The sequence below is a fragment of the Copadichromis virginalis genome, linkage group LG4 (assembly GCF_057382275.1).
Source record: "Copadichromis virginalis isolate Kocher_CV1m ecotype Utaka linkage group LG4, C_Virginalis_male_GT1.1, whole genome shotgun sequence".
Classification (NCBI taxonomy): Eukaryota; Metazoa; Chordata; class Actinopteri; order Cichliformes; family Cichlidae; genus Copadichromis; species Copadichromis virginalis.
The window spans coordinates 14,278,092-14,422,270 of NC_140621.1; the positions used below are offsets into that span (position 1 = coordinate 14,278,092).

Consider the following 144,179-nt stretch of genomic DNA (forward strand, 5'->3'; position numbering starts at 1 on the left):
TCTTCACTGCACTATATAATAACAGCAAAAAGCCCCTAATAATAATAACATATTAAATAATGTTGGCACTCATCAAACTGCTATTAATCGCTCAGTTTGCAGTGAATTATGTTCTTTGGCAGGAAACTGTGGCACTGCCACGACAACACTGTTCCTCTCCGGTGTTTCCTCTTCATCCCTTTGACTATTATTTATTCAGGCGTGCTGGCAGCAGTTGCATGAGTGTTTCCTGTGTGTGGTTTATGTGAAGGATAGGCGTGAGGGAAACATTTGATCCTGCTGTGCACCTCACCGATCCTTTTATTTATTTTCATTCTCCTCTCAGATAATTCAGGGAAGAGAGTCGGCCCACCACCGGAGCCCGTCGCAGACACCAAGCGGCCCCGTGTCGGTCCACCTGCAGAAAACCCACCCATACCCAACCCCCCGCCCGCTCCTCTGCCCCAGGCAGTGCAAGCTCCCCTTTTCGTCCCTCCGCGTCCCCGCTACCCACCGGCGCCACCGCCGCACTACCCCCAGGTGATCATGCCGCGGCTTCGCCCGGCGCCCTACGTGCCCCCGCTGCAGCACCTCCCACCCTTGAACAATAACAACAACAACAACCACCACCATCACCACCACAACCCCGGTCCCTTCAACCTTCATCAGCACAACATGGATGTGATGGACATGCCGATGCACTACGGGCCACCGCACCGCTACTACAGACGCTTCTAACGCGATGGCGTGAATCCTGCTTTGACCCGGTGTGCCCCTGCACACACACTCATGTACCCTCACTACAGTATTTCAGTAAAGTTTTCCCCCGTCTGATTATTATTTTCCGTTCCTTTTATTGTGCATTATTGTTTTTCATTCTAGTGTTTTCATCCGTTTTGATAGCTCTGCGAGCTAGCCTCTCCTTATCAATTCAAATAAAGAAAAACACACTGAAAGTGCGTTTTTAGAGAATCACAAACACACTTTCAGATACTTTTGCCTTCTCGTGTTGATTTTGGGCTTCAATAATGGCGAGATCCTCTTGTTACTCTTTTCCACCTTTTTTGTGTTTTCGTTAAAATGTTCACGGACAGTTGAGAATCTTGAGGCAATTTCTTTCCCGTTTATACAGATATTTTTGAGTAATAAAAGCGGAAAATTAAAAAAATATTGTTAGCATTTGCTCTGTATCTTTTGTGTAACATGTGAGACTGAAAACTTTTTAATAAAGTCCTCTGTTCGCATTTTTAAGACCTGCTGCAAAGCCGATGTTGGGAGACATTTCTCTCTGTCTGAGCCTCTCTTTCACCCCCTCCTTCCTCCTTCAGCTCATGCAGAAAAAGGGGCTGACTCATGATAACTGAGCCCCCACCCCGCCTCAGGGCTATGCGCCAATCACATGACAGACGGACTGTTTTCCACCAATCGCCGTGTCGCGACAGCCGGGCTTTGTGATGTTGCAGAGGGGACTCCTTTGTTCAGCCAAGCGTGCTGCAAGTGTGACAAATCACTTTGCAGCACACACTTTGCTGTCTTCTTATTTCTGCGTGCACACTAGCAAACAGCAAAGCTCCATTTTAGCCTGGGGGTCCTAATGGTTTTAGTCATGGGTGGTGGGAGACAGACTTCGAGAGCTGGAATTAGACTTTAATCAGACTCTTCATCTTAAACCAGCCAAGCCGACATGAATTGAATCATGTAAATGAGGCTCACAGACGTTTGTCGTTTTTGGGTCGTTCACTCAAATTCACGTTCACGCATGATTGCATCATTTTAGGTTTTTTCTTTCTTCTTCATATAGCTAAAGTTATTTGAAACCTTTTTTTTAACTCCATCTGAGCTAAAATAACTGAGCGCTTTTATTATACTAATGAACTAAAAAAAAAAAGAAGCTCTGCTGACATCACTGTGACATCATCAGTTTAGTTTCCAGATGTGATTAAAAAGCCTTTCCAAAGACAGGGGGAGGGGGGTCACTGTTCATAACACCATGTGCTATTTTTACAAGCTGAGTGATGCCTTCATGATGACTGACTAATGTGTAAACTCACTGGACTGTACCTTCAAAGATTCATTGTTTCCAGCTAACCCCATGACTGCTGTGGCCACCCTCTGTTAGCCCTGACCTCAGAGCCTGTAAGAATTCATCCCGACTGTCACTGCTGTCATGAGTTTGAATCCCTGAGAAACAATCTTTTCTTTTAATTAGAAATCCTATTCTACTCTATTCTTTTCTAGTCCCCAAAGACACCCCAGGGCTTGCCAGAAGAGCGTGTGGGTCATGGATTACAGTTGGATAGCATTAAAGGGAATTATCTCCTAATGACTCATTTAATTCAAACAACAAAGGGCGGGCTTAGCTGACATGATTAGATTGAATAAAGGAGATTTCTGGCAACGCAGTCGATGCTGTCACTTACACAATTCAAGCTCTCAATAGTTACCCTGGTATTATGATTGAAACACTGTCATGGATGGAGGCATTGCTTTTTACAGTATTAGAGGAAAGTGTAAGTACACAAGTATAGCAAACATACTGAAAAGTACATCTGAAGAGAAGGGTGTGTGTGTTAATGTGCTGCCCGTGCAGTAAACGGACTGGGACTTGTAGAGTTTACTGAGGACCTTCTGCTACGAGCGACACGCACAGTGCTTTTATTCTGTACCTCTAAGCACTTTATCTAACATCCACACACACTCAGACTCTGATGGATGCATTGAGGGTAATTCGGGATTCAGTGTCGCCATGCAGAGACAGGGATCAAAGCTTCCGATTGGTAGAGGACCTCCTGTACTTCCTGTGCCACGACTTCAGTAAGGTTGGCTTGAACCACCAAGTCAGCCTCAGCCATGCTTCCTGCTTAGATAACAGCATGCTAATGCATCCAGTCCAGAGCCGACAAGAAAAATAAACAGTTCGTCCACTGTGGGCCGCTTCATCTGGCCCAGTCAGTTTAGATCACTATACTTCTAGTGCTAATTACATAGCAGCAGCTGACAGAGGGTTTCATCCCCAGAGTAGTGCTTTGCACATTTGCTACCTGCTTCACACCAGGTAGGAGACACAAATCCCTTTGAGTGTGGGTGTTTGCATCTAGTGCAAACGCTCTGCTACATCCAACATGTGGAGCTGTGTGAATAAGGGCGCAGACAAAAGTAGCAATAATAGAGGACTTCAGTCACAGAAGCAACACAGACGTCCCTTATGTTATTGCATGTCATAGGTGGAGTACCTTGAATGCTCATTGTGTGCAGAAAAGGTCATATAAATATACATGGGCCTGTCCTTAACTGCACTGATGCATAAAAGGGCAAATCAGGAGTTCAGTCAGTACAATAACAGCATCGCCGTCATCTATTTAAACCTCACATTCATCAGCGTTTTCACCGTACTATTTGTCCTAAGGTAGCAATACCTTTATTATCTCCAGCTGTGTTACTATATTTTGCTGCATATCTTTACTAATATGTCAAAACCAGCCATTCCAATGTAGTTAATTTCAGTTAGGAGACACAAATCCCATAAGTAGCTATGATTAGAGGATTTCATTTATGTCACCAACACAGACTGTACTTTTAGTTTGAAGTCTTGTGTGTGATAGGTGGAGTACCTCGAATGGTCATTGTGTGCAGAAAAGGTCATGTAAATATGCACAGACTGTCCTTATCTGCAGCGATGCATAAATGTGAACAATAACAGTATCACCATGGGCTATTCAAGCCTCTAAAAGACAAACACCGAGTCTTTTCCCTGAATAGTGGTTGTGGAGCCGAAGCTCTGAGTGGGATTGAACGATGAAACGGATTTTAAATGCGTCGCATTCTGGCAGGCCTGAAAACACAAACCACAGACGTGACCTACATATCTTCTGGGACACCTGTGATGGACAAATAGTGCCTCGGCTTCCTGCTGCTTCCTGTTATTTTGCATCCACGTTCCTGTGCTCACACTGCTGTATACATATTGTTTGCATGTTACATGGTGACCAGCACAACCTCTGCGGAGCAGAGTGAGAGCAATCTGGGATGTCTTCTCGCTCCGAATCAGGATAAGGAAATGCATCATATAAACAGAGGTCCTCACAAAAATAGAACTGCAGGCGTGTGTGTGCATGTGTGTGTGTGTGCATGCATATTGGAGCTCTCCTCCTCAGGGAGCGCTGGTGTCTGGCAGCATTTGGTCCCCTGATGGTTTTTGCTGCTCCACCTCCGCTGGCTTTGTTTGTGTGTGTTATCGTCTGTGTGTCTCTTTAATGGCTCTGTATGTTTTTAATGAGCATGTGCTTATGCAGCTGTATCCCCTCAGTACAGCTACCTTTACCACCAACCCACTGCTGATGTGAAACTATGCAGAAAGCGTCATTCGTGCCTTTGATGGCTGATTTGTAAAAATGAGTCAACCTGCTATTCATCCTGCACAGACCCATGTTGCTCACTCACATCCCCTAAAGAGATTACACGCTGACCCACTGACCCACTGCCTGAGAGTGGAAAAACATGGTGATGGTGGGAGGTAGATTTGATTAGAGCGGAGAGAGCTGATAGCGAAGGTGGAGGAGAGTGTACGTTCACACAGGATGGATGCTGGAGGAGGAGTCCGCACAGTAGAGCGTGGCTCAATGAGCTGTTCTCTGATCAAAGGGGGACCTCCTCCTCCTGGTGCTGTTCCCTAAAGGCTCCTCACCCTTCAGTGCAGTCCCACCCCCTCAAATTAAACCTAACCAGGCCTGAGCATCAGTAATGCAATGAAGGTTTTTGACACTTCACGCCCTGACAGTGCCACACACACACATTATCCAAGCTTCTAGCAGCTGGTGTTTCCATGGTAACACTGCTGGGGTGCACAAGATGTGGGTGGAGACAGCGGCCATTTCGCACACAACCTCTCCTCCCTCTCTCTCCCCCTCCTGGCAGAGAGAGCGAGCCAAACCAGCTCCGCCTGCAGCCTCACACTTCACCCACAAACCGCTGCACCCATTCCTGGGATCTGGGTCATATTCTGAGTGACTCATTTTTTCAGAAGAATCAGTCAGCAGCTGGAGGAGGAGGAGAGGAGGTTGGGGGGCAGATTAGATAGGGTGGTGTATGTTTGTCTTGCTATGTTGGGTGTTCCCCTGGGATCTGCAGACCTGACAGGGGTGTGTGTGTGTGTGTGTGGGGGGGGGGGGGGGGGGTGGATGGATTAGAGGGCTTCTCTGGAGGCCCCAACATTACATTACCACCCGAAATGTGCATTTGTGTGTGTGAGTGAGCAGTTGCCCTTTCTCTGTGCTAGAATAAATGTTTCAACACAACGGCTCCATTCAGGAGACAGAAAAAAAAAAGTGTGTGTGTCTGTGTGTGTGCAACAAATGGAGCTGCTGTGGTCAGAAACTGGCAAGAGTCTAAAAATGAAGCTATGATTACATGAGAAACGAGCAGGGGAAGAAAAGGGTTTCCAGAATTATCCAGGTTGAACTTGGAAAATGTCGTCTTCTTGAGGATACAATAAATAAATCAGTTTGCAAGAACAAAAGAAGAATTTAGCCTGAGAAGGTCTTGGGCTTCAAAGTAAGCTTTAAATGTCGAGTAAAATGCACAGACTTTCTCCTTATATGTGTTAACAACCCTGCCCCCCTAGTCTGGCACATTCATCGCCCTGATCCGTCCTCTGCTGTTGAAGAAAGTAGTGAAGAAAGAGAAAATTTGTGAAGCTTTTGGATAGTTTTCTCCTTCACAAGTTTACCTTCACAATAAAGCATGTGAAATGAGACCATCAAAGTGCAAGATGGACACGAACATAGTCTTATTTCCTGACATTTCACATGTTGAAATACTTAAAAAAAAAAGTAAAAGGCAAACTAAGATTGCAAGAACAGCCTCCCCTCAGAGTTCTGCTGGAGATTTCACCCTGTTTTTCCTTCCCACAGTCACAAAGTGCTTGTTCATAGCTGATCATCTGACTGTTGGTGTGATTTGATGCTATATAAATAACTGAATTGAGATGAAAAGAATCAAATATTTGTAAATATTTTTAAAGTCTGGAACCTGTAAAGATCCCCCTTTGACATGTCTCTACTGGAACCATTTTGTGCTGCTGTTTGTAGGTCTTTGCAGCTTCAAGGTAGCCTTCAGCAAGTGACATAAATGCTATTGCATTGTGATCTTGGCGCTTTTAAATCCCCAGTTTTCCTAAAGAAGCACTTTGATAGGACACTGCTTCAGAAACATGCAGGCTGCTTCTAATACAATCCATTTGCGGCGTCTGACTGAATCCGTCATAAAGTGTAGCTCTCAGATCTGGATCCAATCAGCAGCCACAATATGAAAAAACTGACCCAGTTATTTTTGAGTGCCCACACCTCCACCACGCTTCAGATCAGGAGTACTTTTCCAGGCTTTTCTCTTCCCATCATTCTTGAAGTTTATCTTAATTCTTAATCTTAATTTGTCCATGAATGTCTTTCCTGGACTGATCAGACTGCTTAAATCTTGCCCCTACCTTTTTGTGATGCGATACCTCTGGTTTGCATCCAATAGTATTTTCCTAGTTTGAGGTTTTCACATTGTTTTTCTTAACCATGGAAATAATTCTGTCATCATGCACTCTTTTGTAGTATTTCAGGCCTTTTGGAGTTTTTGATTTTTATAGGCTTACGTTGCTCCATAAGCAGATTTTCTTTTTGAAAATATAGGAAAATATTAAAAATGTCTGCAATTCCACAGCAGTAATGCAATATTAACATTAAACCCCTCAGACTAAAGTTTAAAGCCTCCATTTGATCATACCTGACTGCTTCTTTTTCACAGAAACTATAACTGACCGAGTATCTAGGTGAGCTGCGTGATCAATGTAAATGGTAAATGGCCTGTATTTATATAGCGCTTTACTAGTCCCTAAGGACCCCAAAGCGCTTTACATATCCAGTCATCCACCCATCCACACACACATTCACACACTGGTGATGGCAAGCTACATTGTAGCCACAGCCACCCTGGGGCGCACTGACAGAGGCGAGGCTGCCGGACACTGGCGCCACCGGGCCCTCTGACCACCACCAGTAGGCAACGGGAGAAGTGTCTCGCCCAAGGACACAACGACCGAGACTGTCCAAGCCGGGGCTCGAACCGGCAACCTTCCGATTACAAGGCGAACTCCCAACTCTTGAGCCACGATCGCCCCATGTAATCAGAGCTTTGAGCACTACTACTGCAGCAGATGTGCACTTTTTTTTTATTATTAAAACTACATGCAGTTCAAAAAACAAAAAACCGTTCTGGAGAGGAGGTCACTGAGGACACCAGGGTTTTGTCTGAAACTTGCCAGGAAATGAGAAAAAAATACCATTGAGCCACATAGCGTTCCAAATCCCAGTTTTATTGGTCGTTGGATTTTAGGTGAACCAATGGCACGAGAGAGAGAGAGAAAGAGATTAATTCACAAATATCAAAGAAAAATTATACAAAATAATACAAAAGGAAGTTCCAGTTATACAAAGCAAAGATGTGGACTCTTTTTTTCTAATTTGTCTACTGCCCGAAAACTCAAGAGTAAGGCACAGTCATTACCACATGTTTACCCTTCCACATCCGTTTGTCTAAGCCCATGTCTTGGTTACCTTGGAGAAGCTGGTTTCTCCGAGGACAACTGCTCCTTTTATTCACTCGAGATTCTCAACCATTCATGCCAAAAAATAAAAAAAAAATAAAAACCTTCAGAAAGTTGGACGTGGGCTAAGCAGTGATTGGTTTTCCATACTGACCTTCAGATCAGAGGAATGCTGGATGATGATGGGTGGAAGAGCCCAATAATTCAGGTGGGGGCGGGGGTGCACGTGCCAAGATCATCTTTGCTGGATCGTTAAAAAAAGAAAAAGAAAAAAAAAAAAAAAAAGCAGCAGATAGAAACTTTCTGCTTCTGTTAGTATGAATGCAGACTGCTGAAGGGTGGAGAATCGAAGAGGTGGGGGGGGGGGGACCCGTGGGTGCAGCGTGCTACATGACTGCATTACAGACCACTTGTAATCAAACTACTTCTTTCCTCCTTTTAAAACAAGTCTCTACTGAACTTTCACCAACAGTTCAGACATAAGAAAAAAAAAAATCCAACGCAAACAGAAATGGAGACGTCGCTGTAAATGCGGTCATGGCGCTGCTCGGACCGAAAAGAAGCAGCAGATTTAGGGAATGGGGAATGGGTGTAGAGGTGGACAGGCAGTAGGAAAACCGTCCCCGGACGGTGTGCGAGATGCTCGACGGGACGTTGTTAGTAGCACCAGGTTCCAGTTTTTGTCGGTTCCAGTATCAAAGGTTTGGTCTACATGTAAAGGCTGAGGCGTGCGCCAAGTCGAGGGAATCGAAAAAGCAGCTTTCAAAGAGTTTATAAATCATTTTACTCCAGTTTTTATTTTTTAGGACTACCTACTGTACACTTACCCATGATAATGTCTGTGCCTCGGACATGGAAAAAGAAATGAATCCAACTGTGTTTCACAGACTTTTTTCCTCCTCCATTACACATACCACACGTGGCCCATCATTTTTAATGCTTCACTTAGTTTCTTTACACTATTCTTGTGACAATTGTATTAGCGATCAACTTCCTACTTCCCATCGTTTGGTCTAGGAAATCAGACTTCCTGCCAAACCAATGAGGAAACAGCTAGAGGAACTACACGGGAAACTGTTTGGACATTTCCTACACTTGAGATGAAAAACGGGCGAGACTGAACCCTTCGATCAGAACATCTTCAACATCTTTATCATCAGCAGATCCACTCCAGTTGTATCACAGTCATCACAGGCGCACGAGGCCCGCTCATGAGAGAGAAAAGGAAATTAAGAAAAAAAGAAAACAGCCTGGTGAGAAAACCAGTTTCTACAAGAGCCAACCATCAGAGAAACAGACCTCCTCCTTCCTATCTTACAGCCACCTGACAGGACACAGCAATGAGGTTTGAGTCTGTTTTCAGAGATCAGATCAAGTAGAAAAAGGACTCTACCAGATCAGCTCAGACACCATAAATACTGCCACCGTGTGCCGCTCACACAAACAATAGAGACGAGTGGAAAGACGAGGGGGTTCACTCAGAGAGGAGGGGGCTCTTTAAACGTGGCTCTGCTCTGCTCTGGGGGGGAGAAACAGCCCAATCGTAAGGCAAGGACGGAGTGAGTGGCGGAGGATGGGGGGGTGGGGATGGGTCGAGCAGCAAACCAGATTGGAGCAGAAGAAAAGTGCACAGCCCTGTGGTAACTATGGCAACAGATAAAGGTCGGCACTGCAGAGCAGAGCTGGAAAAAAGAGAGGAAGGATAAAAAGGAAAGGAAAAAGGAGCGTCTCCTTCTTTCCTTCTTCTAACCTTCCTGTTCTCTCTGTGCAGTTCATCAACATATAAAGTTATAAGTACAGGATATACTGAGGAGCAAGAGGGGAGGGAGGAGGGGAGGGGGGGTGAGGACACCATATATGTGTGGACGGGTGGTGTCGTCGAGCCGCCGCCGTGCTCTCGTTTCCCTCCTCCGGCATCACGGCGGCAGGCGACCACATCCCCGTTCGCCGCGGGTTTTCCCCCTCCGCTTCCCCCTCAGTACTCCCACAGTGTGGCGGTCTCAAGGTCGTCGGCGTTGGCCTTCAGCACGCCGGCATGGTCGCCGCGCAGGTATTTCCCGTCAGCGGCGTGGCAGATGGCCAGCTTGTTGTAGTCGCAAAACTCAAAGAGGAAGTCGACGGGCGTGTCGCTGCTGCTCACCACCGACTGCTCGCTCCCCACCATCCAGTATTTACCTGTAGAGTCTGCAGGAAGAGTGGAGAGGAGGCACAGGGGAGGAGGAAAAGTGAGGATTAAAAATGATAATCATGGGGAAGAAACAAAAGATTGAAATCCTTTTTTGGCACAGACACCTTGTGAGTCCATAGTGAAAATCTAAATCTCTTGGAGAATAAATGATTAAACCCCCCGTGTCCGTGTCTCTCCACATACTGACGTTATAGCATCAGCTTGCTGACTGTTTAAGGTTACTACAAATGAAAGTTTGCATTAATATGACTTCTCCTCTGCAGGACCCAGTTGTGTCAAAAACAGACCTTGCAGGCTGTACGCTCCATCTCTGAACTCCAGAGTAAAGTAGTCATAGGAGGAGCGGTTGGAGTCCAGCGTCCCAGTCACCTTCCTGCAACCGATGAAGCCGTGCTCCCCGCGCAGCACGATGATCGGGCGGTTGATCAGCTTCATGATGAACTCCTCAGACTCACCTGAAAGAGACAACAGATGTGTCAGAGCAATGTGCAGTCTTCACATCAGCACATTGTGCTTCTTTGTTTTGCTGGAATGCTGCTTATGATTAAAAATGCTGACTCTTTGTTCTCATTAAAAAATAACGTATGTGATGCAACTCATGTCAGAAATCTGTGTCAGCGAGTGCTCAAGCTGCCAAAGCCTCCTGAAAGAGAAACTGCAGCACAAAGCAAAAACCCGTCAGCTTTGATCCGCCAATGCTGGAGACCAACGCCTGATCTATAAGCGGAGCATCTTGTGATCCGCTTGCTGACTTGTAGTTTCTGTCAGCCTAAATTCTGTGCAAAAGCTTGGCATTTCCTTTTTTAGAACCTCTGTGCCACCGACTAATGTGAGGAAAAAGGTGTTTGCAGAGTGTTGATCTGCCTATTAAATGCTAATGTTACATGCAGCCAGTTAGCACAAAGACTTTCATCATGTGCTTGTAGCCAAAGTTAATAAACACTTATTAATAAAAACTTATCTGGCCAAGCGTTACATGTATAAAAATTCAGTGTAATGTCAATGTAAGGACATCAATGTAACACAAATCAACCAAACTACTTGACAATATGTGGCATCAGTGTATGAGGAAAATCTGCAGCTGTTAGCTAGCCGGTTAGCTAGCTGGTTAGCACTGACATCAAATCTGTCTACAACTACAAAAGACTGTTAGGAGAAGCTGTTATTTCAACATTGTCTTCTTATATCCGACCATTTTCACAGGGAAGATCTTTTGTTTAGAACTATGAATCATTCAAGAATGAAGAAAAGGCACCCAACACAAGCAATTTTAAATTGCACCTTTAGGCACGTTGTTGCTAGCAGCCTATTGCAAAAAACCCCCAAAAAGAACACATTTGTTTCACTTTTTTTTCTCCTTCCCCCGCAGAGAGCTCTTAGGTGAAAGGCCTGACACACGACCTGAGAGATGCATCCAGAACTTCACCTGACCCATCTACTGTTCACTGATGCCTCACGAGAAATGGTCTCAGTAGAAAGGTGACTGTCAAGAAGTCATTCTTACTGACAAACGGGGAGAAAAGGCTGTAATAGGTATACCAAACTATACAAGAACTGGACTGAAAATCTGTGTCAATGCGCTTTGCAGTGATCCCCAACACGCTGTCAATGGGATAAAAGCATATCTGCATATCTCGATAGAAAAAACACAATGTTACACTGTCAGTCATGGATTGGCCTCCCCAGAACCCAAACCTCAACACGACTGAAGCAGTGTGGGATCATCTTAACAAAGAACAGAGCAAAAGCCAGTCAACATCCAAAGAGGAGCTTTGAATGTCCTTCAAGAAGCCTGGAGAACTGTTCTATACCTGCGCAAGAGAGTTCAGACTGTGTTGGAGACTAAAGGGGATCTTACCAAATATTGACTTTCAGTCTTGTATAAACTCAGTTTTTGAAGTACTAGAAGAGCTTAAAATATTCAGTGTTTGAAGGTAACATTAAAAAAAAAACCTTCATAATGTCAGCATAACCTGTATTTTCTAAAATGCCAATATAATGTGTTGGGCAATGGTTTCACTTTCCATGTTGTGGCTGATAAACAGCACATTCATGGCTGTGAGAGATATAAAGAGGTTTTTTGTTTTTAGTCAGCAGGAAGCTTTTCACTCATTGCACAACACTGGTAATGTTAGGGAAAATATTATAAAACACTTCTTCAGTAAAGACTTCAGAGAAGAGAAACACAGACAGTTTTACTTGTTGCTTAGCAAGGGCAGCTCTGAGCTCTCGCACGAGAGTGAGGGCTCAGGGACTCGCGCCCAGAGACTGCCCCGGTCTTTATTTTATAGTTCCAGTGTGTGTGTGTGTGTGTGTGTGTGTGTGTGTGTTGCTGATCAAAGGGTCATAAAGCACAAAAGGTACATCCTTGGTCAGGAGAAGGGTGACCCCCCCCCCTCACCCTGGATAACACAGTGAGGAAGTCCTGCAGTTCATCTAAATGTAAAGAAGCACTTAAACTAAAACAGACATAGCTACGTTAATCCTACCGTAAAACAATAAAACAAGGTACGAGCTCTTTCCCATGCTCCCAGGATGTGGGGATGAACCAAGCCTGCTGAAAATCACACATCCTGTCACTACACAATTGATTATATGCCTCTAAGCATACATGGTTAAACATTTCCTAATACAAATAACTACATGCAGTATTCTACCATATGCAAACTTATATCACTAAAAGATTATACTGACTACTAAATACAATTTTCCATTGACAGGTAACAAAAGCCAGCCCTTATTTATTTTTAGTGTCACACACACACTCTTGCTTGCTCAGGAATTTTCCCATGATGTTTCCAATCAGCACCATTAATTCAATACATCGAGTAAAAACTTGGCAAAAAACGCAAACGAAAAGACTGCAACAGAGTTAAAAAGCATTAAACAGCTTACAAAACAGAACCCCTCCACTCAAGTGCACAACTGGAGCCACAATTGAATTACTTCCACTGCACTGAAATTCTCCCCGTCACTGCAGAGGTGTAAATTGGTTATCCCCCGTGCGTCTGTTTGCACGGCTGTATCAACACGTCGCACTAACCTGCACTGTCGATGGTGGCCGCCAACTGGCCGTTTTTCTTGGCGGCGACGTATTTCCCATTAGCAGCCCGGAACGTCAGCCTCTTCCCACGCCACTCAATGTCAAAGTAGCAATTAGCTGATCTGCAGAGACGGAGAGAAAATTAAAGAGTTAAAGGAGTACCCAAAAAACCTTACACAGCAGTCAGATATGCAGTAATGCACTCGCAGGATTGTCAGCTAAAAAAAACAAAACAACAAACAAACATCTTCACAGACTGAGACGCCCAGCAGCTTTATCGCAGTGCAAGTGACTCTTGGGTAATTAGATAGGTAGGATCCGGGTAGAGGGATAAGCTTGAAGTCTTTGGTTAAGTGGAATCAAGTAGCTTACTAAATCCTTTCACTTGGGAGAGGATTTTTTTTAAGTTGATTTTGATTCTCTGAAGCTCAGAAACATCCTCAAAATGTTTTCAGCAGACCACAGCTGGTTTAAAAAAAAAAAAGCACTTTGGTGGTCTAATCTGCGAGAAGTAAACAGAGGGAAATCTCAAGAATGTGATTGAGTAATCTGGTGAAGTTCCTGCAGGCCCCCCTCAGTGTTGAGGATCTGCTCGGTCTTATCTTAAACAGAATGGTCTGCTTCTGAGCTCCCTCATAGCGCATGCTTGTGACCGAGCTGATCAGTTTACTGCTGTCCTCTGCATCATTCCTGCACACGTGCAAACACGCTAATGCTAAACATCTGCAGCTCCTCCTGATCACCGCACATAGTTTCCTCAAGAAAGAGGCTTTAAAAGTAAAACTCTCTTAACTCATGACATGTAAAATGACCAGACTCCCACTCCTGGATCTGTCTGGGGACTCACAGAGAAGTGACTCAAGAGCATAGGGTCAAAGGTCAGGGGTTAATAGCTAGCTCTCTGGTTGAACTGAACTACTGTACATTAAAGCAAATGACTCCACAGGTTAGGGCTGCACACAAATGCACTTCAACTCCCACAGCATGCCACAGCTATGGACATGCCATCAATCCCTCCCACACACAGGTCAAATTACGAGTGAGGACTAAACACCAGAAGCTATGACGGACCAGTTTGAGTTTTCCACAGTCAGCAGACACACACACGGACAATGAACGGACCTCACTGAAGCAGGTGTAGCTGTGATGATGTGTGCGATTCTTACTTAGTGGAGGCCGTGCACTGCAGGCCGCCGTTAGCCGTCAGGGTCCAGTATTTCCCAGCGGCAGTCCGGAATGCGCACTTCCTGTTTTCACGGCAGATCTCCATCTGGAATACCTCTTGGTCACTTTCTTCATCCTGATTGGCTGACAGGTCCATACCTGTGTGGGGTTAAAATGTTGGGGAGACCTTGTCAGGCTGATGAATATGAGAGGGATATGAATAACCACAGAAGATTCATCATTAACATTCAACACACACGCACGCACACGTGAGGCAGGTAACCGTATAGTAAGGACTTCTTCTGAAACTTCTATACAAACATTCTCCAAAAGCTTTTTCTTTGCAAGGATTATGAGGACATCAGCCCTGTCCACATAATTCAATATGTCCGGACAGCGCTGCATGCACCCTTATACCCACCGAGGTATACACAGCCCACACGTTCACATCCGCTGGTCAGGATCAGACGTACCAAATGAACAACATCAGTCTGCTTAGATTAGTGAAGGATTTAACACAGCTGCACACAAACCCACACCCACCCACTCACATCTGTCCTGGTCTAGACAGACCCCACTACACTTCAAAGGATCAGGCGTCACAGTGGACGGTCACAGCACACAGAGTTTGCTAGCCAGCAGTGACAACAGTCTCTGCGGGAATCTGAGAAGGCACAGCAGCTCTGATGCTAAATACTTACATCTACATCCCCAAATAATGATAAAATATTAACATGCTTCCATTTTTAGCATGAAAACATTACTCAACTAAAGTATAAGTTGTTGGTTTTGTAGGCATTTAGTATTTCAGAGATATTTTTTCCCCCCACTCTGCATTATGTCAGTGAGAACATATCCCTAATATGGTCATCTCAGGCACACAGAAGCTCCACCCACCTGCAGTTCAAACCTCCTGTTCATGAGGGGCAGCCAATCAGATATCAGAAGAAAACTGCAACAAGGCCCAGTGTAAGATAAAAGGATTATTTTGAACTGTGAATCATGCAAAGCTACTATAGCAGATTCCAAGAATACGAAACGAGAGTGATGGTATCCCTTAAGGTGTACCAAAAGCAATGGGAACTATCTGAATAATTTGATTGGCTATTTAATCGATGGCAGCTAGCCTTGACAAAACTTGTAGGCCAATTTAAAAAAAGAAAAAAGCTTTAGCTCTGTGAACATTTAAAATACATCACAGTTATAATTGTCATTTCCACGTCCTTCTTCCCCTGCTGTATATCTGTAGTCCAAAAAAAAAAAACTACAAAAATCAGTGAGTCTGTGAGTGCATGTGTGTGTTTGTACAGATCAGCAGACCTCATTAAAATCAAATCAACCTTAGTCAGGCACTCAAGAGCAACAAAGAGGTAAACACATGAGTCAACTATAAGAGCGAAAACCCAGACGCACAAATACAATCTAAGCAGCACAAAGCCCGCCATTGTATATGATGAAATCATACTGTGCACTGACCTATAGCCAGAGGGCTCACAAAAGAGAGAGAGAGAGCCTGTCTGCTATGTAAATGTGTGCAGAGCAAGAGGTGAGAGGGCGAATCAGGAGAAGACGAAGAAAAAACAAAACAAAAAAAAACAGCCGCACAAGTGGCACAACACATGTTTGTGAACACATTAAGAGGGGAACCTTTACCCCAACAGTAACTATTCTGCCAGCAGCACTCAGTAACAGTATTCACACAGAGCCAGCGTTACATAAAGGTGTTCAACAGTTACTGCTCACGGACTGTGTCTGGCGCTCGGGATTGAGTTTCTGCAGAAAAATGCAGAGATGCACACATGTGCACACACACAGATGATTAAGAAGGAAAATATAACCATAATGGGAACCACATGGAGAGGAGGGGGTACGGAGGAAACAAGAATGTTCATTTAGAAGGGTTTGAGGAGGACAAGGAGAAAAAAACTGGCAAAAAAGATCAGTGTCCTCCAAGATAGGACACGTCTCTGAACTCTCCTCTAATGCTCGCTGCTTCCTGCTCAGCCAACGCAACTCTAGTAGCAAAGCAGAGCCCATGTATGTAGACTGTGGCTATGCGTGGATCAAACCATCTGCTGGTGGTTTTGACCCATGACGAGCTTTTGGCTGGTATTAGAGACGACTTTACAATGCAAATAGCAAATGTGCTAATTTTAAAAACACTACAAAAGACTCTTATGAAAGTCATTCAAAACCTCATTTTAATATGAGGTCTTTACTTTTGAAATTTTGACTTGTAAATGATAAGAGCACAAAGAAAAAGCCCGTCAAGCGTGAGTTATGTCATCTGGGTTGTGTTAATGTGAGCTGTTCATTCAAAGCAGTAGCATGGGCTCTGTTTTGATACAGTGTCGAGGCGGCTCTATGAAAAACAAGCAGTTTGATATCCAGCTCAGGAAGTTTGGGGTCAAACCAGACAACCAGGGCGAGGCGAACAAATCAGTGTGGTAATTACTGAGCTTTAAAGAGCAGGTGGTAGGTGGACTTGTTACTGTGGACAGAGCCAAGCTAGCTGCTTACATCTGTTCATTTCAAGCTAACCTGGTGCTAACCTCAGCTTCATACAAATGTGATGAATTACATACGAGACTCACAGCACTCAAAGTCACTGAACAGAAATCTATTCAAAGGCAAAGTTGGTGGTTTTCTCGCGTCGTCCTCCAAAAGAACCAATCAAGAGCCAAACCTGGAAACCTGAGCCACTCATCAATGACACATGGAGCACAGGTGTTGGTGGCGGCCATATCTATTCATTAGTATGCACGTCCTCCTATCATTTTTCTTTGCTGGCTGTTTCCATATTATGAACTGGCATGGCTTTTTAAATCAGTGCTCTGGTGAAAAGAGCTAGATATGTTCATATGGTGAAAAATAACTTGCATGAAAATCCTTTAACTGCTTTCAAAGACTGCACACTCACTGGCCACTTGTTCAACTCCTTGTTATTGCAAATCTCTCAACAGTCAGCCACATAGCAGCAACTCAACACATCTAAGCAGGTAGATCTGTTCAAGACGACCTGCTGAAGTTCAAAGCGAGGATCAGAATGTGGAAGAAAGGTGATGCAAGTTACTTTTTATACATAGCATGATGTTGGTCCAAGTATTTCAGAAACTGCTAGCCTGTTGGGATTTTCCCACAGAACCATCGGTTTATAGAGGATGGTCTGAGAAGAAAAATGATTCTCTGGATAAAATAGCTTGTTTATACCAGACAAGAATGGACAAGCTGTTTTATGCTGAGGAGACGGTAATTCCAACAACCACTCGTTATAACCAAGCCATGCAGAAGAGCATCTCTGAATGTAAAACATCAAACCTTTGAGCAGTTCAGCTACAGCAGCAGAAGACCACAGTAGAAGAAAACCCATCGAACTGATGTTAAAACTCACACAAAATCATTAAAATTGGACAACAGGAGACTTGGAAAATGCTGCCTTGTCTGAGGAGTCTCAGTTTCTGCTGCAACATTCACGTTAGAGACAGAATTTGGCATAAATAACATGAAAGTGTGGATCCATGCTGCCTTGTACCAGCAGTTCAGGCTGCTGCTGGCGGGGTAATATTTTGGGAGATTTTTTCTTTCTGCTTATGAGGCGACCGGTGAAATTAGATTACAGCTTCAAAACGTATAGCTGTGTAACCACACATCTTATCTGACTGTCATCAGTCAAGAGGATAAGCATACTTCCCAAACTGGGGAATTTTTCAAACAAACAGTTTATTCAGTTGCGCTCTGCCCAAGCAAAACAACTACTTCAGTCTAAAATAAAACAACCGCTGACACCAAATCATCACAAGGCTCGAATACGTTCATTTCAGTGACCGATGACTTGGGGTAATATCAAGCATCACACACTTTTAAACTCAGTTTAAAATATTGAATAAAAGGTCAGCAGGGTTCACTTTAGCTTCTGTTTTTCATTCTCAGTTCAATGTTTTTCATTTACTTCATTTTTGTACAAATCTAAGACGTCTGATTTTTACGTGCATGTCTAATGTGCATTTTCACACAGACACTGAAAACCGGCACCGGCTAAAGTCTGGCGTGAGTTTGGAACTGTTAGTTTCAGCGGAAAAACAAACATGAATTTCACTATATGAAAATAAACCCGGAAACTAAGACGCAGTTTTGCATGCTGAGCTGATTTGAGTAAATGATTCTCTGAATATCTGATTTGAATAAACTTCAGTCAGCCTTGCAGATGGTGTCAGACACTTTCACACATTCAGCTGCCTTGTCTTGAGTTATCACAAGGACATTTAAAAAAAACAAAACAAAAAACTGCTATAAAAATACCCGACTGACAGACAAAACAGTCACCCTGAAGGCCGTGCAGCCTCAGCCGTGAGGCCGCTACACAACCAGATCTGTCCACACTGATCAGTCTTGAAGCTCACAGGGTTATGAAGGAGGACAGAGAGGGTCTGCAATCATGTACACACACCAGCAAACCACACATGCCGATTCCTCCCAAACCTCATGCACACACTCTACTTAAACAACAATCCACTCCACCCATCGCACTCAGCCTAATGGCGGCAGGCACAGATTGTCCTCAGTGAGCCAGCACCAGAGGCCTGCTGTGAACGCACGCGATTCTATCAAGCCTACTTTGTGTGTTTGTGTGGCTCCTATTGTTCACCAGGCCCTGACTGAGGAGGCGACCAGCTGGGGCACAAACAGGGAGCCAGATCATCAGCTTTTGTTCTGATCCAAACACACAGAGTGTAACCAGCCGGCCCACACTGACTGAAACACTGCTGCTTCAACTCAAAAAACAAAAACAACACACATGCATGCAGAGAAAAGGAGGTCAGGCATGTGAGAGAGTATCGTGCCCGGGGATGCCCCAACTCTTTGGGCAAATTGATTCAAACTGTGTGTTCAGCTCGTCTCTACTGAAGTACAGTTGCTGTGAACTCAAGGACGGCGATGTGGAGACACACCCAGAGCACGGCAGGATGACACGCTGGAGACCAGCTGAACCCTAACCTATAATAAAGCGCAGACATCGAGGAGGAGAGGTTCCCCCCCTCGTGGGTATGCAGCTGACGCGAGGCCGATCCTCTGGCGCGCTCCCAGCACACAAACACGCAGAGGGCGTGCAAACATTAAAACGCCAGCGTGCCCACTCAGTCACAGCCAGCGAGCATTACCAAGGATGCATAAATTAAATGCTTCCCATCTTTTTTATCCTACTGGTCGACCTTGTTGCAGTGAGAGAAAGCAAATAGTCGCCCTTCACCCCGCGGGGATTATCGCACACCAGCCAAGGTCAGAGCTGCGCCTCTCACGTCTCATTTCCTGCTCGCGGGTGGGGATGAAGGAGGCAGATAGGGTGTCAGGGCTGACTCGTGGCCAGACACAACATGGAGCCAGTGTTTCTGCTTCCTGAGTTTACCACACATTGCACGGTTGGTTTCACCCTGACTAATGTGCAGACTTAAAAATTATTTATGAATTAGGAGATGAGGATTCTGTCAAATTAATGCAAAGCAACCACAGATGAATCTGTAATCCGTATAGATGACTTTATAGGGAGAAGCAACCATTTAACAAGAGTGAGCTTTGTAAGGCAATAGAGATGTTTAGGCTGGCTACATTTAAAGCTCAGTTTGTTCGATCCCCAGACTGTGCAGGTGTCTTTAGTCACACCTCATTTTCTGATATTTCGCTTCCAAGGAGCTGGATTTTCTTAAAATATGTCATCTTCAGGCTGTTTTTCGTTGCATCAGTTGCAATTGATCATTTTCAGAGGAATGGGGTTGTTTTTTTGTTACTACTCACCGAATCATTCAAGAGATTTAAAAACCGACTCCCAGCTCTAGAGATAAATCAGCATAGTGTCTGCACATACTGGACAACTTAGTATAGAACCAGTTTTAAATAGTAAATTTATTACTAGCATCCCGTCAAAAAAAAAAAAAAAGAGAAAAAAAAAAAACATTAGCTCACATTTTGTTTACTTGAATATCTGAAAAATGCCAAAGTTACATCATTAAGAAATAAAGGTGAAAAAAGAATGCAAAGGCCTGACACGGGACCTGAGAGGCATGGATTGGCCTCCACACCCCAGACCTCAACCTTGTTGAACATTATTGGGATCATCTTGACAAAGAACAGAAGAAACAGCAGCCGAAACCCAAAGAAGAACTGTGAATGCCCTTAAAGAAGCCCTGAGAACTATTCCTGAAGATTACTTAAAGTATTATATACTAGAGATGGACCGATCGGATATTAGGTATCGGTATCGGTCGGATACTGACCTAAATTACTGGATCGGATATCGGAGAAAAATAAAAAAATGTAATCCGATCCATTAAATATCACAAAAGCACCTCACAAAACTTGCAACACTCCGTAACTCACCTCAGAACGTTAGCACGTCGGAGCAGTATGCATCACGTGATAGAGCGGCTGTGGCATGCGGACCTGTCGGTGGTCTGGATAGCATGTGGAGCTTCGCTAGCAACCTGGCATTTCATCTCCGACAAAGTTATCCCGAGAGAAGTAAAGCACGTGTGTAAGTCCATCTCTAAATGTTTGTAAAGCATTCCTGCTTAAGCTTAACAAGCGACTGCCTCTCCTGCTGCTACTTCAATCATGAAACTGCTTAACGATCAGCTGATCGGCTTTTCTGTCGCGAGTCCGTGTCTCTAGTTTGCTTTTGGCCCACTTTGCACCAGAAAGAGGAAACCAGCAGATAAACAACAGCAGCACGTTTAAGCTTGATAAGCTGTTGTTAGAATGTATTTAATATTACTTTCTACACCAGGATCTTTTTCTACGTAGCTGACGCTGGTAACTGTGCAGGGGCGGATCTAGCAAAGTTTAGCCAGGGGGGCCGATAGGGCATTAACTGGGAAAAGGGGGCACAAAGACATACTTTTCTTTCTTATTCTCATTTAAAATGTCGAGCTTTTAATAAATAATTATCTGACACCCAAAGTTTTAATCTGATGTAAAAGGAATAGAAGTCAATTACTGTATATAGTGACTATTAAGTCTAATATATATACCCTAGTAAGCTATAGTACTTTTTACTTTGGGAAGGTACCATCTGTGCAGTCTGCAATTTTGTTGAAGAAAGATGTTGAATCTATTTAATATTTCTTGAAAAATAATTGATTTCTGTGCATTTTTTTTTTCACACTGCATCAAATTAAGGTTGATTACGTCGATTAAGCATCATGAGGTGGAGCGTGAGGGGTGGTTCCCTATTTTTTATTTATTTATTTTTGTTGTTGCTGGGAGTTGGAACCCTATTAGTTAGGTTGCTTAATATTTATGCTAAGTACTCTTTAAAATACCAGAATAGGGAGGATGGTGTAGGTTTAAGTTTATTAGATTGATCAGTATTGCTGAACTATGAAATATTTTTTTTTGCATACAGGTATAACAGAATAGCTTTAGTGTAGTTGTTGTTTTAAACTTGAGTATGAACTTATACAAAATGCAGCAAGATATTTAAAAAACAGTTTTGTTGATTAAAAAACACTATATCGGATTCATATCGGTATCGGCAGATATCCAAATTTATGATATCGGTATCGGACATAAAAAAGTGGTATCGTGCCATCTCTATTATATACACAACTATACACATACAGTATATGATATTGCATGTTTCAACAAGCTGCTGCACTTCTTTCTCATTTTCCTAGTAAATTACAAAGAAATAAAGGGAGACTTAAGATGGTACACAGTACTGTAAGCTAACTGTTTCACAATGGGGGTTGGAGGTTTGGTTGAATCTAGTTGTTTTCATAGTCCTTTGGGTTTTATGGAGACAGCAGGAGCTTTGTCACCAAAAACCAAAGACCCCCCGAGTCACCTCACATTTGCCCCTCAGGGAATTGTTGCTTACAAAGAACAGTCAACACTCGGTGGTCACAAAGCAACCACCGGTCGCCAACAGGATGTGACGGATTCTTATTGTTTTAGCTGACAAACCAGCACTCAGTCTTCACTCACACTTGCCCTACAGTTTAGAGGAAGAACAGGCCACTAAAGGGCCACCGAGCTGCAGGCTAACTGACTGATAATTGCGTCCGAGTCCATATGCGGGTCGTTAAACAGCCTCTCTGAGAATTCGTGACCAGAGACGAGAAGAGTGGATGTTATGAGCCGGAAACAAGCGGCAGTACTGAGTCAGTTTAAAAAGCAATTACAAATGCTGTGAGTTCAGATTAGTGAACAGCAAAAACTGTGGCACCGTTTGGGTTTTGTTTAAAGTCACACAATGACGGACATCAGACTTTACGTGAACCAATATGAAATATTGGATTAATTAAAACACTGCTGGGCTGTAACAATAAAATAAATCACAGAAGGGAGTAAAGAGTCAGCTCCTCTCTTGTAAAAACATTTGCAACATTTGAGTTATTTGCAACATTTTAGATTAACGGAGGTCTCATGAAGAAGTGCAAACAAAAGCACTGATAACGTTTCTAATCCCATTCAGCTCAGAGTCTTTGGTAGGTGTGTTTGGATGAGCTGACTTAATACTATCAGCTGAAGCTGCATTCATAATATATTAACCATCTGCACCGTTGAGGTGTGCGGATGCAGATTCCCATGACGTAACCACAACAAATCAAATGTGCTAAACCTGAAACGAGCAGCTGAATCTTTTTCCTCCAGCGAGCTGCACTGTAACACTGTTTCTGTGCAAACTAACCTGCAGTAGCCAAAACTGAAAACACACAATGCAGACCATAATTTTATCTTAAAGTAGGGGTGCATGAGAAAGATAAAAAGAAAAAAAGAGAATTTCATGACTCAATAATCATGGCCGACTAATGAAAGGATGTCTAAACTGGATTTACTGCTTTTGAGCGTGAGAACTTGACAAACAGCAATTAAGCGCGAGTCACCAAATCAACAGTTTTGACTGGACAAAACCAGCTTTCAGAGTGACCCGACTGAGCTGGCCCGAGCCAACCCCCCCCCCCCAAAAAAAAAGCCAGCCGATTTTAACCATCATCACGACTTGGGTCTGTCAGCCAAATAGCCGCTTTAGAATGGAGTGGAGGGGACTATAAGCAGCTGTTGATTTGAAAAAACATCTGGAGGCAGTTTAATTCCACTTGGCATTTAATCTGCATCACAATGATCCCGTTGTTGGCGGGCTGAATGTGGTTTTCCCCCCCTCTCAAGATTCGGATCTTCTGCTCGTTATAAGTTGTAGCGGTCAGAAGGGACGACTTGGGTTGAGTCACCCATGAGCAAGGCATCATGGGTACATGTCTGATATGATTTCCAATATTTCAGCATAAAGCATCTAAAGACACGAGAAGCAGTCTGATAGCAGTGCTCCTTTCCCTGCACCGTTAAGTTAAAGCAACGCACTTAAAAGTGACTCACACCACCTGTGACATCACTCGCTGGTTTGTAGACGAGTTCTGGTCGCAGGCAAGAGACATTCTGAACCCAACACCTCTGTTTGACCTTTTTCTCACTGAGAAACATCGCGTGCAAGTACATTTTTGTTTGTCTACAAGGTAACCATCAATGCAGATCCACCACGCTGCATCCAATACTCCATGTGTCACTCAAATCGTAAAGAGATAGATATGACAAACTGCAGTTTCCTCGATTACAAGCCACTTAGTATCAAAATTTGCTTAAACACATGCATGTAAGCAGGATACTGCACCTTCCATAATAAACTGTGGTGGAGCAGCCAGCCATTCAGATCACAGTGTGATTGTTTTTGTGGTGGATTATTAAAGAGCAGTTCGTGCTCTCATTGCAGGGGCCCATCCTTTTAATACCGCAACCTCCACCTTCAAAATGGACCACCATTTTGTGGGTTGGGACTGAGCTTGAAGCTGGACAAAAATAAAAAAAATAAAGTAGCAACTCCTACTTTGTGAGTCGAGGATGAATGTCTCTGTGACAAGTAAACAAAGCAGGGAGACAGAGCAAACATGCCCGGGTGTGACAACGATGAGAGAGGAAAATGAAAGGATAGACAGATCACACTTCATGAAAATAGAAGCTGTAGTTAAAAAACAAAGCAAAAAAGCCACTAAACCACCAGTCTTCTCAGCAGACGCCAGATATTCAGAGCGATTCAGAGAGCATCAGTTATAAGTCGTTCATTACTTTCAGAGCCTCGCGGCCTCATGCAAATACTCAGAGATTACTGCGCTGGCTCACAGTGATATTTAGAGAATGATTCACACACTCTCGCTCTGATCTCAAATTTCTGCTGAGTTCATCATACTTTTTTTTTTGTTTTGGATTAATGATGGGAAAAGAGATATTCAGGCACACATCATGTTCAGCATGCGGCATGCCATCGATGACGACTGGAGACACACAGCAGCCAAGCCTGAAGGCTTGGTATGAGTGGGGGAGGGGAGGGGGTGGCAAGGCAGGAGGAGGGGAAATATAGAAGAGGTGTTAAAAACAAAGGTTAGAACAATAAAGGAGACAGAGACTGGGAAAAAAGTAAGGAGGGGTGAGGAAAAAAGGAAGGAAGGAAGGAAGAAGGTGGAGGGAGAAGCTTGTGTCCTTGCCCAGTCATGCAGCCGAAAATCAGACATGCATGAAGACCATGAGCTCTCACTCAAACAGTAATGGAGGGAAGGGGGAGTAGAGATTGAAGAAAAACAAAAACTATTCCGCCTTATCGAAGCTAATAATCACATCAGCAGTGGATGCTGCTGTGCATCTCTCTTAATGAGACACAAAGGCTCCAGTTTCAGCTTTTCCATCCACATTCACTGGACAGCTGAGACTGTGGAGCTTTTTCTGCTGCACAGATGGTGAGGACTCTAGTGTTGCATTTTTAAATGCTCCTGGTCATATCAGTCAGAACCTCACCCGACTTAAATTAAGCAAGCTGTTTTGGTATAAAGACAAAAGTAGCAGTTGCCTACCAAGTTTTCAGTCATCTTCTCCCCTTTCTCTAATTGTGGAGCCATTCTGCTTCGGTGGCACGGTCAGCCTTCCAGTTTAAGACTGTTTTACATTTGAATGAAGGCACGCGTGCACACCGTGCTCTGTGTGTAAGAGGCTGAGAACTCTGTGTACATGGTGGTGGTTTGTAAAGTTTACTGACCATAGACGATACAACAGTGCTTTTAATCCGCTCCAGCCTGAGGGGGTTGGGAATAGTGAGGGGTGGGAGGGGAGGGGTGGTGGTGGTGGTGATTTCGTGCTGCGTTTTGTAGAGGTGGGCTGATCGATCCAAATATCGATAGTATCGATACCAATGCTGGTATTGACATCAGATGGATACAAGCGTGATAGAATCAATGGAAATCATTTACCCCAAACATGCACTATGAAAAATGCAAAAAACAAAAACCTAGATTCAGAGTACATGAAAAGCTGAAAGGTGGGTTTTTGTTGCATTAGTGCCAATTATAGTGGAATGTAAAAATCAGTGATTCAGTGGTCATTGAAATGTGCTCAGAATTTGCAAATTAGAGATTCCTCTCATAAATCATGACACACTGCTCTCCCCTACATAAGCTGCCATTATAGGTTAAAAGTATTGGTACTGGTATCAACAACACTGGCCCTGTATTTGCTTGGTATGGCACACGAGGAGTACTTTTTATGAAAAGAGGGTGATTTGGCCCAAAAGACATTGTTTAAACATGTGTAAGTGCGCACAGGCCTCTGGTGTGGGACTAGAAGTCTAGGCCATGCTCTGTGTCCATCATTCAGAGTGTGTGTGTGTGTGTGTGTGTGTGTGTGTGTGTGTGTGTGTGTGTGTGTGTGTGTGTGTGTGTGTGAGTGTGAGTGAGAGAGAGAGAGAGAGAGAGAGAGAGAGAGAGAGAGCGCGCGCTGCAGGAGGGAGATGCAGTCTCAAAATTCCATCACGTTAACCCTTCCTCTACCAGACACTCTTCTTCTCTCACACACACACACACACACACACACACACACACACACACACACGATCTGGACCGGACCACCACCACACCCACCTTGCCGGGTGGAGACGTTCCTCTCGTTGGCTGCGGTGAGCACGACCTGCGGGTGGCTCTGCTCCAGCACGAACATCTCGTCCTTGCCCACGCGCGCGCTCTTGCCGGACTTCATGGTACCGGAGGGCCCGGAGGGCGCGAGGTACCTGCCGCTGCAGTCCCTGAAGGCCACCTTACCAGAGCGGAACTCCAGCGTGTAGCCGGTGCTCTTGTCCGTCGTGGCGACCAGCGCGCCGTCGTTCCTCAGGAAGCGGTTGTCGGACGTCTGGAGGTGGTACCGCTGATCTCGGAACACGAGCGTGATCATGGAGTCCACTCCCCACGGGACATCCCGGTCGATGGCGATCTCGTCCACCTTGTCGCTCAGGTGCGCGTACCGCTTGCGCGTCACGCTGAAGATGTTCACCTGCGGGTGCATGGCGATGTGCACGCTCCATTTCTCCGCCACCGAGGCGGTCTGGGCGAAGCAGATGATCCGGTCCTCGGTGCCGCCCAGGTAGCGGCCGTGCTGCTCGGACTGCAGGGACCAGCGGCCGTCGTCGTGAGCGGTGATGACAAACCGGCATTCCGGACCCGGGGTCTCGCTGTCTCCGGTGACGTTCCCGTCCTTGTCGGCGGCGATGTACCGGCCCAGGTGTGACTTGAGGAAGAACACGTTCCCGCTGGAGTCATCGCCGCTCTGCTCCAGGGTCCAGATCTGCTTCTTCTTCATGGACGTGGCGGACGCGTTGATTTTGAAGCCGAAGGTCTCCGCCGTCAGGTATTTGTTCCCGCAGTTGATGAGACCGAACTGGATCTGCAGCATGTCGCTGGTTCCGTTCGTCGCTCCGTTAGTTGTCATTGTCGCTTCTGTGCGCTCGAGCCTCGGACCGGTTCTGTCCTGAGAGGGATGAGAGAAGAACGAGGAGGAGGAGAGGGGAGGAGGAGCGGTTCTGCAAGTGAGCTCGCGGCTGAAAGGGTGGGATGCTGTGCAGCCTCGCGTGCTTCTCTTTGTTTGGGGGAGTCTGTGAGCGCGCGCCGCCGGTCCTCGGTGCTCTGCCTGTCTTAGCAGCGCGAGACCGCCGCCACAGCTGCAGCCTATATAACCATCAGTGACGTCGCACATCAAACCACGCCCTCCAGGATGACCAGCAATCTGGGAGCAGAGCTCGGTTGTCTCCTCTGCTCGAACCCTGTTGCTTTTATCCGTCTAGTTTAGGTATTTTCCCCTGTTTTCCCGCTTCCCATCAGAATTCCCTAGAAGTCTAATTGTGAACAGTGTGTGTTGGTACAAGCTCAAAACTCTTAAAATTGTCTTAAATTCTTTAAAAAGCCCTCTATTTTAATATCTAGCGACTCGATTTCCACCCAAGCATTAAAATAATATCACTTTCTCTCGCTTTCAGACACATATGAGACCGGTTCAGCATTCAAATCACGAGGACTGTGTGCGTGTGTCCGCTCACAAAACAGCTCTATTCATGTGCCGAGCATGCACATCACAGGGCTGGAAACAAAGAGGTCAAACAGATCACACTGGCATCTTCTCAGTCCATGTGCATGAGTGAGCACCCCCCCCCCCCCCTCTCTCTCTCTCTCTCTCTCTCTCACACACACACACACACACACACACACACACACACACACACACACACACACACACACACACACACACAAGTGTACACTTTAAAACAAAACAAAACATACAAACAGATATCGGCCAACGCAGAAGTAGCTCATGGCTCAGTGAAATTTCAAGGGCAGTTGTTCCAAACATGACCCGTGCACGTCCATGGCACGGCGCCATGAGAGCGACAGCGCTGGAGTTTCCAATCTGGGTACAGAAAAAAAACACAAATATTCTTTCCACCTGCATAACTATGCAAAGTAAGATCAATCACAAGCTAGCTTTGCTACCTTTGCAGCTGGCGTCAATCGTGATCAGAGATCTGTCATCGAGCTAAAAAAAACAACAACAACAACAACCCCCCCCCCCCCCCCCCCAAAAAAAAACCAACAAAACAAAACAGGAGAACAACAAAAACTATTTCAGAAATAAAAAATTAGCACCACAGTGTAAAAAGTGTTGCACATGTTGGTAGAAAGGATGTGTTACATCATGTTAAAAACAACTTCTAAATATGCATTCATTATATGTTCTGTTATTCTAATGTTTGAATGTTATTACTAATAAAGTTTTGGTTCTTTTTTAACTTTGCCAACAGGAGCAGAGGTTCAGAGTGCCAAATGCCCCCCCTCCAGCCAAAGCACTGAAACCTCCCTGCACTGTGATTTTTCTTGTTTAATCATATTTTTATTTAATGAGTGCTTGAGTTATATTTATAACAGACAGTGGCTCTGTTTGTCATCTGCTGTGTCTGGAGCTGAGGAGTAAAGAGTGATGTACTCCCACTCACTTTCATGAATGAATGGGTGCTTCTGTTGTTGGATCATTCATACAGTGCAGCTGGCCTGGATGTACATCACACTCTAGTCCTATACATCTTAACCAATACAATACCAACTTTAATAGTTAGAAACACACAGGATTTTCATTTTCATTTAATAAAAAAACTAATAACTGTCACATCTGGTGAACTGATCACGAGGCTCTGAGGTCTTTGTTACTCCCCTCTCTGCTGGGTTTGCAAACGCAAAGTAATCTGACCCCTAACCAGTAATCTAATCACTAGTAATCTTTGCCTTTCTCTCCTGCAGTCTGAATAAATCCAATCTTCAGACAGAACATCTTCAAACAAATCAAATCTCTGTGTAATTTCAGCTCCACTCTAATAAAATCACCACACTCGTTCTCATGTATTTTTTTCCGTTTTGGGGGCTTGTGTTGTTTTCATTTCTAACAGCCTTATTTTGCAAAACTTAATTTTAAAATGTGCGTGTAAGGGTCTGTGTGTGTGTGTGGTAAAGCAGTGACTTTAAACTGCAGATCAGCACGGAAACATCACCTTTTGAGTCATTGCAGTTCACACAGAAACCATTTGCATCTGTACTTTTGTACAGAAGCTGTGGCGATCCCAGTGGAGCTTCCATGGAAAGATTAACAGCATGCAAAAAATGTGTCAGCACACCAGCCTCAACTATTTTCAATGTACCGAAGAACTTCTGGGTCACGCATGCACAACATGCTCATTTTAAAAACAGCTCAAGGAAAGAAAAAGTGCAATAATCAAGCTTCCCATAAAAGTTCAACATCATTCAAGAGTTCAGTTTGTGAGGTTTTGAGATCTTGGTAGATTATTTCTGTTACTGTGGACACACTCAACGTAGCTGTTTCTAGTCTTTAGGTTGAGCTGAGCTAGCCAATCCTTTAAAGATCGTGTTTCAGGCACCCATCCATCTTAGAGGTAGTCTTATCTGTAGGACAACTTGTGTTGCTGAACTGGAAAGAATCGGCTGTTTTTTGGTGGGGGGTTGCCTGCCTGCAGCATCATCAGTGAGCTTTTTCTCCTAAGTGCAGAATCCTTCTCATTATGTGCTGACAAACGCAGCTCAAATTAACTGAGAGGATTCAGATGAATAATTGATTCGGGTTTGATGTGGGATTAGCAGACATGTCAACAATCACACATGTTCCCCTCCTCTCTCAGGCTGTTTGCTGCTCAGAGAATTTCATCCCCTTTACCAAAATCCCAATTACAGCTTTAGTTTGCGGCCATGCCTGTTTAGGAAAATCATCTTTAACTACTTTGTGATTTTTTTCGTCATGCTACATGTTTGTAGATGTTTTTACTGATGTTTTTACTTCTGTCTAAGTGTGTGGAAACGATGAAGTCACTGACAACAAATCGGTGTACCCAGCAAAAAAATTAATAAAAAGAAATCAGAAACATAATGATTGATGAATCACTCACACGACAACAACATTCAAGGAATAACCAAGGAATGAAAAGTGCAGTTCCTCTAATGGCCACTGGAGGCTGGCACCAAAAGTAAATCGAGCTCATAGACAGAATAAAACATGATGGATGGAGCTTCCAGGTGGGGAAAGTGAAGCCAATGCAGAAGATAGTTAAACCTGCAACCTACCTGAAGGCCACCAGATGGCGATAGCTGTGGCTGATAAAAGACTTCCAGTCCTATAGAAGTCTATAAGAAAATGGCTTTCTCACTTGACCTCTGTCAACACTTTCCTGATGTGTTTGTGGGCTCAGTCATTCATTTTGGATCATGCTGAAAAGAAAATGAAATCGATTTTGTACTTTTGGTCATTCTATGTTTCAGAAAGAATGTTATTATTATAGACCCTGTGCACGAGAAAATGCTAACTTCCTGGTTTGAGACCGGATGTGGGGTTGTACATTTCCAGTAGCTTTACTTTGCGGTCAATCGCTACTGTGAAGATATACTCCAAAATCATGTCCAAAACTCGAAAACGGAAAGTTGTGTCATAAAAAAATCTAATGATCAATTTTGACGTTTAAAGAGTTTAGATCGATCAGATGTTTACATCACTCAACACAAGCAGAACTGCATTACTGCAGAAGACACATCGTCCACATTCAGAAGCACATCTCTGTATAGTGACTGGTCTTATGATGTAAACAGGCAAATGTTCAGCATTCAAACTACAGGTGAAGAATAGTCAAACCAGATGTTTCCCCCGTTATGTCGATATCAGCTAGTCAAGTACACACCTACACAGCATGTCAACAAACCGTGAAAAAAACCCACACACAAAATGAATGATTGCTGGTAACATGTACGAACGCTATGTTGTGACTTACCTTAAAAATTACAGCGGTCCCTCGCTATAATGCGGTTCACCTTTCACCTCGCTGTTTCGCAGATTTTTTAGTGCAAGTTTGCATGCTTATTTTTTTTACGTCACATTGTGTCCTGCGTCCTGATCGCTGCAGACGATCTCCTCCGTGACGTCTCTCCTGTACAGTACAGAATCGCTGCATCGATCGCTAGCAGTGTGACTCTGAGGTGCAGTACTGTATGTCCACGATGTCCACGAAACGTTTTGCACCGTCAATAAATAAAATTGGCTACTTGATTTCACCTTGATTTCACCTTGATTTCACCTTTCGCTGGTTATTTTTAGAACACAACAAAACGAGGGACCGCTGTTTTCAGATACTGAGAAATATAACATTTGAACCCTTTTTCTCTTTTGCTCTGAGGCGCAGGGAAAAAATATCGACAAGTCAATGAACATCATTTACAGATATATTGGGTAAATGCCCGAGACATCTATAGAAATGTAAATCACTGCTTGATTCATTCATTTGCTTAACTTGTTTTGGACCGTAAACAGGGCGCGAATAGGACACCGGAAACAAAGCTCCCCACAGGAGTTTCCGCACTGGAAGTAGCATATGCTAACGTGCACATAGTCAATTCCCATTGGCTAACGACTTATAGCTGACAAGTTGTTAGCCAATGAGCAACACTCACTCATCCTTATCACCTGTTTTTTTAAACTAAAATGACAAAGTTGAAAATGCACATTTTAAACAAGACTTCAGAAACCAATGGATGAACATTCATACAACATTCAGACGTCGTTACTTGTGCCGTGCTTATTTAGATGAAGCAACAATAATGACGCGAGGGCAGTAAATCTGAAGTATTTCACAGTAATTCATTTCACAGCAACATAAACGTGTAACACAATCAGACGTAGAGTGACTTTCATCCAAGCAACGAATTCATTCTGATGACTGTGGGTCAGCTTTGCATGACAGTCCTCTGGGAGCCTGAAACACACAGGTGAGACGTTTCACTTCTATAAGTCGGGGGCTAATATCAGGGTCTGTAAACTACAGTGAAAATGTGGCTTCACACAGACAGAGGAAGAAACACTTCTTTAAAAAAAACAAATACAAACAAAATAATAACAGCTCTAAATCAAGCCTTCAAAACACGACTTCATTGACCAATCAGCTACATCGCGACAGCTATGCCATCTTTTATATACAGCCTATGGGAATGGCATTTCATTACTATAGAGTGTGCGTGTGAACATTTTACACCTCTCTCACGCTATGCAGTGTTGCCTCCATTGATGCATCTTTAAATTATGTTTGAGAGAGAGGTAGTTACTCTCTCACACACACACAGTCTCATTATGCATCTCTTACAGATGCTGTGGACCTGATGAGAGTGGTAATATTTGCGGTGTTATGTTATACCACACCTCAGTCAAGCACCCATCAGCACAAGCCTCTGTGGAGACTCAGTGGGGGAGGTAGGGAGGGAAAGAGAGAGGGACGCCATCTTTGTTCTCAAAGCAGCTTTGAGGATGGTTGCTATAGTGATCAGCCTCAAATCTGTCAGTTGATGAAGGGCAGGCACTCTGCTGTAGATGGCATACACACACACACACGCGCGCGCACTACATTCAGTACCTGCAGACGGCGCAGCACTGCATCAGAGGACGCTAAGCTGACCAATAAGCTTCCGCCTTTGACACACACCTCTGGACTGGAGCCAATGGCACCTCCTTTTCCACAGCTGCATTATGACATCAACCAATCAGGAAACATCTTTGGACAAAACAGCAAATCAAAGGGAAGCCTGGGAGACATTTTTATTAAAACAGAGTTGTTTTTTTTTTTTATATAAGACGCCTGAGTCTAATTAAAGTAATGGCAACATTTTTCCCTGCCGTTGTTTTTGTCTGCAGCTGTGGAGAAGTTGTTGCAGCGTTTTTAGTCGTGACTCACTAACCTGACTGAAACTGAACAAAGAAAATAATGTGAGGAGCAGGAAAGGGACAGATATGAACAGGGTGAGAAAGAAAGGGAGAACGATGGGGAGAGCAGGGGGACTCTCCCTCTCCTCTGACCTATATTTACAAACCCCAACTTGCGGAAACCATTGTTTGATGGTGAGTGTGTGCGAGCAGGCAAGCGCAAACCAAAGTGTATGGAGTGTCCTCGCTCTACAGATCTCATATTAGGTCAGCTAGGGTTGTATCAGGTCTGAGCAGACATGCACAACTGAGCGCAGAGCAGCTTTAGCTCGCCAGGGACGGCAGAGCAATAATGAGAAACCGGCTGGAACAGAATCTGCGTCACCTCTCAAGCATTAACCTATATTTTACAGTGAGCATTGACCAACTCAGTGAAGACATGAATGAACTGTCCCACTTTTCCTGCTGCAGTAAATCATATGATGCTGTGACAGAAGGTTGTAGCAAACGTGCCAGCATTTCAAACCCGAGCGTCAAATGATTTCTTAGCCTCCCATCACTGCTCGATCCCTAGTGTGCTCCAGTCTAGTGTGGGAGACATAACGAGCTAAATTTGTTCTACAACAGGGTCCTTCCATTGATTGTATTGATCACTTTCCTGGTCATTACAGTCTTGTGTCATGAAACCAACAAATGCCTGTTTTCCCTCTCTTTGTTTTCCTGCCCTCATGAGTCTTTCTCACTAAGAAGAGCTTGAAAATTGGTGAAGTTCTCCCTGAAAAATGCTAACGACAGGTTAAAGCCCCCAATAGGGCTCCTATAGTTAGTCTGAGAGTCAAATTTCTTAAGCAATAACTGAATCTAAATAACTGATAGTGGAAATACTTTAACTTAAAACCTCAAACCAAATCTGTCTCATTATCAAAGCTGAATAAAGTCAGAAATGTAAGAGGGATTTTTTTTGTTCTTATGCTTTATGTTGGCTTTGATTTCAGCCATCGACAAATTAAATACTTGATATTCTTAAATTCTTGAGAAACAGTTCTCCAGATTTCATGCTTCAGGTTTGCTAAATGTCCAGTCAGTCATAATTAAAGCCTTTTAAATGTTTCTATAAGTACTGTTATATGAAGAAAACTGCATAAAAAAACTTTTTGAAAGATGGACTGAAGCAATCCTGAAAGTGGATGTCTGAGAGGGTCCTGTGTGTGCGTGCTGGTGTCTCTTGCAATCAGTAAGGAATGTGTGTGTGTGTGTGTGTGTGTTTTCTTGTGAGTGTGTGCACACAGCTGCTGCCCTACCAAGGGCCTCCTCTCCACCAACAAAGAACTGGAAGCTGAAGCCACTGGGCAGCCCCCCACCCTCTACTTGCCTTCACCTCCATTCTTCACACAGAGGTCAGGTCAAAGTTCAGCATGTGTGTGTGTGTGTGTGTGTGTGTGTGCTCTGGGGGTGTCCTCCAGCTCCCTGTGCCCTCACATTGTCATGGCTACAGAAAAGCAGCTGAACTGAGATCAGCAGAGCTACTTCACAGCCTCTCTCTTCGTTTAACACAGTGTGTGTGTGAGATTCTGTGAGTTCGACGGCGACGCCCGAAGCCGACAGAAAGACGCAGGCCGCTCAAGGAGAGACGGAGCAATGAGCCACAAGCAGGCCGGCGCAGGCGCATGCGTTTGTGTTGTTAGCGTCACATATTATCTGTTTTTCTGTGTGTTTTTATGCTGGCGTGACGGTCAACTGTGGGTGCAACTGTCACATCTTCTCATTTTCAGGCCCCTCCCCCCACACTCACACACACTGCTCTCCCCACAACTCAGGAGAAGCCAGAGAGCTCTGTCTTTTGTGTGTGCTTGAATTGATTGTGGCATGATTGGCGCCTTAAGGGAAACCTGATCGGGACCACTAAAAATACCTCTTCCTGCCTCACTGTGAGAGCCTGTGACATCACATCCTGTCCTTATGAATGAACACTGTAGCCCTGATAGATCTTTCTCCTGACTAATTTCCTTCCTTTTCTTCCAGCCTTAATTCTTTCATCTCCGATGCAGTAAACAGCTGCACACTTTAAATCTCTCTCCGTCTTAACAAACAGATACTGAGCTTTTCTTTTCCTTCAGACGGCATCATGTCATTACCCTTACAAAGCCTGCCCTGTTAAGGTTTAGTCAACTTATTTAGAGATAAACATTTACTGAAAGACCAACTGTAAACGCAGCATTAGCGTATTATCAGTTTGAGTAAGCAGGTACCTGATAACGAAGCTGGCCAGTTTCTGTCTCTGTCCTTAGCTAACTTGGAGCTGGTGACCACCAGATGATTGCTAGTTGTGTCTTTGAGCGGTTTGGTGTTGGACAGGAGAGCGGGGACAAAGCAGTAAAGCAGAGGTACGTAAAACCAAAACAATCAGCCGAAAGACATGAAAACACTGTGTACAGCATTGGTGGGAACGGCACAGGTTCATATGTGTATGAATGTAGTGGTAATATTACCCCTATTGAAACATGCATCCCATAAAGCCCCCAAGGCTTCCCAAGCTTACCTCAGAACATGACAGTAAAAATGAACTATTTCAAAGAACCAGGGCACATTGATGAGAAGTGGGCTATTGGACAAAGATAAACTCATGGGAAAAAGGCTTTTGCAGGACTAGACCTCTGTGGCATGAATATTATTTCTGGGAGAAAAAAATATTTCATCCTACTTTTCAAGAGCTTGAGCATCCCTGCTGATATATCAATCAATAAATGTGCCTTGCACCAGAAATTGCTTTGTTGCCTCAGGGTAATATTGTGCTATAAGGGTACGAGAATATCACAGTTTTCTGTATATACTCATGTTGTAGTTGTAGTAGAAAACAAGCAGTTGGTTCACTATTTTAATTTCATTTTAACAAATAAAGTTAATTTTCATATAAACATTTAATCGAACAACTAAATTGTGTGTGCGTGCTCATGCATGCAAGGGTTTGTCTTGCCCTGACCTCCTAACTGTTTCTCCAACTTGATTCTGGGGTCCACTCTCAGGCCTGATTTAGACCGTACTCACTGAGGGAGTGAGCCTCACTCTCCGAACACATTAATTGACCTTTTCCTTTCCATAAAAAGTTCTTGTCAACATTTCCTGTACGTTGGTACAAATTTATGTTAGCACCTACTGACATATCCCACCACTCAGTGTTATCGTGTTAGCCAAATCCCTGCTCCCGCACACCTGATTCAAATGATCAGGTATATATTTAAGACCCCAAAATATTTCAGTAAATGAAATAAATCTAAATCTGTCTTTATACAACCAAATATACTTCTTCAGGTAATCATGTAAGTGCACATAGTTTTATACAAGCATCATATTGCTGCGTCCCACGTGGATGTGATCCCTGAAAGGATAGCTTAACCCACAGGTCAAAGGTCGATTCTTCTTCTATTCTCCATTTTACCAAACTGTGACGTGTCCTATGTCATTAAATAGATACAAATAAATAAATCCAAAATTTGAAGGGACAGTGCAATAACAAAAAGTCTGCTCTTATTTGATCCTTTTTTATTTTACCAAATCACCTTAAGGTCTGCTGCCTGCACAGCACTCAGGTCAGTCTATAGGAGCTCTGTTGCTCCACCAACTGGCGACAGCAGCATACTACACAAGTTAGATCATCCACCAGTTTCATGGTTCCACGCCCACAGCTCTGCACAGACACACAGCAACACATGTGTATCCCCAGTGGACGGCTGGACACACACACACGTACACACAGACAGTCCATTTGTCTGAAGTGGCAGGTGTTGCCGGTTATTGCCACCACTTTCCTGCTGTACCCCCACCATCGGAGTCCCCTCCTTCTTCTCCATCCCTTTACCTCTCTTCTTTCTTTCTTTCTCTCTCTGTCTTCTTCTCTGTCTCTGACCTGCTCCCTTCGTCTCGCCTCAACTTTTCATCTCTCTTTTTCTTCACGGACAATGAGGAGTTTTAGATGCTAATGATATGCCCTCTCTCAACAAAGGGTTGGAGGCCCCCTCGGAGAGCCTCTTTGGACACACACACACACCAAACACCAGCTGTTCTCTGCTGGCCTCTTATTACACAGACCCCCTAAAAGATTTAGCTGTTCTCGCTTTTTTTTTCCGTTTCTTTTTTCTTTTTTGGGACACGCAGACAAATACACCAGCACGCATGAATAAAACACCACCCTAAATTTTCCATGCTCATAATATTTATGCAGTTCTATCAAATTTCGGGTAAAATGAAATCGAGCTGGCAGGTTCTACAGGAAACACGTTTTTTCTTCATCGCTTTCGGTCTCCTGGTGTGAATAATTGATGACTGGGAACTGATAATGGAAGAAAGTGTGTGTGTGTTTGTGTGTGTGATGGACACACACCATCTGCTGACACACACATGCACTACACTTGCACACGGCCACTGTACACACAGGGGCAGGGATCGTTAACATCTGGCACAGATGGCCATCTTGAAAGCACACTGAGCTGCCACCCTCGTGAGCCAGACATCCGGGTACACTGGTTTCAGCCCAGCGTAGGGCCGCACACAGTAGGTACACATCATAATAGAGTAGAACACAATGTTTTATTCACCCATGATGCTACAAAGAAATCATTAACCTCCCTATCATAAAATGTTATCACTTTATTAATTACAGGAAGTTACATTTCCTACTAAAAGGCAACTGTAACATGGCCCCAATGAGATTCTCTGGAATACCGCTTTTAGAAACACTGTTGTTATGGAACATCTTGCAGCTTTCAGTTCCTGGTACAGCTCAAAAGGAACCAAACCTACATGCAAAGCTGAGAAAAACAAAACAACTTCAGCTTAATTTAAATATGAGTTACATAATGCACAACTCAGTGTTTCCTACTAGACCAGCCTAACTGTTTCATTGCTCAACCTAACACGTTTCCAGTTGGGATTAGTCACATATCACCTTATCCTTAAGAAAAGTACTCTCATCTGTTACACCAACAAGGTATTTATGGTGCAAAAAACGAATGAGTTGCCACGGGATTTATTTATAAATGCAGCAGCATTTATTCATGTACACACAGTCAAGCTAGTGAGCATCAGAATGAGGAAGAAAGGTGATTTCAGTGACTCTGAACAGGGCGTGGTTGTTGGTGCCACACTAGCTGTTCTGAGTATTTTCAGAAAATGATCATCTACTGAGATTCACCCACACGCCCAAGCTCACACGAAGGCAATGGTAACCCAAATAACCACTGGTTTCAACAAAAGTACGCAGAAGAGCATTTCTGAAGCATTTCTGAGTTGGGCTACAGCAGCAGAAGACCACACCAGGTGCCTCTCCTGTCAGCTAAGAAAAGGAAACTGAAGCTTGTGATTGTGTAATAATGTGGGGGATATTTTCACGGGACTCTTTGGATCACTTAGTAACAACCGAGGATTCTTTTAAATACTACTGACCCTTTATGACCACACTTTATCCATCTTTAGATGGCTGCTTCTAACACACAGGTGTCGAACTCCAGGCCTCGAGGGCCGGTGTCCTGCAGGTTTTAGACGTGTCCTTGATCCAACACAGCTGATTTAAAGGCTAAATTATGTCCTCAACATGTCATGAAGTTCTCCAGAAGCCTGTCAATGAACTTATCATTTGATTCAGGTGTGTTGACCCAGGATGTTATCTAAAACCTGCAGGACACCGGCCCTCGGGGCCTGGAGTTCGACACCCCTGTTCTAACAGGATAACATGCCACAAAGCTAAAATCATCTCAGTTGGCTGTACTCAAATGACCTCCACAGTCACCACATCTAAATCCAGTAGGGTACCTTTGGTATGTGGTGGAACAGAAGACTTACATCACAGATGTGCAGCAACTGTGTGATGCTGCTACATGCTAGGGAGGCAGACCTAACATTCATATCATACTTTAGTATATACTCTAAAGTCATTTTACAACATTTCACACATCATCGCTTGATTTTTGACAGACAGGAATCTTTTTTTAAATCTCTGATTATTAAAGAAGCAGAATAAAAAATATGCATATTATCCCACTCATACGGTGAATGATGCATTCAGGGGGATGACAGAGTGCAGGGAATTTCTATTCAAGTTTTGCTTTTAATAATTTATGCAATCAAGACCACAATTCCCCATCAAACTGCCCCTCCACGCCCATTTTCACTTCTGAAATGATACAGGACTTTCCATTAAATAACTCTGTAGGACATTCAGCGACCTCTAATGTACGTCAGCTACACCGGTTCAATATCAGGCACACGAGCAGATATTTATTAAAATCGGGTCAGAATAAGGAAGATGAATTAGAGCCAGACGTATAACATGTTCCATTTCCTCTCAGCTATAATGTGGTCGCTCTGAAAGCACACACTGGATCACACATCCAAGCAGATTGTTTCACATGAAGTTAATGGCAGTGTGACTAACACAGTTGTCTGTGCTGTAGGAAAGAAAATGGGGGAGGGGGCTGGGGGTCAAAACAGAAATGAGACTGCTGCTTACTGTGTCTCACACACACACTATCTCAGGGTGTCTCCTATCCCTTATGTAACAGCTTGGTAGTATGTTCCAGGTTATCAGCTTACAATCAGATGAGCCAAGAAAGGCGTAACTACCTCTCTCAATCCCTCTTCTCATCCTCTGTCTTTGCCCAGTTTCTCCACTTTCCCCTTCAAGCCTTTCATAACACAGAGGGGTGCGTTCAAGCGCAGGAGTGACAGGAAAGTTGATGACAGAAGTCACAAAGAATTTAGAGAGCTCAAAGCTAAAATAGGCAAAAAAAAAAAAAGGGACGCAGAGGTGAAGGAAAACGAATGGTCACATGTGTGCATGTCCGTGTGCATGTGTGACAGAGAGATAAAGATAAAGAGAGAGATTTACAGCCGGTCTGTTTCCTTAAAAGGCAATCCAGTCCAGGTGATTACCTGCATTCCTCAGCCAATGACAGTGCAGGGAGTCATCTACCTGTAAAAGCCCAATCTCCATTTTCTCCTGTCCACTGTGGCCATATCTTAACACAGGGCACACCCACACATACAAAGCTAAACACACATATTGGACATTTTCATATCAGCCTGTGTAGAACAATGACACCAGCGGACGCAGCTGCAAGTGAAGGCCTCACAAAGTGTTTTTACAGTTGCTTACACTGGATTCCTTCCTTGCACATCAGCACAGTCACAGCTAATGCTTGTGTGTGTGTGTGCGTTCAGGTTTATGCAGCAGTGCTAGGAAAACTGCTGCGCCCCTTGACCTACATTTTTGGGGTGTTTGGTAAAATGTAGTTCCCCACTGCTTAGGGAATCCCATGTGTTTGCCTGTAATGCACACACACACAGATGTTTTTACTTACATGTAACAGTATACACACACACACACACACACACACACACACACACACACACACACACACACACACACAAGGCTCTTTTCCCTGTGTCTCCTTAGCTAGTTTCTCTGCTAACGTCTTCCCTCTTTGCCTGCGCTTCCAATAAAAGACACGCTGAAGCAGTAAAGTGTTTTCCACTGTAACCACTTGACAGGAAGTGAATATGTGCCCACATTGAAAAGGGAAACGGGAGTGCAACTGGGTCATAGGTTTGTGCAAATTTCTTGCTTAATACAACAATGCAGAGGGGGGAGAGAAGACTTGGAGGGAGGGAGAAAAGCAGAGAAGGAAAGAAGGGGTGTTTTATTTGGACAGACTGTCAAACAAAGAGAGAGATGGTGAAGTTATGTGGCATCCCAGAGAAAAGTACCTAAGTCTTGGAGATCCTGTTTGAGGTCCCGTTTCCCCTCTGGCATGTGCGTGTCTGGACGGAGGGTTGAGGTGGGATCTCTGCTGTGTGGTCAGGGCGGTAATAGCTCTGGGATGGGAAAGGAGCAGGGGGGAGAGGTTGTGATGGGAAAGAGGGATGCCCGAATTCAGATGAGGATCGATAATGTATCCAAGTTTTCTCATGGTGTAAAAGCCCGGGGTAGGCAGTGAGGTGGCGGCCTGAGCACAGAGCTGAGTCAGCACAGAGGGTCAGTGTCTGACAGAAGCCTGAATCAGAATCTGTTTATGGGTTTCCCGTAGCATAACTCCACACAGCACATTCCTCAGATGATAAGAATTACACTGAGTTCATGCATTTTATCCCTACTTCATCTCAAAGGAATTATTCTGAATGCATCACATGCAGACGATGTGCCGTAAGCTGGTCAGTCCAGGGTATTTCATAACTATCTGATTTTCTGCACACCCCGGACTTCAGACTCGCTACCTCAATTTACATTCTGGGTTGTAATGAAGTGTTTACCTTTCATGTTAGCTACAGAACCTTACTGTACTTATGTGCGGCCTCACAGATACATTCTGGTTAAACTACAGGCTGTTTAAGTTAACCACACTAGACACACTAGCTGAAAAGAAAGCCTGGTGTTTTGTTTGCTGGCAATAAAAAAAATCTCTTGCAAAAACAAGCAAATGGCGTCAAGCAGGGCCGACCAGTTATGCAGTCCTGAAATGAAAATCCTCAACTCAGGAATATTTAAATGAAGCTAAAACAGAAACCTATCTAATGCTGTTGGTCCAGTTTAGAAAAAAAAACCAAAACACGCAAACGGGTATGCTGAGGACAGCTAAGGCAGGCATCGGGTTGTTGCCTCAAATTTCCTGTCCCCACGATGACTAACACGCACGCTTGCAGATACGCAGCGATGAAAGAAAAGGTGGTTTATACAGCCTGGTTTTTTGCCCAGATATGACTAACGCATTTGCCATAAGTGCTCGTGGTTGAACTTTGAGTGCGAAGTATTGGTGTCTACCTGTCAAAACGTTGACCTTATATGGTGCCTCATAGTGAAAAAAGAGGAAGTCCCTTTGTGTGTGTAGCAATAAAAAAAAGTGACAACCGTGTGGTTTCAGTCGAGGATCAGCAGCTGTAGGAGGCACTACAGAGCAGCATCAGCATGTAGCCCACACTGTCAGCTTTAGGAAGTGGTGTGAGTGCTGATTTTCATTTCTACATGACCACAGATGTGTGTTACAGGTCCACTCTTCATGTATGAAGGGCTCATCATCAGGATCTAATGGTTTTATTGCTGTTTCCCAGCTTTCGTAGACACATCAGTGTGCCGATCTGTGTAGCATCAATGGGTTTGAACCCACCCATCTTTGTACTTAACTGACAGGCGCACAGGCCGCACATGAAGTACACAATCAATCACACACGAACACACACACACGAACACATAGAAGTGCTTGTTCTCTTGACAGAGAAGGAAATTGGAACGTCCTCCTCTGCAGTTTCCAGTTACTGAAACACAACTGAACGAGAAGTGAAATTTCTCGAGCTGTGAATTCCCCTGTAATGTAGCAAGCACGCACGCACGCACGCATGCACGCAACACACACAGTCATGCACGGACAAACACATGAAGTCAAAGAAAGGGGAAAGTTACTAAAATACACAGAGTAGCACTGTTCATCAGTAACACACTGATACATCATGTGTCTACACAGAGCTCATAACTAATAAGATAAACACAGACACGCACACAACACAGTCCTTAGGGAGTGAAGCTGATTTCCTTGAGATGGCATCCCATGTGACTCGCATTCCTCAGATTGTTGTCATGTGACAAACTTAAAGATCTCCTTTTATGGACGTCAGTCTTAACAAGAGGGTGTGGCCTCACTAATGCACACCCAGGTCACACGGAAAACGCACTCTGGCACTGAAACTGATGAAGAATGCACTCAAAATGTACTCTAAAATACCTCACGCTCCAACCCAAACACAAACAAACCCTGCAGAGACGGAAGAAAGTGGTGCGGGAGTTGTGAAATCAGACTGGCAGCACTGTCATCCTCTCTGTCACAGTCACTTTGCAGGTATTACCAGACTCCAACCGCCCCAGAGTTTCAGGCCAACTGCTTCATTGCGTGACACCTGGATCATAATAGTGTACCCATTGTAACTGAAAAAACGTTTAACTTTATGTAACAGATGAAAACAATAATTAAGCCCATTTTATTTATTGATCATTAATCCCGCTATAAATCAGCCAATGAAATTAAATTACACAAAAGGCGCCCTGTTATGTTGCTTTTCAGCTCATTTATTTAACAAGGGAGTGATTTGGAGTTTTGTTTTTGTTATTTAAGCCTGTAAAGAAGTCAAGAACTCATTCATTTCTTTGGACTCTGTAAGGGTAGCTTTGCATGAGTCGCTATTCAAATTGATCCTCATTTAAAGCAGGCCCTCATCTGTCTGAAATAAGCCCCTTTCTTCCCAGAACCTTTAAAGCTAACTGTCTTCTGACTGGCTGCCCCTCGTAAAACAGAAGATTTGAACAGCAGGTGGGTGGGGCTGCTGTGCCCACATCTGTAATATCACACAGAGCTTTAGAAGAAATAACTGTGTAAAACTGAGCATTTCAAACACTGTGAGGCCTCAGCTTTTGGGCTCATAGGGTTTGTTTTTTTTACATACACCTACCTAGTAGGTAACGTTTTCAAACACGAGTCCCCTCACAAGCTTAAAAAAATCTGAAATTTAACAAAGGCTACTCACTAGAGCTCAAGTTTCAAAACTTCCTGGAGGCTGCCAAAGCTCATAGGTTGACTTGGCTGCCATAGTCCTGGGAGTGGGGGTGGGTAAGTGCAGATTTTGAGTTTATCTTTATAAATCCAGACTGGATTACCACAGTGGTGGCAGGAGACTATTCAGACTTTATAAATAAAACTGCAGCCTCCATCTTACATCCCTCAGTCTGCACAGGAACCTACACGCTTGCCTTCCCCCCTTCCCCCTGTAATCTCTGCTGGATGTTCAGATGTGGACAGAAGAAATGGAGACCTCTCCTTTGATGCCTCCCGCCGGCGCGTTATGTCATGCTTCACTCGTGTAAATCTTTGTTGCCATGTGTTGCTGCCCAGTTCCAACTGGACTCTGCACTTGTAAAGTAAAGCTAATATGCTGCACTAAGCTGAAAAAACGCTGGCGTGAGTGATTAAGAGGCTTCCGGGTACACATTTCAAGCACAGGTACTGCGGGTGGTACCCATGGATGACCGGCTTTCCCTGACATGTGCTCGTCAGGGGAAAGGGATGCTAAGACAGAAGGCAGGAGAAGCGGAGGAAAACGGAAGATGAAAAGAGAGATGATTGATGGGAATCGTTATGTCAGATGAAGAGGAGGAGATGATTGTGTCATAAATTAAAGGGATTAGAAACTGAAAAGAGAATCTGGAGAAAAAGGGATTAAAGAAAAGGTGTGGCAAATTTCTTATGAATCCTCCATAAGCCACACGTTCTGCTGCCGGCCTCTGAGAGCCGTCTCTCCACTTCCTCCTTACCCCACTTCCTGCCTCTGCAGCAGGCCTATGCCCTTATATGGCAACTGCGGGCAGCCAATCAGCACTGAACAGGCAGCTCATTCAAACTGCCAGTGTGAGAGAAGAGAAGGGTGGGAACTGCAAACAGAAATGAACAGAAATCGCCCTGTGCAAAAACAATATACTCCACCGGCACACACGCATAAGCCTCCCCCGCCGGCTTAAAACAAAAGCGAGGTGTCACAATACGACGACAAAGCCCAGCGACACATGTAAACTTTACTCAGCAGCAAATTCGGGGGCCACTGGGTGCATGCTGCAGCGCTGCACTGAACTTGTTTTTTGGTGGCAAATGGGAAAGGGTGGGCTTGGTTACTATGCAGAGGAGAGGAGATAGATTTCCAGAGCTGAAAAGAGGGTGTGGACCAAGATATGACTCGGCACGATGCCACAATTCCCCCGGACGCTTTATTTTGAGGGAATGGTCAGCAACTGACTTTTGATTTAGGAGGAGACACAGAGGGGGAAGTAAATGACAGAGAATGAAACAGAGGAGAACATGTAAAGGGAATTGGGAAATGCAGAAATAAGAGGACAGGCTGTCATGTTATGTAAGGAGTGTGCAAACAGCCGATCACCAAGGACTGCAGACCAAAGAGCATGCATGGGCGTGAGTAGGTGGCTGACCTCTCTCGCCATGCTTTAGTGGGGGCAGCAATGAAGTAAGGTAGATCAGGAAGTGGGAGCGTGGCCGCAGCCTGTAAGAAGCTCATAATTCCCACACAAGCCAATCAGAGGGCTGGTAAGTGGTGAAACGAGCCAATGTGAGAGGAGGCTCCCTCCTACTAGACAGAGACAGATGGTAGAGGAGACATAAGCCTCCCTGGGTCCACCACCGTGCAGGGGGTGACTAAGGATTGTGTGTGTGTGTGTGTGTGTGTGTGTGTGTGTGTGTGTGTGTGTGTGTGTGTGTGTGTGTGAGTAGGAGATAGAATTAGATACAGAGATAGATAAAGCTGTCAGTCTTCTGAGCTTGTGCAGCAGTAATGCATATATCCTGCAAATGAGCTTTTACATCTAAAAGTGTGCAAGCCTGCATGCATTTCTACACTTTTGTGTAAAAAAAACTGCACCTCTAGCGTAACAAATGCTTGAGGTCATCTACATGTGCCGCTTTTGCGTTGACATTTCTCCATTCATGGTTGAGACTGCTTTGTCATCAGTTTACCTGAGTAACATATAGCACCCTTAAAAGGCACCTCGGCCTAAAATTTGGGCCAATGAGGGCCCAGAGCTACAGGAGGAAGTGAGGTGGGTGCACAGGAAGAGGCAGAGAGGAAAGAGAGAGAGAAAGAAAAACACTGTACCTTATTATAACTGTTTAACCGTTATAGAGAGACTCTGTTTGTTTACCAAAAAAAGTGTGAAAAGTGGTCATAATCACATGACTTTCAAAAACCAGGGTGGCACTCTTGCAGTGGCCTGCAATCTACACACATAAATCACATTCGTTGAAGAGTCCAACACACAGGAAGTGCCAAACAGGCAAATCAACAGCAATGTACATTCATTTGAACTACCAGCCTCACTGCTGGGGATGAACTCATCTGAGGATCACAAAATGCCAGGAATCACAAAAGACAATTAAGAGTTTCATCCATTATTTATATATATGTTATATGCATTAGGATAAATGACATAAGATACCATCAGGGTGGCAGCGTGGGGCGTGGTCAGTACATTATTTGTGTGTCTATAGCTAGTGCATTTAAGAAGTCGTGAGGTGGGGGGGTGGGGAGGGACGGCGTTAAGAATCCATTTAGGCCATAAATGGGAAGCTAATCCAACTGAAGCACGAACTGGCCAGCTGGCAGGCACAACACACACACACACACACACACACACACACACACAGCTGGTAACTGGCCCGTGCCTTGGAGTCAGACTGTCACCACGGTGACCTGCGGATCAATGACGCTGCAGACGACCAATCCATTGGCTGCATCGCAAAGAGGAGGGAGGCAGAGTGGAAGGGAACGAGGCTAGGGAAGAACGGTGAATAGGGCTTCCCTCTCTGAAACTATGACCAGTCACAGATGGCAAACAATCGGTCAGCAAGTCACTTTTAATCAGGCTGCAAAGACAAGAGGGAAACAAACGGGTGTGTGTGTGTGTGTTTGACAGGGGAAAAGGAGAGAAATGTCTGCTCAGCAAAATGGGCGGATAGATGACTCTAAAAAAAAGAAAGAAACACCAGAAGTTTACTTGGATAGACGAGACCTCACTGATGTTTGTGAAATATAAGACCAGAGCCAGTGTTGTGCTAAAAAGTGATTTCCAATGTTTCTGTGTGTGTTTTGTGTGTGTACTGTCTTTGCTTATTTTGGTAAAAAGACTGAAGTCAACTGGATTTATCAGTGAGTTGTACGGACATGTATAACTCAAGAAAGAGCAGTTTTGGAAGTATCTTTATAAGTTTGCATAATCGTACCTACACAGTAACCAATTCAGTCCCTTTTGGCTACTAAAAATATCTTTATACAACTGTGATGTTATATTTGTTGTAATTTCTGCTGCGCTCTTGGCCTGACCTCTATTAAAAAAAAGAACACGTTAATGTAGGTGAGATGTCTTAGCCAGATAAATAAAGGCTATGTAAAAGTCAATTTGTCAAAAAACCGACTGCAGCTTCTGCCTTGCAGGAACGTTGTTTGTGGCTCAGAATAACTTGATGGCATTCATAAGAGATACAGTAGGTTTGACATATGTTTCACAGGTTATATACCAACAAGTCATTTGCAACATTTTGAATAAGGGCAATAATATTTTGGCACAACGCAGCTGGCCAGTTAGCTTAGCTTAGCAGGAAAAGTGCAGACTGGAAAACATCCAGCTTGTCTTTGTATTTATAAAAACATCCTTTCAGCTCAGTTCTGAGCAGCTGGCAGTTGGGGAAATAGCCCGTGTGTGGACAGGATATAGTGTAGGGATTCAGGACAGATCACCATGGAAAACAGCAACTAGTTATTGTCCCCTGAAGCTAAACTCAGCTGTAGAGGTGCTGTTGTTGTTCCTTTTCTCCTGCAGAGAGCCCCAGTTGTGGTTTCCCTTATTTCTCATATTCGTGCTCACTTGTTGCTGGAGTCAGTCTCCAGAAACCGAAAGTGTACTCAAAGTATTTGTTTAAACTACTTTGCCATTAATCTAAAGGAGAAAATCCCCGGATAGCTGCATTCACCTTAAGCTTGTAACCGGGAAGCTAATCTGGCCTCCTGTTTTCCTGCTGCTCTGTCACACAAAACACTCGCAGGGAACCAAGAATGAAACTCCTGCGGGCGACAAACAGGATGCATTTCCAAGATGACATCAAGACGCCTCTCGACATCTTCTTCTGCTTCCATTTTCATCTTAGCTTCAACCAAGATCCCATTTGATGGTTTTATCGCTTTTATCGCTCGCTCTTGCCATCACTGCTTCCCATCCCTCATCTGACATCAGCATTGAGCTTTCAGCCTCTGGCAAAGCTAATTGCAACTAATGTTTTTTGTATTGAGCTGCAGTCTTGTAACAGTAAGACTCAAGGCAGCTGATGTGTAACTGTGTATGATTCTTGTCCAGCCTCTAAACCGGCTTTAGTCATCAACAAATAAAGGCCTTTTGTGGTTCCTCTAACCTTCCTACACAGACCAATAAAAAAAGAAAGAAAAAAGCCTTGATTTCAGCCTCAGTGCCACGTCCACAAACATGGCGTGGACTGTCTTATTTCTCTTGATGATGAAGGGGACAGAAAGAGGAAGAAGAGACACATGAGTGTAGACACAGAGCCAAAACAGGTTACAGCGCGAGCGAGTTAGCCAATAATGGCCTTGCCGAGTTGAGCGCAAAGGGAAACTTGTGGCGTCTTTACTCATAAGAGGAACAGGAAGCCACGGTGGGACGGGTTTAGCAACTCAGGGAGTGGCATCGCTCTGTGTTGTCGCTCCCGGCCGACTGGTTGCTTACCTTATTTGAAGAGCAAAACCTGAGGTGCTGACGTCACAGCAGGGTTTTTTTCAAATCACTGACCAGTAAGTGTACACAGACACACGTGACTGGCGTGCACTTTGCAAGGTTGTGTGTGTTTTCATGCAAAAGAGCACTGTTTGTTTCTCACTAGTCACACAGACACAGTGTCAGATCTATGTAAAGGTCGCCGGTGAGCTCTAAATTACTCAGACACATAAAAGCAGAGTCAGCAAAGATAGTACGAGGTCATGGTTAGCTCCCGTCCCTTAAAGAACACATAAACACAAATGCTGCTGCGGTCACTGGGTTACTGATTGACTCGTCACGTGGCCGGGGTAATACCTGGCTTCAGCCAAAAAAACAGCCAACGAGATCACCTGTTGGCGTGCTTACATAATACACACGGATCTGCCATAACTTAAAAATCACCTGCCTGATGTCGTGCGAGTCCTCCTTGTGTCATCAAAACAGCTCGGACTTGGCGTGTAGACGGGACCTCGCACGGGGCTGCTGGCAGCAGATTCATTGGGTCATGTGGCGGATCCACACTGTAAAGAAAAGATGGACCTTTTCAGGCGTAGTTCCATGTCTAATGGCTAACCCTCCCTGACTCTTCACTCGCTTCTCACATTAAAGTGTCACTTAGCTTGACAAGTGGTCTATTTAGAAAACCAGTGATCACAGTAATAGTTATTATACACAACACCTCAAGTGACTGTGTGTAAACTCCCGTCTGGGGGGGAAAAAAATCCCCGGAAAAATTCATTAGGTGGCTTTATAGCAGTAAGGATCTTGGCAGCAAGGGCCCAGGGTCAAAGCTTGTTTTTGGCTGGCACACTGGGTGTAAGCACAAACATGCACTTACACAACATACACACACATGCTGGTATGATACACGAGAGGAGGTGGAGGAGGAGGAGGCTTTCCAGGACAGCATTCCAAGCACTTGGCGAGTACACATTTCCCACTGAAGAGTGTTGACAACATAGCACTTAACCAGAGACCTCTCACTTCCAACCAGAGAGCTGTACGCAAACATACATAAATACATGCTTGCCCAAGCTGACTGACAACCTGAGCTCCGCTTTGATTCTTTATACAGGAGTGAGCGAAGAAGCTCCGACGCCGTTGTCGCAGCTACGATAGTGGATGTCATATTAAATGGCCACAGGTTCAAATATTGAGCCAAAAGCTCAAGCCTAGCACTTTTTTATCCTTTTGGTCCTGCATGATGTCACAGAACTGATATCAAGTGTACATGGCATGACCCAATATGGCCGTCAGGTACACACAAGCCACGCCCATACCTTCTGTTTGTGATGGCAACCAATCAGAAAAAAAGTTGGCTTTAAAGACGAGAATGCATTGAGTGCCCTCACTGAGGTCCAGCCTCACATCAGTAGTGATTATTCTGAACTGTAAATGATGGAAAGCTTCTTTTTAGTAGAGTTCAAACCTAAACAAAAAAACAATAGATCCTCCTTTAAATGCTTTTGCCCTGAATCAAAGTAGGAGCTGGAGCTGTGGGTTGGAACAATGACTCACCTATGCACGAATATGCGTTGCATAGACACACACTGTGAATTCAAAATCCCACAGGCACTCCCTGAGGCCGGATTAAACATTTCCCAGCCAATCCCTGTTTACGCCATTACAGAGACACAACCCTCTGGTTTCTGTTCAAACCTCCATTAACAGGGTTCATGCTTTTGCTTTGTTTTTTATTGTTTTATTCATTAGAAATACAATTTTAATACTGATAAAACAAACATGAATAAAACTTTAAGCGTTCAAGGTGAGAGTTAAGACCTGTAAATTAGCAAGTGTAGCCAGAAGACAAACACTCTTCCCTGCATGTGCAAGCCCTCTAACTGCATCTGCATGAGTCTGTGCACAAACCAACACTTGATTTGATCGCTTTTAACAAATTTGCACATCACCAAGTATTAAAGTTCAGCCGGAAGAAGGGTTAAAATGTGCAGGTCTCACCCGCGCCGTTTCACACTACAGGAAGCTGTAATTCATTTAAAAGAGGCTTATAAGGGTCCATTTAAATGGCCATTTAAAGTCAACATGACAAAGAACAGAGGGCAGGAACAACGAGATACACAAGAGTTGATGCAACTGAGAGAGGAAAGGGAAGTGGTGTGGGGGGGAAGAGAAGGAGCTGCTGTGAGTGTGGCTTTAAATGGTACTGAGGCCACCTCACCATTTTTATAACCTGCATGCTTGTGCAATGAATGAATGAATGAATGAATGGAGGGATGGCTGGATTGGTGTGCAGGCTGTTTTAATTTAATGAGAGATAGATGAGAAAGGAATGGGGGACCACAGAGGAAGAGTGGGGTTAAAGTAAAACCTTCAAACCTTCACACTGTGGTATGATTAAATGTTAAACCTTTATACAGCAGTGAATCGTTGATGGAAAGTTGCCTGCCTGCAGGCCTAAGGTCAACCCCGCAGCATAAGTCTGTGACAGGGGTTAGATTGGGCCCATTGCTCAGGGAGTGAGCAAGGCCGAAAATCACACGTTTTAAAGTGTACTCACACAAGAACAGGAAGTGGAAATGGGCGCAGTGTGTGTGCCTGTGTGTTTTATCTGAAACTGGTAAATAAAACCTGGGTTTTTTTTAATTTATTTAAATAAAGGTCAATCAAAGGGGATCTACTGAGTGATTAAGCTAGAGGCATGGGAGTGTTGGCCATCGGTCTGATAGAGCAGGGAGTTTTAATACTTCCTGCTTCATAGTAATCAGCAGGAATCACACCCATAATAACCAAGTGGAGCATAAAAATCTGAGACAAGCATGAGATTCCCCCCTCCATTATCCCCTGAAATGACACACCTTTATTATGCTATTGTATCTCAAACAGAGAGGAAGAGGTAGCTATTTACAGGACACCTGACAACCATGAAGGACACATACCTGATATATAAATGAACTTTATAAGAAACAACTAGCATCAGTGGACAAGGGGGTGGCCTTACACACAGCAAGCTGGTCATTCCGCAGCCTGTGGAGGGGCAGCTCCACAGCTCTGTGTTCATTAAGCTTTTGACCTGGTGATGCAGTGGTTGTGACTCCCACTGGGCTCACATCTGCCTTTCAAAGTGGAGGCAACCTCAGCATCACCCCCACCCTACTTCGATGTCTGAAATATCAAATAATGCCAGGTTATTCCAGGCTGAATAACCGGGAGAGAGGGCAGCCTTTTGATAAAAAAAAAAAAAAAGCCTGAGGCCTCTGCAGCCTTCACAGGGAGGAGTCCTGGGTGCTGAGCTCTGCTAACGTTCATATATGTTTATAACAAACTGCTCTGAGCAGTTGCACCAGGGACATATTTCACTTTTAATAAACAATAAACGTCATTTAACCTGAACATACAGCGGTATATCTACACATTAAGACTTACTAGGTAGGCCTCGCCACACCAATCCCTTCCCTTTTATTTTCTCCAATCCTTTGCTATTATCGCCTCCCTCTCTCTCTTTCTCTCTCTCTCGAATCGCGAGCGCTCGGTGCACCATAGCGTGCACGCGACGTGCCCTGTGAGTGACGCCGGACCAATCAGGGGGCGCAATTCCGAAAGTTTACCTTTTATGGCTAGAGCCAGGCAAACGACTGGGTATAAAAAACAAGCGCCCACAGCTAACGGATTCACTCTGAGCGCCGTCACACTCACAGCTTGTGCGGGATATCATTTGCCTGAAACCGTTTCCCTTAAAGCGAAAAGTCCCCCACCCAAAGGTAAGGAAACGGAGAAATCCTTATTTATAAATTCTTATTTTAGGATGTTTATCAAGTAAACAACGAGCTGATTTGTTTATTTTATGTAAACATGGATGAATTTATTCACCTTAATGCAAACTGTCGTCGGGGACCACGCGGTTCTTTGTCTTCCCGTACAAGAATTGTATTGATTGTTAAACAGCAGTATCTGTATCTTGTGTTTGGCTTTTCTTTTTAAAAAAACAAAAAACAAAACGAGGAACTGTTATGATTGCAGACAAGTTCATTAGCGCTGCTGCTGCGATTCACAGGTGCTTTTGGATGGAGCCGGCTTCTAGTAAATGGCATCCTATGAGTTAATGGTTGCGCTAAAACCGGTGTTTGTTACCGTGTAGTCGTACACGTTTTTTGCAGGATTGTGGCGACGCCTGGCATTTGATCCCAGGCAGGGTACTTTGAAGAGGGTTTCCGAGTTGAGACTGTCTGGATCCCGGCTGCTCCCTTTGTGCGCCCGATGCGGCGGGGTGTGACCTACTTTAGCATATTAGCCTAGCCACATCATGCTAGCACGCCCTTCAGATTTGCAGCAGTTGCAGTTTTAAGTCTCTCGTTTATCCTGGATACTCCCACACACGCTTTTAAAAGCTGAATTTCTTTTTTATTTAACCTGATCTGGTGTCAGTTTAAGGCTTGCGATAAAAAGATAAAAGGCCTAGCTTATCTTTCTTTTAAAGGTGATAAACTGAGTAATAGCTCAAGTGACTGAATATGTCCCGATCAGTTTAGTTTTCTTAGCTGTGACAAGAAAGAAATGAGGAAATTGCCAATCAATCGCCTGATCTTTCACTCCGAGAAAAGGCGTGGCTTTCAGGAAATGGATCACCAGTCAAGCGCTTGTGACCATTCATGAGTCTGCATAAGTTCATTATGCAACTTCTCTTCTCATAAACTAGCTTCAGTATTAAGTAATTGCAGACTTGATCTTTTTTCTTTATACCTGCAGCCTTTAAGTGTCTCGTGCTGTGCAATGAATGACTGTGCTGCTGCATGACGCAGTGATATTCACTCAAAGGACTTAGAAGGTTCATAAAAGCGAGCGTGATTAAGCAACAGTGGGAGGGCGCTGGTTGTAACGATAGTAAAATGAAGGGAGTGGTCTGTCGGCTCTTTAATGTGGACTGTTCCCTTTTTTCTTTTTTTGCCGTGCGTTGCCGCTCTGGCGTCGCGCCACGCGCCGGTAGCCGCAAAGCTGCTCAAAACCGAACCATGTCCTTATATGGTAATAACAGAACGCAGCGCCACTTCCTTTTGTCTGGCTTACTCGGAATGTGGGGCACGAGCTCCTCCTAGCGGCAGAGCTCGTGAACTTCCGCTAGTTAACAGGAAGTGGAAGCGAAATGGCCGCAGACTTGAGTGTTAATCCTTTTTTCATTTATCTTCAACAGTTCAGCCATGGAAGATGAAATCGCCGCACTGGTTGTTGACAACGGATCCGGTATGTGCAAGGCCGGATTCGCCGGAGACGACGCTCCTCGTGCTGTCTTCCCCTCCATCGTCGGTCGCCCCAGGCATCAGGTTAGCGACTGCGCATGTCTACTTTTAATGCCACCTTAAATTGTGACTTGTGTCGCAAATCAAGCCTATATCAAGAAAATTGTTCAATTTAATGACAGTTAATATTATGTTTGTAGTTCAGCTATCACTTGGCAAACACTTCTCTAATTTCTCTAAATTGTGTAACTTTTGACTTTTTAACTAAAACTGATTTCCCTGTTCAGGGTGTGATGGTGGGTATGGGTCAGAAAGACAGCTACGTTGGTGATGAGGCCCAGAGCAAGAGAGGTATCCTGACCCTGAAGTACCCCATCGAGCACGGTATTGTGACCAACTGGGATGACATGGAGAAGATCTGGCATCACACCTTCTACAACGAGCTGAGAGTTGCCCCTGAGGAGCACCCCGTCCTGCTCACAGAGGCTCCCCTGAACCCCAAAGCCAACAGGGAGAAGATGACCCAGGTACACTTTTTCCAGACCTCTGTTTATCTCCCCAGTTTCCTTCTGTTCCATTCTCATTTGCTCCTTCCTTCCCCTCCCTCCTCTCCTCCAGGAACTCTCTTCTCTAAGATGATCTATCATCAACAGGTCTCTTGACTGTGTGCCTTACCTGCACTTGTGTCTATTTAGGAGCGCAGTAGCTCTGCACTTTATTAGACATTGACTTACTTGCACAAGTGTGAAGGAATGTTTACTTTCTGCACTTTTATTCGACTAACTTCAGTCAGCCTCACTCTAAAGCATGTAGTGAGTGCAGTGGTCACAAAAGCTAGACTTGTCTTTTTAAATTTGTAAAGCTAAAATGTGTTCTCCCTCTCCTTGCAGATCATGTTCGAGACCTTCAACACCCCCGCCATGTACGTTGCCATCCAGGCCGTGCTGTCCCTGTACGCCTCTGGTCGTACCACTGGTATCGTCATGGACTCCGGTGATGGTGTGACCCACACAGTGCCCATCTACGAGGGTTATGCCCTGCCCCACGCCATCCTGCGTCTGGACCTGGCTGGCCGTGACCTCACAGACTACCTCATGAAGATCCTGACAGAGCGTGGCTACTCCTTCACCACCACAGCTGAGAGGGAAATCGTGCGTGACATCAAGGAGAAGCTGTGCTACGTCGCCCTGGACTTCGAGCAGGAGATGGGCACCGCTGCCTCCTCCTCCTCCCTGGAGAAGAGTTACGAGCTGCCTGACGGACAGGTCATCACCATTGGCAATGAGAGGTTCCGTTGCCCCGAGGCCCTCTTCCAGCCTTCCTTCCTGGGTATGTTTCCAACAGAAATCCACCGCTTATTAAATCCTCACATGCAACCTGGGCCCTTATAGTGTCCTGCAGTTCCACTTGCTAACTGGTGTCTTGTATCTTCTCAGGTATGGAATCCTGCGGAATCCATGAAACCACCTACAACAGCATCATGAAGTGCGACGTCGACATCCGTAAGGACCTGTACGCCAACACCGTGCTGTCTGGAGGTACCACCATGTACCCCGGCATCGCTGACAGGATGCAGAAGGAGATCACAGCCCTGGCCCCATCCACCATGAAGATCAAGGTGAGCTGACTTGCCTTCTAGTGGCATTCATAAGGGTTCAGTTAATGCGCTTTTTAAAAATTATTAAGCATCCCAATGACACTCTGCCTCATTGTCCTGCAGATCATCGCCCCACCTGAGCGTAAATACTCCGTCTGGATCGGAGGCTCCATCCTGGCCTCCCTGTCCACCTTCCAGCAGATGTGGATCAGCAAGCAGGAGTACGATGAGTCCGGCCCCTCCATCGTCCACCGCAAATGCTTCTAAACAGACTGTTCCTTCTCCCCTTCCCCAACCAAACGCCCAACAACTTCAGCTCTGTGCAAAACAACCACACACCACACATTTCTCATACACAACTCAGGCGCAGAGAATAGATGACCAACTCATTGGCATGGCTTCAGTTATTTTTGGCGCTTGACTCAGGATTTAAAAAAACTGGAACGATGAAGGAGACAGTAATGTTTTTGGCTAGGTTTTAAAAAAGACACCCCAGGGTTCTGCAGTCTCATCTGGGGCTTAAAAAAAATGTACATTTTGTTTTTCTTTAGGTCATTCCAAATGTTTGTTAACTGCATTGTTCAGACACATGATTCCAAATGTTAACTTGCATTGTTCAGATACGTATTTGCCTCTGTGAAGGCTGCCCAGTGGTTGGCGCATACTTAACATGGTTGTAGTATCGCTTGTATGTAAGTTATGTCTGGGTTTTTTGTACTTTCAGCCTTAAAAGAAAATCTTGGTCCTGTTTAATTTTTGTTTTTGTTATGCAAACCCTCATCCTGACCTCACTTCTTCTCCCCCCCATGTTGGAAGGTTCATCCCTGGGGTGGTGGGGTAAGGGGGTGTCTCGGAATGATGGGGTAAACATGGGGTGCCAGACCGGTGGGGCCAACCTGTACACTGACTAAACAATCCCAATAAAGTGCACATGTGTTCCGAAGTGATGTCTGACTTTTGTGTTTTTTATGACTTGAACATTTCTACAGCTTAGTCGTCTTTTAGTAATGCTGAAATTATTACAGTGAGTGTTAAAGTAGACTTAAAATGCCAGTTATACAGCAGTAAAAACCAGACCAATGCTTTATTCATGGAGCAAAGTCATGCTAGTGTGCAGCTCTATTATAGCTCATTTGCTCATAGTTTTTGGTCTTTGAGCTGGTATCTGTAAAAGCTTAAAGCTAAAATGGCAACAAACTGAATGTAGATCTACATTTTGATACACTTCAAGGCAAAGCTGAAACATCCTGTCTTAAACGCAAGCAGTTTCCAGCGCTCTCTGTGCTCAGCCCTTGGGCCTTTTCGAGCTGTTACAGCAGTGATGTATTTTCTTGCCAGAGCTAAAACTAGAAATTTAATCACCAATGGGTTCAATTAACTCCCTTTTAAACAAGCTGTGCTTGCAAGTGTAGGATAACTTCATAACTGCTATAATAGCAATGCACCTCTAAGCAGCTTTTGCTGGTCTGCATTTTTATGAAGTAGTGCTGCTGTTAAAGCCAAGTTGCTAGATGGCAGATAAATCAATTACCACTTACCATTTATTGTGAGTGATTCATTAACATGAAGCTTTAAAGTGCCATAAGTGCTATTTGTATATATTAGGTTAGAGGGTGGGTGCACCGTGGCTTCTCCCATTAAAAGCGCCTTTCCAGTAATTCCCTTCCATTTGACTGTTGCTGAGAACCGGCGAAGCCTCGATCTCATTTAATGTTAGAAGATTCTGAAAATACTGCCCGAGTTAAACTTAATGCACAGTACATGCAGACTGTAACAGGATGCTTTTGCGTCTCGGAGTATGTTTAAATGCATCAGTATCTCTGCTTTTTGGTGCTTCAGGGGTTTACGCTGACCTGTTTTTGTTTTTAGTATTACGTGAGCTCACTGTGTGTAAAGTAACGTGACTAAAGTTCAGTCAGTCTCTAAATGTCACATGAGAGGGTCTTTTCGCTGCCCTTGTGTGTTTCTTAATGACTTCACTTCTTTCCTCATGATGAGCTGTTTATTGGCTATAAAAAGCTTTGACAGTAATCTTTTTGTTTTTAGACTTTGGTTTTATGATGTGAGTGACAAGAGGTTAAATCTCTCCATAAAGGAAAAAAAAAGATTCTTTCAGGCAGTTGCGTTGTTTAGACAGCAGGTGGCGACAGAGGCTGATTTATCACAAACTAAGGCGTGACTCTCCTGCCTGTTCTCACGTTGTCGTTTTTCTCTGCACAAATGCACGGTTGACCAGGTGCTTTGAGTCACTGCATGTGCAAGGTATACATATATATTTTTTCATATATATATATATATATATATATATATATATATATATATATATATATATGCAATACTGTGCAAAAGCTTTATGCAGGTGAGGAAAAAATGCTGTAAACAAAGAATGCTTTCAAAAATGGAAGTATTAGTCATTTATTTTCATCAATCAACAAAATGCAATGAATGAACAAAAGAGAAATTTAACTCAAATCAATATTTAGTGTGACCACCCTTTGCCTTCAAAACAACATCAATTCTTCTTGGTACACTTGCACACAGTTTTTGAGTGAACTCAGCTGGTAGGTTGTTCCAAACATCATCTGTGGTTATCATGTAATCCCAGACACACTTGATGATGTTGACATCAGGGCTCCGTGGGGGCCATACCATCACTTCCAGTACTTCTTGTTCTTCTTTACGCTGGTTCTCAGTGACTTTGGCTGTATGTTTGGGGCTGTTGTCCTGCTGCAGAATACATTTGGGGCCAATAAACAATAATTTATATTTATGAAAGCATTCTTTGTTTACAGCATTTTTTGACACCTGCGTAAAACTTTTGCACGCTACTGTATATTTCATTTCATTTCATTTCATTTTTATTTATTTCACACTTGGTACTACAAATCAAACAAAACAACCACATCTTCTGTCAACAAAACACAACAACCATGTGTGAAAAGGAGCAGGAAGAAGAAAATATTCTTATTAAACCCTGCCCCCTATCTACCATCGAACTTATATCACCGGTGGGCACCAAAAATCAGGAACAAACTAATATTGACATTTCTCTCCGGTCGAATCCCAAACCAACATCACATTCATTCGCATTCTTCATACTGAGTTATCGTTTTAAACATATAACACTTTTTAAAACATTGTAAATTTATACAATTCTTTAAATTATAATGAAGTGAATTCCACAGTCTTATACCCCTAACCGTTGTACTCATTAATCTTTGTGTAGTCCTGGCTAACTGATGTTTAAAATAAAATTTCCTTCTATTCTCTTCTCCCCTTGAACACATCAAAAATACTCTTTGTAACTTAAAAGGCAAAATATTATTTTTAGCCTTAAACATAATTAATAATGTCCGTAATTTCACTAAATCTCCTAATTTTAATAATTTTGATTCTATAAATAATTTATTTGTATGTTCTCTATATTTAACATTATGAATTATTCGTATAACTTTCTTCTGTAATAGGTTTAAAGGTTTTATGGTATTCTCATATGTATTCCCCCAAACTTCAACACAATAGTTGATATATGAAAAAAACAAAGAAAAATATAAAATACGCATTGTTTTATAATTTAATAAATCTCTTATACTACCCAAAATATAAATACTTTTGACCATTTTCTTTCTAATATGTTCAATATGAGATTTCCATGTCAAATTCTCATCCACTATTACACCCAAAAAACGAAATTCAGTAACTCTTTCAATCAATTCTTCCTCTATAAACATAATGACTTTATCCTCCTTTACACGATTGCCAAATATCATATATTTCGTTTTTGTCAGATTCAAGGATAATTTATTTACATCAAACCATTTTTTTATTCTTAACATCTCAGTATATATATTAGAACCCAAAGGGTTTGGGGAGAAACTGTGAGACAGCAGTTAAAAGCTGCCATTGAAGCTGTGGTTTCATGCCAGCTTTCCTAGAATGGTGGGAAAATAAGATCCCGTGCTGATACAGGCCCATTTCCTGTGCACTTCTAAAAGCGGATTTTCCACATTTGTATATCAGAGAGATGAAAGAGGATAAGATGGATAGACCAGCCCCACCCTCAAGTTCAATGCATCATATCCTGTTTCTGTGTGTGCGTGCGTGTGTGAGAGAGAGAGGGACAGCACAGATCTAGTGCGGCCCAAAGTCATGATGCTCCCATTAATCAGGCTGCCCTAGATTCATGCTGTATCCTGAGCTGAATGCAGGCCTGTTAGAGAGGACATGCAGGTCCGTGCATATGCATAAAGACGTGTGCACTTGCCCTGATAGAAATTCATATATGCATGCTTCTAGAAAGGCTACGCACACACACACGCCGAGGATCGAGTGTGTTTGGTATTGAAAATGTATTCCATCTCACTGCAGCTCCCGCCCCAGCGCACCCCTGTGATTCTGCTGAGACTGCTTCCCTCTGATATCCTTTTACTGCCACGCCAGCAAAACACGCACTGCCAGAGAAACAGCGCTTAGTGTGTGTGTTTGTAGTGTACTACACTTTATTTTCCCGGTCTTTGTCAGGGTTGTGTGTGTGTGTTGTCTGTGGACTGCAGGTGTTTGTGAATGAAGCACTCCTAGATCAAAAGTGTCTGTGAGAAACGACACAGTGGGGTGGGGGGTGGGGCGTTTTCTCATTTTTAAAAAAAGAGACTTATTGTCTCCTTCCTTTTTTCTTCTTCTTTCTTTTTCTACTACAGGCGTGAGGCTCTAGAGCAAGCAAATCCACTGGTCAGGGACCTTTTTCACCTGCAGTTTTCACCTCTCTCCAACAGGTGGGGCTGCTGCACTACATGAGTCTTCTTCGACCTGTGAACTGGGTGAAAGGCAAACACGAGAAAGAGAGGGCTACAACTGCTGACAGGAGGAGGCCAGAGGAGAATAATCAACTCAAATACATTAGATCCTCCATTTGCAGGGCTTGGAGTGATTTCAATGCTACAGTGGATGACATGCTCACAGGGTTAATACATCTCTGCATCGCCCGCCCCCCCATCCTTCAAAGGACATTACAGTATCTTGTCTGATTGACTGACAGCAGCTTTAAAGTGATGTTTTGTGTCTGTTTCACACACTCTGCAGTGCAGACCATCCCTCTGTTCTACAGTAACCGAATAAAGACGCATGATCGGTAGCAGCGTTTGCAGCAGCAGGAGCAGCAAGCCTTCGGAGGACTCAGTGACCCTGACACATCACCACTGAGCATTTACTCAGCAGGATATATGAGTCTGTTGCATCACTGTTTCCTTACATTTGTGGAAAGCCTGTGGATGTGCTGTTTGTTTGTTTTTTAATTTCTAGAGAAAAGAAAAAATTTCTCAGAGATCTGACCACACAAGTCAGGAAGAGGAACAAGTACCAAAAATATACAACCCTGCAAGCTGCAAGCTTGCTTGAGCACTGTACAGAGCACAGCTGACAGACACAACCACTGCCTCCTCATTTGCCATCCCCCACGTTGGTTTAAAGCAGGAGGGGCAGATGGAAATTTCTGTGCTGTGACCGCTCTGTGCATGTCTTTGTCATGGTGCTATTTCCAGGAGCAAAAAGAAAGAAGTTTAAAGATTAAGACAAAAAAGCAACACCACAAGCTTTTGGCCATCTCAGTTATGGTAGACTGACTTATTTAGCACCTTCACATCTGATTACAAGCTCAGACTATAAGTCAGACAGGGTTTGGTAGAAGACTGTCGCCTGTTTTCTTTCTTTATAAAAAATCCAAATAACGCGTTTGGTGCCCTATTAGTCACCTGATGTATGCTTAAGCTGACTAATTTGCCTGCTGGCTCATGTCATGGTGTACACCCTGACATTACATTTACCTACAACTAAGGACAATCAAAAGCAAATTTGTCCCTCATTGCATACAGCAGACTGACAACCAAATGTGCTGTATCCCATAGCATATCTGGGTCACATCATCAGGAATGATCGCTGTGGTCACCCAGGCAAATAAACCAGAATGCAAACTGCACAATGTGCACAGACGATGTCAAAACAGTACCTTTCACAAGCTACTGTACTTCAATGCATGCAGCACATTTGTAAAGGAAAAACAAACACACACATAGAAAAAAAAAAAGCTTCAGGTGGCACATGATAACACATTCAGGATTTTGCTCAAGCTTCCAACTTACACAAGCTCAAGCCAAATGTTTGCAGCTAGTATTGTTCCCACCTTTCACGCTGTGAGTGTAAAAATGGAGTTATGCTGATCTCAACTAAGCGTGCTCTAAGTGACGCAAAATATTCCTCATCTTTCTGGGAGCACTGGAACAAATGCCAATGCTTGTTTTGATATTTACTGCTTCCTTTTTTTCTTTGTGTATTGAGATGTGTTGGATGTAAAAGTATCTCCTCGCACCATCTCATGTACTTCTTCCAGCTGGTGTGTTGTATGTGTGTGTTGTTTTTGCTGTGTGCATTTGGCTATTTCCTAAACCTGAACACACCGCCCCCCCAAGAAAGGAAGAAAAACGCAACGAGAGACAAACCAGAAATCACTTTACACATTCTGGAAATTGGTGGACCTACTTTTTCCTCTGTCTTGTGCACACATGTCTTCTGATGTGAAGTAAGTGGCCAGCTGTGCGTTCTCAAGTGGCCCAATCAAATCAAAAACAAAACAAAAACCCTTCAAGGCTCTGTCTGATGATTGGCAGTTACCCCATGAGAGCTCTGGGTCTGTATGGGCCTACAGCTCTGAAGTGGAGGGGGGGTTGGTCTGTGTTTGTGTGTGTGGTGTCAGTCATCTAAGCCTCGGTGGCATTTTTATTGCATGCGTGTGTGCGTTGCCTGTGCGTGTACATTTGCTTCGCTCCAGCAGGAAACATGACACTGCTATTAGGTTTCTTCATTAACATATTTCTGCATGTATCTTGCTGCAGTGCAGTAGCACCAGCTTCAGTAACAATACAGAGCTTGTGTCGAGCATGAGATGCAGTTTGATGAATGATTTAGCCCTCTGGGCATGCAGGCTCACTGCTCTGTGTGTGAGGGAGGGGTGTTAGTATTTGTTTGGACTTATTGTTTTGTTTTATGGAATACAGTAGAAAATATACTTAACTGAGAATACAACCATGGCTCATGGTTTTATTAGCCCATTACTGTGTGTGTTTTATGGTTATGCAGGAGGACATGCTTCTGTATTTATGTAGGGCTATGCGTCTCCTCTCCACAGAGGTGTGAACCCCTAGCTGAATGAATCAATGCCGCCTCCTCACTCTGTCCCCCGTGGGTTAATGTAGCCACAGGCCTTGGAGAAAATCAGATAGTCTGTCCAGCAAATCAAATCATTTACCTGATCCTTCAGCTGATAGGACAGAATTAACCCAAGCCTTAGAAAAGATAGTATTTGGACAGCCACACAGCTAGAGGTTGATGTGAGATAGGGCGCTGAGGGGGGAAGATAAGGGGCGAACAACAAGAAGAAAAACACTAGCAGCCTGGATGAGAGTCAAGGATAACAAATGTTCTCCCTCTATAATATCTGCTGGGTGGAATAAAAAAAAACCCAACAACGACAACAACACAAAAAAACAGCGTTAGTAAGATAAAAAAAAAATGACTGTGGTATTATATTGACTCAGCAGCGTTTTTAGGTCATAAATCATGGTTTTCAGCACTTTTTCCAAAAGCCTGGAACATACAGTTGGATCATCCTCAAAGAACACAGTTGGTGTATATGCTATAAAAAAACAAAAAAACATAATCTACCAAATGGTCCCATCTGTTCCTATCCATGTGACAAGCCTAACCTAGAAATAAACAGATATGTCTCTGAACCTGGACACATTGTTCTGCACATTAGCTGCTTGTTGTGCTGTAGTTGGAGAATGCAATGAGGAATGCTGAATTAGCCTTTATTGGGTTATTTGGCTGAACTGGAGGGTTTCATTACATAGAAATTCAGTGTGATGTTTGTATAAAAATAAGTCACCTTATTATTATCATTTTATTACAGTGAATAAACACACATTATGTTATGGATGTGGATTAAACCCGTGTGTAAAAAACTAAAAAAAACCCCAAACAAACAAAAAACAGGCGTAAAATGCTGCAAGTAATAAGCTGTGCTCTTGATTATGCTGTTTGGTAAATTTGCTACGAATCATCCATACCCACCTCAAAGTGGGGATAACTCCCACGGAAGCCACGGTGTTATTGACAAGACAAACCCAACACAGTGAAGGTGAACCCTGCCTCTCGCTCGCAGGTTGAAAAGAGGGCAACAACAGGACACTAATTAGAAAGAATTGTCTGAATTCCCAGTCGGGAGCGATTTGGAGAACAAAGGACCGACTCGGTCCCCTCGGACAGTCCGGGACATGACTCTGATCTCCGCCTGGTAATTCCCTCCCCGAGTCCCGTCAGGGATGGCAGGCGCATCGTAGCAGCGAGGTCAGCGGGGTGAGATCCGCCGCTGAGCAGCCTGGTGTTTTTGCTCAGCTCGCTAGCGGTGTGGTGGTCCGATTGGACAAAAACAAAGAAGCCACCGAGCCGTGACCACCGGGAAAGTCGGGCACCGAGTGTCCCCACGAGCGGGTACATAACGTCCACGTCTGCTGTTCAGATGAGCCCTTGCTGCTCTCCTTCTTCTCCTTTGGCGATTCGGTCTGTTGAAGCGCTCGCTGTGCCCCTACACCGAAGGGTCGCCTTGAAACCGGCGCAGTGAGGAGGGAGGGGCTGGAGGAATGGAGGAAGGAGGGGGGCACGGGCAGTTTGAAACCGCCTCTAATTTTTTTAATCAACATTTTTGCAACTGTGTAAAGCGGGGCGGTGTACTTCAAAGGACACTTATGGATAATAAAAACCCGCCAGGGTCCGACAGTGCTGTCCGCACGGAAGAACAGGGGGGGTCACATCGGGGATGAGGAAGGGGAGGCGTGTGTGTGTCTGTGCGTGGGGAGGGACTTTACACCAAAGGTCGATTGCCCCCACTCCCCCTTTATGAGTCTTAACACAATGGTACTAAATTAGTACGCCACTTTTTCTCCCCCTTTTAATGCAAATGTGTGTGTCCCTCCTCCTGTTCAGTCTGTAGAGATTATGCACAAGCAGACACCCCAGTCTTGTTTTCACCTACGGCCCGATTTGCATACCGAAAGCGGTGAATTCCAGTCGCAGCCCTTATGATGCCTTTATGCCCTTATGATACAAGTCCTCAGTGGGTCTTCAGGAGGTCTCTGACCAGTGAAATAGTGCTGTAGATCACAGCGCCCAGTCGATTGTAGACCACAGATATGGCCTATCGTGGCCCAATGATGCTGTCTTAAACAATGCTTTTGATGGCTCCCATATCGTCAGTTGCCAGGCCTAAACCATAAACTAGTCTGTGTTTCTGGCTTGTGACACGTTTCCCATTTCCACTCATGTGTTTTCACAAACCATATACCTGATCTACTGTTTCTAAAGCCCTAGCCCAAATGAAACGAATTAATTGCTATCGCGAGTTTTTATGCTCGAATTCTCGGTTTTGCTCCCCTTTGTAGCAAATAGTGGAGAGTGGGATTTTTCTGTGACTTAATTGGGCTTATTCGCTGCTTCCTGGTGAGAAAAAAAGTAAACGTGAGTACCACACTACCTAAAAAAAACACAAACACAAAACGCCTCCAAACGCCTGGGATACTTGATTTTTTTTAGCGTCTATTATAATCAGCGTGGAAACTGGTGGGTTGGTGAGTAAGTGGGGGGCATCGCTTTGACCCCCTTCCTCTCTCTCTCTTTCTCGAGCACACATGGTGGGGGGGAAAAGAGAAAGCCCACTGCTTGTTTTGATCACTCGGTCTTGATGGAAGAGGGGACCTTGAAACTGCTCAACCTTTCCTCGCTCCATAATTGGTTTTATAGTGCTGGCGAGAGGCCACGGTGTGTGTTTTTTTAATACACTCGGGAGCTTTGATTGACATTCCTAACAGCCAATCAGAGAGGAGCAGTGTGCAAAGTCCTGGGTTGGATGGTGGTAAAGGAGGTGGGTGGGGCTTACAAAACAATGCTGTGTTTCATTGCTAGACTCGTCATGGGCTTTCTCTCTCCCCCCGAGTTATTCCCCAGTTTACCTTCGGACGAGCCTGTAATGGACTACTCCAGTTCTCCCAGCAACCTGGACGGATTTTAAGAAGCGCTGGCATTTTTTTAAGCCCCCTTCAAGACATTTTACCCTTTCAAGTAAGCGCTAGGCATGTTTTCCCCCGTCTTCTCTACGTACCATGGCCCTTTCTTAATAAAATAGTCGTATTTTTGTTGTTTTAAAAGCTATTTTGGTCCGCGAGTGCGATTTGAAAAGGGCGCGGAGGTTAGTGCACGCGACGTGTAGTTAATTTTTTTTATCGGGATGTCGTCGGTGTGAAAAAGCAACTTTCGAGACGTTTCTTCCGACAGAGTTTTGCGTGGCTTTTAGTGGAACCGTGAAAAAGTTTGAAACGTGGCTGAAATGCCGAGCCTCCTGCGCTGCCGTGCCGCATGGGTCACACCGAGAGGGGGAAAAGCTTTCGGTCTAGCTTATCTTCTAATTTAACTGTCCTGAACTCATTTTATTAATAAGGAAAAAATACAGGTACTTTCTCTTTGGCTCCCGTGTTTCTCTAAAGTGGTATAAGGGCGTTATTGTAATTTCTAAGCGAGCCCTTCTTTTCAGAGCCCGCCCGCTTGGATATCACGAGTCATTGCTGTGATGTGTTTGTTTGCAGCCTTTGAAGGTGAACTCGGCTTTAGCCTTTTTCTTTTTAAGAAAAAATCATGACTAATAATGTGAGCCGTATTTAATTTGGGGGGCAATCTGTAAATAAATAAAAATAGTATATTGAAGCTACAAGCTACCGTGTTTATACCGTCTTGGATGCCGTTTGTAAAAGTCGCATTTGCTTGTTATTTTCCCCTAAACTTTTGTTCTGTATCTCTTTGGAATTTAAACATAACACCGATATCTGCGAGGTTTTAATAAAGAGCTGCTCTAAATTCATTTCAATCGACCTTATTTATCTCTTCTCTTCTTGTCCAGAATCAAGACGCATACTTTACTGGCTATGCGTCGGTTTATAGTCTGTGCTGTAAAACCCACTATTATGTGTTTAAACGAGTTCAAACTTGCAGCAAAGCGTCGATAAAGTGGATATCATTCTAGGTTTTTACACAGTGTTTGCGGCTTGGGTTCAGATTTCGCTCCTTGGGCAGCACCAACGTCCAGTTGCGAAGTAACCCGGACTAAATCTGCATGTGCAGGCAACAAAACACCGCTCACCCCGCTGATAAATGATGCATGCTTTTGCGAGCTTATTTATTTTTAACCCGTTCGAAATTTATATTTGATGCGCCTCTAGTATTTACTGTGTATTGGTTTACATTGCGACTCGGCCTGAGCCTAGATTGCAAGGTTTACGGATTAGGGGGGCTGTTAATCAAGTGAAGGAAAAAGGTGGGATAGTTTTCTAAAATCCGACGGGTTCTTGGTTTCCAGATCGGGATCGCGAGATGCTTTCACAGTCGGGGGAAGAGCAGCAGCCGCTGGCCGCTCCTCCTGCTCGTTTCCCTGGGAAGCGGAGCGGCTGCCTGCTCGCTGTGCAGCGTGGGTGTAGTATCGCTCAGATGTCACATCATAATATTGTAGATAAGTTAAAATCGTATTAAAATCTTCATTTAGAGTACGACGGCAGTGCCTCACACGGTCTCATCGGCGATTAGCTGCTATTCGAGGTTTAGTTTTTGAAGTGCTTTTCCAAACTGCGTCATTGCACATATGGGCCGCCTGTTCGCTGGAAAGAAGAGAAATCCTAAAACTACCAGTTCCCAACAGTTTGCTCCGACATCGCAGTCTGTTGTAGATTATATGCCAAGCTCTTATTTTATTGTTTTTGTTTTCATTTATTTTAATTTTTCATGTATTTTATAGGTCAGAAGGATGGCTGAAAAGGAGCCCGAATCGCCTGGAAAATTAAAGACATTATTATAGCCAGAACTGGCTTTTTCGGAATAGAGGGCCTATTCGAACGGACTATTTCCTTTCACAACTTTCCCCGCTGTGGATAATGGATGGCAGAGATTTTGGTCCTCCCCGATCCGTCCACGTACCACCTTCGTTGTTGGCGGGGCTCGCGATGGACTCTCACTCCATCCGGCTCGGAGCAGCTGCTGCAGCCGGGAGGATCCCTCCCTCCTCCGGTCACTTGCTGGGGAGTCAGCCGCAGCCTCTCCACTCCGGAAAATTCTTGCCATCGGCCATTAACCTACATCCACACCACAGTAAGTGAGCCACGCTTCATTGCTCAGCTTGATTCTGTAATATGAGTGTCCCCCCACCCAAAAACAACAAGAAGATTAAATATTAACTTGAAATAAAAACTGCGCACGGTTTGTGGCTATCCGTGGCAGCCCGCGCGGTCACCGCCTGGATGTGCGGTGTGATGTGGGCAAAGACAGGCGGCTGTTATAAGGCTGTGACAAGTTTCAGATGTAACAGATCGTGTTCAGGATCCTCGGCCCCTGTAATGTGCAGCGCATTAGCGGAAAATTACTTGGCAGTTTCCGATACACATTTCTTCGGATTGAAAGGACAAACAGGGCTGCGGTGTAGATGTTCATGCAGCAGCTTGCAGGTCAGGGTGCAGCGGTCTAGGATTGCATGCGGACCATTACACTGTCATTGCTGCTCCAGGGCCGATGCAGTGTGTTTATCTGTGTTTGACACGGCGGGGTAGTAAAGTTTTCACCTTAAAGGTATCACAGACCCGTGCTCGACCCGTTTCTGAGCAATAGCTGGAGTGGTTGTGTATTTGGAGTAAAAGTCACTCAGCTGGAGCATTTGGCAAATGGCTGATGTTTTTTTTCTTTCTTTTTTTCATGAATTTGTAGCAGTTCTGTTAAACAGCCCTTGTTCTGCTGCAAGTACACTGGAGAATCTGTGTAATGGAGAGAAACTGTGTGTACTGGAAGCAAACTGCTGGGGTATTACACAACCATTCTCCTACAAGTGAACGCCCATGTGTTTGTTTACATCACATCGTGTGTGTCTGTGCATTATAAGCAGAATCATATATGCAGTATATGTCATTCCCTGTTGAGCTGATGATTTTTTTCCATTTACATTCAGTGCCTGCACAGTAATGTCTTGCGTTTTTTATTGGCATAGAGAGCCTTGAAATAACAAGAAAAGGAGATAACATTGCATGTTTGCATATGGTTTTGTGGTCGGTCACAGAGGAAGTTGGAGTCATCTATGTTCAAACCATATGTTCTGTGTGTGTGTGTGTGTGTGTGTGTGGAAAGGGATGTCTGCTGTTTCTTTCGGGAAAATGGAAAGTCTGACAAATGCTCTCACTGAGTTACTCTGAAGTCATGTAGCTGCAGACAGAGATACAATTACAGGTTTTCTGGTTTCTTTTAACCCCAAAGGTGATAATATTCCCTTTTAGATGTGTTCCCTTGTCCTTATCTGTGAGCGTGAGTTCATTGCAGTACTTAGGGTTCCAGTAAAGTGAGGGCAGGGGCTCCGATGAAGCGTTAATTTGACACCGTGGCAGAACCCACACATTCAACTCTCACACACAAACATGAAAAGGTGTCAGAGATGAAATCAGTGCACAGCAGGGAGTGTTGGCTTGATTGATGGGTGCATTGTGGCAAAGAAATGTACCAGGGCACAGTTTATTGAACCAATTTTGCGACTCCTGACAGTTGTGGGTATTACGACCTTAAATTTCTATCAGCAATATATATATATATATATATATATATATATATATATATATATATATATATATATATATATATATATATATATATATATATATATATATATATATATATATATATATATATATATATATATATATGAGGACAATATTTTTATTACCAGCTTACAAAACTAAAGGCATAACCCACTCACAACCCCACCTCTCTTCACACTACTGGAGATGTCAATTAATATATCTTGCAGATTAATAGTAATTAAAAGGATGCGTTCCATGTGTGTTTTGGGAAAGAGTTGTATGTGCGTAGGCTGTGATGGGATTCATGTAAACTCTGTTAGTAAACTGCATTGCTTAAAGAAATAAAGACTATACGAGGATTTGGAGGAAAGTGCTGTTTTTTCATATGTTTTGAAACAAAGTCGCCACACTAATTAAGATCGGCCACATCACAAATCTACCAGCCAGCCTGGGAAATTCCCAACACATCTAAGAGTATTTCTAAATCATGTTTCTTTTAGTTCACTGAAAGTAGCCTGTAGTTAGCCCGTGGGAATGAGGTGGGTTATCGTGTGTTGTTAAATTCTCTGGAGGTGGAGCGGTTTGTCCGCTGCTTGGCAGACTGGTGGTTTGATTCCTGACTGTAAAGTCCACGTATCAAAGTGCCCTTGAGCTGAACTTTACATACCTCGTGTATATGCTAAAGCCACACATTTTTCACTGTCATGGTGGTATTGCAAAAATATATGCTTGTTGACAAAAACATTGTCCCCCCCACCCCTATGTCCTAAATACCATGGAATATTTTCCCTTTGGAGTTAATCGACGTGTGGTTTTTACTAGTTTTTACTCTTCCCAAATACCATTCTGGCTCATTCTTTCCCGGTTATGACGGTTAACTAAAACTAAGTGTGAAAAAACATTAAAGTTAAGTGAAATAAAAGCGGGAAGTAGACAAATTAAAGCAATTTTCTTTGGTTTTGGTTTTAGTTTGGTCAGATTTGTCAACACAAGGAGCCTGTGTTTGTGTCAGGCGACTGTGTGTGAAGTTTTTGCTGTGTGTTGTTTTTCTTTGAGCTTCTTAAAGAATGCCACTCATATCGTAACAGAAACTAATAATAGCTAAACTAAAACAAGACATTTCTGCTCTATAGAAACTGAAGTGAAATGAGCAAACTTTCCCAGGAAACTAAGTGAAACGCAGCTCAACTGAGAGGAAAATTGTTTAACAGTAATAACTTTAGTTAGGATGACGTGACGCCCCTGCATCTCCCCTCCCGTGGCTCAGAAACGAGCCGAAAACTGCTTGTGTGCAGACGGGTTTGTAAACTTGACGTTTAGCCAGAGGGGTTGTGGGACGGGGTGTGGTTGTGTTGTTGTGAAGCAGAATTGACCCAGCTGCTGTCCCAGCCCAGATTGGCAGTTGAAAGGCTCCTTTTAAAACAGGATACATTTTACCCCGACCTTCCAAAACTGTGTGACTCATCTCCCCTGTTGCACACTCTCACAGCCTCTGCCCACCACAGTGCGACACAGGTCATTTAGCTTTATGGCACTCCTCCATATCAAATCCCCACACATTACATTTAACCAACCCCGAATGAGATTGCAGTCCTGTGCTTGTAATAACACTATACAACCCTATTACATAATAATTACCCAGTAATTGTGAATGTTCATAATGTTCCTCTTTAATTTCAATAAACCACATGAATCCAGTTCTCAAGGACCCGCTGTGCAGTCAGAGGAGCCAGGGTCGCCCTGCTACTGTTTCTGTTTACACATGTTTCAAGGAATTCAAAGCTTTTTTTTTGCACAGTTGTTTCTGGCTGAGCTCTTGATAGCAGGGTTGACTGTTTATAGCTGCCAGTGCAGCCGTATTTCCCAGGAGTCTGCCTTATTAGTTTTTGTTTAGTTCAGTTTTAATAGGGTTTCCACCTGACTTAATAGAGTAGAGTGTCCTCCCTTATTTTAAGCTGCCAAATGTGGAAGGCAGCTTAACACTTAGTTTGCAATGCATTGTGAAACTGCAAATAGTTTGACATTTGTGCTGCTGGTGCAGCAAAAAGGGCATCTGTAAAGACATAATTTTCCATCAGCCAATCCTTTCTATGCAGCAGCTCCTCTATCAGCCCGCTATTCACCCAGGTTGTATCTAAACAAGATCAGCTTCAGTCACTGTTTATAGATGTAAAATGGCTGTAAAAGGTCCGCAGTCTGCTGGAGGTCTGCCTGTGCCTCCATCACATGATTGAAGCCATCTGTCCTCTCCTTCTACGTCCCTCACTTTTGTGCCTGAGTGCTGCAGAGGCAGGACCTGCTGAAATGTAACTGCACTGAGGAGACAAGCACACCCATACCTTTTATTTCTGCAAACTGTAAAAAGGTTCTAGTGGATGTCATAGGAGAGGTTTAAAGGTAATTTCACTTTGCTTTTAACTAATTACCATCTTACACGTTTGAGATATATTTAGCACACTTGAAAGAATGAACTTGTATCACCAGTAAAACTAAAACTTCCTTTATCTGCTGTAGTTTTGTCGTTATTTCACTAGACGGCAAATCCAGCTTGTTACCTAAGTTATGTGCCCAAGCCTTCCACTTTTGGCCTTGTGGGTAACCTGTGTGTTAGATGGGGCCAACGGGCTTTTGTTGTGGGCACTCTCAGGTGTGTGAGAGAGAAAGAAGTAACGTTGCTGACACGTAGCCACAGCTCATGTTAAGTATGTGCCAAGAAATGGTAGAATACGGCATACTGTATCACTTGATCTTTATTGTTGTTGTTCAGTGTTGTTTTTATTGCAACTTTGTATGCACTCTACATGGAGCTCGGCGCTAGTTTTACTTGCCAGAGTCACTTCTTCATGACTTTTGTGCTGTTGCTTATGAAATCATCAAGGCTAAACAGAAGTTCACTCATTTGCAGAAGTAGAACTTGCAGAACTTGTAGAAGAAGAAACTGCAAGGGGAAATGACATACAGGGAAGAAAAAGCAAATGAGACAGTTAATGATTACACGGACACATTATTAAGATTAAAGGGGGATAATGCACAGAGACAGACTATTATGCAATGAATAAAAATGTAATTAGTGGTTTTTGCCTTATTTGGTGTGTTGTGCTTATTTATTTCTGGGACTGATCGGGTTAATATAATGCAACGCAATGTGTCCAGAAAGACCAAACCTTGAGTTTAACAGTTCGTACAGTCTCTCCTCTTTACTCTTCACTCTGCACAGCAAAGGTTAATTACCAGCTACCGGTAAAGACACTGTGCTTAGCAGCAGAGGTTTCCGTCCACTGCAGGGCTGCAGAGGTAGACTCAGAAATCTATTGCCCTGCAGAATTTGAAGCTGCTGTCACACCTCAAACACAAACACTGTTTACAAGATTGGCAGCTCGTTCCTGCTGCTGGCTGTGATCAACCAGCTCTCCTTTTTTTTTTTTTCTTGTCATTGTTCATATTCTTTCTATTGTATCACCTGTCATGCCTTTTTTGCATTCATTAAGCTTAAGGTGGATCACCTCTGCACGTGAGCAAAAACCCAGGCTGCACATTCAGTGGTGTGTATCAGGAACTCAGTTATGCAGTTAGTGGTTGAAGTGAAATGTAAACTATTTTTTCTTTCTTTCTTCCTTTTTTAGTGTCACTTTTGGTCCCAAGTTCTTATGTTCCCACAGTAGTACTCAGAGATCACTTGGTGGTCTAACACACTGTGGCATCAGACTTTTTCACTGGATTTTGAGCATTTAACTTCTGTTTTCCTCCTAACAAATAGAACAAAAGTCACAGCAGCTCGTCCCCCATCCTTTCCCACATTTTTAACAAAACCAGATGTAGGTTAATATGCTGTGTTGTGATATTTGCTAGCGAATGTCACAAATGCTTGTTTAATGAGATGAAACTGTATTGCTCATTTCGTGAGACTTGAGGTAAAACAGCATTACTTTTCACTTTTAACTGCCTTCGGTACACATATTTCAGCCTCCCCCATTCGGAGAAAGGCCAATAGCTGTTGACACAAACAGCCTGAGATGAATGGAAAAGGAGAACTAAATGAGTGGAAATCGGCATTTTATTTTCAGAGGATAAGAGCTGAGGTTTTGCTGGTTGTGTGTGTGTATTTGAGTGTCTGTGTAGATGAGAGGACTGAAGTCTGGTGTATAAGAATGGGAGCATGTGATTGTGCTTAGTACAGTTGGGGCTGGGGCTTCCCCCTGAGACTCTGCAGAGAGAAGAGATTTATACTGACCACAACACATTCATACACGGTTAGATAAATGTGCTCGCCCTTCAGTTGTTCTGTCTCTTTCAGTCTCGCACACACTCACAGGGCACACGAGTGGAAGGCTAATAATTCATGCGGCTTGCAGGGGCAGGCCAGGGATGTCTTGGCTGATACCAATTTGTCTTCCGCGCCGCTTGGCTAGTGTGTCTGTTTGCACTTAAATTAATGTTGTGTGTGTGTGTGTGTGTGTGTGTGTGTGTGTGTGTGTGTGTGTGTATATATATAAATATATATTCAAGACACACACCTAAGTATGTGTGAGAAGATGTGGCTCAGACACATCCCCCTCTCAGATTAATTGAATCCTTCAGGAGAGAAAACGGGCTCCTTAAGAGAAAGCACAAGGCTCTGCTGCCCTGCTACAATAAACCTGTCAGTGGCAGAAAAAACGACACACATATACAGCACTCACACACAGCTGTCAAACATGAGAGTGATAGGTAGGCGTGTGTGTGTGTGTGTGTGTGTGTGTGTGTGTGTGTGCGCGTACAAGCGTGCTGTGGCATGTTGAAATACCTAAAACATTAGCTAAGTCGTTCTCTGTGCCAGATCCCTCCCTTTAACACAAACAACAGCCTCCAGCACACAAAGGTCACACACTGTGCTGTGTCTGTCTGTTTGGCTGCGTGTTGAGTCTCTACGTGTCCCATTACATAAGCCTGATAATATTCTTCCCAAGGCACTTAGGTAAAAGTTCAAAATGTGTAACAACACGAAGGAGATGCACACAGCAATTTTGACACGTGAATAGTCAGTTCTAGCTGATTGTTAGTTATGTGGAATATGTTTTAACCAGTGGAGACGCCCATACCTGCAGCATGTTTCATGGTTTGGCTTACATATGCTATTAAAGCTGAGCTAAACCTTTTTATTATTGTATTATTTAGTGTTACTAGTGGTTGTTCCTATTAAACAATCAGTATATGTACTTTTCTGTGATGTCAGTGAGAGATGTTTATGCTCATCTCAAGCACCTGCCTACCGTTTGAATCCTCTGTAAAGGGCAGCCAGTCATACACACAACTATCTTAATATGAAAGGGGCTAAACTGGCTTAATCTATAGAGGAGTTCTTAATTTAGGGGCTCAGTGTAACATAAATAAGGATCATTTTTGAAATGTGACTCATGCCAAGCCACTCTAGTAGAGTGCAAAGATAAAAATATGGAGCTGGAAATCAGCCCTTGAGTTTGCAGTCATCCTTAGATTGACTTAAAGGTACTTGACTGTGCATTAAATGAGAGAGTGTTTCTAAAAATCGGGTTGTTTCCTGTCACTACATATGTGGTTTTGTGATTACACCACTTTGTAGTTTCTGACTCTTTGGTCTGCAGCTGTGAATACAGCTTTGTGGTGTTGCATGATCTTAAACGCATATGTGTGTTTCTTTGCACACACTACCATCCTTGCCATTTCGTCTGCCTGTCTGTGACACATGTTGGACTCACGTTTGCCGATTTTCGAGGTGTGCGTCAAAGTAACACCTGCCATCGTCACAGGAGATTTGAGTGCAACTGCGTGGGACGGTGTGGATGTTGGTGTACTCGATTAATGTTTGCTCAAAGTTTGGTTTTGGTTTTGTTTTTTGTAAATTTGAGCAACATGGATTAAAACATCAACTTTTTTTAAAAGAAATTGTTTAATCTGGGAGAGTTAATCATCCTGTGTGTGGTTTCAATTGAGATGGCTCAGTCCCACTGGTCTCCCTCTGGTGTTGTGCATACTGGTGACCTTTCACAACTTTGTAATGTCCTTTAACTACTTCCTACTACTGCTATATATATACACTATGTACAACTATATATCCCAAATCGTCATTTTATTCAGCAGGTTTCTGCTTGTTTTAATAGCTTCATATTGTTCCCAACCTTTTCTTAACCCATGAGTGCTAAAATCTAAATTCTTATTATTCATACTGTATTGAATGTACTTTTTAGTGCTAAATAATGCAAAAGTAATCTGCCTTTAATGTCTGATTAAAAGCCATAAACTGGGGTTAAAACCTCAGTAAATAAAGAAAATGTGAACTACAATTTACAATTCACCAAATACAACTGTGCCTAGGGCTGTTCGATATAACGATATATATCGGATGACGATATAAAAACATCTATCGTTTCATTTTACGCTATCGTTTGTTTCGTGGTGTCGCAAAATAAACTGTTTACGGCAATATTTTTTCATCGTTTTGATGGTCACTGTAGTGGCTATATTCATTTCTTAAAGTTCTCTCTTTCTCTTATATGTAATATAACCACACTACGGACGGACAAGCGCCTGTTTTTATGCGTTGTGGTTAGCAACAACGACGGTAACGCCATCGCGTGTCCGCTTGTTTATGTTCCACATAAACCTTTCACAATAAAGCTCAAGATCCTGTTGAGAGTTTTTAAAATAATCTGAATCACGTGAAAGAGCAGATTATTTACGGATGAGAAGTAAAAAAGAGCCGCCAGGTGCTAAAAAATAAACCTTAGACTCAAACTCAAAGAATTTACAGAAAATGTTACATTTTTGTGATTTATATCGTTATCAGGACGATAGAATTCTTATATCGGGATATGAGATTTTGGTCATATCGCACAGCCCTAACTGTGCCTTTTTTTTTTTTTTTTTTTTTTTTTGGCATAATGTGGTTTTAAAGTCATTATAAACTAAAATTTAATTCCAACCTATTAAATAAATAATGGAAGTGGAATTGGTCAGTGAATGATGTGTTTTACAACCAAGAACTGCAACAAATCCATTTAATCTATTATCTATTGTTCACAGAGTCCAGATGGCAGCTCAGTTTGGGTCTCCATCTGATTTGACATTTCAGAGCTCATGTAATGTAATTTTCCCTTCATTTTTCTTCCGCTTAGAGATTTTCCTTTAAAAAGAAAAAAAATTACGAGTCTCCATTCTTTTGTTGTGCGTACCACCTCCCACCATTTCCTCCCACTTACTTTTTAAGTTGCCATTAATAATATTTTTTTAATCAAATGTCTGTCTCTTTGGGGTTGCTCATCTGGTACTCACATCCAGTACACCAGAGACACATTAGCCCTCACTGCACACTGCCTGTTTCTTTAAAGTTTCATAAAGACAAAAGGCCCCCAAAATAAAACATAGTGAGATTACGGGTGTTTATCACTATAACACTTTAGAGAAATCACGACAGTACTGTGCAGCTCATCTTGTTTCCTAAAATTTGTTGTAGCACAGGAGTTATTTTCAGATGTGAAATTTTAGCCCAGAATAAATGCATGATCTAAGATAAATAATTAACATTCTGTCTTTCTTTTTCTTCTTCTTCTGCTGTGTGGTAAACAAACTACTCCAACCCTTCCCTGCATGTGTATTCAGAGTATCATCAGATGGAAGGAGAGCTTGAGCAGAGGAAGCAGCTGTGCAAGTGATTCTGTTTGTTTAAAAATGAATTTCTTTTTGCAAACTTATTTCATTTTTCTTTATTCAATCAAACGACAAAGAGAGAAACCAGTCAGATGCCACCTTGTTGCAGTTCGGTTTGCCAAACCGAGAGCTGACGTGTCAGAACTCGAACTTGACATTTTTAATTAAAGTTGAGAAACGGTTTGTATTCAGCTCAGCTGCGCAAACAACACAAACAAAACCTGTTTCCTGTAAACGGCTCCCAGCAGAGGAGAACCAGACATCTCCATTTTGAAATAATTAACACACTTTAAACCGCATGGCTGAATGAATTCAGGGACGCACATGCAAATTCCCGCACATCCCTTGCCTGTGTGTGAGTGTGAATGAGGGTTTCTTACAGTTGGGTTTAATGGTTACCAGTGTGTCAGTTAACTTTGGGATGTATAGCACTGCAGAGTTTTACTGTTTCAGTGTTTTTCTTGCAGGGAATAAAAACCAGAGATCAATAGAGATCTCCCCCAGCTAACCCTGCTCTGAGTGCCACTGATGGATAACAGATAGTGTGTGTGTGTCTCAGGCTTTTATACCAGAGATTTTCTTTCATTTCGTCTTTTTTCCTTTTGCACATTTTCCAGTATTGTTAAATTTTGTGTGTGTGTTTCAGAGAATTTGGATCAATTTGTGATCAACACTGACTTGTTAGTTTCTCTGATTTTTATTTTATATTTTTTCTTTGGATGTGTGCGCCTTTGTGCCAGATTTGCAGTGAGTCTGACAGAATTGATCTCCTTCCTATCTCTGATATCAAGATATATTTCTTATACTGATCTGAAAATGGAGGCTCAGAAACGCGTTGGGAGTCAGAGAGCGTGTTTCTTGGCAACTCGTTTCTCCCAATATGGCAAACTAACTGTCTTGTGAACTGAGAGCCAAATGCTGTGTGTGGTGTGTGGTGGGGGGGGGTGGAGTTGTGAAGGGAGAGAGGAAGGAAAAGGTTAAAAGAGGGAGAGGGTGAGAGAGAGACGAAGCTAATGAAAGAGTAATTCCAAAACATTTAAGGAAACATTTCCCTCTCAGCTACCATTTGGATGTTGTTTCTGGAACAAGGACTGCAAATGTTTTTCCTCTTTCGACCCCTCCCACTTTTTCCTGCTTTTGACTGTTCAGGAGGGGCAAAGGGACTTTGGGATTGTATTTTTTTTTCCCTGCTCACTGGCACAAAGCAAAACTGTAGACTGTGTGTACATGTGTGCGTGTGTACTCAGACACATGGAATAAATGGTCTGTAGGCGGCTACAATGCCGAGATTGATCCATACTCCAGTGAGGCATCTGTGCCTCTTGACGTGTCTGTGTATGTGTATTAGAGAGACCCTGGTGTTTGGCCTGAAGAAATGGAAACTGCTGACATCCTACCAGGACTTCAACAACCTTGACAGGTGGTGGTGGTGGTTGGAAATGTAGTGTGTGTGTGTGTGTGTCGAGGGTGCATCTATGTTTTGCACGTCTTACACATGAGCTAATGATTAAAAAGTGGCTTAAAGGTGAGGATAATTTGTTAAAACAACATGGCTGCCACCTAGTGCGACACACATGGACACTCGCCGATGTGTTTAAAAGTGGCAGTAATTTAAAAAAAAAAAAAAAAAAATAGTGAAAGTGCTAGAAACAATTCGGGCTTTGTGTCAAGAGTTGAACTAATGCCAAATAATTTCATCGAAACAGTGCGGTTATTCCTAAAAAGTAGGAACTGTAAAATGTCCAAGTCAGGAAATGTTGCAAAATATGCTTTATGTTCGTAGATGAGCAACTTTGCCTTTTTTTGATTTACAGTGGTGAATTTAGCAACAGCATTTCAGCTCACCTTTTATGTAAAGTGATTGCAGGAAACATTGCAGCTAACAGTTGTTGTTGTTGTTGTTGTTTGTTTGTTTTTAAATACTGTATCAAACCTTCATTGTGTTACTGCTGATGTAGACCGAGCTTCCTCTTTATATATAAACCGGTCGCAGAGCACTGACTGTGACAATTCATCCAATTTGAGTTTACAAAACAAGACGTGGTCCTTTTTTTATTTTTGTTGTTTTTGTTTTGTTTTATTCTAGCAGATCAGTTTTGAAGTTTGTAGAGGATGAATGGAAGCACCACTGTTTTAGTCAGCTGAAGGACAAAATCGCACTACTATCTTTGAAAACAACATGATCAAGATAAAATGACGCCGCTGGTTTCCATTCCAGGGATTCTCTTTTTTGTCATAAATCAAGGACACACCTTTCCAAGAAAGCAGTGACTTCCCCTCCTTAAAAGCCAAACTCATCCCTTTCTTAAACCGCGGTTTATGATTATTAAGACCTATTTTAAATTGTAAATTATGTTTGATTACATAATTTGTGCTATTTCCAAAGTCGATGAATAATCATGTTTTAATAATGTTAGTGTTGACCCCAAAATTGGATTTATGCATTTGGTCATAATTGAGTAAACCCAAATCAAATCAATGTCTTGGGTAAAGAGTGTAAAAGTACTCAGCATTATTTACAGCATTTCAGGCCCCTTCTGTTCATGACTTGCTGAATAAAGGCTGTGTTGTTTGAGGGCTTGGCTCCACTTTACACACATGCAGCAGTTGCTCCTCTATTAGTATTTCATAAAAAAGTTGGTGGCATGTTTGCTGTAGTGTTAAACGGCAGTTGCCTTTACCATCAGTTACCATGGGGAGAGCAGGGCTTTAATCGTGAACATCACAACTTCAAGGAAAGAAAGCGCACACCTAAAATATTGTGAATTATAAACACAGTTGAAAGCAGAAGGAAAGTGAGGTTTGTGTTGTTGTTTAATATTGACATCAGTGCATAGATGATACTGCAAAACTGCACAGATGGAAAATTGTGCCATTTTCTGGGTAAAACCTCATTGCTGCTTTTCAGAGTTAACGTGTGTGTATGTGTGGGTGGGTTTGGTGTGCATGTGTGAATTTGTAAATGCAGGTCTACGGCAGTCTGTGTGTGTGTGTGTGTGTGTGTGTGTGTACAGCTTGTGCAGTGTTTTTGAATCAAAAGCGCATTCACTGCAAACCCACACATAACTGTTTGCACATGTTGGTGATCATACGGCAAAGAGGTGCAGGGACTCTAAGCACACGTGCACACACACGTTTAAATGCGAGCGTTAATAAAAACTGTGTCTAATAAGGCAGAGTGTGGAAGAATCCACCTACACAGTGTTATCACAGTGAGAGAATAAAGGCACAGTGCATTACTTCTGTATGTATTGTGTTTGCATGCACGCCTTTGCGATAGATTGGAAAGCTGCATTTGGTATTGATTTAAAATGGTGTGTGTGTGTGTGTGTGGCTGCTGACGGACTGCAGTTTTAATGTACTGATTTAGATGCAGGGGAAACTCGGCAAGCACAGCATGTCTCTTGGATTCCCACAGGACTAATACAGAAACACACACGTTCATTCCCTCCCCCCTCCTGCCCGTATACAGGCAGCACCCTTTCCCCTACACACATGGTTAGTTTTATCAGGGTAATGGCCGTGGAGTGTGTTCAGTAATGGTTCAGGGGGGGGGGGATCTGGGGGTCCTCGGCTAAACATGAAACCTTTTCCAGCTCTTCAGAAGGTTGCGCTTGGAAGAAGCTGTAATGGTTCAAAGTTTGCCGGTGGACAGATTGCACATGTGATGAGGGTGGAGTCTAATAAAAACGATCGATAACCGTATCGTGTTAAGATATGAAGTGATTTACGGGGATTCGCGCTCTCCATGGAACTGGATGCAGTGGTGTGTAGTGGTTGAATATTACTTATATTGAGGTTTTATTAATAACACCTTTATAAATGTATGGGGAAAACTCTAAACATAAACTGTTATATATTATATTATGCAGCAGGCATTTTTCTGATAAACGCTCCTGTGACCTCTTGATTTATGTCAGAGTCTAATGCACAGTGGCCAGTGCAGGAATAATCTGGTCAGCTAAAAAGTCATCTTCAGCTATTTTTATTATGTTATGTCTCATAGTGAAGCGAAGATTTAAAAAAACAAAAAAGGTACACATTATCAGTTTGATTCTTTCCAACATTAGATTTTGCTGCCTTATCTTTGTAAAGTGAAGCGCTTTCAGTTTTGTGATGACACAAAATGTGACTTGTTACCAGGAACGGTACATCGGGTGCAAAGCTACAGCAAATTTAAAAGAAAATACGTCAAGAAAAACTGAATATGTGCGCTTTTTTTCTTCTTCTATATTTGTGTTTCTGAAAACACATTTCAGGTTTCAGTAATCGTCAGCATATTTCTAAAAATATTTCACTGTTGTTATGTGTTACTACCCTTTTTTTTTTTTTTTTTAAATATTTATAGCATTGTGTAATCAAGCTAACTGTTCATTTCCATGAATCGTTGTTGTGATTAACAGGTTGAGCTCAAGCTGTAACAAACATTTAATGTGTTGGGTATTTTTGCAGTGTGTGTGTAATTTATATTACATATACATCTTTGGCCTAATGCTGAAATACATTTGCTTTTAATTATATTTTTTAAATAATGGAAAACATTTTGTCTGTGAGTTGTTTATAAGGTTGAGTACATTTTTACTTGGTCAGATTTGTCTCATAAAAGCTGTCAGCATGTAATCCAGAGCTCTATCTGACAGACAGTTGAGTTTGAGGTAAATCCCTGTCCCACCCTGAACAGAGACGCACTCCTCCTCGTGCCCCACATGGCTGCATTCCTCTTGTGACGATTGTGGCTTTCGGTTGGTGGTTACATTAACTTCCCTCCTTTCTGAGTGAAGTCTGTCTGTGGTCTGTCTTGTTGAAATGGAGTGCATGGCTGCTCAGTAATAATGTGATTACAGCAGACTGCTCGGGCACAGTAGCATCAGCACATATTGATTTAGCTCCCCTCGCCCAAAAACACACACAGGAAGGAATGACATCACGTACAGAATAAAAAAACATTGACTGTTTGTGTTGTTTGGCCTCGCGGTTACAAGGGTGACTGACAGTCTTCGTTCTTTTTCCTATAGGCGATGCCTTCCCGGCAGGCTCCAGCCCCTTCCTGTCAGGCTATCCAGGCCCCTCCTCTCTGACCTCTGACCCTGCATACAGATCCGCAAATCCCAGCAGTCTGCAGATGGCTCAGCTGTGGGCATCGCATGCTCATGATGGTAAATCACCTACATTTGCATTTCTGTTTCTATCCTCCTTTTCTGTCCCAGTACATAATTCAAAGGCAGAGTGGCATCATATTTTCATGGCATTTTTCACAATCCTGTCCTGACCAATGCCCAGGAGGCCTGTTCCTCATTGCTTACTCCGCTGGGATCCTGTTCCATTTCTGTCTCACGGCTGGTAGCTCTGCTGCTGGCTCTGTCCTGAATGTGCCTTGGTTCCTCTGTCCTCGACCAGTCCTTTACTTTCGCCTGTCATCTGTTTCTGTAATCGGTCTTCCTCTCTCTTGTTCTTTTTTGAGCCTTCTGTCCAGTACGCACTTTGTCTCTGTCGGCGTCTCTCTAGTTCTCCTGCCCTACTTTTCATACACCATCCTGCCCGAACACACTTTTAGACACACAGAGGATTGTCTCCTTGGACTCCTCGTTTCCTTAACTTGCCTGTGACTTTCCTCAAGGCTTGTTCATTAAGTGATTGAATCTCGGTCCCCTCCTCATTCCCTTGTGTCCTTTTGCAACTCCTTATCAAATCTCACTGGAGTAGGTCAGATAGGGTAGAAAACAAACCCCACCGTGCATTTCAGCAAGGTAAGAGAAGGACAAATGGATTTCATTTAAGATGCCTTTTAAAAGTGATTGCGTTGCCTTGTGTGACACACGGCTTGCTCAGTGCTTTTCAAACATTGTAAATCAAATTATGTGGTTAGTTTATTTATTTTAAGACTTTAAGACTCTGCTTGTTTCCTTCTAATGGTCAAGTGTCATTTCCTATCAAAAACAAATGGGGAAAAAAAGCTGTTTTTACAGTAGACCTCTTGTGCTTTTCCTTTTTCCATATGCTATTACAGTAGTGGATGCTCACATTAAACATGGCCACAGTTTAAAATAATGAGGTTGGTGTATGTGCAAGTAATCCTTGTGGGTCAAAAGCTCAGGCTTTAGACTAAACACTGTATGATGTCAGTGAGAGTGGATATGAGAGCACTAATATGGGTAGTCTTAGAGGTGCCCAGTGTGCAAATGTGAGGTAAAATGGAGCTTGCTGGCTGTATGTGAAACTCTTCCTTCAGGGTTGTGATTAGATCTCCTGTGTGGGAATAGTGCCACTAATTGCTCATTGTAAATGTCTAATTATAAATCTAAATTTAAAAGATGTAACCTGTTTCACTTTATATTCAGCCAGAGAAGGAAATATAAAGGGTGGATAAACTTTGACATTTGACTTAGGTTTGACTGGATTTAAGGTTGAAGTCTCTAAAGCTAAAAAAGCTAAACCCCCTGCTTGGTGAAGAAGACTCCTGAACAGAATCCTTCACGGGCTAAGAGAGATTCCTAATACCTGGTGGCTGGCTTTGATAGCAGCTAAAGTTACTCTAAGCTGGAGACAATTCTGGGCAGCAGCTAAGAGGCAGACTTTGGATATGCCTGGGATGCACCGTACTGCTACAGCTGAACCACAAATCAAAGCTGTTAAAGATCAAGGCTAGCTGTTAACTGTGGTTAAAGGGAGCTTTGCAAGAAACCCATCCTGCATGCTGTTACCCTCATTCCATCATGCCTCTTATATTTCTGTCTCCCAGTGCCTTCTTCTAATGCTGACACCCCTTAACACCCACCTCCTCGGCTTCTCCGTTTCTGCATCTCAGAACGAGGGGAGACCCATTTATACCTCTGCGCTGCCGCCGTTGCTTTTGGGCTGGAATGGCAACTGCGTCTTTAATACTTCTTGGAATGGCTGGAGTGTGAGAACAAGGAATGCCTCACCCTCCTTTTTTTCTTCTTCTTTCTCCTCTGCTTATGGCCTAACGTGGTGACACCAGCCAGCTCAGTCCTAACACAGAAATCCAAACACAAACCTTTGTCTATATTAAGATCTGGTCTCTGAGAGCAGCAGTTGGCTGTCGGGAGACTCTTGCCCAGCAACCCAGGCTGACCCACAAACAGTGATTTGTGACATGAGGTCAGCTGTAAATGTTTTATAAAGAAAAAAAAGAAACTGAGTCACAATTGATAGTGTGGTTAAATCTCTTGGAGCTGAAGTTGATTATTTAATTCAGTGGACAAAAAGAAAACTGATCAGCCACTTAACTGAGTGTCCAAATAAATACACGCACGTGTAGTTGAATTTCACCCTCTCATGTGTACGTTCTGATTTCATTTTCTCTAAAAGTCAGCAGATATTAAAGGAATCACTTTGAAAAGTTGGAGCATTAGAAAACGAAGGTATCTCCAGTCCTTATGTCAGCTGATTATAAGTTAAGTGGATAAAATTGTAGAAACTGCTCTCATTACACAGTAACTCAATCATTACAAGTTAAACAAACACCAGTTTAAACAGTCTGAAATGTTTAAACATCAAAGCAAGAGTCATTGAATGCATGACTAAGAGGAAGAAAGAATGATGTAATGATCTGAAATGCCTCCTTGTGATTTCCTCATACATGGTATTGCTTCAGACCAGCTGACTGTAACGTCTCAGAGTCCAGGGCGACAGTCCAAAACCCAAAGGTCTCAGATTTTACAATAAAATGACTGTAACTGTTAACGAATTATCAAACAGTCAAAGACTGATTATCTCCAGGTCAACTAATAGATTCAAAGTTGACTAATCAGAGCAGTCAGCATGTAAGTGTTGAGAAATTTCTACCTGATGGGTTAGAATGAGAATTTGGCCAATCATTGACCCTAAAAATCTTCATTGTAAAGAAGATAAATGCCATTACTGAACATTTAGCCGGTGCAAAGTGGAAGTGACACAACAGATAAATATCAGCATGAGTCAACAGGACTGACGTTCAGAGGATAAGCTAACAAAATTACCTTTTATATTTATACACTAATTAACTGAACTTTTCTGGTGTTTTCAGTGTCATTTCTATAACCTGCATTCTGTGTCTTCAGGCTACCCCCCTCTTCCAAGCAGCCTGTACTCCAGCCCTTACCTGGGGCACCTGGGGCACCTTGAGCCTCCCTCGCTCTCCCAGCACCCTCTCTATGATTCTCATAAAGGTCAGTATCTGTCGCCGACAACATTCACAAAGACCAGTTGCCTGAATTTATTGTACATATTCTGCCTTATCCTGTGATACATCAGCAGCAGTAGGTTTTGTGCTAAACCTTTTTATTATAGTGTGAAAGCCTATTTAGTTGTGGGCCCTGGCCAGAAATACAACACCAGATTTAGCCCTGATTCCTTTGTCATTTTCACACTATAATGTATGTCTCTTCTGTCATTCGGCTGTTGCCGATCTACTATAAGCCTGTTGCATTGTTACGTTTTCTTGGCAAGTTGACACATAAATATTTATTATTATTTTTCACCTCTGCTTGAGTGCTGCAGGATGCTGCTGTACTCTGCCTTCATCATCTGTTTCATCATCTGTCAGCATGCTGTGTGGTTGTTTGTGTTGTCTGACTTGTGTGTTATGTTGTGTTTCTAGAGGGATATTACCTGCCATCCTCCCTGAGGCAGTCACCTCTCCACCCCCCGTCTGCTGCCTCCAATACCCCGTCCAGCTCCACACCCCCACAGAGGACATCCCGGGAAGGGGTGAGGGAAAGGTCTTATCGGGGAGAGAGGGATAGAGACAGGGAAAGGGAGCGGGAACGTTCAAGAGAGGAGCAGCGGCCGCAGAGCGTGGTGGACTTGACACAGGACGGGAGAGGTGAGGAGGACCGCAGGGTAGGCAGGGAACGGGAACGAGAGAAGGAAAAGGACCGGGACGCAGAAAGAGACAGAGATGGTTGGTCCTTCCATCTACACCAGCAAAAGTCACACTCCCAGCCTTCCACAGTGGAGCCCAGATCCAGGCTGTCATCTCCACAGACCTCCTTCCCTCCTGGTGGGGGTGGAGGAACAGGCAGGTTTCATGGACCAGAACCAGACAGAGGGAGTCGGGACGAGGATAGCGGCTCTCGACTCCACCATAACTCTAATGCGAATAACTCAAACCCTCATTCAGAGAGACATAGGAGGAATGACTCTGTAGCCACGTCAGCTGGAACCCTCCACATATCCTATGTCCTTCCTCCTGCTCTCCAGTCCTCAGCAGCTGGAGCACCGCACCTTTCCACAACCAGAGAGTCTGTCAGGGAGCAACGCATAAGCGCACCTACGTATGTGCCTTCTGTGGAGGTTTATGATGAGCAGGCGGGGCCGATCCAGATAGCATCACAAGCGCGCGACAACAAACACAGAGACAGAGAACGGGAGCGTGACAGAGACGTGGAGCATGAACGGGACAGAGAGAGGGAGAGCTACAGGTTTCATGAGAAGATCCTCATGGAGCATCCTCGGCTCTCCCACTCAGGCGATTTAAGCAATCAAAGAGAGGAAGGTTCTGTGATTTGTTCCAATGGTTCCGTTGGTAAACGAAGCCAGGACACATCCCTCTCCTCCATCCAATCAAGGTTCAGCCCAGAAACCAGGGACATCTCTAAACACTCAAACAGATTAGGCATAGAGCGATCTGCGGCAGAGCCCAAGTGGAATCCTATCAGTCCGGTGACCAAATACGCTACAAGTCACATGGCTGCTCTGGCAGCCCAACACACGCTTTCTTCTCCCCACAGCCAGCAGACACACACGCGAATGTCACAGTCCCCTCACACATCCCATCGACACAACAGCAACACACAATCGACCCACAGCCATTCCCCCCAAACACACTCCTCCCAGCACGGACACGGGCGTGCAAGCGAAGAGGGTAGTCAGAGACGCTACCTGGACCCATCGGCACTCTACCGACCAGGGGGTTCCAGCGGTGGAGAGCGTGGTGGGGGATTGGGTTCGGATTCTAAAGAGGTTTCGGCCATGCAGAGCCTGATCAAATACAGTGGAAACTTTGCTGCTGAAGGCCCTGGTTCCTCCAGGAACATCACGGACGGCAGAGGGCCCTTTGGTGGATTGGGGAACATTGGGATGGAAATCGAGAGGGAAAAGGAGAGGGAGAAAGAGAGAGAGCGAGAAAGGGAGAGGGATAGGATAGCAGTTTGCTCCGGTGGTTCAGGAGCATTAAGGATGCCTCAGCTGAAGAGAGAACAGGAGCGACCCGACAGTGCCCGCTCCTTTGGTCGGGAAGGTGAGGGCGAGGTGCGCCACCCTCCGGTTGGGATTGCTGTTGCTGTGGCTCGGCAGAGAGACAGCGGGGCCACCAGTAAACAGACGAGTGGGAGCTCAGACACACAGAGACCCCTGCTGCAAACCGCTATTAAAGGTCAGTACTTCTTTGGTCTTCTTCAGCTAAAAACTCCTTTTTTTTTTTTTTTCTTTTCCTGGTGACTGATAGACGTACAAATCTGAGTGCAAATTGCACTCAGTGTGGGTTTTAAAATACTTCCAGGAGTCACATTCACTGAACTGATAACACAATATTTTAAAGTTACTGGCAAGTTAAATCAAGCGTACTTAGAACATTGTTCAAATGTATTTGCTTGTGCTTTCAACTCTCCACTGTGGCTTCTCTCTGAATTGTTCTGCAGGGAACACAGATCCCTTCAGTTAAATGAACCAAGAGCAAATGATTCCTCATTTTGGTTTCTATGAATAATAGACGATTCATTTTCTCCCGCCTCAAAGTCATATTTCCTCAGCCCCCTGTTTGACACTGAGGTGTTCATGCGTGCAACATGATTTGAATGGTTAAAAACAACTCCCCCCCCCCCCCCCCCCCCCCCCCCCACAATTTGACTAATTATGTCATAGGGTGTATTTTGTTGAATGGCTCTCTGCTGGCTGCATTGCAATTCCTGCCATATTACACTCCATTCTTGGACGTCAAGGTCATTCAGCTCCAGTGCTCCCGCTCCATCTCCTTGTTTCTGTTTCTTTCTCAGCACCGTGTGTCATTGAGCTCTTTCTATCTTCCCACAGCTCGGCCTCACTCTCTCTCTTGCTCTTTTCATTGAGTTGAATATCTCTCTGCCTCCCCACCCTTCTTTCCTTTCAGAAAAGGGTTTTGTAGAGGTACTCCCCCCTTGTCCCACCTCTGGGCCCTCTACTCTTTCTCCACTCGTTCCCCCCCTCTGCATTAAACATGTCATTACAGAGTGCAGCTAAAAGCTACAAACAAGCCTTGAATTACAATAAGACCATGGCTGCGTTGCTAAGCAATGGATCAGTCTTGAGTGACTGTGTGTATATTAGGAATTGTGTGTATTTATGAGCTACTGTAGATGCACATGCAGTGCATCCCTGTTTGCGATTGGAGGGGGGGGGAGTTAGTCATTTCCTTCCTTGAGCAGATTGATTTGCTAATAGCCTCAGTCCCTCATGCTAGGAGGAGCTCTAAATAAACAGCAGAAGAATTACACTGGAAATAGATGGATGTGTAAATGGAAGGAAGCACGAAGTGGTCTAATGATAGGAGAGACCATCTATCAATAGGTTGATGGACCGGAGGAGAAAAGTGTGTCAGGAAAGTAAGAAGAGTATGAGACAGATGGAAGCACAGCAATGACGAATGTGGGGGAAGAAGAGGGGGCACGCAGTGTTTATCCCTGATACAGAAAGGATAGCATGTGGGGCCGGCTCCTTGTAACCTTGGTAACAGTGTAGAACCCTTTCCTGTGGAGCATGTCAGGGATTGTTAAAGTCTCTTGTCCTTTTATAGGCTACACACACACACACACACACACACACACACACACACACACACACACACACACTCTCTCTCATGACTGAAAGGTTTGGCACACATGTATAAAACCTTCTGCTGCTTGGGGACCCTCAGTCAGCGTTGATGAGATGGAAAAGGGTTAATGGGAGAGAGGAGGAGACCCTCATGTTTATTCTGGGTTGCCCGCTTGAGTGCTGCTCCCCTTCCTCCTCTTTTCTTCCTCCTCAGTCTTTTGCCGTTGGCTCTCATAGTAAGCAGGATGGGTTTAAGGCCCTGTGTATGCAGTAGTAAGGCAGCGATGGCAGGTTCACGTGTCTCCTGCGGCACTAGACTAATAATTGATGCGAGCTGGCAGCTGGAGTGAGAGCCGTCGCTCCATTTCTGTGTGTGTTTGTACAGTTTGTGTGCACACACACTCTGTTTGGAGAATGAAGCTTAACATAATGATTTTTTTGTAGCCTCTCTGCTCATTATGACATGCTGTGCCACCTTTAGTCGCTGTCACCTTGTATTTTTCCCCTTCTGTTCTCTGTTGTCACCCATCGTGCTCAACTTTATAACCTGCCAGAGTTTCCTTTTTCATCCCTACTATAGACCAGAGAGATGTCCAATAGTAGAGTGCACTGTAGCAGGTAGCATAATATGGCTGTTATAGCCCATCATATTTTCTTCTATGGTGTAGTATCGAAGAAAATGTGATGATGAATCCTTTTCTCTCTTCCCGTCTTCCTGAATGTGTAGATGAAGAACGTGGAGAGGACCGTGCTCGCCACCACAATGACAGACTGCTGGCTGGCCGGCTCGAACGTGAGCAGGAGAAAGTGCTCAGGTGGGGAAGTAATTCAGCTATTGATTTTTTTTATTTTATTATTTTTTTTTATTGTTAGTAACCCAGTTACTCATTAGTCATGAATCATGTTTAAACAAGTCTATTGGGCCACCTGCAGGTCTCTTCTTTAAACAATATTAAATTAAAATCGTAGCCTGTATATAAAGGGTGGAAGAATCAACTGTGTCACCTGTTGCTTTGTGACTTAAACTCTGTGGTTTTCACCACTTTGTGAGTTTGGTGCTACATGTGACCATATTTGCAGTGCAGAGTTCAAACTTATGAGCAAGCTCAGCTAACGAGCTGTATCCCGAACAGTCGACACAGACTCCTGCTAATTCCTGTGAAGGAACAAATAAGGGACTAGAATTTTTACTCACCAAAACTGGAGCACAGATTTAATTCCAGTAAAAATGCTAGTGAAGAGGTCCAGTTCAGCCACTCAGATTCGCTGATACAGCACAGAGCAGGTAGCCAGTTTGCATCCACCTGTCTGTCAAAGAAGTCATGTTCCTGTTAATGCAAAATTTTAAGCCTGAACAAAATCAAAATCTTACTGTGTACCGTTGTTATGAACGTGGTTAAAAATGTTTATGTAGCACACTGTAAACTGGTTTCTTTCTGCTGTAAAGTCGAATGCATTATGGGAGTCCACTGGGATTGACTCTTTTGGAGCTGTCCTTGAAACTGAAGTTTTTGGCATTTCCACTCTGCCTTCATTTCTCAGGGGTTGTCCCTTTATTAAACGGATTTTGTTTCCTTTTAGAGAGTCCAAGGAACTTGCAGAGTTTACTCAGATGCACCCTGCCCCACTATCTAGCAGCTTGACACCCAGTATGATGACATCCAGCCTCATGACCCCAAACCTTGTGGTCACTGGAGGGGCCGCTCTGGCAGGGGCAGGACGATGGCCTCCTGACCCCTCAACTTTGACCTCTCACTCGTGGATACCCCGGTCTGGAGCTCCCCCAGTCTGGCTCTCTGGCTCTCCATACAGTATGTAGATGTGCTTTTGTCTCACACTTTAGATTTTTCCTCAAACCCCTCGTAACATCGTTGAGGAACTCAGTTGTGTAACTGGCGATTTTAATAATTTTGTGCTTTATGTCAAGAGAAAAGTCAACAAAAGCTGAAATAATGAATCTTTTATTCAAGCTGCAGAAAATTAATAAAGACACATTGTTGATTGTGCTGCTTTTATTTTGACTGTTGTTTCAACATTTATTTATTTGTTTAGAGTAAACAATTATTTAACGGATTATTTGGAAGTAATCATACAGAAAGCCCTAGTTTAATTATTGTTTGCATTAAAAACAAAGTGGTAAACACATGTTACGTGTGTTACAGTCGCTTTGTTTGATGGAAACCTTACATGTTGGAGTTTTAAATAAGCTCCTTGAGCACTGAAGGAGACACCCAGATGTGGGACAGATAGCACAGCACGCCGTTAAAGGAATTAGCGGTTTTAACTCTGTATGCTTTTGCACTTTCAGAATCATTTCTATCTTACTGTCTGTCAGCGTTATAACACCTGGTGCTAAACGTAGAGCACACATGCTTTGTCTAGCTTTTCACACGTGGCTTTTCCTGATTGGTGTTGTCTGTCCGTCGAGCGGTTCAATCAGCAGCAGCCCCGTTGAGTCAAGTGCCGCAGACATTCCTGGTCTCTCCAGGACATTCCAGACCTTCTTCTTCCAACGCACACTGTCCAGAAATAACAGCACAGAGATGCAAACTCACTCACTCACGTGTATGCTTGCATAAGCATGTAAGGTTTAAAAACATGCAACACTGAGACACATGGTCATGCAAAGCTCCCAAAGGGCCTTCTCTGTCTAGACACGGAGGACAAAAAACCCCCAAAAACAAAATACTCTCTCAAGCAGCTAAATTCAGTGCACGCTCCCACATGTGATTCCATTATGCTTTCACTGCAAGTATAAATACTGAATGAAGAATAGCACTGGGTAAATGTTGGATTCAGTTGACTTTCTCTTCTTTTCATCTGACGTTTTTCGCACTTCTGCCTCCATTTTTTTCACCCTTTTATTCTCCCCCCCTCCTATTCAGGCCTGGGTCCCTCTTCACTCCACCAGACCCTCCCCCCAGGCTACCCACCCTCTCTGCCAGGCTCGATGCCCCCTCCCTACCAGTTTGCCAGAGATCCGCAGTCTGGACAGCTAATCGTCATCCAATCCGAACACCTGCCACACTATGGTAGGAAAGCTGTTGTCTTTGTAAAAGTGTCAGTGCAAGTTGGCTTCCGCCTTGCTCGAGCGAAAACAAAGGAGTACCACTTTTATACAGACAGATGTTACTGTTTGTACTTTCTGTAAACAAATGAAAATGGAAAATCACTCATGTTTCTCTGGCTTCATTTTATAATTTGCCATCAGCTGAGGCTATTCTTTGACCATAAGCCACCCTAAACCCTGTATCTGTGATCCTGTAGCAGTGCATTGTACTTCTTTTCCCCTTGTACATACTCAACTCAGTTTCAGTCGTTTTCCTTTACAGTTGAGTAACACCTAATGTGCATGGGGTAGTTATAGCAATGCAACAAGGCAACAGTTTTTATATTAAAACTACATCAGCTGGTTTCCTCAGTGCCCAAAAGCTACAAAAAGGACGTGGAGTATCACAGTAGTAAACAAACCCAAGTTCCAATAATTCTTTATCAAATTAAGAATATCCAAAAAAATCTTTTTGTAAGTGGGGAAAAAACTGCTTTGTAAAAAGCAGAAACTTTGAATGGACATTTAATTTTACTTTCTCCTCATGGCTCTGGCTGCTGTTCTGCAGGTGGTGATGTACTGGAGCGTGGAGCCCCAGTGTGGTCGGGTGTGTACGGTACAACCAGCACTTTGCAGCATGCGGCCCAGCTGCAGCTCCTCTCTCAGCAGCAAATCCTCCGACAACACGAGCTACTCATGATTCAGCAGCACACAGCGCAGGTCCTGGAGCTACAGAGGAATGCACAGATAGCTGTGAGTGAACTTTGTGCTGTTAAGCACCTTCATGTCAACAAACACCATATTTAAAGACATTTCCATGAATATTACACATTGTACAGTCCAGCTGTATGTAGACATAAAGGCATAAACACAGCAAAACAATATTAGATTGGCTTGCAGTAGGGTTTTAGTTCCCTGCTTTGATTGCGCTTCCAAAAAGTAAAGATCAGTAAACAGCCATATCCTGCAGCTGCAAAAGAATACAGCCAGGAAAGTCTAAACAAAGCACATCCCACAATTCATATCCTGAGTCTGTCACATCATACACACACGGTGCGTGCGTCTGTCAGAAATATCTCCTCTCCTGTGTTGTAGGAGCGCCTAAAGGCCAGTGAGCACCGGCCAGAGATGGAAGACAAAGCAGACAAGCGTAACACTGACTCAAAGCCCAGACCCTCCTCAATTTCATCCCCGTCTCCCTCACCGGTGCTGCATCCCCGCAAACCTCCTCCTTCCTCTCGATCTCCAACCCCGTCGACATCGTCCCTAACCCCGCTGCCTCGGCTCCCCTCTCCAGTGACCACACTGAAGTCAGAGGAAGGTGGGCAGAGAGTACTGTCTCCGCCGAAGCCCCTGCCTCACCCGCCTTCACCCCGTTCAGCGTCTCCCCCCCCTTCCTCGCCACGGCGGCCTAAACAAGAGATGTCTGAAGAGGGGGAGGTGGGACAGAGGGAACAGAGAGAGGGGCAGAAACCGACCTCTGCACCCTTTCAAAGCATGTACGCCGGTGAGTCTGGAGCAACCTAACAAGTGTATAATGCAGCCATCTTTGCTTTTCATCATCATGTCAGCTAGAGTGGATACATAAGACTTTTATTTCACGGTAGTCCAAACATAAAGTGTCTTAAGCAATGAATTAATCAGACCTACCTCCTGATATCAGACAAATTTGCAGTTCTAACTTATATTTTTGTTTGCCTTTGTGACAGATCTCCCTCCAGGTTATCCTTACCAGTCCATCACGGCCCCATTTGGCTCACCTTTTCCTCCTTATCACATCCCAACACCCACAGGGGAAAATGCAGAAGCTGTCCCACCCCGTCGTGTCTGCTCTCCTGCTTTAGCTGCCCCTTTGCCCTCAGCCCATCTCCATTCAAGGCTTTTGGACACAGATATCATGCCTCAAAAGCTAGAGCAGTCAAAGTCGGCATCTTTCCTCAAACAGGAACCTGATGTGGAGCAGGGAAAGCTTGACATAACACCAGAGCCACTCGGACCTCTTCAGCAAAGCTGTAGTCCTGCCCAAGTCACCCAGGACAATGAAGACGACAGGGAACCCCCAAAGCCACAGCCTCAACCGTTACCTCTGCATGTCCCTAGTCCTCCACCACAACGAGCCAGAGGGCTGGAAATCAGGGAGGAAGAGAAGGAAGAAGGTCAAATCAAAATAGAAGTTTCAGCTTACTCATGTCTGACAGCATATTCTGAGCCTCCTACACTCACAGAAGCTGAACCTAAATCCAAGGTCATAAAGGATCCAGACCAAACACATTATGCAGAGTGCATCAGCACAGATTCAGACAGACAAGAACTGTCTCAGACATGTGCATCACTAGATCAAACCACCAGCGCTTCATGTGAACAGGAACAGCCAGACAGTCCAGTCATCTTGGATGCTCCGAGTCCAAAAGAAAGTCTGGTTGATCCTCCTCTCTATCCACTTCCTGCCCCTACCTCTCCACTTCCACTTGTCATCAGTTCAGGAGATCCCATGGCAGGGATGCTCGCCTTATTGACAGCTAGTGAGATCGTCCATCCTCTATCCATCACCCCACCTGCCCCAACACTCATACCACAGATTGAAAGCTGCAGCACTGCAGGACCTATGGAGATGGTGGCGCTGGAGGGGATGGCCCTGCTTAGCCAAATGGCTCAGCAAGAGTTAGAAAACAGCCATAAGGAGCAAGGTAAGCAGTTTCTAACAGATGTAATAAACAGCTATTTATATTTATGAACTCCTCTAATTTTAGTTTTTTCTGCATCCCATCCAGATGTGACATTAGAGGGTCTAGACTGTCTTCTTGAAGCAAGCAAACAAATCCTTCTGGAGGCCATAGAGAAACAATCCCACATTGATCTGCCCAGAACGCTGGACCCCAACAAGAAGTACAGCTGGCGGCAGAGGAAAGAGGAGCCGGTAAGATCAAGAAACGTGTGGCCCACAATTGAAAATGAGCCGGTTTAGGAAATGTTTCTCACCTCGTTGCCTCTCTTTGCAGCTGTACAGTAAACTGCCTCTGGATGTGTTGGACACAATGGAAGTGGAACTCCGTGTCCGCTTGGCTGAGCTGCAGAAGACTTATAAAGAGAAGCAGAGAGAGCTCAGCAAGCTCCAGAGACGCAGAGACAAGCGGTAATTTTTTTTTAACACTGCTTGCACACTTGCTGTAAGAGTCACTACTACGCGAAATAATCACAAAAGTGCGAAAAATGCTTCCATGCCTCCGCTCCTGGACTAACACACGCTTAAAATTGTTTTGTTGTGTCAGTGAGCGCCAGCTGCAGGAAGATGAGAGGCGCAGTCTGACCAGACGGGGTAGGGGGCGACCTAGAAAGAGGAAACACTTGGCCACACCTACCAAACTGGACAGCAGGCCTGGAAAGTGAGTGAACCCACAAATGTAATCTGCTGCTGGCTTTTGCCGTTTGTTCTCCTTTATGCATGTTTTTCTATATGCATATTCAGCAAAGGTGGATATTTCTGTCCCAGGGTGGGTAGGGCGGTGCAATACTCGGAGGATTCTGAAGCAGGGGAAGGACAAAGGAAGAAGTTCCGGGTGTCCAGAGAAGAAGAGGAGACAGAGGCAGGAAGTGGAGGCTTGAAAGTGAAAAAGAAGAAAAAGAAGAAGAGCTGGAATGACACGGAGCCATCTACCAGTCATCCGCTGGAGGTAGGCTACCTGGAAGTGTATTTTTTTTGGCAGTAGGGTAATGAGACTGGTCTCGTATAATTAATGATGAGTCTATGGTGATGGTCTTAGGTGCTAAAGGCAAAGCGCGGCCTCCTATGTGAGCAGGAGCAGCTGGCGTCAGACCTCGACAGAGCGCTCTCTCTCTCGCAGCTCGGCTCTCTCGGCGCATCACGCAAATTCACCTCCAGCACGAAATCGGAGAAGTCGAAGAGCAAGTCTGTGGAAAGTCGACTCAAGGAGAGAGGAATCCACTCCTCGGTCAAAGCAGGAAAACACAAGATGGCTTCCGAGGCTTCTGCTTCAGACGCTGCCCGGAAAGTGAAAGGTCAGAAGAAGACAGCTTTGTTCTCTCCCATGAGATCAGAGCTCAGCAGCTGCTCTAACAGTGAGTACCTGGAGACAAAAAGTAGCTTCATGTGTCTTTTCCCCAACTGTCAACACAGCCTGAGTTATAGAGTGACCTACTTTTAGCTAATGCTGATACAGTGTCACCTTTTATATAATTCATGGTTAGACTTGGAAAATTAAAAGTGCAGCACATACTCATGTTTTATGCCACTTACGTCATTTTACATTTGTCAGTCACTGGCTTCAGCACACAGAAAAGTGCTGTAGAGATGGGAGTTGGGTCTGAAGTGGTGGGAATTAGATTTGCATGTGCAAGACTTCCACAGATAAAGTGCATCAGAACCACTGAGAGCAATTTAAAGGTGCACATGTGGATCAGTTTCTGGGTGACCTGCTTGGTCACTCACTAATCTTGTCTTTTTTTGTCTGGCAATGATTTGCTTTCTTGCATTTTCCCCCATTTTCTTGACACATGCTCGTTGGTTAGATGGTGTAGAAAGTTAGATTATCTGCGGCTGACTAGTTCCAGATATGCTGGGCTTTGCTGCATTAGTTTAGAAAATAAAACATTAATCTCTGTGAGGCTGTGATATTGAAACCAAGCGGAAACTCTCTTTGTGTCTGAGTCTTTGTTTCCATCCTCATGACCTCATGAATGATTAACCGCACTCTCTCCACACCAGACTCCGATTCAGAGGAGCACACTTCTGCTCGAGGGGGCTGGCCCCCTCTCTCAGGGACGCGCTCCCACGGCAGCCTGCCCAGGAAGAGGCGGTCTACTTCATCGCCGACATCCCTGCTATCCAGTGAGAAATCTCTGAAGAAGAAACACAAGCACTTATCCCTACTGCTGGAGGAAGCGGGCCTCAGCTCCTCTGACGACTCCTTCGACCAAGGTTACTGACCAAATCTTAGAGCTATTCGCCGCTTGCTGTCGAGTCAGACATCACTGTGTCTTAGAGCTTGTGTCTTAGTTTGGTCTTCACTAAGGCAGCTTTTTTTGGGTTTTTTTTTATTAAGACTGTGCTTTTGCTTGACGATCTCTACCTCTCTCGCTGCTGGCCTCTCTGCAGAGTTGCCATATTTTTTTAAAACAAATGTTTACTTATTTCTACGGTGTTTTTTAATGCCTGGATTGCAAACTGTTTTGTAGCATTTGTACATTGAACATTTTGTGAATTGTGAATTTTTCGCCCCCTCATAAAATTGTATTGCAGTTTGACATCTATAAGCTTTATTAAAGGTGTTGATTTGATTGCTACAGAATGCAAAGCGCCGTGGTCCTTGTGTCTGCTTCATCTGTCTGTCCGTCTCTGTCAGTACGTCCAGCTGCCCAAGTGCACCTCACACATCCTTTGAAGTGCTTTGTTCGTCAAATATCCCTGTGGATAGCTGGAAAATGGCTGTTCTGCTTAAGGGTTCACACTTGGAAAGCTAGAAGATGAATTCAGAGCACACAGAGCCCAGTCTGTTTGGACAGATAATTTCCTTGCTGCGCTTTTAAACGGTCATAAAATAGATGTGTAATGCTAGTGTTAGTTGTCGTGCTTCACTTTTGTTTTTAGACTAACGCTTCTTGAGCATGTGGCCTGGTGTTTGACGTTTTTGGGGGAAAAATGACCCAAGAGTGATTTTGGGATATTTGGACAATAGAGCTCCTCCTGTGTGTCTACTAAACCTTCAAATAACCCTTTTCCCTTTACGTTGCTGTCTCCGACACCTTGCTCTGTCCTCTCACCTTTGACCCCCACCCCCATCCCCTTCCTGCCCTACTCATGATGCTTTTAAGTGTCTCAGCCTGTTCCATGTGCTTGTGCTGCTGCTACTGCGACATTACAGAAGCTTGGCGAGGACTAGCGCAGCCTTGAGCCTACACTACCGCGCCATGGCCATTCTGCGCTGTGGCTAAAGCTTTGCTTAAGCTATACTGGGCTAAGGCCAGGCTACGTTACGGCTAGGCTCTCGCCGCTGCGTTGCCCTGCCCCACCCTGTCTGAGGCCACACCCCTGTCACCTGCTCTGTAAGTAGGATGTGCCCCTCCCTCAATTTTATTATTGACTAACATGGACTATGCTGAAATTGAAATGCCTACAGAGAATATTAACTTTTTGGGGGGGAGGGGTTTTTTTTTTTTTTTTTGTTTTGTTTTTTTTATTGTTCACACAATTTGGAGCTCTAGCGGTAGCCATGGTTACCCCCACCTACCAAGTTAATGTCTACTGATGGCTTGTAAAAGTTTAAAGAGACACATTTGGTGTTGGTTTGGAACAGAGGATATAACCATGGATAATTAAACCACATAAGGGGCCTCACAGGGCTGTCCTCTCAGTGCCTGCTTGTCCTAACGTCTGTCTGCTACTGTTAACGCACCGTGGATTCACAGTACAACATGTGCACCAGATTTGGTTCCTAAAAGTAACTGTTAGAGCCTCGAAACAAGTCTTTAAATGTTTTCATTCTTGTCTCGAGCTGCAGTGAAAGTAAACTGTACAATTAATTGGGGTTAAAGCCTAAAAACCCTGCAGTGACCGGCAGGTATGCTCCAGGGAAACCTGACAGCACAGTCACCTCTGATTCTTCTTAGAACTGAGGCTTTGAACACAAAAATCCAGAACCACTTGATTTTCAGCCTAGTGATGAGTTTCCTTTCCCTAACATTTTTTTTATAGTTCTGTGCTTTAGCATCACTTAAATCCCAAAGTTATAGCCTTTTAATAATTTTACAGCTCTTAAATGTACTGTGTATCCACCCTCCATGTTAACACTAACCCCCTCTGTTCATGAACTGCTAACTGCCAGCTACATGCAGCTAACAGCCACTATGCTACACTCTGAGTGTGTGTGTCTCTTTGTGTGCTCTTCTGGCTTGTCAGAGGAGGAGGAGCAGCTTTTATTTTATTTCCATGATGTTTTTGAGTGTTTTTATTTTTCCAATAATAAATAATATCCCAGTCAGCTCACGCGGGTCTTACTGACTTTGTGGGGACCTTAATCTGTTTCACCACTTACATTATGGGGACATAACTACTTAATGGGACCTCATGATGCAATGAATACATTTGAAAGTAAAGTGATGTTTTCAGGATAGGTTTAGGTTGGGATTAGGTTCAGGCAAGCTACAGCTAAGGTTATACGAGATTTCCAGTGTAAGTCAATATAACGTCCTCTGAAATCAGCTGTGGTGTGTGTGTGTGTGTGGGGCTCAGATGCATGTTTATGGTTGATTTTTCTTGCTGTTGCTTTCTCGTGCAGCTTTACATAAAGGCGGGCTGCGGCAGTTCAGACAGTGGATCTCCTCTCTCTCCACTGTTGTTTCTCTCCCGCCTACACGTGTGTGTGTGTGTTTATGTGTACTTGTGTAGACACATAGTTAAAGATCCGGGCTGCTGCAATAGCGGTGTTATTTCTTTTGTTAATTAGCCCTCTCTGTGGTGCACTCTCTCTGCAACAGTAGGAAGCGATCTGACCTTTGGTCCAGACCTCCTGCCGTGAACACATTTGTCTCTGAGCTGGAAATCTTTTCTCTGATGCAGAAACCTCCGAGGACGAGGAAGAGTCGGATTCAGACAACGACCCCGGTTGTGAGGAGAGCGGGCTGGGTCTGCTGGCCAGGTTTGCGGCGAGTGCGCTCCCTGTCAGCTCGGCCTCTTTGAGCCTCCACCACGACAGCAAACACTGCAGCAGGCAAAGCACTCTGGGTAAAAGATCTTACACACAAATGAGCTGTGAACTGATGTGCCCTCTCTCTCTCCTTTTGTTTTAATGCAGACAGACCCGGTTCACTCTGCTTAAACTGATTTCACACATTCCCCCGATGGCCTTTAACTCTATTGTGGTTTTTTTGTGGTTGAGCAGATTCACCACCTGAGCATTCGTTCAGGATTTTCTTATTGATTGAAGGTTAAATTTTAATTCATTTCTAATTGTCACAGCAAGGGTGTGTGTAACGATTCACCCTTGAATTATGTATTAGTTTCAAACTGATCAATACTCCTATTCACAGAGTTATTGATTTCAGGCAATCTACCACTTCAGTTCGTTAATGACTGGATGTTTATGGGAGGAGTCTAGTTTTATGCATGTGCGAGAGATACATAGGAAGAGTTTTTACCATCATATGACCCTCTCCTCACCTCCTACAGGTTCAACAGAGTGCGAGTGGTCAGACTCTGGCTCGGACGTGCGGTTAAGGAAGTTCCCTTCTCTGCTGCACGGAAAACGCTCCGCCCCCGAGCTCCCCCTTTTGCCACCAGCGACCCGCCGTGTTGACCAGAGTAGCCCCACCAAGCGAGACGAGGCGCTGCAAGTCAAACGCAAACCTCTGCCCAAATTACGCCCTACGCCTCGCTCACCCCGGAGATTTAGTTTAGACCTCGCCAGCAGCTCTGGGTTCGGAGGTTTCAGCGAGGATGAGGGCTGGAACCGCCGACGCAGCGAGAGGATTTTTCTCCACGATGCCACGGTTTCAGCCTCCACCCCTTCCACCAGTCAGAGCTCCTCGTCCTCCTCCACCAGCTCAGCCCCACCGCTCACACCGAAGGCCGTCTCCAGACCGAAGCCCACTCAGCCCAGCAGAGACGGGAAAGACGTGGTGAAAGTATGTCAAGAAGTCACTGAGCTGTTACCGGCTCAGACTGAACAGCAAAATCACACCTTTTCCCCCTCTCTTCTCACTCCACATCTTTTCTACTATCTTTTCGCCCCCTTGTTCAGACTCCTGCTCCCTCGCATCCTTTTTTTCTATTGCAATGTTTGCTAGTGTGTGTGTTTAGGAGTGTATGTCAGAGCGCCAGCAGGGTTTCCTTTACTTCAGTCATTGCAGCACTCCCCTGCTGTCTGTGGCGTGTTGCTGACAAGAAAGGACGACTGCAGGCGGCTTGGATGCACCCCTCCCCCCCGTGTGTGTGTGTGTGCGCGTGTGTGTGTGTGTGTGTGTGTGTGTGTGTGTGTGTGTGTGTGTGTGTACACAATGTGATTCTGCCCAACAGAGCCTCGGTGACATAATTTATTCATATGCATGTTTTTAACTGTGTTGTAAAAACAGAAAAAGAAGCTGAAGGACTCTCCTCTGCCTGTGAGCCCGTCCACTCTGTGCAGTCCAGTCACAGACAGCCCTGCACCGCTGAGCCTCAGCCTGGCACGTAAGAGTCAACCAAAACCCAAGACCAAAGCCAGAGAGGTCAGTATGATGATAAATTTGCTGCAAAGATGCAAACTTAATTATGCTGACAAGGACAAAGCCAGATCTTTAAAGTTATTGGACCTAATAGTGCAAAAGGTACTTTGAGGCTTGGCGTGTGTGTGTGTGTGTGTGTGTGTGTGTGTGTGTGTGTGTGTGTGCAGTATCAAAAGGTCTTCAGAAACAAACTAATAGCTTGTGTTGGATTTAACACTTTTGTTTTGTTACTGAGGGGAAAGAGTAAACCTAATTGTGTGATTTCTGCCAAAGTGTTGTATTTCTCACCATCTGCCGCCAGACAAAACTTGAGTTTGCCTTGGAAAAGGAAGCAGAAGTGTGTGCAGGGCTCTTTGTGCTGGTGGAGATCGTTTATTCGACAGCATAAGTGTTGTAATATGCTACTGTTTGTGTGTGAAAAGTTCATTTGTGGTGTGTCAGCCTGGTGATTTGGTGGAGTGCCACAAGTCAACATTAAGTAGAAAAGCCACTGTGTCGCAGGGGGAATCACTCTTGTTCCACAATAATTTGATTGTAAGGAAAATAACATCATCACGGTTTTTTGGGAATCTAATCAAATCTGCTTGTTTGTGTTGCAGCCTTCCAGGGGTGCGGTGAGCCGGCTGATGGAGAGCATGGCGGCAGACGAAGACTTCGAACACAACCAAGACAGCAGCTTCAGCGAGGACGAACTCCTCCCAGCACGAAGCAGCAGCGTGTCAGAGAGTGCCTCGACTCCCGGTCAGTGCCCGCAGACTCGAACCTCAGATTGTCACACATGCTAAAATGATAGCATGTATATTTATTACTGTTTGGGGTGGTGTTGTGTTCAGCTCCAGTGCAGTGTGTGCTAGATAAGGACTCTCTGGTGGACGGACTCAGAGTATTGATCCCGATGGACGACCAGCTACTGTACGCAGGACATGTGAACACTGTACACTCCCCTGACATGTGAGTACGCATTAGCAGACTTGTAAGTAGAGGGAAAAACATGTGACACGTTTGAACACCTTCTTAGCTTAGCATAAAAGTTTGAAGCGAGCTTTCTCAGTAAAAGTTGTAAACACAAGAAAAGCCTAAAAGTTCATGCTGTCCATCACGTTGTCCAAAGTCGTCCAGTGGCCCGAATTGGGATCTTTACCAGGCCAATTCTTGCCCTCGGGCCTTATGTTTGACAGCCCCTGCTTTAACCACACACATGCATTCACACAAACATGGAAAAACATGACATTTCACTGATGAATTTTTGACCCACTCCCACTGTCGACATGAAATTTCACATCTGTGTTAATTTGGATCCTGTATGGTTATGTTAGACAGATATTTTTGACCCTGTGGTTGTTCTTGCTACAAATAAGTACCACCAAAACCACATTTTGCCACAATGACACTCACACAAAGTGAAAACAATAGTAAAGAGAGTGGGTTCCTCTATCTGCTACACTTCAAGCTCTATCAAGATATGGCCTAAGCTCTGGTTCTGACAAAGAGACCACTCACACTACCAAGAACGCTGCTGTGGCTCAGGAGACTGTCTGACAGTGTTGTTTAAAGCAATGACCCTTGCTCGATGACCCCAAGCTTTTGACCAACTCCCCTTTTCCCACAGATACAGTGTGGTGGTGGAGGGGGAGCGAGGAAACCGACCGCACATCTACTGCTTGGAACAACTACTCCAGGAGGCTGTGAGTATCTATGTGAAATATGTGAGGTGTAAAGAGTAGCAAAAATAAAAGTATTGTGTTCATATGCAAAGGGAAGTATGAAATAGTTTGATGCTTTAGCTTGTCATATAAGAGTTCCTACTTCTGTGTGTACAGATCATTGATGTGAAGCCTCCATCCGTGCGCTATCTCCCTGAGGGCACCCGCATCGCTGCCTACTGGAGCCAGCAGTACCGCTGTCTTTACCCCGGCACTGTTGTCAACGGTGCGACAAGAGCACAAACAGCCACCACTTCAATGATAGGATTCATAAGCAAGTTACATTGTTGCCAGCAGCACAAACAAATGCAAACGATCTTAGCAGAGCTGCACTTTCATTGTAGGGATGTTACTGTCTTGGAGATTGTAAAGGAAACGTAACTGGTCTGGATTCTGTTCTTGACTTCAGATCGAAACATGCTACATCAGCCCTTTTTAATCTAATCTAACCAGATACAATCGTTCCTGCTGACCTGCGCATTTTCGTTTCTTCCAAACAGGAAGTTCAGACATCGATGAGAATGACGATCTCATCACGGTGGAGTTTGACGATGGCGACACGGGCCGCATCCCTCTCTCACACATCAGACTGCTGCCGCCAGACTACAAGATCCACTGTGAGCACGAAATATGCACACAACACAGTGTGAAAGGTTTAGCACCAGAGACACTCAGATTAGTCTTGGAGAATGAGAAGGGGGAGTAAAGGGGAGCAGTGAGAAAAACGGGGACCATGAAGCACATTGCTCCCTAAAAAAACTGAACATATTTAATGATCACTGAGTCCTAATCCCCATGTTTCTCTTTGGGAACTTGTAATAAGCAAGGTGCTTCCAACACTTCCTGAGGGGATGAAGACAATAGAGTGTATGCTCATACATAACAGTATCCTAAACATCTTAGCCCAGTTTGCACATTGCAGACAACCAACATGAGCCCCCAGCCCCCTGAAATCTCCTGCATTCATTATTAAAAGTGTGAAAAGCACAAACTTTAAACCCTTGTCTTCTTCTGTAAAGGTGCCGAACCATCCCCGGCTCTGCTCGTGGCCAGCTGTTCCAGGAGGAGGGTCCGCAAATGCAGCAAAGAGGGTAAAGAGGCGGGAGCAAAGCCAGAGGAGACCACACCCAAGATCAAGGGAAAACCTGGTCGCAAACCCAAACCCAAACCAGGTGAGCCAAACAAAGTACTAATACCATCACATTGTCTCGAACTCCTCAACTTTCTGCTTTACTCTGATAGAAAACTTTTATTCCCAAAGCTGAATGTCTCTGCGTACATTTTTACATGCTTGAGACTTTTTGTTTATCAGAGATAATAACAGAAACACTTCTGTGTGGTTTCTTTCTGCATTTATGAGAGAGGCCACTTTCGATGAGTCACGTTTTTAAAACAACAGAACCAGCAAAAATAGCTTGAGGTTCAGAAGTGTCAGACATCTCTAGTTTGACCATGTGTGTCATCTCTGATGTCAGTTTAATGAATTTACTGAAACTGCTGCTGTGCTGTTCTGTGAAGCTAGCAGCCCGTAGCTTTAACTGTAATAAAAAGCACACCGCTTGTCCGATTTGCTGACGCTGCCACGTTTTGACTGGGTAAGCAGTTCTTAGATGTAATATTTTCATTTTAGAAACGTTTGCTTGCTGATCTGTCTACCCTGCTCAGCATGACGAGCTGCAGACCACAAAAGTCACGAAGCCACACAATGGAAATGTCAGCAAATGCGGAGTAAAGCAGGAAATAAAATTACATTTGTATTGTTTTTCCTCTTTTCCCCACAGAGAGCTCCATGAACTCAGACGGTCGGGAGAAAGCTGATCCTCCACCTTCCTCCACCCAGCCAGTTGAAAGACCCCAGGCTCCAGCCAAGCCCGCCCAGGAGCGACCCTCCTCTGTCCAGAAACCAGCTCAGGAGAAACCCCGCCCTGCATCCCGGCCAACACTGGGAACCCAAACAAAACCAGGCCGAAAGAGCTCCGCTACATCCCCAACAAGCAGCCCTACGCTTTCCAGTCCAGTGCCCAGGAAGAGCAGTCCGGCGCAGCCTCCAGCTTCTAAAGCAGCTCGTTCTCTCCCTCCCTCGCTCTACCCCTCCACCTACGGTAAGGTCCTGACTGTGGATCTGTACAGCGAGCCAAACCTCAGCTCGTACAACAGCCAGCGCAGAGAGAGGGAGAATAACAGCAATGTCAGTCCTACTGCAAACAGGCCAATGTCTAGGCCCAGTATAACTGCTTCGTCTACTGCATCCAAGCCTGCTGCGTCATCCACACCCAGACCTACTTCTAGTTCCTCGCCTAAAACCAAACCCTCCTCAGACCATCACAGCAGCTCTAGACCCAGCCTAAGCTCGGGACTCATGCCCAGCCCCATTTCTAGGCTGTCAGCAGGCAAAACCAGCTCTTCTCTGACTCCCAGACCTTCATCATCATCTTCAATATCGTCATCCTCGGCTCCCAGACCTAAAATCAAGATGCCGTCCGACCAGCTGTCGTCCAGGCCGAGCTCCATCTCCAGGCCCAAGACCAGCTCTGGGCAGGGTGATGTGAGGCGGAAGTCTCTCTCCGCAGAGCCCCTCGTGAAGCTTGACCACGAAGGAGTCACCTCCCCTAAAACTAAGAAGACGAAGGCTCTGATGTTGCTGGAAGGTCGTGAAGTTAGGCGAGACCACACCCCCATTAGCACAGCCACAGCCAATCAAAAGCTACTAAAGCCTAAAGTGAGAGCTCCGGGTAGTGAGACTGGTGTGCCAGACAAGGACTCAACCTACAAAGCTCCAATGATGGCTAAGGAGAAGGCAGACAGTCGTGGAGGTAGAGGACAGGAGGTGGACACAAGAGAGGAGAAAGGTAAAAAGGAGGAGAAAAAGGAGGTGGAGAAGAGGGAGGGAAGAAAGATGAAAGAGGAATCTCAGAGCAGCAGCAGCTCAGACTCGGAGGAAGAAGGAGAGAAAGGGAAAATCAAGAAGAAGAAGAAGAAATGCACCTCAAGCTGCTCTTCATCGTCTTCATCCTGCTCTGGTTCTTCCTCATCTTCTTCCTCATCGTCATCTTCATCATCATCTTCGTCGACTGACGACTCCTCCTGCAGCTCAGATGAAGAGAGGACTCCTACACCTCCACCAGCCTCAGTCCAGAAGCCTCCAGAACAAGATAAACCTAAAGAAGAAGCAAAAGAAGAAGAAGAGGAGGAAGAGGAGGTGAAGAAAGAGGTTGAGGTGAAAATGGAGGAGGAAGAACTGTCTCCACCACCGCAGTCTCCCTCCCCTTCAACCTCTCCAACAGCTGCTGCTCCTGCTCCCTCTAAACCGGCTAAGCCAGCCACCGGAAAGGGCTCCGGACAAAGGGGTCGTCCTCCAAAACCAAAGCCCAGTGGAGGAGAGGGGAAAGCGGGGAGGCCAAAGAGGAGAGAGGGGGTCCACCTTCCCACGACTAAGGAGCTGGCTAAACGTCAGAGGCTTCCAAGTGTGGAGAACAGGCCCAAAATTTCAGCTTTCCTTCCTGCACGACAGCTCTGGAAGTGGTTTGGGAAACCCACTCAGGTGAGGAGAAAAATCTTTTTCTATCATGTAGGAAAAAAATTAATGAAATGTAGATATCGCTCTTTTCACTCTGTGACCAACATGTCCTTTGTGGCCCCTCCAGAGACGCGGTATGAAGGGCAAGGCAAAGAAGCTCTTCTACAAAGCCATTGTGCGTGGCAGAGAAATGATCCGCATCGGGGACTGTGCAGTGTTCCTGTCCGCCGGCCGCCCCAACCTGCCCTTCATCGGTCGCATCCAGAGCATGTGGGAGTCCTGGGGCAGCAACATGGTGGTCAGGGTCAACTGGTTCTATCATCCAGAGGAGACGAACCCCGGCAAGAAACTCACAGACAAGAAGGTAGAAGTTTGTGCTCAACACTGATCAAAGGTTTATAAAGAAAGACAGCGTTAATGTACTACACTTTTTTTCTTTTTTTCTTTTCTTTTTTATATAGAGGTTTATAAAAATGTGTAAGTGTTTGAGGAGCTTCCAGCTTTGTGTCCTAAGTGTAAGATTGCTTCCTCTGCAGAACTGGGATCAGATATGCGGTCAGTCTTTACCAGCAGCTCTGCACTCTTCCATCCAGAGGAAAGACTTTATGGAGGTGAGGAAAAGTTTTATCTCTGAATTTCAGACTTCATATTCTACTGCTGCTTATTCCAGTATGGGCAAACTGACAAAGTGTACTTAAATGGATTCACAACCAGGAAAAATACAACTGAATACAGCCATAAATAATCCTGTTGGTTGGAAAAGGAAAACTTCATACAGTGTTCTTTCTTATTTGTAATAAAATAACTTTCTATAAAAAAAAATTCACTACTATTTGGTCTTGCTACATGTTTTGCATGCTAGTCTTGAGCCACTGCCGATCTGTATTAGCCAGAACACAATGTTTAACACCAGCTGTAATCCCAAAGCTAGTCCATTTTAGCTAGCATGCTAACACTAACTTTCTTTGCTACCTCACTGTAACTGAGAGATCAATAATAATCGTTTTTTTAGGACAAAATAAAATGGCACTAGAAAGAAAAGACAAGTTATATAATAACTCACCGTCACGGCAGATGGCTCCCCCTCCCTGAGCTGGGTCCTCTAGGAGGCTTCTTCCTGTCAAAAGGGAGTTTCTCCTTCCCGCTGTCACAAAATACTTGCTCAAACGGTCTGATTGTTAAGGTTTTCTCTCTATTATTGTAGAGTCTTAACCCTTAAGTCTAGCATGAGCCACTGCTGAACTCAATAACGGACAAGTATTTGATTCTTGGGCTCTTAGCTGTAGAAGTAGTGGCTCGTTTTCTTCAGTCAGGGTGATGAGCCTTTGTTGTTATTTACCATTTATGTGTTAGTGTTGACTTGTCTGATGAATGTGGGCTACAAAAGCAGTAAACACAGCCTGTGTCTATCGCAGCGCGCCCTCTACCAGTCGTCTCACAGCGACGAGAACGACGTGCAGACGGTCAGCCACAAGTGCCTGGTGGTGAGCGTGGAGGAGTACGAGCAGATGACCCACACTCGCCGCTACGCCGACAGCGAGGACCTCTACTACTTGGCCGGCACCTACGAACCCACCACGGGGATGATCTTCAACACCGATGGAGTTCCAGTCATCTGCTAAAAAAAAAAAGAAAAGAGAAACTCACTACGAGTTGATAAAACCAAATTGTGACCCGGCTTACTTTGGACCTCACTGGGAAGGAGTCAGTACCCAACCTGTCAAATCACTGATTTTCACTGGCGGTGGATCTTTTCACAGACTCCATGAACAGAACTGCTCTGAAACACTTTAAGTAAAACAAAAAAAAGCAAAAAATTAAGAAGACAGTCATGAACAGCTACTACTACAGAAACTGGAGACACTATGTAGACAGTATTAGAAGAAACGCGTCTCTTGAAACATTTGCACACACGAACGTCATGAACACGCTTCTGTTTTCCTTGTTGTGTTCATGGGAAAGCTTTTCGAACACGCATGAACACTTCGGTCTCCTTTTACAAGTAAATGCACCCTGTCTAAAGAGACACACGTACGCTCACACGTGCACAAAAGCAATGTAAATACAGACGCCATGTGACACAGTTATATAGAGGACAATAATGAGTGTTTTTATTTTCATCTAATAGATTTATGTCCGAGTACTTTTTTTCTAAAGAGGTAAACAGTCAAGAAGCTTTAATGAACTGTGAATGAAGATGCAGGAGATGCAGGCCTGTGTCAGTCTGTCCACCCCCAAACCTGCCCCCCACCCACCCACACACGCTCCGGCTAAACGGACAGACGGACCCCGCTGGTGTGATGTTGTGATTATGTTGCTGTGGTGATGTTACAGTCATGTTACAGTTATATAAATGTATCTACAGAACAGCAGGAGCGACAGACAAAGAGAGAAGGAGATGCACAGAGAGAGGTAGACTCCTCCTTACCAGAGAGCACCTAAAAAAAAAAACACTTAAAAATCTATCTGTCTTTAATTTAAACGCCCCTCCTCCTTCCACACAATCCCCCTTGACAATCCTAACTTGGGCAGACAAAACTGCCCGTGTGCTTCTAAAAACTTCCTGCTCCCTCAGAGACTCAGGCTAAAGAGAGAGGAAGGATCTTGTACTATTAAAAGCACTTCTCATTTTCATCTTTGAGCTCCTTGTTTTTAAAGAGGGGGGGAGACGAAAAATCCACCCCGAAAACACGCAAACACTAGAAAACAAAAGCAGCTGCTGTGGAAGTGTGCTGCATTTTGTTGTTTGCCCGCTTTGTTTCAACGCTTGGAGAAGTGGACCCCAAAGGAGGCGCAGACATGAGATGTGGTGCCTTAAAGGCCTGTCTGGATATTTTTTTTTTTAAATAAAAGCATCCTGGGAAATGTAGGCCACCTCTCTTTTTACTTTACAAACAAAACGGGTAACCAAGAAAAAAATAAACCACAACACTTGATGAAAAAGGAGATCTGTGAATGTACTGCACGATATAAGCTAATGTATCAGCAGTGCAGGATTCCCAATGGGTGGATTTTTTTCCCTCCTCCTCCTTTGTTTTTTTTTGGTTTTGTTTTTTTATTTAGGGTTGTGAGCGCTGCAGCCGGTCTGAGAAGCATCAAGGTCATGCCTCTGATATTCGCCACGGAGCTGCCAGCACTCGTTAGATCAACATAATTCAGTTTTAACACTCCTCTTCCGCAGTCTGCAGCGTTTGCAACCTCCAAATGTCCTGCGCTTGGATGCATCTTATTTTATTCTTTACTTTTGCTTCCGCTGTTTTATGGATGTTCATCGTTTTAGCCTCTTTAATCACATTTTGCCCTCCAAGCAATCATCTTTAACAAGAGTGCACTTTGAATGAGCTCCGCTGCAGAGGAGAGTCTTGTATGTTTTCTTAAAGTATTTACTACCCCCCCCCCCCCCCCCCCCCCCAAAAAAAAAAAAAACTCCCGCCGCTGTCACCGTCTCTTCTCTGCACGCCACCGTTCCCCCGTCAGAAACAAGCAGCGACACATTCGTCTTGTTTTGACGTTGTTGTTTTTTTTTTGTTGTTAATTCTGTGTGCCTCGTTTCACCGTTTTTTAGTGGGAGACTGTTGAATGTCGTGCTCAGGATTGTGAGCATTTTGAGAGGCCTTACTCTCCCAGGCCTTATGATGATGATTATGATAATTCGCCAAATCTTTTACACCCCCCCCCCTCCCCCCCAAGTCCTGCACCTTCAGGAGGAATAATCAGATATGCTCCCAGTCTGCTGGGAAAACGCCTTCTTTATGATCGTGTTTTGGTTTTGCAACCTATCCAACCGACCCGGAGCTCTTAACAGACTTACTTTGTTGTGTATAATTTGTATTGGATATAACCGTATCTTCTGCATACAGTATATCAGTGTATGTATACATGCAGTGTATGGTAGCTGTATGCTGTATAAACATGTAGGTTTTAAACATGTTGCCCTCTCTGCTTTGCTGCAGAGTTTAAAAATTGTCTTGTTGATATTCAATAGGTTTAATATTTTCTACTCTTGTTGAGCTCTTATGTCTAGATTTGTCTAATTTTTATCGTACCCTATATATCATGTTTTAAGTCACTCTGGAGGACAACCCCACATGTCCCTGTTGTTAATGTGGCAGCAGTGCCAGCACAGTAACAATTCCATATGCATTTATATATATATATAATCCAGATGTGATAGCCACAGAGTAAAAGAGAAAGTTTGATAATGTGCTGCTAGTTTATTGGTATTTAAAAAAAAATGAATCGGGTACAGAGTGAGTCCATGTGCCACTTTCTGAGATTGCTAACATCTTATCTGCTAAAGCCCCACCTGCTCCTGTCGGTTCATTTCAGACTAAAACTCGATGCATTTCCGCAGATAAACGTTTTTAAATGACAGGCAGGCCGAAAGTGTCTCGGCTCGTTGGCGTTTGGATGTGTGGGAGCATCGTGGATACACAGGTCGCACCGGTGTTTGCAGAGTGAACAAGCTCCGTATTAAAGTGCCCGTTATGAATGTTTGTTTACCCCTGGAGCTGCTCAAGCACTTTTTTCTGTGTGTGTGTGTGTCTGTGTGTGCGTGTGTGTGTGTGTGTGTGTGTGTGTGTGTGAAGGACAGAGGTAAGGAGACTGATAAGACATCAAGCTCTTATCTCCTGCTGTCACCACACACACACACACACACACACACACACACACTCTTACACACCCTTGTAACCCTTAAAGGTGTGTTTTCTTGCCTTCCAATCTCTATTTGCCCCCCCCCCCCCCAAATCTCCATCCAAAGCCCAGCCTTAGGCCTTCATACAGGGTCCAACACAAACACAGACACACACTTATTCCCCGTTTCGCCTTCAATTTTTCTTTTTGTTTTTATTTTTTAGGTCATACATTTTAAGGGTCTGACTTTGTATATGTTCTGTTCATCATTGTTTGTCTTATTTCGGCTTTGTACTTGATTATTTGCTGTGATTGCTTTTTTGCATCCCCCTCCACACCCCCACACCATTTTTTTTTTTTTTTTTTTTTTTTTTTTTTTTTTGCACGTTTCTGTCCCCCCCCCCCGGCTTCCCCTCTCTGAACAATCGTCCACGCCTCTCAAGCAATACTGCTGACTGGCACTGGGAGCTAGCTGCTAGAGAGAGAGAGGAATGGGAGAGAGCGAGCAAAAGAGAGAATGAGAGAGAGAGAGAGAGAGAGAGAGAGGTGGACTGGAGGCTGGTTCTTCGTCTGCTGTTCCTTCAGTATCGTTATCGTCCTGTTACAGAAAAGATTATTTTGAAAATAAATAGAAAAATCATCTAAGTTTTGTAAATGATCCTTCACTGTCGGGGGGAGAAAAAGCTATCAGAATATACTTTGTACACATGTCTAATCTTGTAAAAAATGCAAAAAGAATACATTTTAGAGAGAAATCTGAAACCTGATATATTCTGTCACCCTATACTGTATGTGTAAGGAACTGTTCTTTTTTTCTCTTTTTTTACAGACAGCAACCACGTTTATCAGTGTTTCTTTGAAATTGTTTTAGTAACTCAATATTTTATAGGCAATCAATAAACAGATGGAACTGTATGTCTCTGACTCTCTGATTTGAAAACAGTGTTTTTCATTTGACTAAAGGTGCAGACGCTCGTGTTCTGGAGCTGTTTAATGTTTTCTGACAAATTGATTCATTTTTAGAAACTTAGTTCATTTACAAAGCATAGCAACAGGCACTGCTTCGTGGAAGCTGCCATGTTGTCCCGCCATCTTGAATACGGTGGCCAAAAGGGACATCACAGTTCAGGTTAGGCTCGAGTGATTTGATTACATTCTCACATCGAGTATTTTTTGCTAACATCCACTTTAAAGAAAGTTTTACTAACAGCGGCATTTACTCACAGAAACATTCAGGATGTCCTCAACAACTCACCTCTGTACCTCTGTCACCACCATCGATACCAGTTCAGTATCAGTATTGGAGTCCTTTCCCATAGTTTTACAGCCTCCTCCGTGGTAAATAGACATGAATGCTTTTTACCTGGCATATTGACACCTGAGGTAAACGGTGGGCTGATGGCCTACCCAGATAGCAAAATAATCCAGGACAGATCTGATGCAGAGTCACGTTTCTCCAGAGTACACTCCCTACAGATAAACAGTGGCCTGAGTTTTTAATAAAAACTAATAATAAAAATATTTAATTTTTTAAATTTCTGGTTACCTGCTGAGTGCTGATATTATTGAAATACTGTTTTTTTTTGTTTTTTGTTTTTTGTTTTTTACACAAACAGTAATAGAAACACGACGGCAACCCGTGGTAATTATGCGATACAATCTAAATGTAATATTGTGACTAAACCATGTTTGTCCTACAGTGGCCACCTTATATAGGATTATGCACTTAAATTAGAGGGGTAAGAAAACAAAACTTAGTTGACTGCAATCTACTGACATCTAGTAGTGAGATTTTATACACTGTACCTTTAACATTTTTTCCCTCTAATTCTGCTGCTTTTTGATTGCACATATTTGGAAACACCACTGAAAACAAAAACAAAAAAAAAAGCAATTCATGTTCCACTTGCTGCCCATCACATGCTGGCAGGTTAGTTAGTTGCCAAGGTTCCCCCATTATGTGTTCCCCACCTATATTCTCCACTTCCATCTCGTTGCTTTTAATCTCTTGCACACACATTGAGACTGAGTAATGCATGAGTTATACTTCTGCAACGAATCCATAGAGCCTACAGTGTAGCCCATGCAAGAGTTTGAGCTCCTTGTTTTTAAAGAGGGGGGGGGAGACGAAAAATCCACCCCGAAAACACTCAAACACTGGTGCAGTTTGATTGCTCTGTGGAGTTCAAGTGGATCATTTGAAAAAATGGAAGAACTGTCAGAGAATGGATGGATGTAGAGCTCAATTTGGTTGCCAGCCATCTGAATGTCGCAGTAGAAATGGAGACTCAGCCAATCTTCTACTGTCCAACTTTGCTATATGAACTATAGACTCAGTTTGCTGTTCGTGGCTTGCAGGAGCATCATCCGGTGTTGGTTTTCTGCGGTTGTAGTTAATCAGCTTTAGCGTTTGATGTGTTGTGTATTCAGAGATGCTCTTCTGCAAACTGTGGTTGTAACAAATAGTTATTTGAGTTACTGTTCTTTCCTATTGGCTCAAAGCGGTTTGGCTGTTCTCCTTTGATCTCTGACGTCAACCAGAGAATATTTCCTCTTTTTTTTAGACCATCATCTGTAGATCCCAGTAGATCAGCAGTTTCTGAGATACTCAGATAAACTTGTCTGGCGCCAACAACCAGGCCACATTAAAAATCCCAAAACTCACCTTTCTTCCCCATTCTGCTTTGCACTGATTTGCTGCCATGTGACTGCCTGATTAGACATTTGTGTTAACAAGCAGGTGAACAGGTGTAGCTAATAAGTGGCTGGTGACAGTATATATGAGTTCTTTTCTGGTTTTTCAGACTGTAGGTTAAGATAGAAATGGCTGAAGGGCTGCATGTATGCTTAAGTCCTACTCTGCCTTCACCCAATCTGCAGTTGTATGTCAATCAGCAAGGATCTTCAGGCATGCTCTGTTTTCTTTTTTCTTCTTCTCTCTTTTTGTTGTTCTTTTTTCCTGTGCCTGTTTAGTGTGTGTGCGTGTGCACGCTGCTCCTTTAGTCAATAGTGGACTCAATCAGGACTCCATTTTGGCAGCCCAGTAATGAAGCTGTTGGTTGTGATAAAATGGAGGAAAAGTCCAGCTTCCTCCACTGAGCTGCAGAGACGACCACAGGAGACACATTTTCCACCGCTGACCGTTCATGACTGTGCTTTCAAAGAGCTGGTAAAGGTGTGTGTGTGTGTGTTTTGAATTCCTGTGTGTCAGCGTGTAATTAAATCTTTGCTGACATGAAGTGAGTGTGTGTCCCTGCTTCATGGTGAGAGCAGCAGTCAGAGGGGTTCAGACGCCTCTCTGCTTTCCCTTAAGGACCGGCATCAGCATAACACACACACACACACACACACACAGGGCAAGACAGAGAGGTACCAGGCATCCTTAAATACACACTGCATTGCCATACACACCTTCCTGTGGGTGTGTCAGCATGTAGCGCTCTGATTGGACAACAGCACACAAATGGAAACATTCTATTGGCCGAGGCTTCATTGCAGCTTGTGCAGGGGGCAGAAGCGTGTGCGTGTATCTGTGTATGTGAGCGTTTTGAACTCATTACTTCTGAACCTGCTCCCTCTCACCCACCTCCCTCAGCTTCAGGCAGCCTTGCATTTATGTGTGTGTGCGCGTGTCGCACAGTTTCCCAGGAGACAGGTATCTGAGTGAGGGGGCGTTCAAATGCACGCTGAGCACAACAGTTTGAAAGGCTTGTTATTCAGACTGGAGTCTGCCCACAGACTTTCAGAACTCTGTGTTTGTCCTTCAGCTCTCTTTGGTGAAAGAGAAAAGGACATTTCTGCCTTCAGTTCCAGCTCTAACAAAGCGCTTCGCCTCCTTACCTCCACCCCTCTCTTAGTTGTGCTTTTTTCCCTTCCATCTCAAAATGTCTTGCGTCTCTGTGCCGTCGTCGCTCTGCTTCATGGCCGCAAACGGAAAAGGAACAGCTTCACTTTTTTTAACACCTGCCACTGAGTTTCTTACATTTGCGTGGCATTAAAGTGGCTACAATAATCATTTTCATCAAGGCAGCGCATTAAATAGCCACACAGGGATGGACCTGTAGAGCGCTATCACGTGCCTGCTTTGGTTCTTCAGCCTCGCTCTCACCGCTTTCAGCTGCAAAAATCTCCCAAGCTCCACTACGTACATTTCAGCTCTGCACAGCTGACAGATACAGTCAGCCAGCTGGTTTTAGCATTTTAAATAAATAAATCTGGTATTAATCTCAGAAGTTGATGGAGACGAAAAACAGAGGAAAGCAGAGTAAACCTCTGACTTCTGTGCAGTCATCAGGTGGCCCCAAACCCTCCTGAATCACAATGTTTCCCTCATATCAGCTCGACGAGTTTACCAAATATGTAACGACTTGATTACACATGTATATATTACTCCCGATCAGATTCATTGTGCTTCAGGTGACTCCGTGTTTCACGCTTTTGCAAAGCTGCAGAGCTCCAACAGCGTGGAAGTCCTGCTGAGCTGCAGGGTGGTGCAGATTTACCTGACATGTCTGTGAGTGCGCATTCTTTGCTTTCTCTGGCGTTTGATCTCCTCTCACTGCGTCTCTCGTTCTTCTCCCTCTTGTGGTAAATCTGAATGTGAAAAGACAAATATTAGTTCAGAGCGCGAAGCCACGTAGCAGAGTGTGTGCGCGCGCGCCGTGCGTGCACGTGCGTGGTCTACTGCATATCAATTAGCTATCTATTATTCATGCTGACAGTGTAATGAATGAAACATCACAGGCTTTGTATTTCAGGCATGTTTACTTGTCTCTCACTCTCTCACACACACGCAGCTGCCGTTGTGCGTATTTATACAGGAGAAGCAGTGTGAGCTCAGTCCCATTGTAGCCGCGAGGGCGAGGTGGCGCCCGCTGATGATGTGACAGCTGAATCCAGCCAAAGACAACCAGCTCCTCGTAATTAGGAGGGAAGGACATCATTTGGAGGGAGAATGAGGGAGGGATGATTTAGTTTGCAGAATCTCTCTCAGCAGCGTCCTCCAAATGGTCCAGGTGCCAAAATCCAGAGAAGAGTTGAGTTCATAAAAATGTCCATGTGCTGGTCTGCCCTCATTTGTTATCGTGGGCTCAAAGCAATCAGAGTGGATGCTGTGGGCGTTTTCCCCCCGGGTTTTGCCTCTTAGGCGACATTCTGTTCAGGCTGCCCTCACCCTCATGATGGGTGGAGGTTGTTAGGGCCCACGTGAGAGATCGTACAGACACAGAAATGGCAGTTTTAAAGGGGGGGGGGACTCAACGTGCAGTTTGTTCTTTACGTAGCAAACCATGAGGATGATTTAAACACAAAGAGGCATGACACATTCTTGGCAAGACCAGAAGTTGCCTAACAAAAAAATGTACGTGTGGTTTTGAGTGACATTAATAGTGTATGTTTACTTGGTGTCAAGCTCTTCCTTTTCTTTGTTTGTTTTTATTACCAGGCAACAAAAAGAAGTACACTGTAATTACTCATTTCTAAATAAAGAAGTGTATTTTTCTAGCGAAGGGAGCGTGTTTTGTGTTTTGTGTGTTCATTATTATATTTAATCGTGTAATGACGTGTTCCTTTTTCGCCACGTTTCCCTTGAAAAAATCATTTTAATCTCAACGGACTTCCTTTTTAAATAAAGTTTTAATTAAAATAAAGCAAATAGAAATAATTAACTAAATAGATTTTTTTCCATTAACCCAGTTCAGGGTTGCAGGATCGTTGGTGCCTGTCCCAGCTGCCATAGGGCGAGAGGTGGGGTACCCCCTGGACAAATCTCCAATCTGTCGGAGAGCTCACACAGAGAGCAGACAGCAACTCACACTCACACCTACGGCCAGTTTATTTATAATCATAACAGCAGTCATATATTGAGCAAGCACTTGTCGACAGTGGGAAAGAAGAACTTCCTTTAAAAAGGAAGAAACCTCCAGCAGAACCAGGCTCAGGACAGGACAAAGACACGGCGTGGAAGAGAGACAGAAATTAATATAATTTTTTTTACTATTTGTTATATTATTTTATGTATTTATTATATTATTTTTAATAAAACAATCGAAGAACCACAGTGGTCCTATAGATACACTGAAGCCTGTTAGGATTTTTATTACTGCTATTAATTTAATGTTTATAAACTCTATCTCATCACGTTCAATAACATTGCATTTAGTTTTAAAATAAATGAAATGAATATGTACAAAAAATCTATTTAGTTAGCTCTCATGTTGAAGCAGCTCTGGTATAACTGTGGCGTAATGCAAAATTACCATTTTTGGAGCAGGATCACAGGAAGGGAGGACTGAAAATGAAAACCATTTTTTCTGGCTTGGTTTGCTCTGTGGACTGTTTAAGGACACCAGAGAAAAATTGAACAAGAAGAAAAGATTAGTCAGAAAGAAACCCAGATAGTTTTTCAGTATATCCAACATTTGTCTTCCCTGTTCTGATAATTAAATATCTTTAAACATCTTTAAAGAAAAAGCATTTTTATACACAGCTAAACAAAATCTAGAAGGTTCCAGATGTTTAAGAAGCCCAAGCTAGCTTTGGCTGTAAAATGTAAGGAAAAAAACATGTTGTGGTCTCAAGAGCTGAATTTGTTTTCAGGATAACTGTGGGCATGACTCACCTACTTAAGCTGTATTTATGGCTCAGTGTTGAGTTGCACTAAAAGATGCTTTAAAAAGATATAGCTTTAGCTTTTGTGGAAAGTACCTTATATTTAAAGCTTGTTTTTTTTTAGCAAACTAAAAGCATCCCAGTGAATATCACAGTAAATTAGCTATGGACCATGCTGCTGAACTAGCCAGCCCTTGCCAGTGTTGGTCAAGTTACTTGAAAAAAGTAATCAGTAACTAATTACTGATTACTTCCCCAAAAAGTAATCCCGTTACTTTACTGATTACTTATTTTCAAAAGTAATTAATTACTTAGTTACTTTTTAAAAACACGATTTACAACCTGAATAGGTGATAAAGCGATAGATCTTTCAGCCCAATTCTACTTTTTCTACATAATCCATCATACAAAATGTAATCAAATGGAAAAGTCTCTTTTTAAACCTTGTTTTATTAGTTTTAATCTTTTAACTTTATGCATCAAGCAAAAATGTAATTATATGCAACATTCTCTGACTGGAAGAAATTTGTTTAATATTTAAACCTATTTTCTGCACATTCCAGCACATAAAATAATAATTTTTTTGTGTGTTTACACTCACTCTTTCAAATAGATGCAAGTAAAACACAGCAGAAAATAAATAAAATCAAAGACTCAGCGGTCCTGTTGCTCTATTTTCACCTGTAAAGCAGGAGTGGGGTAGGCGGAGGTTTACCCTGGTGCAGGTGTGCCTCAGCGGGCAGTGGAAGAATCCACGAGTTTCTCTGTGAATTTCCCATTACGGCGTAACGCACTCGGTGCTTGCTCAGGGTGCGGTGTTTAGGGGTTTTTTTCACTGTAAAAAGAAGTTTTCTTCCCACGCACAACGGACACTAATGTTTTTGTCACTTTTTATGGAATCAAACTTAAAGTAAGGTCAGTATTTCCACGCTTTAAACGCTGCACGCTCATACTCTCTCCTGCACTCGATATATGATCCATTGTTGATCTGCACACAGCTGTTGTCACCAATGTCGCACTCGCTTACGTCATTGTCATGAGACATTCTGGCAAAAAAAACCCCACGGTTTTAGTAACGCAGTAACGCAGCGTTCCTACGGGAAAGTAACGGTAGGCCTAATCTAATTACGATTTTTGCAATAGTAATCCCTTACTTTACTCGTTACTTGAAAAAAGTAATCAGATTACAGTAGCGCGTTACTTGTGACGAGTAACGCGTTACTTGTGACAAGGACCAGAGATGGTCCTTGCTGCCTGATAACTCCCAGCTATGCTCACTCCTCCAAATATAGCCACAAAAAAGGCAAACCAACGGATGGAGAGACATTGGGTGCTTCTATCTTTTATTTACAGTCTATGGTGAGATTATTACATTTTTTATATTAATTCAAAGTTGATTATCGATATCTTAGAGGTTGGTATCTGAATAAAAAACCTACAGGAGAATGTCAGAAAATAATGCTGAAATATCTTAAAGTCCCTTTGGGAATACAATCTCACGCTTGTTTGTTATAAATAACTTGCTTTTTAAGTCTTACAACCTGTTTGGATTCATTCAACTTCATAGTCATGACATTAAATTTGAGTTTTATTATTTAAAGTAGCAGAGGGCTGAAGCGTTCGCCAGCTCAATGCTGCCACCGGTAGGCCAGAGCTCACATTCATATCCTGAAAAGTTTACTGTCATATTTCATCTGTTATATGACAGATTTGTATTATTGTTTTCTATCCATCTCAGATATGAGACAATTCAGAGCATTGTGTCTCTTATCAGGAGGCCTCCATCTGTCCCTGTAACCAATCCACCGCCACTCAGCCATCGCCTCTCCTTCCTCCTCCTCCTTCCTCCATACCTTCACGCTGTAGCCATTGTTCTTTATCGTGTCTTTCTCTTTTGCTCTCTTCTATTTCTTTCATCTTCATTAAGTCAGAAGTCGTAATGCTACTTTTTCTGCCATTTTTCCTTTGGCTGAACAACAATTTAAAAAAAAAAGACTTGATAGCAAATAGCAGCCTGGCTGCATGGCAATTATTTCGAACCCCTGCTGTCTCTTTATCAGCATAGATAGCACGTATTAGTTTGTGTTTGTCTTCCTTGCTTTAAGCATTGAGTTTGTTTAGTCAAATCTGTGGTCCATTAATAAGCAACCCTAGAATGGAAATGAAGGATGAACCGTAGCATAGAGAAAAAGACGAGTGATCCCTGCTCAGGGAGGCATGGAGATACAGCAGATGTGCAAGGAGGAAGCAAGCGTATGAACGAGCATAGTTTACATGTTCTGATGCTCAGATAGGATGCTGCAGATTGTTACAGATAATTGCATACAGCGCGATCATGGTGCTTATTTCCTACATTCCTCTCATAGCCTCTGATGATGTTCTTGCAACATTTTAAATTTAGCTGTGACCATGAAATGCTGAACTACAACAGAAAGACTAAAAGTAGGACATCGACAGTCACATGCAAATAGCTCGTTAGGTGCATACAGAGACATTATTATCTCTCTGTGTATCTGTTCAGCCAGAAAAACGAGAACAGCCGACTGGAAAAGGTTGATCTGTTATGTCTTCATGTAATGTTTTCTGGAATGCAATTGTTGTACTTTATATACCAGCATCCAGTAATGATGACATGTCTGTAGTACTGTATCAGTTACTGTATTTAATATTTCACATCTCTCTGTCTCATGTTTTTTTTAACCAAAGTTTTAAAAACTGCCTGAACCCTACAACAAGCACACCGTTCAAGCCAAAAGTGAAAAAACGTACGCGTCAGATATCCAAGAGGTTTATGGAGGGAATACAGGATGATCTGATCTATCAGATGCTCTTATGGATGTTTTGTACAGAAAGGATGTGTATCTGGAAAGATCCAAAAGTACACAAGTTCACAGATCTGTCAGGAGTCCATGATGTTTACTGGGGCCCCTTCACGGAGTTCTGATCTTCCACAGATGGTTGTGTTATATTGTCCTGATGTGATGTGACTGCAATTCATCAGTTAGAATACAAGATTCGTACATCGCAAAGCTCTTATGTCTAGCATAATGGAATCAAAGGGTTTTTCAGGAAACTGCGTACAGTTAATGGAAAGTTACAGAAAGACTAAAAGAGGATGTGACTGTGTCATTTTCACTGCTTTATAAATTGAAGGATTCTGTTGTGCACACATGCACAGTCCTTCATACTGGTTGGTTAGCTGAAATAGAGAAGCCTTACAAATCAAGTGTTCAGTTTGTCATTCAAAATGAACATCAGGTACTGTTTTTGTCTATTTTTCTTTTTTCTTGAACTTTAATCTCATTTTAATGACAAAACTGTAAACACACACGTCTCTTAAACCATCTGCAGTTACTCCAAACTTCCCCAAGTTGTATTCAGTGAAAACCAGGGCTTGCACATGACTCTGGAGTGACAGAGTGACAAACACATTCTGCTGTGACAAATAGTGTGTCTGATGTGATGTCCCTGACTTCAGCCCTAGTTAACTGGTGTTTGGGACGAGGTTAAACAGTCCTCCAGAAATCCTGCTTATCAGCAAATACACTTAACTTTCATACACAGGATGCCCTATAGGCACCACTGGCACCTTATATGGTGTAGTATGTGAATGCACTGGAGTCTCCACTTTTTTGCAGAGTGGTTGGAGATATTACTTATCCGCTGTCTCCATCTATCCTGCATCAGCTGCCATTGCACAAAACCCAGAAGCACGTTTTTGCCGACGTGACAGCTGCTTCAAAGATGGTTTGCTTAATCATCATCAGAGCGAACATTTATCGATGTTGCTTATCACTCTCTTCGTCTATGTTGCTCCATTCCTCTATTTCTGGTTCCTGTGGTTTTGTCATTTGCTTAATCTTTCTCTGTGGTTTTAGTGAATGTGTGACAATTTTTGTTCAAATGGTGATAAAAATGAGATCAAAAAAAAAAGAAAAAAGAACAGCATCTAAGCGTGCCAGCTAGTTAGGTTTACACAGATTCCTGGAAGCAGCAGGTTCTCCAGACGGCTCGGTCGACTTATCTACCTCAGCAAAAAACAAAACATCCATCCTCAGGTCCCTGAGAAGTGACTTGGGTACCACCTTGAATCTGCCTTACCTTGGGGACCAATCATCAAGGACTGGTCAGATATTTTGACCACATATGGACAGCTACTGTGAACACATGTTTCTACTGCTTTATTTGACCTAAAGGTGTCCAACAGTAAAGCTTTGAGAACCTGCACACACATCAACAGAAATGAATGAGCCTCACAGACTGGACAGTCTGTACTCCGGCCTCCACTGTGCACTACTGCTAGCGCACTAATGAACCCCTTAAATCTGTCTGTGTCCTCACTGCAGTGATTAATCTTTTCTTGCTGGAACATATGGAGTGTAGACTTCCACCTGTTTGAGTCACCAAGGCTGCTTCAGAGTTCAACATCTTCACAAATCTGCTGTTTCTGTCTCTTGAATACGAAAGCACTTTGAAAGCTTAATGGAAATCCAGATTCCACACCAGCCTGTTGGCTTTCCCTAACCAAGAACAGTCACCTGACCAGGTGTGTGAGACGTGGGGAAAAACCCTGATACAAGGGTCATTATTTAGTCTTTCAACTGCGTGTCTGAAAATCTGAAAATACAACACCACAAATAAAATCCATAACTATATTTTAACAGTTTTCCACAGTTAGTTGCTGTGTTATAGGAAACAGACAGACTGACTCCAACTTATTGCAACATTTATGGTAGTCTTTTCTGACCTGTTGGTTTTCTTGACAGTCTCATTGTTAACCCAACGTGGCATGACTTCATCTTATTGGATAAAACAGATGCTGACAAAGTTTAAGTTTGAGGACGTAATTTGCAGTTGACAAAGGTGATAAATTGCGCTATATGTTACTGAAATACTGGGGTAGGGCTTGGTTTCTGTGGACTCACACAGAAACCAACTTCCACAACAGTTTTGTCTTGTATCCTATCAGATTTTATTGTAATTAAAAAACATTATTCTCCTATTCCTCATTTATGTACAACCCTGGCAATAAAAGTGATTCTGATTCTGGTTACAGGGAATAGATGTAAGTTGCACAAAAGTGAGTGGTCAGCTCAGCAGTTTTGCATGTCTAGTGCTGGTTCCTCCTTCTCTGTTTGGGGTTTGATTCACACCACAGAGAGAGTAAAGAAGAACAATTTTTAACGATGCAAAAACAGCGCTTGTTGCAATTTCACATCAGTAAAAATAAAGGATGCAAAAATAAGCGCCCCGTGGCACAGAATCACACTCTTTCTTGCAAGTTTCCTGCAACATGTGACGGATGTGATAGATAACGTTTCAAAGGAAGCAGTGGGATGATGATGCACATGTTTAGAGAAACAAATGAGCTGACGCGAGGCTTCTCATTATGTGTTTAACTTCAGACTTTAAATTGCAGCATCCACCCAACAACACTTTCACTCTCTTTCCACCTTTCTGTATCTCCTCCATCTTCCTCCCTCTCCTCCACTCTTCCTCGCTACGGTATGTGGAGCAGAGTGACTAATGATCAGTGACTCTGTCACACACGGGAGACTTGCTTTCCCTGCAGCCACATCCAAAATTAGCACACACAGACACCTATGAGAACACAGGCGTACACAAGTCTGCGTGCAGACGTTTCCAACCAAAAACCAGAAAGGTGCATGCACGCACTTGCAGATGAGCAGCTCCACAAGAGCGCTCTGACCTCTGTAGCACAGCACACAGACGGAGGTGTCATTTGTCTCAGTGAAACATTTCTGTGCCACAAAGAGAACTTTTTCTTTCCTTGCAGAGAATAAGATTGGTTGTTTGGAGCCCCTGATCTGCTGTAGATATTGAAGTCCTGTGAAGTCCCGATACTGCACGGGACTAAATGCTGTGCTCTGATATTGTGCTCTCTCTGCTGGATGGAAGCAGCAAATACAAATCAGCTTTCAAAAGCTGTTTTCTTTTCAGGAGCACTTTAAGAGTATTGCACTTGCTGGAATGAAATGAATAAAACCACAGTTTCTTGTCTCTTCAGTTTCTTTCCTGCAGCAGGCTGCTAACTGACCCCAGATCACACAGCAACCAACCCACACCTGAAGAACAGAGCAGCTCCGGCATCAAACCTCCCTCTAGTGTTTCGTGTTGTGCACAATTCCAGATAATTCGGTGTTCAAACACTCGTAATCGTGGCTGGATTTGTGCGAGCTCAAACGAAAGGAAAAAAAGATTTCGCGAGATTCGAGCTTTTGTGGTGCCGATCGGTGCTGCTCACAGCTGTTTAAACATGAGAAAAAAGGGGGGGAAAGAGCCATATCCTAGCGACTGAATGTGGTTGCAATGTTCTTCCTGTTTTCACAGACACAAATTATCTCTGATCTAAACCATAGCATGCGAAAGAGTCTTATCTCCATTTCCATAACTGCAAAAATAGCAACACAAACAGCAGATGTTTGCTGAGGATATGGGCAGACGGATCCTAAACCAAAAAGAGAACAGTTCATATAAAAGCACTTTTAGTTTAAGCCATTTTATTTTATTTTTTAATTTTTGCACATTTGCTCAGTTCCTACAATAATATCAGTCATGTTTTGACAGGTGAAGTACTACATATCATTTTTAAAGGGTATCCTGTCCTTATTTACTTCAACACCCTATAAATTGTAGTCAGGAGAATGATCTCTGTTGAATCCTTCGCTAATGCAAAAGGATTTTGCATCAAAAAGCTGATTAGAGACCCAAAGCTCACACAATAATTTAGCCAAAAGAAGCTCGCGGCACCTCTTTGCAGAACAGGTCTTTACAGAGGACGTGCAAAGCCCTTAAACTCTTCTTTGTTTCTTCTGTTTCACAAATTAACTGTGAAATATCATCACGTTACAGTGTGTGCGTGCATGTCTGTGTATGCTCCATCCTTTTACACCATCACAGCGTGCAGTCACATGTTGAAGCCTAAAATAGTCAGCGTGACGTAGTTCTAAAATATATCATAGTTCAATAAAAGTGTTATGGAACAGTGTGGCTGAATTTATAAACAGAAACAGGAAGTCACATGCTGGGTGGAAGATATCGGCCCCGATGGGTGAGATAAAATGTAGAATGAAAAGAGTTCCCGTGCTTCTGTTTCTGTTCTAACCAGATCCCTGTTTTCATGATGCTGAAAGTGAAAGTCGTTGCAAAGCTGTGGCGTAACCTTCAAACTCCTTCACTTTCCATCACAGGCACAAACCTCCCCCTTGGGGATCTTTTGCCCACTGCTCCAAGGCTCACTCTAATTGTCATCCAACTATTCCTTCTGCCTCTTTTGCCCCTTTTTATGTGATTTCTTGACACGCTTTCTCTTTGAGGATCTTTCTGCTGTCATGTGTGATTTTGTCAGAGCTCTCTGAAATTTTCAGAGATTCATTTTTTCATGAAGCTTGTTCTTCTGTGAAGCCCATCATGTGTCACTTTGGATAATCCGAGAAAAGTCTATGACATGATGAAAGTCCGACATCACCAGTGGAAAAATTCCCGGAGTGTACATGCAATTCTTCTTGTAGTAGATTATTAATATCAATTTTGCTGGATTCATGTTCTCAGCTGCTCCTATGAGCTGTGACAGCATGCTGTCTTCATCCTGTTCTGATCCTGGAGACAACTTTTATTTTTCATTTTTTGGCACGTGGCTACAGTTAGGTCTAATTTGTCGGACAAGACACAATATTTCACAATTTGTATAGTGTTGCCTCTTCATACTGCCTCCATGGATTCATTCAGACTGGTATTGCATTAATTGTTTAGGAATATCAGACATGTTTACACAAAATCCTCAAATTTCTAAAAGTTTTGCTTTGGTTTATTGTCCATTTGCACTTTAAATCATTGTCCAGATAGTTTTGGAGCATTTGTCTGAATCTGAGCAGAGACTATAACCCTGTACACTTCACAAGCCATCCTGCTGCTTCTTTGCAGTCACATCATCAGTAAACACTGATGAACTATTATCAGCCACACATCTGCATAACATCCTTCACCATGTTTGACAGATGATGCAGTCCGCTTTAGATCCCGAGCAGTTTCATCAAGGTTATCTTGGTTTCATCAGTCAAATGTTTTTTCCAGAACTGTGCAGGCTCCTTTAGATGCTTTCGTAAAGCTGTTTCGGTCTATTTATTAATTTTTTGTGGTCTTACTGCAGCAGGAATGATCACAAAGTTGCATTCGCTGGTGCAACTGAAATCATTATTAAGAGTTTAGGTGTGGTGTGTGATCGTACACCACATGGTCTCTAAGTATTCACTCTTCCTGAAGTTTAAATATGTACAAGTATGACGTCCTTTGAGGTTGTTTCTTCCACAATGGGCGTCTTGAGGACCATATTTTGCAGTGGTGAGACAGAAAAGAGCGAAATCAACATAAAAAAACCCCCATCATCCCATCATCAAAGTAAAAATGGGGAGTTGGTTAGTTAGATAGCTGCTAGTTTCTTGTTTACCCTTCTTGAAAACCCTACAGAAAAATAATTTCCATAAAAACCAGACTGCTTTACGAATCCTCACAATGAATGTGCGAGTTCATCGTGAGGAATGGTTAAAAAAAGCATTCCTGGGAAAGTTGGATTCCCCCCTCTCTCAAAATGTCTGCAGGAGAGAAAGAAAGAGAAGGAGAGAGACTTTTCATGTCCTTTAATGACACAATTGACCAAAAATAACTAAAAACACCTTCAAACCCAGCAGCTCGCTGAGAGGCCGCAGGAAGCAGGACATACATACAGTAATGAGGTTAGCTCCCAAATGGCATCCCACCGTATTTCAAACAGTGCCAACATTCTCCATCCAAGCCATCACTTACATAATGCAGTGCACATTTGCAGCTCTTATCGCTGAAAAATTAATCAAGTCCAACAGGAAACATGAGGGAACGGAGACGCTGCTGTGCGTCAGCTGGAAAAAAGAAAGAGATAAATAAAGGAGGGGATCCAGGGGTCACTTCAACTAAATAAAGCTACAAAAGATATGAATCTGATTCTTTCTACAGGCTTTGCAGTAGTGAAAATAAATGCCTTTCATTGCCTTGAATGCATTTTATTCTATTTACAACTTTACATTCACTTTTTTCTCCCTCCCCCAATCGCATCTGTCATAAACACAGACTGTTTGGCACTAATTATTTTGTCCCCTTATATCCCACATCATCACATAGACATTTAATACAGACACCATTCAAAGGAGGTGCAAAGCATTTCAGTTAAACCAACAAAGACTAGCGTGATAGGACTGCAATACCTCCTCTGGTAAATAAATACTTTTTTCAGCCATCAGGGGGCGCAAGAAGTGAGGTGAAATCTCTCCTTTTACACGATTTCTTTCTTTCTTTCTTTTTTTACCCTACAGCTGGTATTGTTTGTGTGTCATGATGACAATTGCGTGGTCCTGGAGACCCTCTGCTGTAGTAGGAAATACCACACCGACAGGTTCGAGTACTTTGTGGACAGATTCTTTCAACACAGTTTCACAAACATGCAAGATGCAGTCACAAAATGTTACAAGTGTTTAGAGATTGAAAAAAAAAAAAGAAAGAAGGTGAGTTTAGAGAGGAGCGTGGTCCGCTCACGTGAAACCAAGCGGTCACCCCGAGGTTGAGGGTGTTGTCTGCTCCAAGGTACGAAGCAATCAGACTGATTGGTGAATTTTTGCTGATAATCATTGTTTAGTTGACTTTATAAATGGAGACAGATCATCAACATGTTGCACTCAGTCTATAGTAGTCTGCATCGAAGAGTGCAACTTGTCTGCAAAGTGTCTCGTTGTAGTAAGGGGTTTGGATCAACTGGTTGCAAACTATTATTCTCCTGTTAGAATGCAAGGTTGTTGAGCAATCCTGCAGCAACTACGTCACTATTGAAACAGAGGGAGTTCTCTTTCAAATCTGTGAGGTTCTGGATGGATTCCGAATTTGAAGTAGTTGTTGTGAATTTCAGTGTTTGTTATCACAAACAGACTGCCAACTTGACTCCATTTAGTCTTTTTGTTCCTTTATCGTCATCTCGATGCAACAAATTCGCTTTGAAGACAACGACTGACTGCAAGTTGTTGCAGATCCGATTTACGTTGTCAAAGCAACCATTTCAAAGGCAATGACATTAAAATTTAATTGCACACAGTTGCAATAATTGCCTCCAACCATTATTTCCCCCAGTCTGGTTGCAGCATTAGATATCTAACACAGTGCTCTCAGGGTCAAAAAAATGTCTTTGAGTCTTAGGCAGAAAAGACACTGATTGTTTAACCCTTGTGAGGTCTGAGTCGTTATTGGTAACAGCTCATAGCCCCAAGCCCTAACCCAAGATGTAAGTTTTTTTCAGTTAGAATGATTATTTGTTTGAAAAATGACTTATTCTGATAGCACAGGGTTAGGGTCATCCTCAATGAGGGCTGAGATCTCATAAGGTTAAACTGGTTTTAATAACAGGGTCCGAATAAAATGAGCATTTACGGAACTCATCGTCTAAAAACGCTGATCATATTTTTCCGTGAGTCTGAACACCATCTCGCTTCTATGATGGGCGACAGCTCTGAGAATGCATAAAACATAACATCACATATAATGCAAGGTCTCCTCTAAAACCACAAGCCATTAGCTCCCCGCAACAAAATATCACTTGACTTTGCACTGTACAAATGTCAGATGATGTGTTCGCACATATGCAGACAGTAATTTCACTGTGTGATACTCTGAGGGTTAATGTCTGCCAGCTGGCAGACGCACAGCTCCACTTCTCTTCCTCCGGGGAAGTTCATCGGAGCAGATGCTTGAAGGTCAGTGGATCACCGGGAGATGAGCGAGTGGAGAAATCTGCACTTTTTTCACTTAATCCCTTTCAACACTAAAAGCCACTGCTTGTCTTTTCTTTTGTTATTGTTGAGTTATTCTGCAGCTGGAGTGTAGTACATCAGTTTATGCTGCTGAAAGGGCAAACGTCCTGTCCTTACGCAGCATGTGTGTACATGTAAATGTATACAGATGGATGAGTGAGTGCGTGTCAAACCTACGGACATTCAATACACGGTAGTGTTGGCAGGTGTGTGTATGTTGAGCGTGGAGGAGTGTATTCCTGTTGGTGGAGCAGTGAAGCTATAAGCTGCATACGCTACAGCGGAGCCAACCATCAGGCCTGTCATGTAGGAGACAGTCATAGTATTCCCTGGCGAGAGAGAGCAGAGAGTAACTGTAGAGCTGATCATACTGCCTAATCCGGGGGGAATGCCATTTTTAAATAAAGAATACTGCTCGGCGTGAACAAGTAAGCAAGAAACATGTTAGATAGTGAGTAACAAGTCTAAGAAAGTACATCTTTGCTATCCACTCTTTGATGTTCTTGCATGTTAGCATCTGCAGGGATAGCATGTGCCATTATAACCATCCTAATTTAGCATGCTAATTTAGCAAGCTAACATTAATAGGAGCGCAAGACACCAAGCACAGGTCACTCAGAGGAAAATTATAATAAAATCTATAATTATAATCTAAATGTAACTTTAGTATTTCTTCACAAAATCCCAGCCTGAAAACAATGTCAGACTGCTAGCTAAAAAAAACTCTTGAAATATGCACTACTTTTGAGTGTTAAAGATAAAATTTAAAAAGCATCTCACAGGTAATAATGTTTAATATTATAGCGCACATAACAGTGTTGAGTTTGTTTGATATCTTATATCTTACATCTAATATAGGCTATATTTGCCTTGTTGCTACTAGCTAAGCTAAGCTAGCTGTCAGGCCAAAAAAAACCTCATTCATTCTAAAGAAAGGCAACTTTATTAAGTTGATAAAATAATTAAGTTACAGTTACAGTGCTAAGGTCAGTGTTATGCTGCTAAGAAGAATATAATGATCTAATTTACAACCATTTAATGGTATTCTTATGACATACAACAACTTATATAGCTAAAATTAAGCTAATTGGGTCTAATCAACTGGCTTCAGTTCAATTATTGATGCTTTTTATTTAACAATAAATCAGACAAAAGAAGTCAAAAATCACCTGCAAGCTCCCGCTGTTCAGGCGGCACTTTGCCCGCAGCCTGGATCATCGGTACAGACCCAAAATATCCGTTGGTGACTCCCATGAGGAGAGAAAAGAGACAGGGCCAGGCAGGATGGGATAGGGTGGGTTCATTGGCCGGATACACACACATGACAAACAGAGGGATGAAGACCACCCTCAGGCAAGAGAAGAAGAGCAGACGACCCCCAGACCAGTCATATGGCAGCGCTGCCAGGATCTGAGGGGACAGCAGGAGTGTTTCAGTCAGGCTGTGTATTACACTTTGGAAAAACAAGGAAAAATATTCAAATAATATATGAAATATATGAGCATTTGCAGTTTTGAACTTAAGACCGTTATGTTCAGTAATTCTCCATTGCTTGGAACAATTTCTAAGGAAAGCACTTGTCAGGGAAAATAAATAAGAACAATAACAGTATTAGTGCAAAACAAAGTGAACCGTGAGAGAAATGCAAAAGAAAAATCCTCTTTAAACTTTTCCAGTCTCTTATCGTGACATTTTTCTTTCTCTCTCTCTTTTTTATACCTCTAAGCTACCTTAATTTTTCCTTTTTCAATTTAATTCCTCGTCTAATCTCTTTCCCTTTTCATTTGAAGAAAAAACTCAATTTGCCGCGAGGACAAAGCCAAAGCCTACATAACAACTTTCACTAAACCAATGTTGGTGCCTTCAAAGTCAAAATTATGACCCAAGGAAACCAGATAAGTTTCAGAGTGTTCGGATGAAGCCTCCGAGCTATAGTAAGTGCAATTATCCCACAATACACCAGACGTTTTACCAGCCTTACGTTAAATTAATGGGTCGACGACTTTAATGGTTTCAAGAGGTTAACTCTGCCTTTCTGTCTTTCTTGTTCCTTTAATGCCAAGATGCCTGTAAATGGAAATTTAAATCCCAAAATCTCAGTAAGTGTAGCGTGAGAAGGGCAATAGCATTTAATATTGATGTTAAACCAGTGAATTTTATACATTGGCAGTAAGTTAATACAGGCCCAGTTCCAAAAATGATGGGATTCACAACAGAACAAACCTAAAACTTAATTTAAAAAGAGCATCTTAGAGAGGCAGACTTTCAGCAATCTGCAAAAAAACTGCATTTTTGGAACAATTTCAGTAATATTCCTCATCATCTGTTATACATATAGATCAAAAGATTCTGATAATTTTGGAGAAATCTCTGTGCACAAGGGACAAGGCTGAAAGACACATCAGACAGCACTGCATTAAAAACTACGGAAGCCTGTTTCCGCCACAAAAAAAAGTATCCATAACTTGAAATTTTGAATTATTTTCTTGAAATTTCGACTTATTAACTCGACATATTGCGTTAGCGCTGCCAATCAGTAATCTACGTGAATGAAGTCATTTCCTTGTTACCCGGAAGCTGAAGCCCTCAGCTACAAATGCTACAGCTAAACTAACAGTATTATAGCCAGTCATGAACGCACAAATTGCTGATTATTTTCTTCACAAATGATGAAATCCTTGTGTTATTAGCTGAATCATGTGGCGTTACTATCAGCAAACGTACTATAAAAAGCCCCAATTTGTTGCGATCCGGTTTTGAGTGCGTATTTCTCTGTGCCGTATCCTTCCAGGTTGCAAGAAAATGACGCCATTCATGTAGATTACTGATTGGCAGAGCTAAATCGAAATGTCGAGTTATTAACTCGAAATTCTGAGAAAAGTAAATTGAAATTTCAAGTTAATAAGTCAAAATTTTGAGCTATATCATATGGATACCCTTTTTTTTGTGGTGGAAACAGGCTTCCATAAAAAACAGACATGACTCTGTCATAGAAATCACTGTGGGCTCAGGAGTGCCTCCAAAAATCACTGTGTGTGACCACACTGTGCTATCCACATATGAAGATACAGCTCCATCGTGCAAAGAAGAAACCATATTCATCCAAAGAACATGGATCATGTTCTTTGGATGAATAAAGAACATGGATCAGCCAAAGGAAAGGCTTTGGATTTTCTTTTTTCATTCACATTTTACACGGTGTCACAAAAGTTTTGGAACTGGGGTTGTTCTCTTCCAAGTTCTCTCCAAAAACTTAAATCCCTGGAATCAAAGGTTAAAAGTCACCACCGTGAAATATATGAATATATGATTCTAATCTCTCCGATTTTATAAAAAGTATCATGTGTGAAGTATTCATGTAAAAGTCACCACCCACAATGTTTAAATTCAAACTTGTGAAGTTAATATATGGCTCACCTTGCCAACAAAGTCCGACATGTTGAAGGTGGCCATGATGAGGATGGGGAGCCATTCACCTAAGGTGGAGTTTCGTATCTCTGACTCCAGCCCGGGAAACAGACAGAGAGTGATGCTGTAGGTCACAGCTATTGACAGCATGTAGGCCCAGATCACGCGGGACACCACGTAACGATGCAAGATCATGTCTGGTTTGAGAACACACACACATGACCGTATTAAAAATTCAAATGATTCACTCGAGCAGTCATTTCATTGAGATCGCTCCTCTACCTAAATAAAAATCACCAGGGGATGCATTTAAATTTCAGATCCATCTGTTGGAGTCAGAGGGTAATTGAGAAGTGATTAGACAAGATTTTGAAAGAGACTACCTCGGAGCCCGGGCCAGCTCCTTCTCATCTTGGCTTTTGGGGCATCAAATCGAACATAGGTACCGCCCGCAATGTCCTCGACGCCTTCCTCCACAGAAGACGCTCCTGTACCACCGTTTCCCTGAAGAGAGACAGACGAGATGTTTACTGTAATCTTCTAAACTGAATAGACACACGAGACTTTATGTTAATGCTTTCAAATCTTAATTGTAACATATCTCTCTCTATATATATATTGATAGACATATATGAATGAAATGAAAAGAATGTAAAATAGTCAGATATATCAAATCATTCAGACATTTATTTCTCTTTACACGTAGTGGGTGTGCAACAGAAAACACGAACATTTAATATCAATGTGCTAAACGACCCTAGCTTCAGGAACTCATCTGTGTTGGATCCAATGACGTATTTAAAAATAATCAGAAGGTTAATCCTTCAACACTGTGGGAAAGATGTCCTAAGGGAGAATTTTCTAGTCAGAACATACTTGTAAAAACTACAAGATTAAGATTGTTATTAAAGATCACTACATTACAACCCCAATGTGAAAAAATCAACACGAAATAGACCCGATAATGACAATGAGTGAAGATGTGGAAAAAAATAAGAGTCACAAAGCAAGAACATTATGTCGCGGGCCCTAAAGCGACAAACTTGTTAGTTTGCAGACTGTGAAAACAACAATCAGAAAGCACTTTTCATGAGATCAGAGCTCCAGCTACTCATATAATTACTTACAGTTTGGGTGGTATCCAAAAAAACTGATTAGAGGGAGAGAGGAAGAAAAAGACTGCTTTCTCTCTAAGTGATCATTTTAGATCTTAGCCGCTGCTTTAAACTTATATTCACGATCGTTTCAAGATTTTTAGAGGTGAGTGAAAACAGTCTTGTAAGTTAATGGGCTACATTTCCCTGTTTCACACTCTCATCTCTGTGTGATGGCAGAAACAAATATGTAAATGAGAACAGCGTTTTGAGGATATTTGCTGTACCACAGAATAAATACAGGGAGTGCAGAATTATTAGGCAAATGAGTATTTTGTCCACATCATCCTCTTCATGCATGTTGTCTTACTCCAAGCTGTATAGGCTTGAAAGCCTACTACCAATTAAGCATATTAGGTGATGTGCATCTCTGTAATGAGAAGGGGTGTGGTCTAATGACATCAACACCCTATATCAGGTGTGCATAATTATTAGGCAACGTCCTTTCCTTTGGCAAAATGGGTCAAAAGAAGGACTTGACAGGCTCAGAAAAGTCAAAAATAGTGAGATATCTTGCAGAGGGATGCAGCAGTCTCAAAATTGCAAAGCTTTGAAGCCTGATCATCGAACAATCAAGCGTTTCATTCAAAATAGTCAACAGGGTCGCAAGAAGCGTGTGGAAAAACCAAGGCGCAAAATAACTGCCCATGAACTGAGAAAAGTCAAGCGTGCAGCTGCCAAGATGCCACTTGCCACCAGTTTGGCCATATTTCAGAGCTGCAACATCACTGGAGTGCCCAAAAGCACAAGGTGTGCAATACTCAGAGACATGGCCAAGGTAAGAAAGGCTGAAAGACGACCACCACTGAACAAGACACACAAGCTGAAACGTCAAGACTGGGCCAAGAAATATCTCAAGACTGGTTTTTCTAAGGTTTTATGGACTGATGAAATGAGAGTGAGTCTTGATGGGCCAGATGGATGGGCCCGTGGCTGGATTGGTAAAGGGCAGAGAGCTCCAGTCCGACTCAGACGCCAGCAAGGTGGAGGTGGAGTACTGGTTTGGGCTGGTATCATCAAAGATGAGCTTGTGGGGCCTTTTCGGGTTGAGGATGGAGTCAAGCTCAACTCCCAGTCCTACTGCCAGTTTCTGGAAGACACCTTCTTCAAGCAATGGTACAGGAAGAAGTCTGCATCCTCCAAGAAAAACATGATTTTCATGCAGGACAATGCTCCATCACACGCGTCCAAGTACTCCACAGCGTGGCTGGCAAGAAAGGGTATAAAAGAAGAAAAACTAATGACATGGCCACCTTGTTCACCTGATCTGAACCCCACTGAGAACCTGTGGTCCATCATCAAATGTGAGATTTACAAGGAGGGAAAACAGTACACCTCTCTGAACAGTGTCTGGGAGGCTGTGGTTGCTGCTGCACGCAATGTTGATGGTGAACAGATCAAAACACTGACAGAATCCATGGATGGCAGGCTTTTGAGTGTCCTTGCAAAGAAAGGTGGCTATATTGGTCGCTGATTTGTTTTTGTTTTGTTTTTGAATGTCAGAAATGTATATTTGTGAATGTGGAGATGTTATATTGGTTTCACTGGTAAAAATAAATAATTGAAATGGGTATATATTTGTTTTTTGTTAAGTTGCCTAATAATTATGCACAGTAATAGTCACCTGCACACACAGATATCCCCCTAAAATAACTAAAACTAAAAACAAACTAAAAACTACTTCCAAAAACATTCAGCTTTGATATTAATGAGTGTTTTGGGTTCATTGAGAACATGGTTGTTGTTCAATAATAAAATTATTCCTCAAAAATACAACTTGCCTAATAATTCTGCACTCCCTGTATATTACATAAGTGTACAGAAATTAGGCGAGCAGCATAGAGGTGGTGATGTTAGCTGCATTAGCTGCAAGATGCAAACTTTGTTTTGGAGGTTTTGGAGTTTTATGTTTGCAGGTGATATAGTTTTGGAGTTAAAGTAAGCAAACGGTGACTCCACAAAAGAGCAAAAACCCAGCTGGTTATTATATTAGGAATGCAGATCCATTCTGCAGGTGTGGGCAGTACTTATCATCTTTTGAAGTCACAGCCTCCCTCGTATACTCATCCTTATCTTTGGGATAAAAAAAAAAGGGTCCTTTGTCCTCAAAAACACTAAAACATGTGATTCTGTCCCCTTTTAATTCCCTATGCTAGAAAATACTGAACTGTATTCATTTTTAAACATAGTTCTGAGTGGGAAAATTAAGACTTTGTTGCTCATTTCTGAAAACTTTTTTAAAGCATTTGAAGGTTCTTTAAGGAAACACTAGAGGTAGCCATCACACAATAAATAAACACATTCACTTTTACTGCTTTGACCTTTACATGTTTTAGTTTTTTTCATTAGTAATGGCTTCTGGGATACATGACATCCCCTTTTTATGACAGTGACTATTAGAGAGGATGGCTGTGACCGGCTGAAGGTTGACTTAATGATGTCCACCACCACCACCACACACAGACATCTTTTCGGGTATGGGCACATCCCTTTATGCTGAGGTCTTTCCAAATACACACTAATTCACTGAGCCAGGTGACTGCACGTACACACACACACACACACACACACACACACACACACACACACACACACACAGATAGATCCATTAGTTGATTAGAGGGGCTGCCGGGCCAGAAGGCACTCCTATTCTTGATTATCGCATAATAGGAAGAGCTGCATTCATTTCCCATGGCAACCAGAACAAAGAACTGCCAGAATCAATCCCAGACACACACATGTGCACATACACACACACACACGTGCACACACACACACAGAGCTGTAAAACACCGCGGGACGTCCATCACACACTTGTATGTAATGGCGCACATACAAATATGAACACGCACACATTAAGCGATGATAGCCTCAGGTGCAGTTTCTTCCTTTGAAGGCTCTGAATGCACACACAGACACACACACAGACACACACACAGACACACACACAGAGCAGGATGAGCAGTACTAGCTTCATGTCTTCAGGCTACAAAATGCTGCTCAAAGCACAGCTACAAAGTGGGTTTCAATTCAAAGTCGTTTTCTTTCCCTCTTTTCCTCTCGTTGTCATGGCCGGTGTCCTGCTCTCTTTCCCTTCTCTTCCTTTAATTTGTTTTGTCTTATGTTTTCTCTACAATTTTTATGAGCTCTTCCCCACTCTCTGCACTGCCTCTCTCACTTGTCTCGCATTAGTAGCTTCCCGTAAACTTTTTTTTCTCTCTCAGCATCGTGACTCTCTTTCTCTCTGGGTTCAAAGGAGGCGTCGTCAACTCTCCGTCTTTCTCCTGCACCACTCCCTATATTCCTCAGCCCTAAAGAACAACTTCCAATATCTTTTGCTCTTCCTCTCTTTTAGCATCTTTCTGACCAGCAGCCAAGAAACAGCTCATAGCTACTAAGTGATTGCATTTTTAAGCACAACCAGCCCTCAATACTTGTGTGCGTGCTCGCTCTGGATGACATTACAGTTTAGAGGCCTGGCATTTCCTCCCTGTCTGAGTCCAGAAACTATTTGTCATTACAATATTTATAAATGATTTAATGAATAAAACATGTAGCGGAAGCTTTAATGAGGGAGCCTGTTGGTCTGTGTAGAGTCAGTATCCTAATCTAACTTGAAAAGCAACGTGAGAAAAATATCAAAGACGCTGAAGATACAACGCTGACTGCAAAATATCAAGTCCAAGCACTTTAGCAGTTCACTGTATAGTGTATGGCATATTTATGACTTTTGGTACCAAATGCACTACAGGAGATATGCATAGCTTTCTTGTCATTTCTTCAAGTAGTCTTCAGGAATAGTTCTCCAGGCTTTCATTCAAAGCTCTTCTTTGGATGTTTGCTGCCTTTTATTCTGTTCTCTGTCAAGATGATCCCACACTGCTTCAATAATGCTGAAGTCTGGGCTCTGGAGAGGCCAATCCATGACCGAAGTTCCACTGTGTGTCCTTCTAGCCAGCTATGCTTTTACTGCATTGGCAGTGTGTTTGGGATCATGCTGAAAAATGAAGCCAATCAGATGCTTTTCAGTTGTTACTGCATATCGAATTAAAATCTGATGGTATTTTTCTGCATTCATAATTCCATCAGTTTTAAAAACACCAACAACACTGACTGAAATGCAGCTCCAAGCCATGACAGAGCCTCCACCGTGTTTTACAGATGGCTGTAGACACTGTTGTACCTCTCCTGACCTTTTCCAAACATACTGATGAACAGTTAAACCAGAAATGTCAAAACTGGATTCATCACTCCATCAGACATGTTCCCGCCTATTTTCAGTACAGTACAGTCTTTCTTCTTTCCCTTCTTGAGAGCCATCCTTCCACCATCTTTAGTGAACAGTAGATGGATCGACTAAAGGGCCAGATACATCTCTCTGATCGTATGTCAGGTCTTTGCTGGATTTCTTTTTCTTATTTCTTAAGACCATGACTTTCAAATACTCTTCATCTGCTGTAGATACTTATTTAGTTCTTTTGTTTGCTACTTACAATTTCATTCATTTTTTAAGAATATGCTGCACAGCATGCTGAGATATAAGTTTTCTACTGATAGTGCTTTGAGAACGTTAGTGTAAAACATTTTCTGCCTGTTAAACTCTGTTATCTTTGACACTTTTCATAGATTTAGCTCAAGAAATGGGAAGAAATTTTGTGTCTTTGTCACAGCTGTTAACGGTACACCTAAGACAACACTGATCCATCTGCTAAGTTAGCTTATTAATGTTTGAATGATTCATAGGTTAGTGTTAATGGCATAATAAACAAAAAACACTCCTTTGAAATGATCAGCTACTAGGACTGTAATATAAAAGAGTGAAAACCAGCCAATATCTAAAGGCAATAGTTTAAGAGCACTTTAAACACTTTAAAGAAAGCCTGGCTCTTTGCGATATATAGTATATATGTTAAGATGTGTGTTCTGTGCCAGAGTAATTGAGCCTGCTGCTGGCATGGCTAACAATACTTAGTATTCGCAGTGAACAGACATAAAACACATGTGAGTCAATAAGCTGTCCATAAACTTACAAATCTTACTTCCTCTGCAGTGACATCGTGGTGAACCCTGTACCCGGTCCCGTTGTCTCTCGGATCGTGACATTTGCCCGGACCTTTACCCTGGGCGTGGCTGGTGTAATACCGGACAAATCGTGAGCGGCGGACCAGCAGGTGAAGCAGGAAGCACAGCATTTCCATGCTGATGGAGACGAGGAAGAAGATCAGCGTGTTCTTCTTGTCATCTTTGATCAGCAGCTTGGTGAAGATGCGGGACAGCGAGATGATCACCCCCGCCGTACCTGAGGAGGGTACGTAAATGATGAAGGAGATGAAGAAGGTGAGGAGGATGACAAAGTCTGGCAGCAAGAGCTAACGAAAACGTGTGTGCTAATCGTTGAGTGTACTTACTCTCTCCAGTCATTACCCCCTGTGTGTACCTCTTGGGCAGCATCCCCATGTAACCATAGAAACTGGACTGCTGCACTGAAGAGGGAGGAGGGAGGCAGTTATCAGTGTAAATAGAGGCCCAACAGTCAACATTGTAACAACACGATTTATTTAGAGGGGAACTTAATGAACCACCACACACCACTTGAGAGAAGCTGCTCTGACCCTCAGACCTCCACTAATTAAACTGATATTACAGCAGGCAGAAACTGAGTTCTCACTGACAAACACAGAGAAAAACGACTCTATGTATTAAAGTCGGCAGCACCTGAAGACCAAAACCTCTATTGGGTTTGTGTTTATCCCAACAGGGGGAGCTCTGACACATATTTAGTTATAATTTATTATCCTTTTAATAAAAGCAATTGTCCTCATAGCTCTATATTGTTTTCCACAAACTCATGAGGGAACTGTCTGGTTATTAAGGAGCTAAATGTTCCACTTTTTCTGCCTTCTTTTACAGGCTGAATCGGTGATGTACAGGCTTTAGCAGAGTGTTGTTGTCTGCTAGCTGCCTGCAGACAAAACTGTACATTGTCTGTAAGCTTTTTGCTACGAGCCACACTTTTCACATAGTCATATACAACCAGCAGCTCCAGGACTAAACCCAATGCAGGTCCTCTAATCTCCACTTGAGGCACAATTGAGACAATTTCAGAGTCCCTGAAATCAACCTCATTAAGGTGATTGTGTTGTTAGCGCCTTTTGGAGGGTTTTTTTAATGGAATTATCAGGCAGCCCTCCAAATACGTTTGTGCAACAGTTATGGCGATTCAAATTCTAGTATTTGAATTGCTTTAGGTAACAGTAGTCTGTTACCTAAAGCTATTATTACACATGTGTTTGTGTTGCATTGGTATATTTCAAAAATGTAGCTTGCTAACCAAGCTAATTTGTGCCATCTGATATCTGAGCTGTGCACCCTTCATCCACAAATGGTCTTTAATGGTTAAAAAAACTCACATGAGAGCCATCATTTACATACAGCCTGGACAGTAAAACTAGCTAACATCTCTATAGCCTGGGACAGAAAAAGAGAGTATTTGTCTCGAAAGCTAATTTCTCCCTTCATTAAAAAAATCTGCAGCGGTGAATTTTTAAACATTTTTCAAAGATGTTAAGCCTTAAAGCTTATAAGCATTGTTACTGCGTTGATTTACACGGGAGACAAGACACAGGTGGCTGTAATAGCGGCTAATGATTGCTAGGCTTTTGAAAGGCTAGCAAACATTTCTCAAAGGCTGCTAGTTTCAGTTAAATTACATGCAACCTGTTTGTGGCAATTGTGTGTGATAAACTGATAAACTGGCATGTAGATGGAAAATTTTTTGCCATCTACATACATAGAAATTCATATTAAGTGCTCATTGCACAGCCAGAACCCAATGGATATGAAACTGAAATTCTGAAATTTCTCCACAAAAAGTGACATAATTGCTGCGTCTCTGTAATTTAACTGCAAAATGCAAGAAGTGCTTGACCACCTCGATTTTATATAGACTACAACCAGAATGCAACCAGGTGCCAGGTAGCTGAGCCGAGTTCCCTACTGCAAAGAGCCACATCGCAGACAAGTTGCGCTAATTGGTGCAGATGGACTGATTGTAACATGTTGGCAATCTGTCTTTCTAGCCTTTCATCCAATTATAGTTCATCTAGTTCCAAAAAGTCAAGGCTGCAAGGATGTAGTCAAGAGTGGCTCTTCTGCCTTTTAAGTGTAGTCTGTCATTCAGTTCGTTTAACCATTATTAGGGTAAAAGAACATCAAAGTACCTGTACATCCAAAGGCCACCACTCCCACTGATACCAGGTTGATGACATAAGCCTGCTTGGTGGTGAACTTTTCCAGCCAAACATCGAACACGCTGACAAAGATCAGGGGCCCCAAAGCTAAGATGTAACCTGCAGAGAGAGTGACAGGCTGAGTCAGTGATCCAGGTAATGTTGTGACTGCAGGACTGAACACATATTTGATAAGAGTGAGGAAACTATATGTGAGGCAGTTCATTAACTCTTTAACCTGGGGATATGCTCTCAAGCTGACGTCAAACTTCAAAAGACCTTTAACCAAAAATACAAGCACAGCTATTTTAAGCAGCAGAGGCTATTGCGGTGAAACCCCGTTCTGAAATTTAGCATGTATGTGCAGTGATCTCAAACTTCCGGGGAACATGCATATTTAAAGAACTTTTTATCATGATTTTTTTTAAGGGTGAGCTTGAAGGGCTTTAATATTTCTAGGTTCATCTCCAATATCACAGTTTGAGAATAATTTCTGCAAAGATTAATATTTTCGGCCACATCTCTCCAGTATCTCCAGCTAAGACTTTAACAAACATGATTTTAAATCAGCCTCTATGTGCTCGCCTGTTACCGAACAGCTTATTCAAAGAGCATAGCAAATCACCTTTAATGATGTTTTTGAAATATGAAAGCAATCTGAGGAAGATGCAGATGAATCCTGAAACCGCTGCTTGTCAATTCACAGTTTTCGGCAAAAGCCAAAAACGGATCTCCTGTGGTGTTTATGAATAAAGACCACAAGAGATCCATGGAAAAGTGGATTTTTATTTATCTTTATAACATTTTCCCATTTTTGCACACTCTGATAAGCTTTGAGCTTCCTGCTGTTTTTTGACAGTTGTTACTACTGCTGGAAGTAGTGCACCGTTTTATGTGTCCACACGTGAAGGACAGCTTGTAAGGTTAGGCTTAAGAATTAAAAATACAACTGATTTTAACCAGCAGTGAAGTTTTTGGCTTTATGCTTCATGTGTGTGGGAGTAAAATATGATTTTTGACTCATTAAAATGAAATATAAATCTTGGCATATCTTGACCAGCACTTCACTTTCAGCATGCTATAAGGCAGAAATTATACACCAAAGCCATTAAGACAACATGAAGAAGCTTAACTAGGATTACAAAATGATCAAAGACCATAATAAGAGTTATGCTCCATTACCAACCACAAGCCAAGTCTTGTGTCATTCTTGTGCAAATTCTCCACAAGGTCAGACGTGCAACGCTCAGAGAAACTTCATCTTGGACTCTACAGGCCTCAGCCAGCACGTCAAATGTTAATGTTCATCACAGTACAGTGTATGGCTCTTTCAAAAGGTTTGAAGTGAAAGCCTCGTCTCTCTAAAAGAAACATGACAGCACAGATTTGCAAAGATAGAACTGAAAAAAAAAAAAGACTTCTGGAACAATGGTCTTCTCAGTCCAAAGGACAGAGTGAAGATGTTTGGCTATAAAACACTATTTGTCAAAAACCAAACACAGCACATCAGCGCAAACAGCTCATACCAACTTCCAAGCACGGTGGGGGACGTTGGATGATTTGGGCCCTGCAGCCACTGAGTTGACCATGAAATCCTCAGCTCATTCTCACTCCGGAGGCATAACATCCTGATGATTTGTTACATCTGGCAGCGTTCCTGAGGAACGTGGAAGGCGACCTTCGGCGTTCTTAAGGTAGCGCCGGGTTATGGGTGAAATACAGTAGAATGACGATCCCGTGGTAAAACATGTTCCAGCCATGTATTCCAGCCTTAACCATAACCTTATACCTAACCTTAACCAGCACTTTAATGACGTGAAATAGTGTTTTCCAAAGTGATTTGAGGAAAATGAACGAATATGTGTGGATTAATTCCAAACAGTTCTCATATTTCCTTATTTTTCCGATTTCGTCATTTAGGAACGTGTTGGGTGCCCGGAAGCGTAACATGTTGACGATTTGTCACCTAAAATATTGAGCCTCGGGAGAGAGAACGTGTTTAAATTCTCCAGAGTATTCTAGAGTCATATGTGAGGCCATCTGTCTGACAGCTTGGCCCAGGCTGGTCTTTCAACAGGACCATGATTGCAAGAACATCAGCAAACCTACAACAGAATGGCTGAAAAAGAAAAAAATCAAAGTGTTGCAATAGCCCAGGCTCAACCTGACTGAAATGCTGTGCATAAACAAATGCCCACAAGGTGCACTGACATTTTTGCAATACGATAATGTGAGAGACTGAAGTCATACAGAAAACAGCTTCTTCAATTATTGCTATCAAATGTGGTTCTCCAAGCTGCTGAATCATAGGGTGCACACACTCTACCATTCATTTTGCCTTAGTGTTTGTAAAATAAAGTGGCATGGTGTAAAAATATATCTGAGGTTATATTTAAATAGTCTGAAGGCCAAGATGATTTTTTTACACCCTGATCTGTGAAAGAATTGAAAGGGAATGTGCTTTCTTTTTCATGACTGTAGTTCTCAGTGAAGCTCCCCTGTGGGTAGATCTCTTCGGGACTGTGTGGTCCCAAAGTATTTAATAAGTAACAGGGTAAGTTTTAATGGAACAGTTTTTAATTTTCCACTCGATCTGTGCTCTTGGCGCCTCTCTGACTTACCCACAGTGATCCTGGTGTGCATGCTGAGTCGCTCCACCAGCACATTGTTGAGGATGACGGCCAACAAAGCCACTAAGATGTACGTCAGACTCATGTCAAACACTATCGATGTCCCTGAAACACAAGGGAGAGATGTGACAGCGTAGCCTCGAGCCGTAACCGCAAACGTGACTTTGTGCACACTCATCCATATTTATACCTTTAAACTTCTGATGCAGGTAATCCACATCTGTGATGAAGCTGTTGTAGGGAAGCAGGAAACCCACTCCAGCCAGTAGCATTGCAAAGTAGATGCCATGGTAACGGTCGTCAGGGATCGGTTCCTCAAAGTCTGAGCAGCAAAATGGGAGTCATAGGTTAGAGAATTAAAGCAGCATGAAATCAGACGGCGGGATATGATTAACATCTGAATTAGTACTGAAGCCAGAACACTCTGTCTTCAGAGAAGCTAATCAGGAGGAAGAAAGGTGCAGCGGCAGCAGGAACGCCTCTGTTCCACTTGATGGAGCAGCTGATGGTGGAGCAGACTGTTGCGCTTGTGTTAGTGAAAGATTAATCATGGGGATCTCAGATCATGGTCTAGCTGTCGAAATAGCTTCAGTTAAAACTCGTACATTTCTGTTTTGCAGCCGGATCGGTTACATGGAGAAAGTGTGATGTGCAGGTTTTTTATATAACTGTTCTTAATCCTTTGCTAATCCCGTAAGCCTAATATTAATGGCCCAAATCATTCATCATGAGAATTTAGGCTTTACTGCAGACTGAGTGGGAAAATGTCCTTCTCACTGACTCATGTCACTACTTTATTACTATAGAAACAAAAATTTTTTTTACTGATACATCTGTTGATACAAATGGATTTTCACCCTTTTAGAATTAATTTGGCCGCTGAAAATAAAAATCAATGTACACCTTCATAAAACCTGTTGTCCTCTGCTCAGAAACACAGTTGTTGTGCAGCTGCAGAACTGAAATAGCATCTTAAGGTTAACTCATTCTCGGAGGCTGCTTTGCCACATCTCCATCTTTTATTTTCTTCTAGGAGAAGGCAGACTCTGTGGAGATTGCATCCCCTGTCTGTTTTGTTGCATACTGAAATATGAAGACTGGCAGCTTCAGGAAAGAAAGGGAAGCAGGAAAAAAGAGCAAAATATAAGTAAGAAACACATGAAGAGAGCAGGGAAAAAGGCTTCTGCCTGCAAGGCCGTCATTATGCGTCACTGGTCACTTATGACCTGATTAACATGGCCTTTGTGTAACCCGTGTAACCAGGCAACACAGCAGTTTTTTGTTATCAAGACCGCCGTCTGTGTCTAACATGCACTGCCCATACAAATCTTCAAGACGGTTATTAAATCCATTCTGACTTATTATTTACAAAAATCTAAGGGCCCTTTGATGGACTGGCAACCTGTCCAGGGTGCACCTCACCTCCTGCCCAAACACAGCTGGGAAAACCAATCGGTTTTCTACATTTGGAAGAACTTATCCAGAGGTTAAGTGGGCTGGAATAATCTAGCAGCACGGCCATGTTTAACCTTTGATTTAAAAAATCTGATGTCACTTTCAACATTGTTCATTTTTGAAATAAAGTTTGCATATTAGTTATCTGTTGTGGTAGCTGTTGGTATAGAAGCTTAGCTGAAGTTTGATAGTCTCATTGTTAGAAATGGTAAAAAAAAAAAAGGGGAGGGGGAAGAGACTTAAAGCTTAATATAACTAAAAATTTTATTTCAGATTTTTTAAAACATTTTTTTTCTGGTTAGCTGCTGTTGTAAAGTGTATTTGACAATAAATCAAATGACAATACAGCGCTGTGAAAAAGTCTTGAGCCACTTCTCAATTCTGCTTCTAAAGAGCCAGACTTTCTAGAAAGTTCTTCAGACTTTCTGAAGAACTTTAATAGTCTTGTCTCTCTCTCTTTTTTTTTCTTTTTCTTTGTTTTACATTGGCTACCTTTTTACTCACTTTCAGTCCGGTATTGGCTCTTTTCAGAGGAACATTCAAATATAAAAAGGCACCTAACTTAAGGGATGAACCACTGTAGTGTAATCCACGTAACAGACAAAGAAGAAGAACAGCAAAGAATCAACTTTAAATTGTATCTTCAGCCACTTTGTTGCAAAAACCTTTGTTAAAATTCCTTTAGTATAATCTATAAAAAATCCCACAGACAACACAGTTTGACAGGAATAACTTAGTATTTTTGTACCATTGAGGTGATTCCCAAAAAGGTGTTAACTGAAAACGGCTCATTAGTATGTAGAGATGAGGTCATTAGAGAAGTACAACAGTGGGTGTGTACAGCCATCTGTAAAACATGGTGGAGGCTCTGTCAT

The 144,179-nt window shown here is 43.3% G+C and overlaps 5 protein-coding genes across 7 annotated transcripts in view; 3 read left to right on the forward strand and 2 right to left on the reverse strand.

Annotated features, from left to right (window-relative positions):
• rnf216 (ring finger protein 216) overlaps positions 1–1,230 on the forward strand; it is a 19,477-nt gene extending 18,247 nt beyond the window's left edge. For both annotated transcript variants that reach the window (XM_085453727.1, XM_085453726.1), the window contains one exon: positions 326–1,230. In XM_085453727.1, the coding sequence (XP_085309853.1) occupies positions 326–717 (392 nt within the window). In that variant the 3' untranslated portion in view covers positions 718–1,230. The remainder of the gene's footprint in view (positions 1–325) is intronic.
• Positions 1,231–7,315: 6,085 nt separating this feature from the next.
• On the reverse strand, positions 7,316–26,976 carry fscn1a (fascin actin-bundling protein 1a). Its single transcript, XM_085453728.1, has 5 exons — positions 25,914–26,976; positions 13,965–14,121; positions 12,799–12,920; positions 10,043–10,210; positions 7,316–9,751 (listed from the first exon to the last, which is right to left on the reverse strand). Exons 1-5 carry the CDS (start codon positions 26,752–26,754, stop codon positions 9,543–9,545), a joined length of 1,497 nt encoding a protein of 498 aa, XP_085309854.1. The 5' UTR covers positions 26,755–26,976; the 3' UTR covers positions 7,316–9,542.
• A 24,549-nt stretch (positions 26,977–51,525) lies between these two features.
• actb2 (actin, beta 2) lies at positions 51,526–55,647 on the forward strand. The gene is made up of 6 exons (XM_085453729.1): positions 51,526–51,630; positions 53,058–53,187; positions 53,391–53,630; positions 53,994–54,432; positions 54,540–54,721; positions 54,824–55,647. The coding sequence occupies exons 2-6, from the start codon at positions 53,065–53,067 to the stop codon at positions 54,965–54,967; spliced, it is 1,128 nt and encodes a 375-aa protein (XP_085309855.1). The 5' UTR covers positions 51,526–51,630; positions 53,058–53,064; the 3' UTR covers positions 54,968–55,647.
• Positions 55,648–64,718: 9,071 nt separating this feature from the next.
• tnrc18 (trinucleotide repeat containing 18) lies at positions 64,719–110,887 on the forward strand. Its single transcript, XM_085453730.1, has 30 exons — positions 64,719–64,864; positions 66,585–66,934; positions 81,078–81,218; positions 84,123–84,230; positions 84,662–86,437; positions 88,580–88,667; positions 89,434–89,663; positions 90,738–90,884; positions 91,470–91,654; positions 91,997–92,408; positions 92,611–93,588; positions 93,673–93,818; positions 93,901–94,034; positions 94,171–94,284; positions 94,392–94,572; positions 94,663–94,978; positions 95,625–95,837; positions 98,475–98,639; positions 99,084–99,538; positions 99,986–100,120; positions 100,717–100,858; positions 100,951–101,068; positions 101,727–101,802; positions 101,938–102,046; positions 102,321–102,437; positions 102,840–102,992; positions 103,602–105,361; positions 105,465–105,701; positions 105,874–105,948; positions 106,753–110,887. Exons 2-30 carry the CDS (start codon positions 66,721–66,723, stop codon positions 106,957–106,959), a joined length of 9,132 nt encoding a protein of 3,043 aa, XP_085309856.1. The 5' UTR covers positions 64,719–64,864; positions 66,585–66,720; the 3' UTR covers positions 106,960–110,887.
• A 14,336-nt stretch (positions 110,888–125,223) lies between these two features.
• The window catches only part of slc29a4a (solute carrier family 29 member 4a), a 22,718-nt gene continuing 3,762 nt past the window's right edge, over positions 125,224–144,179 (reverse strand). Inside the window, exons 3-11 of one of the 2 annotated variants that reach the window (XM_085453732.1) lie at positions 142,040–142,171; positions 141,841–141,954; positions 139,211–139,339; positions 137,399–137,473; positions 137,030–137,289; positions 131,220–131,340; positions 130,846–131,033; positions 128,598–128,838; positions 125,224–127,757 (exon numbers count right to left, since the gene is read on the reverse strand). In XM_085453732.1, the coding sequence (XP_085309858.1) occupies positions 127,612–127,757; positions 128,598–128,838; positions 130,846–131,033; positions 131,220–131,340; positions 137,030–137,289; positions 137,399–137,473; positions 139,211–139,339; positions 141,841–141,954; positions 142,040–142,171 (1,406 nt within the window). In that variant the 3' untranslated portion in view covers positions 125,224–127,611. Of the gene's footprint in view, positions 127,758–128,597; positions 128,839–130,845; positions 131,034–131,219; positions 131,341–137,020; positions 137,290–137,398; positions 137,474–139,210; positions 139,340–141,840; positions 141,955–142,039; positions 142,172–144,179 lie in introns of both variants that reach the window. The other variant, XM_085453731.1, reaches the window with a different exon arrangement.

Coding starts and splice junctions, on each gene's coding strand:
- fscn1a (XM_085453728.1), bottom strand. CDS start 26,754: ATGACAACTAACGGAGCGACGAACGGAACCAGCGACATGCTGCAGATC. Junction 14,122..25,913: donor GAACGTCTCCACCCGGCAAG/GTGGGTGTGGTG, acceptor AACCCCACACAG/GTATGGACCTGTCAGCCAAT. Junction 10,211..12,798: donor GGCCACCATCGACAGTGCAG/GTTAGTGCGACG, acceptor TGTCTCTTTCAG/GTGAGTCTGAGGAGTTCATC.
- tnrc18 (XM_085453730.1), top strand. CDS start 66,721: ATGGATGGCAGAGATTTTGGTCCTCCCCGATCCGTCCACGTACCACCT. Junction 94,573..94,662: donor CTACCAGTCATCCGCTGGAG/GTAGGCTACCTG, acceptor TGATGGTCTTAG/GTGCTAAAGGCAAAGCGCGG. Junction 100,121..100,716: donor CCAAGACCAAAGCCAGAGAG/GTCAGTATGATG, acceptor TTTGTGTTGCAG/CCTTCCAGGGGTGCGGTGAG.
- actb2 (XM_085453729.1), top strand. CDS start 53,065: ATGGAAGATGAAATCGCCGCACTGGTTGTTGACAACGGATCCGGTATG. Junction 53,188..53,390: donor TCGGTCGCCCCAGGCATCAG/GTTAGCGACTGC, acceptor TTCCCTGTTCAG/GGTGTGATGGTGGGTATGGG. Junction 54,433..54,539: donor CTTCCAGCCTTCCTTCCTGG/GTATGTTTCCAA, acceptor GTATCTTCTCAG/GTATGGAATCCTGCGGAATC.